This window comes from Podarcis vaucheri (assembly GCF_965113315.1).
Source record: "Podarcis vaucheri genome assembly, chromosome: 6".
NCBI classification, from domain to species: domain Eukaryota; kingdom Metazoa; phylum Chordata; class Lepidosauria; order Squamata; family Lacertidae; genus Podarcis; species Podarcis vaucheri.
In genome coordinates, this window is record NC_138764.1 from 9,293,612 (window position 1) to 9,437,790 (window position 144,179).

Genomic DNA, 144,179 nt, shown 5'->3' on the forward strand with positions numbered 1-144,179 from the left:
TTTGATGTTCCATGATATTTTGGGATGGATTTGCTGTAAGTGTCTGCCCACTTTTCTTTGTTTGCAATATGGCGCAAGCTAGATAACATTCAGAATAATTGTTCGATTTTTGATTACGTGGGCAAACTCAGTTTATTTATATACTGCATTTTCCACAAATACTTTGTGCTCAAAGCAGTTCTCAGAATATTATATATATCCATATAACATGTACAGTATGTCTAAAAAGATCATCAGGACAAAAAGCACACATTGAAAGAGAACCTTACAAAGACACAACATAAAATCATTAAGAAGCAAAATGGCCATGGGGTGCTTGCAGCCAGTGCTAGTGGGGCGGTATGTTCCCCCAGCACTCAGACCCAGAAAGCACAAGCAAGGTGTCCACCCCAGAACACAGACCAATAAGTGTCCACATCTGGACAGCTCCCCCAGCAGCTGTCTGATTCTAGACCCAAGATATGGGCAAGTCTGGCTGGTGTGTGGAACCATCAGTGCACCCCTTGGACAGAACTCTCCCATATATTGGCAGAAACCGAAGAGATAATTTAATTACAATAACAGAATAATTGTAAGAAATGAAAGAATACATTACAACAACCAGGCTTTCCCCACCATGCGCGCGCACACATGCACACACACACAGCCTATAGCCCCATCAGCCCTGGCCAGTGCAGTAAATGGTCAGGAAGACAGGAGCCACATGCATAATTCTTAAGAAGGATGTAGGCAAACTGGTGAGCAATGAAGATAACAAAGAGGTTATCAATTGTTCTATGTATGAGGAAGGTTAATGCATCAGGCATTGTGCATTGGGTCATTCTTCAGGTGCCTTTAAAACACTGAGGCTACAATTAAACAATTCAGACAGAACTGTGCCTGCACCAAGGTCAACAAGCAACTCTGGCTCAACAGGCAGAAGATGCTCTCTTAACAATTGGTCACCCCCTGTACTCAGCCTGGAGGTGTCAACATAGCCAAGGTCATCAACTCTGCTACATTAGTCATTTTCTTCACCAAATAAGGAGAAGCCCTTGTAGGCACAGGAGGATGAAGAATGCCTGTTCAACTGTTGTCATAAAGAAAAAGTTATTTCCTGACACATCCTTTCTTTCTGTCTTTACTTTTACCCTCCAGAAGCATCTATGTTATAAATTAATTACTGCTATCTGAATTGGTGAGAGCCAACAAGGCCTGCCACTGTGACTGACACCTTGTCTACATGTAATTTAAGCATTGCTGGATCTGTTTCATTAGGGGGTGGGGTGCAAAATAAGAGTCAACATTTCTTATGAATTTGGGATCTGGCCAGCTTTTGAAATTTAGATTTTGAGGTGTAGATTTCTCCCTGTTGCAATTTCCTAGGGTTCCGCGGTGTGTGCCTCTTGAGCATGGAAGTTCCATTTAGCTCTCAAGGTTAGTGGTAGCTAATACAACTATCATCCATATATGAAGCCTTGCATTGCAAGCTAAAGGCAAAGTAAATCTCACCTTAGGTTGGACCAGAAAGTTCTACTCCCATTCCCCAAAGATGTACAATATCGACAGTGTGGGGCTTGGGTTCCACATCACCCAGAGCTCCTCTAGGCCCTAGTAAAGGAGTCGAGGGCAGGGCACCTGAGGAGAACCACAAAATGGTGCCACCCACTCCACGTTCCTCACCAGAGAAGAAGGGGAATCAAGATCTCAATCCGGCTCTGCTGCCCGTGTGGATCCTTCCACCTGAGACAGTCACCTCACATTGCCTCTTTGGTCTTGGCCTAGGGGAACCTCCCAGTTATTCAGATAATGGATAACTTCCCCCCATTAAATTGACTGATCTCTTTCCCCCTGGCACTCCCTGATGTGTTACTAGGTATTCTAAGCTCAGAGAGGGATGTGGATGTGAATTGCCCAGCAACTGGCAAGAGCTGTGTGGTCTGCCCTCTTTCATCACTGCTTCGTTCCCACACTTGTATAGACTAATCTTGTTGTTGTTTAGTTGTGTCCGACTCTTCGTGACCCCATGGACCCCATGGACCAGAGCACACCAGGCACTCCCGCAGTTTGGACAGACTCATGTTTGTAGCTTCGAGAACACCGTCCAACCATCTTGTCCTCTGTCGTCCCCTTCTCCTTGTGCCCTCCATCTTTCCCAACATCAGGGTCTTTTCCAGGGAGTCTTCTCTTCTCATGAGGTGGCCAAAGTATTGGAGTCTCAGCTTCACGATCTGTCCTTCCAGTGAGCACTCAGGGCTGATTTCCTTCAGGATGGATAGGTTTGATTTTCTTGCAGTCCATGGGACTCTCAAGAGTCTCCTCCAGCACCAGAATTCAAAAGCATCAATTCTTTGACGATCAGCCTTCTTTATGGTCCAGCTCTCACTTCCATACATCACTACTGGGAAAACCATAGCTTTTACTATATGGACCTTTGTTGGCAAGGTGATGTCTCTGTTTTTTAAGATGCTGTCTAGGTTTGTCATTGCTTTTCTCCCAAGAAGCAGGGGTCTTTTAATTTCGTGGCTGCTGTCACCATCTGCAGTGATCCTCAGTAGCATGTTGGACGCCTTCGCATATGTATTTGGAAATAGGTCTCAAAGAGTATGTCCTCCCTTTCCCATTTTCAAATCCTAAAACTACCAACTAACCCTGAATTTCCTTCTTTTTTTAAAAAAAAAACAAAACAAAAGCCAACAGCCAACAACCCAAAACTCCCCACGGTTTACAGATTTCTGTTTATATCAGTGGGCAGCTTTGCTTTGTAAGAAGTCAAGGTCAGAAGCAAAAGGAGGAGGTGTGGGGAAGAAAGGAAAAACAGAGCATGTAGCCAAAACTTTTCGTCCTTTCCCTTACATTCTGAACATCTGGTTCCCATGAGCCACTTGGCTAATCCTAATGTTTAATTCTTTGATGTCCCCTAAATCTCCGAATCGTTTCTGTTCCCAGACCTTCCAAAGCCTTAATCTTTACCACTGTCCTTTGCTTCCCAGGCAGAATCAAAGCGCTCTTCTCACCTCCCTCTGCTCAAGTTGATATCTTAGCTTCCTCTTTCTCTTACATTTGAGAAAGAAAGGGGGAAACAGGGAGATTTTGTTGTGCCATTTTTGACATTCTAAGACCGGGGCTGTGATGGTGTTTTACCAGCCTTTGAGAAGAGAATGAGGGGTAATAGGCAGGGTCTCAATGCTCTCCCACCCTAAAGTATTCTGACAGCAATTCTGTTGCTACAGAATGTCCCCTTATGCCTTTTGCCTTTAGGTTGACAACTTGAGGAGCCAAATATTGCTTCCCAGGAGGACAAACTTGGCCCAAGGCCTTTCAGTTGTTAACTGACCCTAAAATAACAACACTGAGGGGCTCTTCTCTCACCTCTACAGGAAAATGTTGTTATCATGCTCTTTATCTGAAAGATGCAGCAATAGCCCCTTCATGATCTGCTAGTGACCAACAATGGGGAACAAGGGAACATTTATTTAGGTCTGTATCCATTTGGGGTGTGTGTGTGTGTGGAGTTCTGGCACTATAGAACTATAGATGTCAGGGGTGCCAACTTTAATAAAATATTGTGGGGGCCCAGGTAAGGCCCACGCCACATAATAAATCACATGATGCAGTGCACACACAACATTTGAATGGGAATGCCCATCAACTATTTGGGGGCCGGCCCCCTCAAATGTTTTATTGTGGGAACCAAAGTCCCCATGGCCCCTAGGAGTTGGCTCCTACAACAGCTGTTATTTTTAAGATGCAAGGCCTGCTTCCATACAATCTGTTCACCGAGCGCCTGTTCTGATTTGTGTGCAGGAAAGTTTTATGGTGTTGTTTCAAACAAGAGCTATCCCACACTTTCCAAAGTATTTCCCCATCACAAAAAATCCAATGGGGGGGCAGGGCAGGTGTTTGCTCCAAGTGGGCAACCTGAATTTGCTGGTATGCACTGTGGTCTAAACCACAGAGCCTAGGGCTTGCCAATCAGAAGGTTGGCAGTTCAAATCCCCGTGACGGGGTGAGCTCCCATTCCTCGGTCCCGCTCCTGCCAACCTAGCAGTTCGAAAGCACGCCAGTGCAAGTAGATAAATAGATACCACTCCGGCGGGAAGGTAAATGGTGTTTCCGTGCGCTGCTTTGGTTCGCCAGAAGTGGCTCAGTCATGCTGGCCACATGACCCGGAAGCTGTACACCGGCTCCCTCGGCCAATAAAGCGAGATGACCGCCGCAACCACAGAGTCGGCCACGACTGGACCTAATGGTCAGGGGTCCCTTTACCTTTAACTGAATCCTGCCCCGAAATATGACTGCTCAGGAAGCAGCTCAAGTCTCTCTAGTCCCCAACCTGTTGCCCCTGAAGACCTTCCTTGGGTACCCAAGCATTTGAACACCAGGCAATAGGGGTCCCTGGAGCCCTAAAGAACTTCTGCCTCCTAACCCCCCTTAGTGCACCCCAACTTAGATTTCTATTGCTTCTAACTTATTTCCCCATCCCTGGAATCTCCTTAGTTTGCTCTTTCTTTCCCCCTAGCAACCTGGATTCATCCTTCCTGTGATGGGTTCATCTGGGATAAAGAACACCCTTAGGAGTTATTTCTGTAAATACTACTATTATGCAAAATAAAAAAAATCTGTATCTGAAGAAGTGTGCATGCACACGAAAGCTTATACCAAGAACTAACTTAGTTGGTCTTTAAGGTGCTACAGGAAGGAATTTTTTTTATTTTGACTATGGCAGACCAACACGGCTACCCATCTGTAACTACTATTATGCAGTTACAGATACCAAGAACTAACTTAGTTGGTCTTTAAGGTGCTACAGGAAGGAATTTTTTTTATTTTGACTATGGCAGACCAACACGGCTACCCATCTGTAACTACTATTATGCAGTTACAGATACCAAGAACTAACTTAGTTGGTCTTTAAGGTGCTACTGGAAGGAATTTTTTTACTATTATGCAGTAAGTGTAGGTGGATTTTAAAGACCCCCCCCATCCCCATGAAAGTGTGAAAACTTTGCAAAGAACCTTAGGCATGTCTCCTGCTGTGCAGAACACATTAGGAATTCACCATATAGTTAACATACATTACAATGGTACACACATCTACTTTAAAGTAAGTTTATTTGTGTTTAATGAGGCTTACTCCCAGGTAAGTGGGCACAGGATGGCAGCCTAGGCTTTGTTTGAGAGTTGGCATTGAAGGAAAGAGGTTTCTTGTGCCTTTAACAGCTGCATGGGAGGCAGAAATCCAAGAATTTGTGTTAAGCCTTCTATAGTATGGAAATATAATTATGAGGATAGCTTCACCTTGATAGCACTCTCTCTAGTTTTGTGTTGCGCAATGCCCTTGACAGCATCCATGTTGTGTTGTGACATGCTTTCCATGACAATTGTACCGTGACTGGCACCCATACACTCTCTCCAAATTGAAAGCATGGCCATTGGTGCTGAAGGGTTGCAAACCCCCATTTAGAGGTGCCATGATCCATATTCTGAAGTGTATAAAAGGTAAAGGGACTCCTGACCATTAGGTCCAGTTATGACCAACTCTGGGGTTGCAGCGCTCATCTCGCTTTATTGGCCGAGGGAGCCGGCGTACAGCTTCCGGGTCATGTGGCCAGCATGACTAAGCCGCTTCTGGCGAACCAGAGCAGCGCACAGAAACGCTGTTTACCTTCCCACTGGAGCGGTACCTATTTATCTACTTGCACTTTGACGTGCTTTCGAACTGCTAGGTTGGCAGGAGCAGGGACCGAGCAACGGGAGCTCACCCCATTGCGGGGATTTGAACCGCCGACCTTCTGATCGGCAAGTCCTAGGCTCTGTGGTTTAGCCACAGTGCCACCCGCGTCCCTTCTGAAGTGTATATTTTCCCCCCAATCCTGAGCCACTGTTTTGAATCTGACTTCTCTTGTCTTGGTGGACTTAAGAGGCTGCAGCAAGAAGAAAGAGAGAGGGTGGCGATGGGGCTGAGGCTGAACCTTGCCCACTGTGTGGCTTGGGTCAGAGAGACCCATGCCCAAATCACTGGCTGACCTGACCATAGTCCTGCTACTCCCCCTTCCCCTCACTGAGCCTACCTCACAGGGCAGTTGTGTCTGCATGGGGGGGGAGATATGAACCATTGCGTGAAGTCCTGGGTTCTTTGGAGGGAGGCTGGTATACAAGCACAATAATCTCAGATAAACAAAGTCTGAATAAACAGCTTCTAAAGTAATCTTGGGTATTCCACATTTGCATAAGCTAGCATATAATGTACCCATTTCTGCCACCAGGCCTCTCCCGGCTTCGTATGGTTCCTCTCTCCCCACAGGATTCTGAGTTTTTAGAAGCGCAGGCAACCATAGCCTTGAAAATACCCTTCAAAAATTAAAGGATTGAATTAATGTAGGAAATACTGATTCGGGAAAGAGGCTACGTTTTCCCACTAGTGAAAGTTCTCTTCCTCTGCCATAAAAGGGGCTTATGATTCTCCCCAATTAAAGAGCTGTTGGTGTCCCCTCCCCCGCCCCATGCCACCTGCAAAGTTCCTATTTTTCAGCCTTCACGGGAGAAAGGCATCCTGTTTTTGTGTCCCTTTTCGCCTTCTAGAGGAGACTCTATTTCCTAGTCATTGTGGGCTTTTTTACTTTGAAATTTCTCTGGCAAAGGAGATACTTGGCAACTTTGTTAAGACTGTTCCATCAGTCTCCTGGATCCATTAAACCTTACACTCCAACTGCACACAACCACCGACCCAAGATTACAACAATCATAGAATTATAGAGAGCTTATTTATGTATCCTACAACAGCGGCAAGAGTCTTGATAGCACAAGGGTGGATGAATGAGGAAATCCCAATGAAAGAAGAGTGGCAAGAAAAATTGATGAGCTACACAGAGCTGGCTAAATTGACATACAAACTGCGGGACAAGGACAACTGCGACTTTAAGGAAGAATGGGAGTTTTTTTACAATTTATCTAAAAAGACAACAAAATGAATTGGACTCCTTGGCAGGTTTTGAATAAACATACACAAATTTATTAGTTGATAACATGGTAGATAGATAATGTAAGGATATGTATAATTTTATAACATGCAGAGAATAATATGTGCTGAGAAATCAGAGAGAGGAGCTGAGGGAAGTCTCGGGGGGGAGGGTTTGAAGGGGGGGAAAGGGGGGAAAATAATGAATATGATATGTTTTGATAATTTGTTATGTTGAAATTGTTAATAAAAACTTTTTTAAAAAAACAACAACCCTGTAGGGTAGACCCCATACTGCAAATTAAGGAATTGTAGAATTGTAGAGTTAGAAGGGATCTCAAGGGCCTCCTAGTCAGTGGCGTAGCGTGGGTTGTCAGCACCCGGGGCAAGGCAAGTAATTTGCGCCCCCTAACCCGTGGATTTGCACCCCCTAACCCGTGGATTTGCGCCCCCTAACCCTAACCCCCAGATGTTGCGCCCGGTGCGGCCGGCCCCCCCTACACCCCCCACGCTACGCCACTGCTCCTAGGCCAGCCCCCTGCAACGGTCATATTTGCAATCCTGGGATCTTGGAAAATGTTTTTATATTGCAAACAAGTAGCATGCCTAACACCAGCTGATAAACTCATGGCAGAGTTAAGATTTGAACCAGCAAGTTTCAGATCACACGCCTTAGCCATTTGGCTACTGTGCTACACCAAAATCAAGGAGACCCACATGAGGTTTAGTGGTGTCAAAACTTTTTACAAAGAGGGCCAGATTTGATGAAGGGAAGGGCCGTGAGGGCCGAACAAAGTTGTTAACCTTTTTTTACGGATTAAAATTGTTGAGGTTTTTTTTTAAGATTTTACCCCAGGAAAGAAACTGCCACAGGGGCTAGATTAAACCAACCGACGGGCAGGATTAGGCCCCCGGAACTGACTTGCCTGATATTACACACAACAAGTGGTGGTGAGTCATATTTAATGTAGTGCTTTTGTGGACCCCTGCGGTTTTAGAACATGTGCGACCAGAAAGTATATGCACAAAGGTATTGGAAAGGGCAGCATCTGAATGTGCGCACTGAAGGATGAGAAGCATGGATTTGTGTTAGATGCCGTGGGCATGTCCAGACGACTTTAACCCATTTTAAGCCCCGTTTATGTCTCTGGGAGAGTTAGGCACGTGCTCAAACTTCTCCCAGTGGGAGTTCACAGTACTTTGGGCTACATTTCGCTGCTCTCTCTCTCTCGGGTGCTTGAATTTCCTGATTGTAGGCTGCCCCTTGCAAACAAGAGCAAGGCTGCATCTGGAACACCCTCCTAAAAAAAAATTTAAAAAAAATAGAGCCCCGACCAGCGAATGATGCCCTTCTTTCTCCCTGGAGAGCTAGAGGTTTTTAGCAGTTTCTCGCCGCCTGGCCCTCGCTTTCCTCCTGCCTGCAAAGATCCGTCTGGCTGATGCTTCGCGTTTGCTCTCTTCTCTGCTCTCGACGGCGGGCTCCTTTCCCAAGCCAAATCTGTTTCGATATTTCAGGAGCAGCAGCAGGAGGGGCCAGGAGAGCCAGTGGCATAGCGTGGGGGGTGCAGGGGGGGCCGGCGGCACCAGGCGCAACATCTGGGGGTTAGGGTTAGGGGGCGCAAATCCACGGGTTAGGGGGCGCAAATCCACGGGTTAGGGGGCGCAAATTACTTGCCTTGCCCCGGGTGCTGACAACCCACGCTACGCCACTGGGGAGAGAAGCCCCCCCGCACCCCAAATTCCTCCCACTCTCTGATCCCTCTGCGGTCGAGCCAGGCGAGCCTTAACCCTTCCGTCGCCGGCCCTATCCCAGCCGGAGCAAAACAAGGCGGCGGCGGCGGCAGCAGCAGCGAGAAGTTCTTCGCCGCCGCCGCGCCCGGCAAGAAGGGGCAGCCGAGCCGCAGCTCGAGAGAGAGATCCACGGCCAACCCCCCCCCCCGTCGGGTGCGAGGCTCCCGGGCCAATCAGGGCCGCGCAGGGAGCCCGAGCGAGGACCCCATTGGCTGCGAGAGCCGCATCCCTCCGAGCGAGGCGGGCGGCGGCGGAGGGAGGCCGGCTGCCTTGTGCTCCGGGAGGCACTTTCCGCGAGGGAGCCGGCAGGTGAGGCGCTCCGAGGGGCCGGCAGCTTCGGCGGCGTCCAGGAAGAGCCGCGGCCGCGCTTGGAGCCCCAGCATGGGCGGGGGGGCGGCGGCGCGCCGCGGGGCCGGGGCTTGCCGCTTGCCGGGCGCCTTCTCCTCCTCCCCGAGTCGGGGGCCCCTTCTTCCTCCCCCGCGGAGCCCGAAGGGAAGCAGCAGGTAGGGAGCCCAGGAAGGCAGGAAGGCAGGCGCCACTCCGCCCCAGCTCCGCCGTCCCCGCCCGCCCGCCTCTCCGCCTCTCCCGCTCTCCGCCGGAGGCAACCCCGACGTTCCGCGGGAGCCGCGCCGCCCGGGATGCGGACGGGCAGCGCCCGCGCGGCGGCCCGGCGGAGCCTGCGCCGGCCAGGACCTCGCGGGGCAGCTGCCCACGGCCGCCGTCGATGCCTCCGCCCGTCGCGCCGAACTTCTCCCGGAAGGCCGTGAGGAGGAGGGCCAGGCGGCGGCGCCGGGATCCCGCGGTCGGCGGCCTCTCTGGATTGCGCCGTGGAGTTGCGCCTCTCCGCCGCCTCCCGCGCCGTCCCTCCAGCGCTGCGGGGTAAGTCTCCAAAGTTCCCGCGAACTCTCCTTCGCCGGGGCTGGGCGGGCTGGGTCCGGCGGGGGGGGGGGCAAAGAGGGCACGGGGGCGGGGGGCACCGAGGAAGCGACCTGGGCACCGTCGGGGCAGGCAGCGTGGGGTGCCTAGGGATGGCGCACCTGTCTGTCTTGGAGTCCCGGGGATGGTGCCCCCAGCAAGGGGGGGGCAGCTGGCAGGGGTCTTGCGCAGCAGCACCTGCGTGGTCCGAGTGCTCCCGGGAGAGGCTGGGGATCCGGCCGTGGTAGGGATCGGGCCGCAGTTGGCTGCGGAGGATGGGGGACATGCCGGCGGATCGAGTCCACGGTTAATTGCCGCACCCGGTTAGCTGGCACCCATCTCCAGCCAGGTCTGTGTCTGCAGGGCATGTTTTCCATTGGGGGGGTGGGGGTGGCAGGGAATCTGTGTGTTGTGTGGGGGGGTATCCACCCCAGCCCTATTCTAAGATCGATTCCTATTTGCCATAGGGAAGAAAGGAGGGTGCAAACACTTAGTTTCGCTCGGAGCTCAGAGCCAGATGTGAAGGCTCAGTCGTGGCACCTGTAAGCATGAGCAGCAGTGTTTCCCAACCTTTTTTGGGCAAAGGCACACTTGTTTCATGAAAAAAATCTCGAGGCACACCACCATGCCAGATGGGGAAAGGTCACTTTTTACTTATGTAAAAAAAAATAAAAAAATAGTAACAGCATAGAAGGTAATGGTTAGGCTAGCATCCCTCTTCCAAATATGCTAGGTTTTTATTTGCAGGGACTGTTCTACATGGGAAAGCATTCAGCACTGTTATTCTCCCATCTGCCATCTGAATTGGTACTATTCTGGGTCAACTTACTCTGCTGCATGTGTAGATGAAAATGGCGCCAAGTGTGGGGGAGGGGGCAGGACAGGTTTCAGATACAGGATATTAAGCATACACGTACTTCAGATTGAACTGGTTGCTGGCTTTGCAAGTTTTCATTTCCCAAATGACTGCCTTGGCAAGCGCAATACCTACCAGGCTCAACGCTGGTCTCGCGCTGCCGCTTCCCGCGCTCTCAAGGACCCGGGAGGAGGAAGGCGTGAAGGGAATCCTGAAGGCGCGAAAACCTCGCGCATGCGCAGGCCTTCCACCTGCGACAGCCCAGTAGGCCAGCCGAAGCGAGCGGCGATGGGATGTGGGAGGGAGCTCGCTCGCCGCCCCGCGTGTGCCTATGTGGGGCACGTTACAGCCCCGTGACGTCAGCGCCACGCAGGCAGCCAGGCAGGCAGACGGCGAGAGCCCCGCACTGGGCGGCCTCTCCTCACCGCCGCCGCACCGCCTCTTGCCGCCCGACTCACCCGCCTCCCTCCCACGGCACACCAGGCAACGTCTCGCGGCACACTAGTGTGCCGCGGAACACTGGTTGGGAAACACTGCATTACCAGGCCAGGTAGCTGCAGCCTCCATCTCCCCCCCCCCTGATGGGTCAGGACCTGTCAGGACCTGAGGGTGGGGCATGCTTCCAGGTGAATCTTGAGCCCTAGCATCTTCGGTTGTGGTGAGGGTTTTGGCCATTTTTATAGCTCCCAAACAAATTGTAATGGAAGTTTGGCCAAATGAAATTAACTTTTTTCCCCCTCCCAGAAGGGGCAGTGGCAGAAAGGTTGGTTGTTAGCCCTTGAACATGTGGCAACATGCAATTCATGAGTTCTACATTCTAAGTTTCAGGGCTGCTAATTCCATCTCCTTCCCCAGTATTAAGATACCATGTAAATCAGCCCTTTCCAATTCAGTTCAGAAGACAGAATCTTCATTTCCCATCAGCTCACCCACCCTGCAGTGCTCTTTGCTGACGAAATAGGATCCACCGAAATATCTGCTTTCAGATAGAATAAGAAATCTCCCCTTCTTGTCTGCTAAGGAAGTAAAACCACTTGGATTCTACAGATTTAACCATCTTTTGTATCCCTCCTTCACCATGCCAAAAGATCAGACGCCCTGTTCTGAGGAAATCCTGGGTCTAATCTCAGTAGATACCCCTCTGTCCTGAGAACAGCCACCTCCTGAAAGCCACAGTTGTGGAGACCATCGATAACAATTCATTCTGCAGGCTAGCAGTGAGCACAGTTGATAAGCAAGTTGGATGAAATGTATATATTTTATTGCCCATACTAAATTTACACCCAACATTGCACATTAGCCCTCTCTGGTTGTCGGCAGAGAATAAGAGAGCAATAAAGTCGCCACGCTTGATGTTAAAATTCTGAACATGGGAGGGTTTTTTCTTGTTTTAAATCAGTTGTTTTGTGTCTGTTTAAAAAGAAGCTCAAGTTGTTGGCATGGTAATGTGAATACAAGCTTTGTGGGTTACAGGGAAATATCCGTTTTAAAGTGGATATTCATATGGTGTTTGGCAGGGCTTGCCGCTGGACTCCATGTAAGTTCCTTTCTTAATTGGTTTGCTCAGTACCAGATCAGCAGCTCTTATTTCATGTAATTTAAGGATCATTTCACACATTATGTAGACTAGGCATACCTGGGCTTGTCACCAAGTGTAGACTTAATAAGAAGACGAGGCTAATAACTGTTCCCTGATGAGTACCCCTGGATGATATAAATACTTGACAGCACACTAAGAACATCTTAGGTGTATATCTAAAAATGTGTGAAGTGGTCACATTTTGTTAAACCCAGAGCCCTGGTGTTCGCTTAATAGGGAGGTGGCTTGCATCCTTCTACTTTCGGAGGGGATAAATGTAAAATGAGAGTAAAGTACATATAATGACATGGGTTTAGTCAGCTCCAGTGGGCATTTTCAATTAATTCATTAGGCTATTGTTAAGCATAAGTGCTTGCAGTGGTGTGGAGTGGTTGTTTTGCCTCCCTTCAGACCAGGCATTCTGTTAAGTATGAGCTTAATGGAAGGAGGGGAGGTGGGTGGCTGTAAAGCTCTCCTGTGTTGTTGCCGGTGGAGGGAGGGCAAAGAGTTCAAATACCCTGGTAGCCAGGATCTCCCAAAGCAAGGGCTCTGACGCCCCGTAGCTGAGAAGTGGGAGGAGAGAAGATGGCAGATGATGTCAGGGAGAAATTTTGGCTGCCTGCTTCTTTCCCTAGCCGAAAGTATCTGAGAGTGGCAGACAGTGCAGTAAGTCTTGTTCCTGTTTTGTCGTCCCCCCCCCCACCAGAGCTTTTGAACATGCATGAGCTATAAGGCAGATATTCAACAGGTGATGTTTTTCAGCATGGAGATGCAGGTGGAGGTGTTGAACTTCAGTCTATTGTGTAACTAGAGTTAAAGGCAAAGAGTGGGGTGGGGAAAACAATATGCAATGGAAACCAGATATTAAACCAGTTCTGCCTGTTATCAGGTTAGGGGTGTTTAATGCTAGGGTTCATATAGGCACAAACTTTCAGCAAGGATTTTGGTTTACCTTTTTGGTGAAATAAATGGTATCCCTTGTTTATAGGTATTGCAGGTGTTGGCGAATCCCTCTAAATAACTGAAGTATTCATATTGCAAAAAATAGTCAGGACATGAGAGAAATGGGTACACATCTGGGTCTGCCAAGACCAAATCAGTTGGCTAATTCTTCCCTGTTCCTTAATAGCGGGGGGGGGGGGGATGTTGGTTTGTGGTTTTTTTCTTTTTATTCTAGTTTATATTATGCATTTTGTGTATTTATCTTGTACGTATTTTTATGCTGTAAACCTTCCAGAGATCTACGGGTGAAGGACAGTATACAAATTTAATAAATAAAATAAAATAAAAAATAACTGGCCACTTTGCAGTTGAGGATGGATGACCTACGGCTTGCAACAGTGCAGCATATGTGATTATTCATCACACACACTTTGTGTGTGCGGTAGAGTAAAGCTGACCACTCTCTCATGGTTTTCTCTGCTTCCATGATGGCTTTGGAGACGGTGTAACATTTACAGACAGTAATAAAGCCTCCCAGTTTGACAGAGAATTCCTTATACGTTGTTGAATCTGGTCTTGTGCCCCAAAAGCATTGATTTATCTGAGGGTAGGTGCCCTCTTTCCCCAAACTGCACAGGCCTGAGGTCTTTGTAATGTTGTGTGATGCACCCCTTCTTTTTTAATTACCCATCCTCAAACACAGATATTCCCCCTCTGGCTCTTTCTCTTGTACAGTTTCTGACTGCTGTTCCTCACTTGATCACCTGCTGGCTGATCCAGCACCTGGGACAAATGTCTCATCTGCCAAATAGATGGACTGGGGCCTGATGTTACCATCAGTTGGACTTGTTTGGTTCCAAGAGTGCATTTGACCTCGGTGCAACAAAGAAAGCTAATTTTTGACCTTGGTGCAACAAGGAAAGCTAATTCTCAGGATAGTTGCAAGAGCATGCAAACTGCACAGATCTCTTATCACAGCGTTAGAATAATAATAATAACAATAATAATAAATTTTATTTCTATCCCGCCCTCCCCAGCCGAAGCTGGGCTCAGGGCGGCTAACAACAATCAAAATAGTCCAACATTCTAAAACATTCATTATAAAATTAATTAAATCAAATTAATGGCAACCAAATTAAAATCAAATTAATGGCAACCATCAAGCAAAATTTTGTGCAGATTGCCAGAGGAGGGGGTCAGGCTGCGCCCTGACAAAAGGCCTGGTGGAACAGCTCTGTCTTGCAGGCCCTGCGGAAAGATGTCGGGTCCTGCAGGGGAAGCAAGAGGAGGAGGACCCCCATGCCTTGATAACCTTGTAGAACGGAGAGCCCTGGGTGGAAAGGCTCCTCTCATCCTTGCATGACATTCAGCACCTGCCAAAATTCTTATTTCCCATAGTTATTCATTCCCATACAAATTCTCGTTCTCCAGTTAAACCGCCTGGTGCATCTCTGATTGGTTCACTGCTCCTTTACAATGGCAGCCTCTGTTGGGGCGTTGGCTATTCTGACACAGTCTTGCATTGGGCCTGATTGGATGATTCAGGCACTCCAGATGTGGAAATGCAACAGATGCCTGTAAAGAAAGGCTGCTTGCTGTATCTCCAATAAGGAGAGATGCATATATTTAATGGGGGCTCTTGCAAAAACAGCGGTGCACTGAAGGATGGGGCTTCTTACACACTCCAAAAATATTTTCCCCAAGACATAAGCGTATAGCATGCATTCAGTTTGAATTCAGAAACGAATAGTTTTCAGCTATCTGTAATCTACAAAAAAGTGCACCAATTGTTCCCTGGCAGTTTATGGCTTAGGTCTGCTGAATTACTACATCAAAGTGTGCTTACAGAGAAGCTCCAGAGAAGCGGACACGGAGCAATGGATCCAAACTACAAGAAAGAAGATTCCACCTAAACATTAGGAAGAACTTCCTGGCAGTAAGAGCTGTTCGACAGTGGAATTTGCTGCCAAGGAGTGTGGTGGAGTCTCCTACTTTGGAGGTCTTTAAGCAGAGGCTTGACAACCATATGTCAGGAGTGCTCTGATGGTGTTTCCTGCTTGGCAGGGGGTTGGACTCGATGGCCCTTGTGGTCTCTGCCAACTCTATGATTCTATGATTCTACTCTTCTCTAGGTACAGGGACCAGATGGATGCCATTTTTGGATTTCAAGAGGTGGGGAGCCACATTCAGCAAGATCCAAAGGCTTTGTTTTGGATACATTCAAAGATTAACTGTTTAGTCAGTATATTTCTTGTTGTTGTTGTTTAGTCGTTTAGTCGTGTCCGACTCTTCGTGACCCCATGGACCAGAGCACGCCAGGCACTCCTGTCTTCCACTGCCTCCCGCAGTTTGGACAGACTCATGTTTGTAGCTTCGAGAACACTGTCCAGTATATAGGACCGTTTGATTCATTATAGCAATTGTGACTTAACAGGTAGATGAGAGATATAGGTGATTGTGGTCTGAAGCATCAGGGTGGGGTGGAGTCTGCCCACACCTTCAGTGGTACCTCTGGCAATATGTAGCGTGTGCACATGTCTCTTTTTGTAAGCATCAGTCTCTTGTCAGTCTTAAATAGTCTGGGCTTCTCAGCTGTGAAAGGTGCAATCTGGATAATAATAGTACAAGGGTGTCTAAAAGTCATAATCAGGTTGACAATGACAGCCCAAAATGTCAATAATAATAATATGCTGCTGCTAGATTGTTACACACACACACACACACACACACACATTGTATTACAGATTTGGAGCTCAAGCCACGTGGAAATTCTACTGCACAGTTCTCCTCGAACAGAATGGGAGCAATGCAAGGTAATTCTCACTCGGGACAATGGAGCTTGTGCAGGAGAACTCCCTCGTGGATTGTGCTTCTATCGCATGAACACCGGAAAAATGGACAGTGTTAAAGAGGAGCTTAAATGTGCAGATCATTAAAATACTGCCCTACAGACCTGGCTGTTCGTATTGCACTCCCTTCCACCTCCCAGTCAAATTACGCATCAAGAGAACTCGGGTTCTGCAATTAATAGAAATGATATTAATCAGTCAGGTGTACAGTAAGTGCAACTGCCAATTTTACATGGGATCATTTTATTTATGCTTTGTTTTGAATCCCATATCTTTGACATCTTCCAGTAAAGAGCACAAAGGGGTAGAAATCTATGTAGAATCTGGATAGTCAAGTGTTCTACAGTTGGAATGTAATTATGATCTTAAGTAGCCCCTTGACCTTGAACCCTGGAGTTTTTTAAGGCCCTCCTATGGGTGTGGACCTTGGGCCTGTGGGCCATGGGTGATTCTCCAGGCCAACCCCCCTCCATGCCCACCACCCACCCCACCCCTCCATGATCCTCACCAATTTGGTTCTGCCACCCTCCCCAAGTGCTTTTGCTTGGCTAAATTTGAGTCTTTGAACTGTGACGACGATGTGCCTCGTTTGCCAGGATGGAGTTACCTGTTCATAGGGGCTCGTGGCAACATAGGAAGCTGCCTTGCACAATCAGTTTTTTTAGCTCAGTATTGTCTATTGTGTCTGGCCCAGTATACGTGAAGGAGCGTCTCCACCCCCATCATTCTGCCTGGACACTGAGATCCAGTGCTGAGGGCCTTCTGGCGGTTCCCTCACTGCAAGAAGCGAAGTTACAGGGAACCAGGCAGAGGGCCTTCTCGGTAGTGGCGCTCGCCCTGTGGAACACCCTCCCATCAGATGTCCAAGAAAACAAACAACTATCGGACTTTTAGAAGACACCTGAAGGCAGACCTGTTTAGGGAAGCTTTTAATACTGGATGAATCAGTGTATTTTAATTTTCTGCTGGAAGCCACCCAGAGTGGCTGGGGGTTCAGGCAGGAGTCCCTCTAGGCAGATGCTCCGCCACTAAGCTAAGACCCTTCCTCAAAAGGGCCTCTGCAGAAACACCTGGTTTTCGTACAGCTGGAATGCAACCTGCTCTACAAAGATAAGAGTTACATTTCTTGCTGTGTCCACAGTTTGGCCTGACCCAACACTGGTCTGTGCCCCTCCAGGACGTTATCCAGGAGGGAATGTCACCCTCAGGCTAAAAAAAAAGGTTTTCTGGCCTCGTCGTAAACTTAAAAAAATAAATGCAAGTGTGAGGATAAGTAATTGGATTTTCTGCTAATCAACATTCAATCTCTGGAGAATTCATATTGTGGGTCATTCACTAGATAGTGAACAAAGCGTGTGAGATAATGCAGGTGGCAAACAACTCTGTTTATTGCATTAGTTTATTCAGCTGGGACAGGAGAAATCATATAAAAGTTTAGCTTTGAGGCAGACAAAACAGAGTCCCTACAAACTGTAGTTGTTCTGTAATATAGGATACCAACAATGGGAACATGTGCTCCCTCCCTCCCCCTCTGGAGTAAATCCCCTCTTTTCTCCACCTGTTCGCACTGCCTGTTTTTTCTCATCCTATGTGCACCACGGCCATGCTTTTAAACTGCCCCATGTCTCTGGTGCTCATCTTTGGAAAACCACACTTGGCCCCAATTTTCTCCCTTTTAGGGAATGCCTTCTTAACATTTTGTTAGGGCAAGTTGCTAGCGTTGTGTTGTCTCCAGGGTTCTGCTGTGGGGTCTCTATATCTGCAAGTGGGCTGGGGGTCACTGAGTCGACTAGGAAAAGTGGTCTCCTCAGGAATCACATAGGGTCTCAAGAGAGAAAGGGGAACAAAAGTGATCTCCTTTGCTTTCTGCAAAAGGAACCCCTTCCCAGATGAGAAGGATGTGGCGGGAAACTCTGGTTCAAATGTTTACTTGCACCATCTCTCTTGCAGGGTTGTTGCATAGATAAAATAGCAGGCGGGGAAACCACTTGTTTATTTATTCATTCCGTTTATACCCTCCCTTTTCTCCGATGAGCTCAAGGCAGTGCACATGGTTCTCCTTGCGCCACTTTATGCTCACAACGACCCTGTGAGGTTGGGTAGCTGGAGGGACCATGACCACTCCAAGATCATCCAGTGAGCTTCATGACTAAGTGGGGTTTTGAACCTGGATCAGCCACACTTGACTCTCCCACCTGAAGTCCTTAGAAGAAGGGAGCTTAGGAATACTTACCATGAATGCTTAGGGTGTTGATGTAACTGCATGTGCTCAGGTGCGGGATTTAATGCGTTGGCATTAGAAGTGCATGCTACTCTGTTGGCAGGGAAGAGGCCCAGCCCAGCAGCCTTAACATTATTCCCTAGCGCTCAGGCTGCTGGTATTTAAATGAACTGGCATTTTTCTTTCGGAAGAGGCAGCTCGGGAAAGGCTCCGTCGCCTTCAAAACAAGATGTTTACGGAGCATTGCCAGAGGGCAAAATAAATGAGTTTCCTGCGTCATCCAACTCCTTCCTATCCTCTCTCAGGAGGGACCAGTAATTCGCTGTGGAGCTTTCCATCCCCTTGGGGGAGGTGTCAGGAGGCCTGCTGCTCCCAGGCACGCAAACAAGAGCCACGGCAAGGCCTGGGGAGTTCAGGGTTCCCTGGGCTTTCTAGGATGAGACGCTGCTCCTCAGTTCATCCTTGGCATGATGAGTGCATGAGTATAACCTCTCTCTCTCTCTCTCTCTCCCCACACCACCACTTTCCCTCTCTTTCAGAAAGACAGCACTTACATCTCTGTGGCCCACTGTTTCCCTAAAGCAGTGTTTACATTACTGCTTACTCAGGCTGCAGCACACTCCCATCGTTGGCGTGTGAAGCTGCGTGATACCAGACATGATCCATCAGCATTCTGCAGCTTCTTGAGAAATACTGCTGTTTGATGTGCTCAACCACCTTCCATCAGTTAGAAAATGGAGGCCACAACTAAGGGCTGGTCCACACTTCTGCTTGTCTCTTGCTTAGAAAGTACAGGTCTGAACAAGTTTTCCACTTGACCCACTCCTTAGCGATAGATTGGAACAAACTTATTTTCTTTTTTTTAATTTACGCCTTTTTTGGATTATATTTTACATGCATTCATCATTTTGTCATCATCTTATTTGGACTTCCCAACCTATCCTTCACTGACATCCCCTTTCACCTTCCTTATTTTGCAACATCTTTACCATCCTTCTTCATCCCTTCCTTCTTCATCCCTTCCCATCACTTACCTCGTCTTGTCTAATGCTGGTCATAGGCTCATCCTACTTGCCCTCATCACCTTCATGCTGTCTTCCTTTAAATATTCTTCAAGGCATTCCCACTTGCTTCTAGATTGGAACAAACTTCAATCCGGGGGAAACTTGGATGGCCATTTGCTCTGATTGAGTGCTAAGGAGCGGTTTTCCATGGGGGGAAGCAGAGGCACAAGAGGAAGCATGGAAAGCCATTAGTTGAGTGGTGTACATTGTAGGCAGCCATTGCGCATTGGCAGAGGGCAGCTTCAGTGAACTGAATTTTATTCAGGGAAACAAGAGTTAATGGGCATCAGGGAAAGACATCTCTGCCCCCTCCTTCTTTTCTGTTGAGCAACATAAGATTGCAGTGGTGTAGGGAAAAAGCTTCCCAGCTTTTCAAGCTACACATGTGTACCACATCTTAAGTCTCAAGAGCAGGGGCAGAACTTCTCTGTCATGTGCAGCCCAGTGTTATACATGTTTCCTCCAAAGTAAGCAACACTTAATGTGGTTTGCACATTAAGGTCAGCAGGGGTGGACTTTGGCAATCTCTCTTAATATGTGTGAGGCCAAAAATTGGCACCCCCAAATGCATATTTCAATTTTTCACCCCCTTAGCTCAGCGTCCTGTGGGGGGGGACCTCACGCACCACCCCCCTAGATCCAGCGCTGATGGTCAGCCTCACTGGGGCTGGGCAAACGTACTGACTTCCAGAAAGAAGACTGGAGCTGCTTTGCTGCTTCCCAGTTTAGCTCAGCAGTGTGTGTCATCCAGAGCTGGAAACTACAGATTGTGTTTAAGCAGGACAGAGTTCAGACGACACACAAAGCCAAGCCTTGGCTTAGCTAGAAGAATCTTCAGTCTCCTCCCTGACGAATATACGCGTTCACACTAAACCACAGTTTGACTTGGTGAATGCAGCCACTGAGCTCTGTGGAACTTATCCTCACAAAAGTGTTCATAGCCTCCCATCAATCCTGCAATGTCAGTTCCTGCAGTGCTGTTCCTGTTCTACAAGGAGGAACTGAGGCTCGAGAAAAGGTGGCCAGGTGTGTGCATAGAAGACATAATTTCAGCAGGTATAGCTTACACGGCAAAGTGCACTTTCTGGAATTCCCTTTTACACAAATATTAGGGTGCAGCAACAGCCTGTCCTCTTTTGGACCTTGCAACCCTACTTTGCTCCTGAAGTCTTTGGGGGAGCTTGCTGGGAAAGCTTTTTGGGTGACTTTCGGGGGTCCTCCAGGGCTTGAGGCAGAAGTCTTTTCCAGAGCTACCTGGAGATGCCCGGGATTGAACACCTTGCATTAAAATTCAACAATGGAACGAAGAGCATAGATTTGCATCATCTTGATGGTTATATTTATATAGTGCCCATCAATCTGCATGACACATTACAGAGCTTTGTAAGCAATAAAGAAATGGACGGGTCCCTGCCTCCGCAGAACCTGCAATCTAAAATGGACACTGAGGGAGGAAGGGAGGGGGTAGGAGAGGCAAGAAGATGAAAGGATAAATGTGAGCAAATGCAGTTACAGGGATTTAAGCTTAATTACAGTTGGAGAGGAAGATTAAGGAATTAAACCAAAGGCCTAGGGATAAAGATGGGGTTTGGAGGGGGGAGGGACACCTCATCATGTCCAGAGAATGAGTTCTTTGCAGAGGAGGCAACAGTGGGGAACAGGCAGAGTTCTGCTACAAAGGGACAACAGTTGGTTAGCCAAGGATATCAGAGTAGAGATGCGCAGAATTACAAAGGGAGGAAAGGACTAAGATGGGATGAAACTTGGTCTCCTGTTCCTTCTTCCAAGCAAAATATGGGGGGGGGCAGGTAAACCCACCCCACATAATTGATCACAAGATGTGGCACATGCACACCATTTGAGTGGCAATGCCCATCAACTTTGGGGGGGCACTCCACAAATATTTTATTGGGGGGACTGAAGGCACCTTGACCTCATGGACTTGGCTGCTATTCTGCCAAGGTAACCAGGGTGACGTGGACGAGCTGAAACCGTTTGACCGTTGCAGCAGCCGTGTCAGGCAGGTTAGGCTGAGAGAAAGGGGCTTGCCCAAGTCCATGCAGTGAGCTTTGTGGCAGCGTCAGGATTTGAACTCAGGCCCTTCCTGTTCCAGCTCTCTATCCATTACACTGCTGTAGCTTTTTCAGTTAATTCCAGTTGCAGAATTTTAGGGATTTACGTTCCATTTTAACAAATAGAATAACCAAACTTTCCAAACCCATTGGATTCTGGAGTTTTTGCTTCTTCTTCTGCTGTAGCCAATGTGTAGCCCTTGTCTTGCCTTTAATAATACCTAAGTGCTGCTCTGATGAATATATTCTGCCACATTACAGGGCAAACTGCCTTGCTCAAAGCCGTGAGCTGTGCACTGTAATCCCAGCAAGTCTTGCAAGCTTAGCTGGGTCTCAGGAACAATCCTTGGAAAAGCTGGAGGAAGGCGCATGATGCCATGCCTTTTGTTGACCAGCAGGGGCCAGCCTTCCCTCTCAGTCTGTGCGCTCTTGCTGTGTCTAAGCATGTTTTTCTGTTAGGAGTTTGCTCAGAAATGGTTTCTTCTGGAAGAAGCAGAAACCTGAAGTGGGTGGGTTGCTGAAGCCAGTCTTTAGCCTTAGGCAAACAGCAGACTTCTTCCAGTCCTTTACTGTCTCCCATTCTATGCATCCTTTCTCAAAATGAGGCTTCTTAAAATTGGACATGGCAATTTTACAAGAGTCCTAGGACACAAGAACTTGAGACAGTGATATCATCCCCATAACCATTCATAGCATTTGTGTAGCTCTTTAAAATATACAAAGTGCTTCATATACCTTGCACTACTTACATAACCTACTTGCAATGGAGGTGGGTTTTCTCAATCCCAAATGGCTTTGGGGCAAACTGAGTGGCTTGCTTAAGGCCGTTGAATAAGTTCATTGCAGAAATCCATTTCAAACTGAGGCTGCCTTAATTCATAGTTTCTTAGCTGCTATACTGTACCAGGTTTCATTTTCTGGACTTGCTGTTGGGGCCTGTTTCTAGTACTGAGACTCCCCTTCAAGTAGACCCCATTTTACACCACTCAGTTGCATGGAGTCCCTCCATGACTCTTTGCTAGCTGACTGCAAAATAAAATAATTTGAAGGTTAACTTACTCGACTGCAGAAATACAGATCTAGAGCTTGGCTGGCTGAATTCATATTGTTTAGCTTTTTCTTGTCTGCCCAACACCCGTGTCCCCCAATCTTGCAAAGGCACAGGTAGGGTGTGACCCTCAAACACTGAAGCACCCACTAACCATTTATGAAACAAGCTCTCCTTACAACTGAAAAAGGCTAAGGAGATGGCCTCATCTTCTTCCATTGTGCATCCACAGTATCAGCCTTTGTATAGGTTGTGCTGTGTCTGATAAGTGCTTGGGTGGAAAGAGTGTTTGCACTGTTTTAGTGACAACCCTACTTCTACCTCCTGAATTAACCCATGAAGAACCAAATGGCTTGGTAGTGCAACAAGGGTGGGGTCACATGGCTCAGGTTTGCCTGGCTGCAACCTGGATATGAGCACAAACTGAGCGCCACAGACAGTGTCATAGGTCAAGAGTTCTGTTTAAATAATGCGAGCTCACGTAGCGTGTTTTCGCTCAGACACTCGAAGACAGCAGCAAGCCAGGAAGACCCGGCATCGTTGTGGCCTTCTCACTGACCTGCACAGTTAAGCACATTCAACCACTGGAGGAAGAGAAGACCAGAGCTACATGATATTTGATAGCAGCAGCTGGCAGGATTTTTCAAATAACCAGTTACATATATTCAATATGTGTGGCAGGCTCCTAAATTAGAGGAAGTGGATGTTGTATTTCCAGAAGATGGGACTTGATTCTCAGAAGGAGCACGGAGGCCTCTAAGGAGAGCTACTCAATTGGACTTCCATTGACTTTTTCCTTTCAACTTAGCATACTGTCAGTACATAAAGAGATCTTGAGAGCCAGTGTGGTGTAGTGGTTAAGAGCAGTAGTCTCGTAATCTGGTGAACCGGGTTCGCTTCCCCACTGCTCCACATGTAGCTGCTGGGTGACCTTGGGCTAGTCACACTTCTCTGAAGTCTCTCAGCCCCACTCACCTCACAGAGTGTTTGTTGTGGGGAAGGAAAGGAAAGGAGAATGTCACCTAAGGGTGGAGGTAGAATTCAGTAACAGCTAGTTTTGGTGTTTGCAGGGATGGGGGTCCAGCCATTACGCCCCTTCTCCTTTGCAGGAAGCCTTGGTGCAAGCTGAATCCTGCAAAAGACCTGAAAGGGTCTAATTTGAATGACTCCTACCTCTGGCTAAGAATCTTACCAGATGCAGAGAAAGATTGCTTGAACAATAGCCTTTCCCCCCTCCTCTCCTCCTGGCCTTTTTTGTTTTTGTTTTGTTTTAACCATCTAACCTACCGTATTTTTCGCTCTATAAGATGCACCAGACCACATGATGCACCTAGTTTTTGGAGGAGGAAAACAAGGAAAAAAAAAATTCTGAATCTCAGAAGCCAGAACAGCAAGAGGTATGTTTGCGCAGTGAAAGCAGCAATCCCTCTTGCTCTTCTGGCTTCTGGGATAGCTGCACAGCCTGCATTCGCTCCATAAGACGCACACACATTTCCCCTTACTTTTTAGGAGGGAAAAAGTGAGTCTTATAGAGCAAAAAATACGGTATTTAGGAGTTATGAGGAACTTGGGCCTTTCTCTAATATGTGTTTTGGATTTTTTTTTATGGGCCAGCATAGCCACATTTACTTTTTGTAATTGTTCTTGGGGCTTTTTGAGACCTTTAAAATAGGGGAATGAAGGGGTGCCCAGAGAGGAGGAGACACAGTACTGCTGTTGGTGAAACAGCGGGGGGGGGGGGGGAGCTGCTTGAATGCTGATGGAGGAAGGATCTTCTAGCAGGTGAAATGAGGAGGATAAATGCCCTCTGGATGTAATTTGCCCAGTTCGTGTTGGTGGCAATGAAGAAATAGGTATAAAAGGAGCAGTTGTGGATGCCGAGATCCAAGTTTGGGGCAAGTATTGATAGATGAGAGAACCCCAGGAGAGATTTAAAATCATAAAACATGCAGCAAAGTAAAGCGTGGAAACATGGGCTGTTAAACCTTTAAAATAATGCTGTTATGAGTTCCAAATCTTCCTTTTTATCTTAGCATAGAAAAAGACCATTTGTTTAGTAAGTTAAGAATGGTTGACTTACAAACTCTTTGAAGGTTAGATTCATGTGCTTTTCCATACAGCACTCAAAAAAAGTTGTGTAGGCTGTAAAACCTGGCATAGTTACAGTTGTGAAAGTTCCTAAATTATTGGTATAGGAACTCAAGAGTAACTTGTAAGAGCCATGAGGTCTGAGCTTGGAGCAACTTCTCTGATAGCTGGAGGGAACAGAGGTTTGATTATCTAATCCCTCCAATATGAGCTAAGCTTGGCAGGACAGTTTACTCTACGGTTTTAACCCCTTCATGCATTAATTAGACTTAAGCATGTTGGTTATATGAGGCTGGTTAATCCACAGTTCATGCATCCTGTCAACAATTTCTTTCTCTCCATCAACCCCCTTCATAACTGCAGTCGATTTTAAACAGCAGAACCTAATACAGCAGACCCTCTGGATACGAACTTCATTTGTTCTGGGGGTCCGTCCGCACCCCAAAAATAATGTTAATAGAGGCACGCTTCTGTGCATGCGCACAGCACGATTGAGCACTTCTGTGCATGCATGCACAGTGAAACCCGGAAGTATACACTTCCGGGTTTGCCGTGGCCGTAACCTGAAGATTCCGTATCCAGAGGGATACGTAAGTAGAGGTACGATTGTAGTAGTATAAAACGAACTTCTGTCAGGTGGCTGTAGCTGTGGCGACTTTTTCATGATGCCTTATTCACCTTACGTGGCAAACGTGGGGCGCCAATCAGGTGGGTTCTTCTTTCTCACGTCATTCCCAGACAGGCAGTCTGGCCCTGTCCATGCAGTTGCCTTGTTGCCTGCGGACCTCTGCCGCATGGGATTGCTTTGTGCAAAAGTTGCTGAATGGCCTCTGGGGGAGTTCTCCTACACAAGCCTTCTTCATGAGGCAAGACAGGGAGGCCATTAAAGGTGGTCAAGTGGGAGACAACTCTGAATAGGGTGCAACCCATCTTATCCTTGTACAGTATTCCGGTGGGCTGTACCTCTCAAGTTAAGGTGTGTAGGGTCTGTGTGCAATTTCGGTTTCTCCACGAGTCACCAAAATGTCTTGGGTAAGGAATCTTCAAGTTCTCAACTTTTTTCCTTTATCTTAAGGCTAGCTTTGGGGGCCATTTCAGCCCAGGGGAAGACTGCTGCTTCTCCCTCATAAATTTAAGTGGACAAGTCAGAACTCTTTTTGCTTCCTTTAAAATTCCTTCCAATTATTATCCTGGGTGCGACTCTCCCCCCCTTTTAAAATTAGGAGGCAGTTCTAAGCTGTAATTTCCCAAAAGCTAGGTATGATCCTGCTTCCTTTCTGAAGGTGATAGCACTGATATCCCTGGAGATGTACAGTATACCATGGCACCGCCTGGATTTCCAATTATTAAGGCATTAGCTAATTGTCAGGGCGATTAGCATTGATTTTTGTCATGCTACATCCATTTCCTGAATCAGCTTCTGCAGTCAATTAAGAATACTTTAACCAGGGGCCAGACACCTTGTTGGACATGCAATGGACTGGAAACCCAGCTTGCAAAAAGAAGGGAAGCGCAGTGCGTGCCATTAACTTTATTGCAGCAAGGTGAATTTATACCGCCACAGGCACTGTGGAACAACTGCTCTTGTGCCCCTTGAGGCAAGAAAGGTCTGGCTTCTAGTGTCTCATTTTCCAGCCTATCTCTAGAATTGCCAAGTTGCAACTCAGAAGTCACGCCTGTTCCATTTAACAGCACTGCTGCAAGAGAAGATACGGTAGTTTTGCTATTCTCTCCTGGCTTAGTTGCTCCACCCCAGACAAACCATCACTGTACAGCTGGCGAGTGAAGCCCCATTCACTTCTACTGTGTTCCTTTCGAGGTGCTATAGCTCTCCCGCCCTGTGGTCACTGTCCTATCTGCAGAAGCAAAGTGGGACGGGAGGGTTTTACTGAGGGTGAGGCACAGTTCCTGAGGCAGAAAGAGGATCAGAGGGTTGTCCCTTACACATCACAAAAAAGAAGGCACAGATTTGCCCCGGGTTTGTATATGCCAATTCACAAGCACACATGCATATTTAGAAACAACCACCATAAATTGAATAGAAATAGAATACATCTCGCCTCTAGTGGGAGAGGCTGAGTCCAGTTGACCTGAGTGCCTGCTCAGTCTGTTGTTCAAGTGCTAAGTACCAATGGACAACTTCAAGGTCATCCCCCCCCCCCGCTGGTTCTGCCTTCTGATAGTCCTTTAAATTGGACTTGGGCCTGACAGCCTTTCAAATGAAGGACTGTCCTCTGATAAGTAGGGCACAGTGTCATGGCTGCCCTAATGTGACCGGCAGCAATGGCAAACTCTTCCATCGCACTGGAACTAGTTAAGGTAGGTGGCAGTTGGGCCTTCTGGTCTTGCTTCTTATGCCTGCTATGCTGCCAAAAGAAGAGTCCTACCTGTTCCAGACTGGGATGTGGGTGGCACTGTGGTCTAAACCACTGAGCCTAGGGCTTGCTGATCAGAAGGTTGGCGGTTCGAATCCCCGTGACAGGGTGAGCTCCCGTTGCTCTGCCCTTGCTCCTGCCAACCTAGCAGTCCGAAAGCACATCAAGTGCAACTAGATAAATAGGTACCACTCCAGTGGGGAGGTAAATGACATTTCCGTGTGCTGCTCTGGTTTCTCCAGAAGAGGCTTAGTCATGCTGGCCACATGACCTGGAAAAATTGTCTGTGGACAAACGGCTCCCTCGGCCTGTAAAGCGAGATGAGCACCGCAACCCCAGAGTAGTTCATGACTGGACTTAACTGTCTGGGGTCCTTTACCTTTTCACCTTTTCCAGCAGGTGGAATGAAATGCAGAATGGGAGAAGCTGTTGCTGTACCACTTTTCACTGCCACCGAGCTGTTAAAAAGACAGATGAGATTTCCGGATTGTTCTATTGCATTACTTACACACATTAGCGTCTTTTTAGTATTGTCGCAACGTTGGTGGGTGGACCCAGTGATGGAGGAACAGCCAGGTTCAGATAGTGTGGCCAGTGCCACCTGGCCTCAGCTAGAGCTGCAGACATGTAATCATGGGCGGAGGGGCAGCTGACCTGCTTGTTTGGTCTGGGCAGGGGCAAGAAGACTGGCACTCCCCTCCATTGGATAGCAGCAGCATTCTACGTTTTCTTCTAGATCCTTGTTTTCTCGTCCTTGTACTTTTCTGCTTTCCACCTCATGGTCTTGAACACCCAAGAATCTCAGATGACTTTGCTTTTAGGAATAGAAGATGCCACCTGCTTCTTCCATTGCTCTCACCAGCATTAGCTTGCACAATAGTTTCCACACGCGCACCCACCCCTTTCTGGCAAGCTTGCACAATAATTTGTGTGTGGAGCTGTCAGCCAATATATTCCTACCCCCAGGAAATAAACTAGATATAAGGAAGGTTCAGGATAATGGTCCATACCCGTGGAACTATAACATCTGGCTTGAAAAATTAAACGCAATATATTTGCATGGCTTCCCTGAGCTAGGGACTTGATCTTTCTACTCACCAATATTAACTACACTGCTGAAATTGCAGTGACTAGGAATGGCTGCTTTGGCTGTCATTTAAGAGTGTTATAGTGCTGTAGCAGTGCAATGCATTAAAATAACATGCATCACAGTGATATAACACCTTCATTTAAGTGGTATTTCAGTTTTTGTTTTTGTTTTAAAGTCTGAAAGGAAAGTGTTTCAGCACCAATTAAAAGATCAATTAAACGTATCTGTGAGGTGGGGAAATGGCACCCACTGCACTAGTGAGAAAGAACATATAAAGAGCCCTGCTGGATCCGGCCAAAGGCCCACCTGGTCCAAAATCCTGTTCTCATTGTAGACAGCCAAATGTCTGGGGGAAGCCCTCAAGTTTTCCTTTGTCTGCAGGAGTCATGGGGAACCTGTGGCTCCACAAGACATTGTTGGATTAAAACTTCCGTCATCCCTGACAGCTGGCTATTGGGGGGTCAAGTCCAACAGCAATCATGTCCTCACATCTGCCCATCCTACCTGTGATGTTCAAAACACCCCACTTCCTATAAACCCCGAAGGATCTGTCATTGTGGGTCCTGAGAGTCGGTGTATCCCACTTTTGCTTGCAAAACAAAAGAACGTGGAAACAAACAGCCTGCTTTGATTTTTGGCCCGAGTTACAGTTGCTAAGGCAGCTTTAAATGAATCCAAAAGTTGCTGAGGCAAACCCTTTGTCAGAGGGTTGCTGCATATTCAAATGAAACCTTATTCAAAGAGAATGCAGAAGTGCATTCTTCAGGGTCGAGTCAGGGCTTTGTACTTGGGTAATACAGCCTGTGTTGAAAGTGTTCTCCAGCCCCTGCTGGGATGCTCAGCTGGAAGCTCTAGAGGGGGGTAGGTGTGCATGTGATGTGTGAGCCCCTTTTGAGTCTATTTGCCTACCACAACCAGTCTGTAATATTGGTGTTTTCTCTCCCACTGCCTCCGGAGGCAGAGTGATTTCATTTTGATTATTTGGCTGACAACACACAACCCGATGTGTGTGTGTGTAATATATATATATATCGCAGCTTCAGGATATATTTCCTGAAGCTGGGAGTTAATTAGCAGCTGCCGGGTAGGAAGAAAGCACACAGCTTGAAAGGACTTGATGATTCAGGTCTGCAGGATTCAGCAATTTGACATTCTAATCCGGCTATTTTTCACCTTAAAGCCCAACCAAGCCAGCAATGAGGTTCTTTTATTGTTCCCCGGCTGCTGCGTTGTTCAACCTTGCCTCTTTTCTGAACTCAAGTTGGGCCATGTGTGGAATTGAAGGCCCTCTTTCCCACAGAGTTTGAAAATGCTGGAATTCTGAATTCACATGGAGTAAGCCAGCTTCTGGTGCCATCATTGTTCCAGTCCCTGGAGAAGGTGATGCTGGCATTTCATATATCTGGTTGGTTTCCATTTTTGAAGGTTTACATCTTTTGTTGCGCAATCAGATATGGGATTCTGTTGATGTGCCAGCCCTAGAGGAATGATGGGACCTCAGAATTAATGCCATGATTGCTTTGACAGGGGTGACTCAGGACTTTGTGGCTGCCATGAGAACCATGCAAGTATCACAACCTGTCATTGCCAAACCCATGTAGAAGGACACATTCTTGGCTTTGTTTTCTTAACCGGATGGGGCTGGTGGTCTACAACTGTACAGGAGAAAACAAGCCTGGTTTTAGGAGGCATAGGGCCCCCCAATTTTTTTTTAAAAAAAGAGTGGAGCAAAGGGCAAAGATCCACTTGTAGATATAAAGGTAAAGAGACCCCTGACCATTAGGTCCAGTCGTGACCGACTCTGGGGTTGCAGTGCTCATCTCGCTTTATTGGCCAAGGGAGCTGGCGTACAGCTTCCGGGTCATGTGGCCAGCATGACTAAGCCACTTCTGGTGAACCAGAGCAGCACACGGAAACTCCATTTACCTTCCCGCAGGAGCGGTACCTATTTATCTACTTGCACTTTGACGTGCTTTCGAACTGCTAGGTGGGCAGGAGCTGGGACCAAGCAACAGGAGCTTACCACGTCACGGGGATTCGAACCACCGACCTTCTGATCAGCAAGTCCTAGTCTTTGTTGTTTAACTCACAGCGCCACCCGCATCCCTACTTGTAGATATATTTAGTATTTAAAAGGCAATATTTAAATGTGGAGCTGCCCTGGAGGCTGGTCTGGAAGCTTCAGCTAGTGCAGAATGCTAAGTCTACTAGAGTGGTGATGGGAACAGACTGCCGTCCGCACATGACATCCAGTTTTAAAAGACCTGCCCTGGCCTCCCATCTGCTGCCAGGCTAGGTTCAGGATTCTTATAGAAACCTGCCTTGCAACACAGCCCACTGAACCTACTCTTAGGTCTCCACAGTACTAAAAAATATGTCTCAATGGTCATTATGTGTTGGCCACGCAATTGATGGGTGATTTCATTTCTAGCAGTCTAATCTATTTGCTTCTTCTTTCTCCAAATGTCATCAGATGCACTGGATATGAAATACAAAATACGTTTGTATTGTCATATGAAACGAGCACAGGATTTCCATTATGCTAAAACCCACCAGTAGCTGCAGATAAATGCCTCCAAGCAACAATTGTAAAAGCCCAAATCCTAGCTGCAGCTCATCTCTCCTTGTCATGGGTATAGTTGACACCTTATCCAGGCAAATTATGAGTAGTCCAGCCATTTGCCACATCAGTAGGACAAAAGAAGGTCATCAGTGGAAGCACCAGCCTTCCTCCTTTAAGCTAGAACTGCACATAAGAGCTTCAACTCCCCCCCCCCAAAAGGGCTTGTAGGAAAATAATGTTTCCCTGCTTATACAAATTTGTGCTCTGATTTCCCCGTGCCAAGGGAAATTCCTTATCTGGCATCAAAACAGCGTAAGCATCACGGCAATGTAAATTGCACCATACTGACGGAAGATGTATTGTTTCATTCAGCCCTCCAAAGTGGCGAATCTGGGGCTTGTCATCCATACAGTATTTATTGTCCTCCATTTGGGATTCTGCTTCTTATGAGAAGCATATGGACAAAGGATTTCTGTAATGTGTTTCCCACCCATTGTGGACAAGACTTCCAAAATAAGAAGGGCTGGATCCAACAAAGTCATTGCATTAGTGCAGCAACTTCCACTTTCGCTATGAAACTTCCTTTCTCCTTCCACATCTTGGCTGTGAGTCCTGAAAGACCTTTTCCCTGCCTTGCAGGCTTTTTTCTTCATCTGGCCTGGGAGGGTGGGGCCCAGACTGACTCCAGCTACAAAAGCTGAGGCTGCTGAACAGACTCTTGGGATGGGGTATTGTTTGGGGGGAGGGAGGGAATTGCTGCTTTTAATTGAAATTATTAGTTTTTGTATATTTATTTTAGAGCTTATTATGCTTTATGTGGGGATGCGGGTGGCGCTGTGGGTAAAACCTCAGTGCCTAGGACTTGCCGATCACATGGTCGGCAGTTCGAATCCCCGCGGCGGGGTGAGCTCCCGTCATTCGGTCCCAGCTCCTGCCCACCTAGCAGTTCGAAAGCACCCTTAAGTACAAGTAGATAAATAGGGACCGCTTTATAGCAGGAAGGTAAACAGCGTTTCCGTGTGCTGCGCTGGCTCGCCAGATGCGGCTTTGTCACGCTGGCCACGTGACCCGGAAGTGTCTGCGGACAGCGCTGGCTCCCGGCCTCTAGAGTGAGATGAGCGCACAATCCTAGAGTCTGTCAAGACTGGCCTGTACAGGCAGGGGTACCTTTACCTTTACCTTATGTTTTATGTGGAAATCGTTTTGATTTGTGTATTTTTTGATGTTTTATTTCTTGTTTATGACTGCTAAGGAGTGTGGTGGAGTCTCCTTCTTTGGAGGTCTTTAAGCAGAGGCTTGACAACCATATGTCAGGAGTGCTCTGATGGTGTTTCCTGCTTGGCAGGGGTTGGACTCGATGGCCCTTGTGGTCTCTTCCAACTCTAGGATCCTATGATTCTATGTGTAATTATGCATTTTTTCATGTTGTAAGCCTCCTTGAGCATGGTTTGAACTATGGAAAGGCAACACAAAAATAAAATTATGTATGTATGTATGTATGTATGTATGTATGTATGCGACTCCACACAAACCTCAAATCTGCTTTGGAGCATTGGTGGGACCCTGAGAGCAAAGGGTGGGGTGTTCAAAGGAAGGAAAAGTTCCACTGCATGAGCTGAAGTTGCTCTGCTTCTGCAGAGTCCATAAAAATCCAAAGACGTGTGAAGTGGGCAAGGGTACTGCCATAGGCTATTTTTTACCACCTTCAGCTTCCAAACTTCATTGGACTGCAGTGGCTGCTTTCTGCCTTTTGTTTTTCTTTCTAGTAGCCTTCTCCGTAGAATTCATGGCGGGATTGTGAAACACAGCCACGGGGGAAGGTGTCACTTTGCCAAATGCTCTGAGTGGGGGGACTAGTGTTGGACCTTGAAGGCGTCTTCACAGAACTTGCTTTGTCGGGGGTGGCTGCTTTGCGGTTTACATGTGGTCCCATTTCCCACATCTCACACACTTTGCCTGCTCTCTGGCCATGTTCTTCCAGCTGCCTGCACTACAGATGGTGTATTGGGAGTTGCACTGCCTTTAGAGAGGCAAGAAACATGTCGGCGTGGGGTATAGCAACACGACAGAGGCCTAGTTTTCAGGGTCAAGCTAGACCTGTGAAAAGTTTCGGGACTTCTTTCTGTTTTGTTTTGTTTTGAACTTAAATGCAGCTTAGAGGAGATGCCAGGTTTAGTGGAGGGGTGGCGCAGGAGTCGATGTTTGCCCCTCTCACTGTTTTACTGTCAAACTCACTCTCCCAAAGCTGTTTCTTCAGGTAAAGGTAAAGTGACCCCTGATGGTTAGGTCCATTCGCGGACGACTCTGGTGTTGCGGCGCTCGTCTCACTTTACTGGCCAAGGGAGCCGGTGTTTGTCCACAGACAGCTTCCGGGTCATGTGGCCAGCATGACTAAGCCGCTTCTGGCGAACCAGAGCAGCTCACGGAAATGCCGTTTACCTTCCTGCCGGAGCGGTACCTATTTATCTACTTGCACTTTGACGTGCTTTCGAACTGCTAGGTTGGCAGGAGCAGGGACCGAAGAACGGGAGCTCACCCTGTCGCGGGGATTCAAACTGCCGACCTTCTGATCGGCAAGCCCTAGGCTCTGTGGTTTAACCCACAGCACCACCTGCTGTCTCTGGGAATACAGCTTATGAGAGAGGAGATATTGAGTAGACCGATAGCAGGAGGGGGGAAAGGTTAAGTAGTTCCTCTCCTACCATTCCTTGATTTAAATTTACAGCCTTCCAATATTTTTTCCCCCGATTAAAAATGTCAGAAGACTTTTTGGCTTATAGGTTCAGATTCTGGGCATCCAGGCTGTGCAAATGAGAGATGGGCAGACCCTATGGAAGCAAACAGTAATGCACCTAACCTGTGAGCCAAGCTTGACAATGTGCAGGAGATGAGTGAACTCCCATCATTGTTTTATCAGAAAAAAGCCTTCGGCCCCTGCCCTGAGATTCATTTCAGCATGGAACCATTTAGGAAGCTCGCCTGATATTGTGGGTGGGTGTGGGTGTGCCATTTAAAGAGGCCATTCATGTTGCAAATCGGAGGCTACTTGTCATTAATCCTTCCCCTGAGCCTGAAAATAGGGATCTTTCAATTGGCATTAGAAAGGGCATTTGCTGCTGAATAGAAGTTACTTGTGATGTTAGTAGCAGGATATATTAAATGTTGTGTGGAGCCTTCCGTTGTAGTTCCACTCCCAGGTAATTTGCATGAAAAGGCTCTGGTGTGGGAGAACGGCCCCCCGCACCCTGCAGTATTGCCGCCTCTCCCACATGCAGAGAAGTTCTCCAGTTGTTCGACCAGAGCAGGGGTCTGCAACCCGCGGCTCCGGAGCCGCATGTGGCTCTTTTGCACCTTTGCTGCGGCTCCGGGGCGGATACTAGCGATGGGAGGAGGCACATTGTGCGCCCCAATACTCCCCACTGTGGCGGGCACTGTACTGGCTGTGACGTTGCATGGGGGCGGTGTGTGCGTTAGTCACGGACCGTCCCGACGTCACCTTCCCGGTTTTGCGGCTCCCAGGTGTTGTTTTTCTTCGGAAACGGGTCCAAGTGGCTCTTTTTGTCTTAAAGGTTGCAGACCCCTGGACCAGAGCTTCTTTTCCCCAGAGACGAAATGTGGGACCATGTGCGTGCAATGCATATGCTATTACCACTGGGCTGTGGGTCCTTCCCCTGCTCTTCCTCAACTCATCCTTTTCTGCCTGGTCCTTGTTTGTTCCTCAGCTAGCCATCGGGGAGCTCTCTCCAGCAGGCTGCAGCTTACGTGCCATCTGTTGGATTTGGCACCCTCCTCCTTTGCCTTTCAGGCTCCCCTTTGCAGAGATGGCTATACCTCCTGGGGACGGGAGGCAGGGAGGGCCTGTGTTTGCTGTTCTCTTCTTGTCTGCCGGATTCTCAAGTGACCAAGCAGCATCCAACATGATGTCGGAAATATCCGAAGCCTATTTCTAGGAGAACAGATGGGCGTTGTGCTGTGACAAGGGAGAAAGTGCAGCTGGGTGAACAGGAAATATAGGATTTATATAAAAGAGGATAAAAATATATGTATTAGAAATAGTAAGAGCTACAGAATCTAGATGCTGCTCTTCATTCTTTAATTTCGACTTGAGGAGGCCAAATTACAGCTCCAAGAATCTGGGCTGGAGTCTGGGGAAAACGGGGACACTCTAAAAACCATACTAATAGGCTGAAATTAAGGAAAGGAAATGCATAAAATGGCTATCAGGAACCATTTCCTAGCAGTCCAAGCCACTAGACCGTGGAATTAGCTCCCTGGGGAAGCAGACGAATCCCTGTTGCTACAGTCGTTTAGAAGTGGACAAGTGGAAGCAGGAGAAAGCATTGCTTGGGGACCAATTCTGCATTAGCCGCAGGAGAAAAAGATCCGATCAGGGGGTTTTTTAACCTCTAATTTCTGCTACCCCACCCCTGCTGCTTCCTATTAGTCTGAAATGAAACAAAAATCATTAGCAGACAGGTTTCTTTTGTCACTGGGATTGGGCCTCGCTGGGTCTGAAAGTGACTCAGAGCGGCGTGAGAGTTGATGTGTCATCTGGATGGACCTGAGTTGTGAGTCTGCTGGTGCTTGTTCCACATTTCACCTGCGCCATGAACTCAGTGGATGGCCTTGGGAAACCTTGGGGATTCTCACAGTTCCCCACCTGCAATATGCGCGCAATAATGCCGCCTACTTTCCAAGGTTGTTGTAAGGAAGGCAGGGAACATGAAATGCTTTGAGCTCTCTGCAGTGCACTTGGTTCGTACTGTATTGAAAGCAGAAGGGGCAGAGTTGCATATGGTTGGGTGACTCGAGGAAGAGGGACAGGAACGCGGTGCTCTTGATAGGGACTGCCAGCAGGTGCATATTGTCCAGCAAGGTACCTTGGGTTGAGAACTTAATTTGTTCCGGAGGTCCATTCTTAACCTGAAACTGTTCTTAATCTGAAGCACCACTTTAGCCGGAGCATGATTTCTGTTCTCATCCTGAAGCAAAGTTCCTAACCTGAGGTACTATTCTGGGTTAGTGGAGTCTGTAACCTGAAGCGTATGTAACCTGAAGCGTCTGTAACCTGAGGTACCACTGTATTGTGCTTGAAGGGTAAGTGGAACCCACATATTGACCGTATTTACACAAATCTAATGCCCCATCAAATCTAACGCGCACCTCAATTTTCAGAACCTTGAAACAAAAGAAGTATCTGCTGGTGCCATTAAATCTAATGTGCACGCTAATTTTCATGATGTGAATTGGCCAAAAAAGTTCACATTGTATTTGAGTAAATGCGGTATTTTGTTTGTTTGTTTGCTTGTATGTGTTTTGGCAGAGAGAAGAATGGTCACATGCCTAAACAGTGGGAATTCAGCCTGCCTGTGTGCAGAGGGGCCTAAGCGCATGGGGAGCCTCTTAAGCACAGTAAGAGGGAGAGTTGGTGTCATTGCAATCCTCTTCTCAGCCCAGAGGTCTGAAGCCATGGGAGCTCTCCCACCCCTGTCTGCCCCAGAGCCCAATGCCCCCTCCTCTTTCTCCCCTTTCAAATATTTACACGCTCTCTTCCTGCTTGGAGTCTGCATCCATGTGGCCTGACCACGGTCCTTTGTGCTTTACTCGCGAGCAAGTCCCACTGTGGAGCTTCCTCTCACATGAATGTGAATAAGATTGCAACCTTGCGGTGCTCTACTTAGCACCTGCCATTACCTTCACCTCTCGCTACCCCTGGTTTTGCCTTCCACCAGCTGCTTGGCTTTTTGCCCCGTAGCCTCTGGGTTCACCAGCTGCCGCTGGCCCATGGCCCTGTGAGAAAGCTGAGGGAAAGAGGTGAAATTGGGTAGTTCTACCAACAAGGTTTGCTGATCCCGCCTGTATTTTTGCTGGTCAAAAGAATGCAGATCACTGCATTTAGTGGGATAGCAGATGTGGTATGACGATTCAGTTGTACAACACCAATTTGGGCTTGTTGTTGTTGTTCAGACCAGGAGAAGTGGGGCAGAATGGAGCTACATCCAAAACCACTTGTCAGGGAGGGAAGTCTGGGGTAGTTATTATTAGTTTATCCTGTTTTGTTGTGTCCGCTCCAGGAAAGATTCTAGCTTTGGATTCATCGCTGCCATTCCAAACCTGTAATGCCCAATGTTGAGGCTTTACACTCTCTTTCACCTGCAGCTTCAGTAAGTATAGAAGGGGCCTCTGTGGTGGTAGAGCCCAGCAGAGGAAATGCCTTCCCAAATCTGCTCCAGTGACGCAGATCAGTGGCACAGACTGTCCTGTACATTTTGTCTAAAGCAAAAACTGAAGACAATTTTGAAGCTTCCTGGCTGTGCAAAAGATTCAGGGGAATTTCAGAGAAGCGAAAGGAGTTTCTGTAGGACTAGGAAATGCCTGAAGTGTGTTGGAAGGATTGCGCACCACTACTTTGAACAAGCATGTCAAACCAACTGCTTTTCAAGCTGGTGCTTTGTAGTGGCCGAGAGGCCGAGAGACAGAGATGGATGTAAGAAATCCCCTTGCTCAAAACCTTGCCTCGGCCATAACCCACTAGGCGGCCTCTCGCTGGCCTCTGGGAAATCATTCTCTCACAGCTCCCATTTGCAAAATGGGGATAATAATAAGATCGCCCCACCTTGCAAGGTTATGCAATGATAATGCACATGAAATGCTCTAAACACTTTCCAGTGATATATACACACAGACATAAAGCCAAGTGGTGGTGATTTTGTCCTGGAATTGGTGCAGGGGGGCAAACGTTTTCCTTGTACCCCCTCCCAATTATTTTTAAAAATTCATATGTTCTAATCTTAACATTTCCAAGTCCTTTGGAATAGGATAGCTACCATTTCCTGGTGTGGGAGACTTAACTATGACAAAGGTGGCATTGGAAGTCTCTAGGACTGCATCTGTTCCTGGTTATGCAAAATGTGAGGGCGCTGCCTCCAGGCACCATCGTTCAAGTTAAATATGGTCTGTGCATCCTTCCCCGCGGGTCTATGTGGTCAGTAAAAGAAGGAAGTTCCAGCCAAGTGATTTGGAGCAAAACAGTGGTCAGTAGACCATGCAGTGGCAAAGCATGGTCAGGTGGTATCCGGTGCGGAAAATTTATTGCCACCCCCCCACACACACATTGATTTTTTTCTTTTTTTGCCTGCAAAAATGGTTTGACTTTATTTCATACTTTTGGGGGGAGTCAGAGTTGTTGAGCTGATAGGAAGCCTGCACACGCCAAACGCGCCCATGAGACCATTATCTTTATTGTTGCGCAACAGGACCCCACAGAAGTAGGAACCCCGAGCATGGGATGACACCCTCTTTTAAAACTTCCCTCTTTTCCCCAGAATCCACTTAGAGCAGCTTTATTGATACATCATCACTACATCACTAGCATGTCGCAAATGATGCAGGTGGTGCTGTGATCTAAACCACAGAGCATAGGCCTTGCCGATCAGAAGGTTGGCGGTTCGAATCCCCACAACGGGGTGAGCTCCCGTTGCTCGGTCCCTGCTCCTGCCAACCTAGCAGTTTGAAAGCACATCAAGTGCAAGTAGATAAATAGGTACCGCTCTGGCGGGAAGGTAAACGGCGTTTCTGTGCGCTGCTCTGGTTCGCCAGAAGCTGCTTAGTCATGCTGGCCACATGGCCCGGAAGCTGTACACCAGCTCCCTCGGCCAATAAAGCGAGATGAGTGCTTCAACCCCAGAGTCGTCCGCGACTGGACCTAATGGTCAGGGGTCCCTTTACCTTTACCTTTATGCAATTTTACACACATTTTGCTTACCAAGCAAAACTAAATCATATTAATCTAACCAAAATATATTTTGAATTCCCAAGTCATATCACAACTTTTTTAGAATTTTCAGAATTTGAAAGCTGAAAAGGCAACATGGCCTACTGCCTCGCGGCAGCCTTTTTACATCAGAGAACATTCATGTTACTTGCTTTTGTGTAACTCTTGTCCTGTCTAGTCTGGCCTTAAGGGGCTGAGCAGGCTGGCAGGACCCTGCACCCTGGGAGCCAGAGCGGCAGTCATTTTTAGCTCTCCTCATCAGGGATGTGTCTTGCCACCCTACCCACCTGTATTCCAGGCTTTGAAAAGCCGAACTGTGCCGTTAATGAGCTGCCAAGCAAGTGTTACCACCAGCCAAGCAGTTCTAAGATCTATAAATAAAAATTGCAATTTTGAGGTGCTGTTTTCCAAAAGCCTGTATACACTGTATGCATCTCCTCTTTGTGTGCACAAGTGGAGAATGGGGGGTGGACTGGTAAAATGGATGGGGAAGAGGGCTTTAATGGGGGCTCCGGTCAAACAAAGGAGACTTTTATCTTGGTCCTCAAAAAGGGCACATTTTAAACCAGGCAGAAAATAGATCTGGGTGTGTGTGCGAGAGAGAGAGAGAGGTAGAGATATTCATAGCAGGGTGATGTATGGTAACAGCATTTCATGTGGTTGGGTTTTTTAAATGGCCAAACCTTAGTGAGCAAGGGCCCAAAATGTAGGTAATGCTGAAGAAGAATGCCCACCTGTGGTCTGAATGTGAGGTCGCCAACTTCTCTGCCATGCCAGAACGGTGTCCCTGGATTTCAAAGAGCGGCAGTGGGAGGGAGGGAGGGAGGGAGGAAGCACCCGGTGGACTTGGCAAGCAGTGGGAAGCCCTAGAGGCGGAGGAACACAGACCCAAGTGTCTTGCCTGAGAAGCAGCAGGTAGCAATTTTACTTCCATCACTGCTTAATTTAGTTATATATACTGTTCTGTGTCATAATGTGTTGTTTAAATCGGGGCTGAATGGGAGACTGTGGATCTGGTTCGCAGCACAGTTTTAGCTGATCTCTGCTGCTAATCCTGCCATATTCAGCATTGTAAAAAAACAATAATATGTGGCTGTTGTTCCTCAATTTAACTTACAGTGAACACAGTTTTCAAAATGTATATTACAGAAATGAGTGATTGCACACTTCAAAGTTGCATCTATATTGGCTTTTGGACATAATGTCACAGCCATGCCTGAGTGCGCCCTAGTTGTGTGGACATCACAACTACATGGGTCTGAAAGAAAGATGCTACAAGAGGCTGAAGTGTGAAATGTTGTTGTTTTCATGTGCAACTTCTGCAGCTGATGTCAAAGATAGCTGCTGTTCTGGTTTTTAGTTTTTTGCTGCTTTTTCCCGGAAGCCTTTTCCTCCATGCAGATTTCAATGAACCCTTTGCTTCCTTCTATCTTGACTGGTTGTGTGGCAAAATATATTTCAGCCTGGAAAACAATAACTCTGATAATGCCAGAGCTCAGAAAAAATAACCATTCAATCTAGCAAACACAGAGAAAGAATAGGAATGCTATGAATAGCACAAGGATTAACAGAAAACAGCGTAATGGTTTTACTGTTAAATGAAATATAAGTAGCGCTCTCCCTCCCTCTCTCTCTCTCTCTCTCTCTCTCTCTCTCTCATGTGTGTGTGTATTAACCCCCCCCCCCAGCAAACATCAGACCTGAGATCCTTGGAAGATAAAGATAGTACATAAATGTAATTAAAAGCAACAACTCTTTTGCCTTTATCATTGTGGGACACCACAAGAAGCCTTTTGCCAATGCAAAAGAGTCTTAGCCCTGGGTATTCTCTGCTGCCCCGTTCTAGGGCAGTGTTCAGGGATGCTATTGCATGGAGAATTCAGCCCCAACCGCGCCTTGGACTTTTCTTTGTGCAGCTGTGCATGGATTTTATGCCAGCGTGCCAACGGCTTTCTCTGCATTGATCCTTGCACAAAGGGGGACGGGCCACAGCTGAGCAACAGAGCTCATGGCTTGTGTGCCAAAGATCCCTGGCTCATCTGGTAGCATCTCCAAGATACCAGGCGGCAAGGATGGGCAGGACCTCTGGGTGAAGGGATGTAGCTCAGTGAATAAAACTTATTATTATTATATGTGCATGCAAAACGCCCCTGGTTCAACCCCTCGAATCTCCAGGTTGGAATCTCCTGTCTGAAATCTTGGAAAACTTCTGCTTGCCAGGCTGCCCCAAGCTAGTGCCATGTTCTGCCTGTACTTTCTGCGTGTCCTTTACCTTTCTGATGATTACAGCCCATCCATCCCACCCACCCCTCACCCCCACCACCAACCATGTGCTGGTGCACACCAACACACTCCTGCAACTCAAGATAACACTTCAGGCACTTTAGGCTTAATGCTCCCAACCTACAAACGGTGAATTTAAACAGGTACAGGCAGAGCCTTGGGCAAGTGATTGTCAAAAGCCATGGGATGAATTGCAGCAGTTTAAAAGCAACATTTATAAAGGTCATTAGTAATTTTGAATGCTCAGTTTAAGCTCATAAAGGGACTGGATTTCCAAGGCACCAGGTTTTGTGAAAACCTCGGTTTTAACTAGACTGTATTGCTAGCAGTAGTATACTAAGAGTGGGACAGTACTGGCCATGGTTGCGACCCGGACAGGGGCAAAAATGTGAAACATCACATGTTATAAAGGCATTAAAATAAATACTGTATTATTCTGGGTTCACTATGGAATAATATTGCATATTTTCAAGATGTAGATGAAAAGCTAGGTACTTGGTTGATCAAAGGTTTAGTGAGGTTAGGAGGTCAGACTGCATTGAATAATTGCAGCTGCTATAAACTCTGAATACTGATAGTGGGCAAGGAGAGTATGAATCAGGGCAACTGCTTTAGATTCCACAGTGGTCAGATATCTACCTAGTAACTTGCGAGCAGGAGCAGTCTTTATCAGCAGTGCGAACTTCAGTTTTCAACAGCAGAACCTGAAAGTTTCCTGAGTATTTGCAACGTTTAGGCCACTGAAGATATCAACAAGGTTGAATGAAACACCTGACAACTAGAGTTACTGCTCACTATTTAAGGCCATACTCATTATTTGACAAAATGTTCTTAATGTGTTAAAATATTAGGCATTGTAAACAATCTAGTTTTATTTGCTTTTGAGTCCTTTGTGCATGAGGGGCTTTAGGTAAAGCATTTTAGAATCAATCCCCCCCCCCGACTTTCATATTGTTCTCTAGATTCCATTGGTCAGGAACATTTATCCCTTTGTTTTAGATTCTGGGGGAGGGTATCGAATTGGGAGTCTGTTCTGCATGCATACATTTGTGTCCTTTTCCTGGGGGCCTGGATCCAAAGAGCTACTTCCCATGGGGTGCTTGTGCTCCTTTAGTGGATTTTATTATTTTTTTCTCCATCCCACACCACACATTGCTTTTGAAACCCTCAGATTCAGGAGCAGTTTGCCACAAGTCACAAGAGCTTGTTGTTGTTGTTTAGTCGTTTAGTCGTGTCCAACTCTTTGTGACCCCATGGACCAGAGCATGCCAGGCACTCCTGTCTTCCACTGCCTCCCGCAGTTTCGTCAAATTCATGTTGGTAGTTTCGAGAACACTGTCCCACCATCTCGTCCTCTGTCGTCGCCTTCTCCTTGTGTCTTCCATCTTTCCCAACATCAGGGTCTCTTCCAGGGAGTCTTCTCTTCTCATGAGGTTGCCAAAGTATTGGAGTCTCAGCTTCAGGATCTGTCCTTCCAGTGAGCACTCAGGGCTGATTTCCTTCAGGATGGATAGGTTTGATTTTCTTGCAGTCCATGGGACTCTCAAGAGTCTCCTCCAGCACCATAACTCAAAAGCATCAATTCTTCGGCGATCAGCCTTCTTTATGGTCCAGCCCCACATGACAAAAGCAAACCTAAATGGTGGGAGCTGCCCTCTGGGATCTCCTGGCCTCTGCACCCTCCTGGCATGATTCACCCCCCCCCCAGTGGCCTTTTATTTCCACTCTCCCCTAGTTCCTGATGTAAATCTTCACTCAGTCCTTCCCTGGCTGGGATGGGGGCGGAATTAGGTGGTTTGTCTCTAGTGCAGAAATGCATTGGACCAGCCCTGCTGACAATCCATGGGGCTGACTATGGGAGCTTGTATGGGTCCTCCTTACGCATGCAAGTTTTTTTTGCAGTATCCACATGATGTCCAGGCATCAAATTGCCAGCCTGCACTTCTTCCCCCTTTTATCTGTTTTTCCTCCTTTTGCGAGGAAGTTCTATAAGCTAAAAACAACATCATTCAACTCTTGCCAGTGACTTGTTCAAATCTTCTCAGCAGGCTGTTTGCATATTAAGCTAGCAACCTGTTTCTAGTCCACATACATGTAGTTTATACTGTGTTCTTGGCAACGCACAAGTGTTAAAGGATTTAAATGTCTGAAAATATCTATGACTAGGCTTTATGCCTAGGCAAATTGTCCAGCAAGTTATAAATAGTTATCATCAACAGACTCCTGAACAAAAGCCCAATTTTTCTTCCTTAGGACCAGATTTTCAACTTCCCATTAGGTTGCCAAAATCAATGGCCAGATGATCAAATTGCTCACTGGGTTGTAAATCACCCCTTTAAATGAAATAGATTGCGGTAGCTCCTTCCTGGTCCTGGGTCCCGGTTACAATTAAGATGGCAGCAGATACATATTAGACTGAAAATAATGATAAGAAGGATGGTCACTCTGTAAGTAAAATGCAAGAACTGTAACACTCTGATGGGGATGTTCATGAATATGAGCAATCACCCGTGCAAAATATACAATGGAGACAAATGGAGGGAGATTAAAATAATAAATGTTAATGATGCAAAAATAATGAGGCTGGAGTATAATGTGCTGTACGAGGCATAAGAGTAAGACAAAACTATAAGTAATGAAAAGCAAAGTTAATCCTATAGCTTAATTGGAAATAATTCTCACTTCTAAATTTTACACGCTTTGGTTGTCGGGCTCTGTAGGGTTGCTACCAAGTTTCCCAGACTCTGGATGGGTGGGGTATAAATTATAAATTATTATAAATTATTATTATTACTTGTTCTTTAATCATCAGTTGGGCAAAGAGCAAAAGCAGCTGGAACAGCTGGTTGTGGGGCCATCTCTTAAGAACAGTGGGGTGAATCTTTGGTCTGGGGACCAAAGGCAGGACTCCCCCGAGCCACAACTCATAGTGACCCTCCTCTGCACCCCCCTTGGGTACTTCCGCCTGGCCGGAATGTGTGAAGAGATACCTGTGTAGGGACCTCTTGCTTCCTCATGGCTGAAACATAGACTCTGCCAGTCACTGGCATGCAGCCCCCCCCCTCCCAGAAAGGTTGCCCACAAAGAAAGGTGGTCCCTGTGCTCAGAAAAGTTTCCCACCCGTGCCTTGAGCCATCAAGGTGATTATCCCCATTAATACCATCTGTCCATGGAAGCAGAAGTGGGGGGCAGGGCAGGGCGGAGAAACATTTGCCTCTCCCAAGCAATACGCAAGCACGCCTTCTTTCAGTTCCACCTGGACCTGATGAGGTCATTTCTCTGCTCAAACAGAGCTGGTGCTAACTTCTAGTAGGGAGATGAGACAGCAACCCCACCCAGCTCTGGCGCCCTGTGCCAGTAGCTCTGAGGTGCCATTTCGTGGATTCCGTCGGCTTCCACAGCCCATGAACCAGTCCCTAGATGTGATGGAGCAGCATCTCAACCCCTGATGTTCCCGAGGTGGTGCTTTGGCCCTACTTTGGCAAGCAATAGTGACCTCTCTCTTTTTTGACCCCTGAGGAAACACAAAGCTGGTGGACAATTCAGAGGAAATTACAGTGGTACCTCCGGTTACGTAGTTAATTTGTTCTGTAGGTCCGTTCTTAACCTGAAACTGCTCTTAATCTGAAGCACCACTTAAGCTAATGGGGCCTCCTGCTGCTGCCGCGCCACCGCCACACAATTTCTGTTCCCATCCTGAAGCAAAGTTCTTAACCCAAGGTACTATTTCCAGGTTAGTGGAGTCTGTAACCTGAAGCGTATGTAACCTGAGGTACCACTGTATTGCACTCCACTTTGGCCTTTTGCTCCCTGGCTCACTCCACCCAACCCTTGGCTTCATGGGTTGGTATTCAGGTAGCATGGACAGGTCACGAGAGTTCAGCCTGAAGTTTCAAAGTTTTAGCCTTCAAGGGCAGAGCTAAAATCTCAGGTTGAAGGCTGGAGCCATAGAAGAGAAGAGTTTGGATTTGATATCCCACTTTATCACTACCCCAAGGAGTCTCACTAACAATCTCCTTTCCCTCCCTCCCCCACAACAAACACTCTGTGAGGTGAGTGGGGCTGAGAGACTTCAGAGAAGTGTGACTAGCCCAAGGTCACCCAGCAGCTGCATGTGGAGGAGCAGAGATGCGAACCCGGTTCACCAGATTACGAGTCTACCGCTCTTAACCATTACACCACACTGGCATCCCATAGGGACGGCATGCTCTTCTCTCCTTGGTTTGAGGGCTTCTGTTTTTGCTCTGTCCTCGTGTTAGCAAAGCCTTTTCTCTGAACAACCAGGCAGAGCCAATATTTGTCCTCTGCCCCATCAGGTGCTGATCCCAACGAGTGCTGTACCCCCAGTGAGCTTTGCTCCCGCCTAGAAGTTCCCACTGCCTGCCCTAAGAGGTACCACCCATAAGTGTGGGACTGTGCCTCTGGCAACCATATACCCTGGACCTTCATCCTGTGGAGGAACTAGCTAGTTGAGAGGGGTCCCAAGTGGCGGAGCTTCTGGAAGGTGTCAGGAAAAGCTGGAGCTATGCCAGCAGTTAATATGAAGATACGTCTTTTGTTAAGTTGGGGCTGCTCTGCACACCCTTTCTATGGATCATATATCATGATTTGTGGTGTTGAGGCTATTCGTGTGGCTATACACGTCCATTTCATTTGTATCAGCCGTAGTTTTTGTTGCACAGTCGCACAAGAATGCCCCTCCAGATGGCAGAAATGTGGAAACATTGGGCAAGTGTAGCAAAACAACTAATAAATAAAATGGAAAGGCGTGCCGATGTCCCAGTATAAATCCAATGGCCCAAATAGTGTTTCTTGATTGAGTATGAGTGTGTTTTAATGGTTTGAGTAACAACACATTGTTACCGTATAGTTAAAGCTATGGTTTTCCCAGTAGTGATGTATGGAAGTGAGAGCTGGACCATAAAGAAGGCTGATTGCCGAAGAATTGATGCTTTTGAATTATGGTGCTGGAGGAGACTCTTGAGAGTCCCATGGACTGCAAGAAGATCAAACCTATCCATCCTGAAGGAAATCAGCCCTGAGTGCTCACTGGAAGGACAGATCCTGAAGCTAAGGCTCCAATACTTTGGCCACCTCATGAGAAGAGAAGACTCCCTGGAAAAGACCCTGATGTTGAGAAAGATTGAGGGCACAAGGAGAAGGGGACGACAGAGGACGAGATGGTTGGACAGGGTTCTCGCAGCTACCAGCATGAATTTAATGAAATTCTGGGAGGCAGTAGGAGACAGGAGTGCCTGGAGTGCTCTGGTCCATGGGGTCACAAAGAGTCAGACATGACTAAATGACTAAACGACAACAACACATTCTGGAAAGGCTCACAGCTCTTCCTCTTTGTTTCAGGGGAACTGTCAGCCCAAGGAAGGATGCCTGAATTATAGGAATAAGACACGTTCTCCTACCCTCTCATTCCAACAGCCCTTGTGCTCACTAAAGAGGCGACTTGGGGCTAAGATAGAGGGGACTCTTCTCCAAAGGAAAGGAAAATGTGTTTTAAATCCCTTGGAGGGCTGTGAGGTCAAACCTAGGAATAGCGCAATCCTTTCATCTCGGCCTGCTGGTAATTACAGAGATGCTGATCAGTAAGCTCCATTTTGCACTTAAAATTGCAAGCCGGGTTCAACTTCTGCGCACGAAAGATTTCCACATTGGAATTGTGGGGCTTAAAAGACAGAGTGAAATCTCTCTGAGTTTATGAGGGAGACCATTAATCGCTCTGAGCTGAAATTTAAATAAAATCTGAGCCTTTTGAGATTGTCTAGCAACTGTAACAGGCTTTCCTTATAGCAGAAATGAAGTGAATTGGGTTGTCCATACCCACACGGGAAAAATGGCTGTTGCTGTTTAACTGTCTTTATGGGTCTTCTGCTGCGATGTCATGGCACCAAAGGGTTTTTGTGGACCCCTGAGATCTCACTCTGCCCCCCATTTTAATAATATTTTTTTTAATAATAATAATACATTTTTATTTATACCCCGCCCTTCCCGGTTCAGAAAACCAGGCTCAGGGCAGCTAAATTTAAAACATTTAATTGATGCAACAAAAAACAGCATAAAATACAGTATAAAACGTGAATAGCAATAAATTCACAATTCAAATTTATAGTTCCCATAGATATCCCACTGTGCCCTCCAGAACACCCCCTTTTAAAATTATTATTATTATTATTATTATTATTTTATTTTAAAATGCTCACCATTGCCCTGCTGTGATTCTTTGATGTCAAAACATGAGTGAGCCCCAACCCCACCCACCCAGCTCTCCACAAAGAGGTGGCAAAACTTTGGCTTTTCTACCGGACCAGCAAAGGTCTGGTCCAGAGCAGCACCCTATGGAAGCCCAGTTGTCAGCTGCCAGGATTGTGCAGCTTGTGAGTTTATTTCCTTTTCTCCTCGGTGGCCGTTGCTGCAGGGCCCTCGGGGGAGAGATGATCACTGCTGTGTTGAATTGTTTGTCACATTTTCCGTTTGGCTGCCTCAGAGTCCCCAGGGGAGTTCATTGCGCCAGGGCCCACGGGAGGTGAGAGCTGCTCCCTGTTTGCATGCGCGGCGGCGGCAGCAGCAGCAGCAGGAAAAACAGCAGGGCGAAGCTTCAGCTTGGAATGAGCTGTCTCCGCCAGACAGTGGTTCTCTGGCGCTGGCAGCGTGGGTTTGGTGCCCGGAGCGCAAGGCAGCGTTCTGGTGGCAGCACACAGGTGACAGGCTCTTAATGAAAAAAGGGGTCCCTAGGCATGGACTTTTTAAGGGAAAAAAAGAAAAAGGCAGCAGTTTGCGCTTGACAGAAACAGCCATGTGCGGAGGGATGTGGCAAAGCCCTACAGGCCTCCTGTATCCATCCTCTCTCAGCAGGCTTGGCTGAACAGTATTTAAGAAGGAACCTGGAACTGATGTGGAGAGTCTCCCAACTGTTTCTGTGTTTGTTCCACTTTTAACACAGCCCATGAAAGATTTGGCCAGAAAGATGGTGCATATGTGTGTATGCTTGCTGGCTGGCTTAACCCTTTCCCTGCAGCCGTTTTTACAATTAAAAATCCCCCTCACCATCTGTTTTCGCACCCACGCGTAGATTCTTCTGTGGGGAGTAAAGCAGCTTGGAAAAGGTGATTTTAATAAGGCGGATAACCCACGAGGAATTTTTTTAAGCCTCCCCCTCTCCCCTTGCTATTCTGTTTATATTTGAAGCCAGCTTGGCCAATAATGATAGGGGAAATGCTTTGAGGTGGAGCCCAAGACATCTGGAAGGCCTGCACCGGTCTTCAGAGACCCACATTGGCTCCCAGTACGTTTCTGAGCTCAATTCAAAGTGTTGGTGCTGACCTTTAAAGCCCTAAACAGCCTCTGCCCAGTATACCTGAAGGAGCATCTCCACCCCCATTGTTCCCACTGAGGTCCAGCACCGAGGGCCTTCTGGCGGTACCTTCACTGCGAGAAGCCAAGTTACAGAGAACCAGGCAGAGGGCCTTCTTGGTGGTGGCGCCCTCCCTGTGGAACGCCCTCCCACCAGATGTCAAAGAGAACAACAACTACCTGACATTTAGAAGACATCTGAAGGCAGCCCTGTTTAGGGAAGCTTTTAATGTTTGAGGCATTACTGTATTTTAATATTGTGTTGGAAGCCGCCCAGAGTTGCTCAGGAAACCCAGCCAGATGGGCGGGGTATAAATAAAAAATTACTACTACTACTACTACTACTACTACTACTACTTTGGCTAACCCTGCTGTAAAGTATTTAGCCTACTCATACCTCTTCCCTGATTGAATGTTAGAAAAATATTTAATGAAAGCTGAGATTTCCAGGATCCCAACTTTCTGTCCTTGATGTCCCATTTGGCATTTGTACCCTGAGGCCATAGCACAGGGGTCAGCAAACTTTTTCAGTCCACTGTCCCTTGTGGGGGGCCGGACTATATTTGGGCGGGGGGAAATGAATGAATTCGTATGCCCCACAAATAACCCAGAGATGCATTTTATACAAAAGCACACGTGCTACTCATGTCCAAACACCAGGCAGGCCCCACAAATAACCCAGAGATGCATTTTAAATAAACGGACACGTTCTACACTGATTCCTGGACTGTCCGCAGGCTGGATTTAGAAGGCGATTGGGCCGGATCCAGCTCCCGGGCCTAGTTTACCTACCCATGTCATAGCAGAATGGAATACATGCAGCCTGGTTCGTGGCCCACGTGGTGCTGGCTGGCCTCAGTTATTGGCTATGTGTGAGTGCGAGCCCCATTCTGAAACAGAGGAGGGCAACCAAAATGGTCAAAGGCCTGGAAACAATGCCTTATGAGGAACGGCTAAGGGAGCTGGGCATGTTTAGCCTGGAGAAGAGGAGGTTAAGGGGTGATATGATAGCCATGTTCAAATATATAAAAGGATGTCACATAGAGGAGGGAGAAAGGTTGTTTTCTGCTGCTCCAGATATGGAGCAATGGATCCAAACTACAAGAAAGAAGATTCCACCTAAACATTAGGAAGAACTTCCTGGCAGTAAGAGCTGTTCGACAGTGGAATTTGCTGCCAAGGAGTGTGGTGGAGTCTCCTACTTTGGAGGTCTTTAAGCAGAGGCTTGACAACCATATGTCAGGAGTGCTCTGATGGTGTTTCCTGCTTGGCAGGGGGTTGGACTCGATGGCCCTTGTGGTCTCTTCCAACTCTATGATTCTATGATTCTACAGCCTTAGAAATTGCTCCCTAAGCTGCGCGTTATATGAAATAGTTCCTCTCATCCTGTACTTGGCTGGAGCTGACCCGCCAGCATGTGGCAGGTCAAGGTTAAGGTGTGTTGGCTGTGTGGTCAGGAGGAGACTCGCAGCAGGGATAGGTGGGGATGCTGGAAGCCAAGAATAACACCCGGTGGCAATGGCCATGTTGTACGTGAGTAGGAAGAGAAGGAGCAGCAAGGGGGTAATGAAGGCTTTGATGGAGATTCGGCGGAAGAACCAGGTGGGGATCCAGAAATGAAATAGCAGGGAGTGCATTGAAAGTGCTGATTGACATGCATTAGTAGAGTCCAGGACTGAAATGGCAGGAGGAGTGGGGTGGAGGGAGGTTATGAACAGCATGCGCTAGCAGAGCCATTTGAGGTCCTTTATAAGAGAACAGCAGGACAGTTACCAGGCACATCCAAAATGTATTATTAGAGCTTCATGGGAGCCAAGGACTGGCATTTTTCTGTGGGCTTTTGGATCAGGGCTTTGCTGCACAGCCAGAGGTTGTGTGCAAGAGAATTGGCTCCAGGATCAGCCTGCCATATATACTGTGCATGACTCAAGTGCAAAGTTAATGCAACATATGGAAATCATAGAATCATAGAGTTGGAAGAGACCACAAGGGCCATCGAGTCCAACCCCCTGCCAAGCAGGAAACACCATCAGAGCACTCCTGACATATGGTTGTCAAGCCTCTGCTTAAAGACCTCCAAAGTAGGAGACTCCACCACACTCCTTGGCAGCAAATTCCACTGTCGAACAGCTCTTACTGTCAGGAAGTTCTTCCTAATGTTTAGGTGGAATCTTCTTTCTTGTAGTTTGGATCCATTGCTCCGTGTCCGCTTCTCTGGAGCAGCAGAAAACAACCTTTCTCCCTCCTCTATGTGACATCCTTTTATATATTTGAACATGGCTATCATATCACCCCTTAACCTCCTCTTCTCCAGGCTAAACATGCCCAGCTCCCTTAGCCGTTCCTCATAAGGCATCGTTTCCAGCCCTTTGACCATTTTGGTTGCCCTCCTCTGGACACGTTCCAGTTTGTCAGTGTCCTTCTTGAACTGTGGTGCCCAGAACTGGACACAGTATTCCAGGTGAGGTCTGACCAGAGCAGAATACAGTGGCACTATTACTTCCCTTGATCTAGATGCTATACTCCTATTGATGCAGCCCAGAATTGCATTGGCTTTTTTAGCTGCCATGTCACACTGTTGGCTAAAATACCTAATAATACCTAATGTTCCAGCAACTGTTTTCCACCCACTTCCTCATAGTTCTACCCAATTCCGGGGCATCTTGGCTGGCATTTATTTAAAGAGGAGCCATGTTTTCCATGGAAGTCCCAGCACACTTGTGCCCCCTGACTCTGCTCCTATGTGAGTCAAGTAGTGGTTAAGAAACAGCTCTTCCTAACCTACCTTGGAATTCTGTGCAGCCAGGGGCATCTTAAGCATATCCGGTGCCATGGTGCAAAGCTCTCTCCGGCGCCCACCCACCCTCCCGTTTCCCAGAGTTTTGTAGGGAGGACGGCACTGCCGGCAGGGCTGGAGGAGGTGGGCAGCGGTTGGAGGGCGGCTCCTCTGGCGGGAAAGAGGCAGAGGCTGGACGCAGCACCTCCCGGCTCAGCTGGACGCTTCGTGCCACGGTGGCCACGGCAGATGGAGGCTCTGGGCGTGGCGCTGTTTCGGCGTAGCATGGCAGAGGTGGGCGAGGGCGGCGAGCTCATGCCGGAAGGCGACGCGTCCAGCCTCTGCCTCTTCCCTGGCACCCTCTAGAACTTGGCACCCTGGCGCCCCTCACCACTAGCCTCTATGGGTAAGACGGCCCTGTGTGCAGCAGCTCCTCTCCCCTTCCCCACCCCAAATTCCAGTACTGTACCAGGCTGTCCTCAACTGCAGCCCTTCCCCCCTCTGACTCACTCTGAATATGGCCAAATCAGTGCCATCCTCAGGACAAAGGGAGATCCTGGGGATGGGGTGGGGGGTGGGGGAAATCAGCTCCTGCCTTCAGGCAAGGCAAGGCAAGGAATTGCATAATGGATTTCTCTGTTACCTACAGGGAAAGGTTTTGTGCGCACTCATTCACAACAAGGCTGCTGCACAGATCAATGTAGGCTTGTATGCACCCCAAGTCTGCCCTTATAGTAATAGTCTGCCAACCGAAAAGCAAGCCTTGGAAGGTGTGCTGCATTTGCTATATTTGCATTAGAATGGCAAGCCACATGCTGTGATTGACATGTCTTGTTTCTCGCACTTTGAGCGGTTTATTACGGAAGGTGGTGATGGAGACCCTATTTGCAGGTTTTGCATTTATTCTTCTGGCAGAGCTCTGCTTGCTCCCCCCCCCCCCATGCTTCTTGCTCTGTGGGGGGCCTGCTTCAACCAAGGAGCCCATAAAGGTTAGTGGGCTGTTTGAAAGCCAGAATACAGCATGTGAATCAATTAGAGCTGATTGAAATACTTCTTTCTTTGCTGAAGCAACATGGCTGAGTAAAACTAAAGAATATTCCACTGGGGAGCAGGAGTCAATTTTCGTTAAAACGCCGTGATTCCCCCCCCCCCTTTCCTGTTGAATAAAATGGAATGGGGAAAACTTCATTTTACAATAACATTTGCCCAGTGATGTGCATGTAGCTGGGTCAGAGTTTAATAGAATTGTTTATTTATTTCTATCCTTCACCTTCAACAGAGGGGCTAGCAGAGTAACAAGAAAGAAAACAGTACAATAAATAAATAAATAAATAAATAATCATACAAATTAATGCACAAACAGCAGATTGAAAACAATGAACTAAAAAAGCAACAATCAGTTAAAACAGATGGTGTTCATAAAAATCTGAGGGCCTCAGCAAACTTACTGAATGAGTTCTGAGTGAGCAATGAATTAATGTATAGTATTTGGAACTGTTTTACAACTTTGGCATGCATTTGTTTAATAGTAGAAGGGATTACTGGCAGTGGAAGAGCACTTGGGTCTTGCACTGATAAAAAGTAGGAAGCAAAAATAATGAACAAAGAGAATGAATTACATAACCATAGAGCAACACATATGATGGATCTCAATGGATTTAATAACCAAAAAATTAAGTTGTAATAACAAAATTAAATGGATCAACTACATTTTTTTTAAAATAAAAAATGCTCATTACTACCAGGTCTTGATTTAGTGTCTTCCTTAGCTCCCAGTTTGAAACGTTAAAAAAATCCCAAAACAGAATGGACACTTTGAATTTTAAAAATAACAGGCAACGAATCAGAACAGATTTTTAAAAACTAGTTAATTTTTTATTAAATACTCAAAAACACGATGGTTTATAACTGCAGGAAGGCTCTGATAAACCTTTTCTCATTAATATCTCCTGACACATTATGTTGTACTTTCTCAATTGACGGAAATTTTCTGCATCGTTCATTCCCTATTTGGACAGAAATCTTCCATGACAGAGACTACAGTTCTGCACTTGAACAAATGTGGCTTGATGAAACCTCTAATCTGATCAAAAGTGAAGGTGAGGCAGCTGTTGGGGATGGGGGAATCAAGCCACTCTTTTCTCCTGAGAGCAACAAAGAACTGTCAGGCCTTCCTTCTTAACCTGTCAGCTGACTCAACTGGCTCCTAACAGCATCAAACTGTTTGGGCCAGGGATAGAGAGCCAGTGGGCCTCTCGCTGGCTGTGGTTGGACTCTGACTCCCATCAGCCCCACTCAGCAAAGTCAGCAGTCATGGGCGATGGGGGCAGTAGTCCGACAACATTGTTCTCCATCCCTGGTCTAGAGTTTGAGACCTTTTTCTGATGTACAACTTGCTAGCCACCAATTCCGGACTGAGAAACCTCTCAAGGCAGCTGCCCCCGCCCCCCACCGGCTTTTGTGCCAATGCCGCAGCAGCTTTTGTTTTACAGTGGTGCCCCGCAAGATGAATGCCTCGCAAGACGGAAAACCCGCTAGACGAAAGGGTTTTCCGTTTTTGAGTTGCTTCGCAGGACGAATTTCCCTATGGGCTTGCTTCGCAAGACGAAAATGTCTTGTGAGTCTTGAGATTTTTTTTCGCTCCCCCCCCCTTTTTCTAAGCTGCTAAGCCGCTAATAGCCTTTTAGCAGCTAAGCCGCTAAACCGCTAATAGCGCTAAGCCGCTAATAGGGTTGCTTCGCAAGACGAAAAAACCGCTAGACGAAAACACTCACGCAACGGATTAATTTCGTCTTGTGAGGCACCACTGTAATATGCAGGGATTTGCTCAATCTCATTCTTCCTTTTCATTTATCCCGTGTTTTTAACAAGAAATTGTGTTGCTGTTTTTCTCCTGGTACTTTTCCCCAGAGCAAGCCTGCATACCAATTAAACCAGAATGGAGTGGCAGCTATGCTGCTGCTATTCTGGTACAACCTCCATGATGTCCTAGACACATATCCAGCCCAGGAAAGGATAATGTAGGATAGGATAAGGTGAAATAGTGAAATCAGTAGAATGAAAATAAACCTCATAATGGGAAATTAAAAGAATCTTTATTGGATGTTAATGACAATATGAATTAAAATGTAAAATACAATCAAGGTAACTAATGGTATCTGTAAATGAATATAGACAAACAATAAGACATGTATATACAGAAATATTTATTTGTATATAGATAGTGTACAGATAAGGTTGAAAGCAGAACAACAATATACAAAATCGATAATGTGAAAAACTTAGAGACGACATAAAAAAGCCAGAAGAAGGAAGGAGGGAAGTCAACTCAGAGTAAATGCAAATGCAAATGCAAAGTAATGTGTATATGTATAGTATGTAATCATAAAATCAATAAAGATTATCTTCTGTAGGGATATCGCGGAGTGGGGAGTGGGGTCCGGAGGGAGCATGACGCGTGACCTTTGGGTGCAGGGGCAACCCCCCCCCCGCCAGACAAGCCACAGCTGTCTGTACATCGTTCCACCTCTGCCTGACCTTTCGCAATCTCAGCAGTTTGCGGTGTCCTGTCTGTAACCCTTTTCCATGAGACGTTTGTCTCCATTCGTCCTACGCTGTGCAAGGGGAAAATGACGCTGTGGAACAGGTGCCAAAATAACTTTGTACCACCCCACGATTTCGGGACGGAAGATGTGTAAAGGTCACAGCCCAAAAATGTATTTGCCTGGCTTGCATATTTGTCTCAACAAAAGGGGGCTCCACAGGAATGGTGGTAGCTCGCTCGCTCGCTTCAGACCACCTGTGCGCAGCTCACATGATGATCAACACCTGTCTTGGGCCTTCACTTCAATCTTCAGGGTAGGAGAACGCCAAGGCAGCATGTCTCCAGGGCAACTTCTGCCCCTGTCCCACGTACAGCTATCACTGCAGCGCCTCTCCCCAGTGGGGAAATAAATACAGGGGAAAAATCAACAATTTGGCAAACACAGAATCCATTCAATATTGCCCCCCCCCCAAACGAATAAATGTAGACTTAAGAACAGAAAGCAAAACAGGTGTTAACCAACAATAAAGTTTGTGGTGCTGGCCTTGCCGCACTCCAAGGAGTCTGGCTTAAATACTGTTCAGAGGGGAGGGCTCGAAAATGACATGCAGCTGGCTCCCATATCCCTACTCCTTAGGAGACTGACAGCAGCAAAAAGGAAATGTCGGGGAGGGTAATGATGGCAAGTCTCTTCCCCAGCCTCCTGGAAGTACCAGCTGCTGGTGCAGGTCTTCTTGCAAGCAAAGAAACAACAGAAGTGACAAAGTTATAGCCCTTTTTTGAAGGGCATCAGGGGTGGAGTACATCTTGAGATTGCTAGCCTGTCACCTGAGTAGAGAGTTCCATTCAGATTTTAAGCTGCTAAAGCAAGGGACTATTCCCACCCCCAAATCTTACTCTGCCTATGCACTCTGCATATTGATGGTGCATATAAATAAATGAATAGTAGCAGTGATGGTGGTAAAGGTCCCAGAATTCATTCTATTCTTGCTCTTGTTTCTTCTGGAGTGGGTGGGAAAACAAAATGTTTGTACTTTGAGAAAAGAACAGAATCACACACAGACTCGGAACTAAAGACTCCTGTGAGCAGATTTTCAAATGCTTCTCATCTACAACCGGGATGAGATTTATACGCGAAGCAAAGTTGCTATCACACCAACCTCCTTGAAATAATCTACACATCTATTTTAGTTCTGAAATAGAAGTTGGATTCTGCAGGGGGCAGGGAAATGCTGCCCCAGACTGGGAGCGAGAGATGCTCTTTCAGCTGTTTGTTTATATTGTGTTTGTTTGCTTTGTCTGTCTGGGATTTATTTATTTTATTTGTCTAGCTGGTTTGGCAACTGGCGCTGTGATCCTGACAAATTATTCCCGTTGCTGTCAATCAGCATTTCATTTCCTCAGCAACTGAGGCCTTCGAACAAAAGAAATAAGCCCTTCGCTTTTGCAGGGCGCGTGATGTGCTGAATTGGGGTTGACAGTATTTTATTTTTAAAAGGCTGGTGCTCTGGGAGGTGGGGGCATGGCAGGTGCCCTCTTGCAGAACAAGTGGGGCATAACTAAGTGACAGATGGCTGGCAGGTAGAGAGGACTCTGCCCCAGAAGAGGAAGAGAAGCCGCTTGTGATGGATACATGCTGGATAAATTTGGGGGTTGTTTGAGAAATGCAGTGGTTCTGTGGCTGTGTCAGGATAAGCAAGGCTTGAGACTACCAAGTGGCTGGGGGCATCTCAGCCCACATACATGCAATGGATTGGTACCGACCAAATCATCCTCAGGGTAGACCCAACAGAATTAATGGACCCAAGCTAGTCATGCCGTTGAGTGTCAATGGGTCCGTCCTGAGTTATAATATAGGCTTATCCCAGGGGTTGGCAAAGTTATTGTGGCTTGGGCCAGTTCACGGTCCTGCAGACACCGCGGTGGGCTGGAGTGCATGCGCATGCATGCTTAAACGCTATTTCCAGCGCAGAGGAGGTGTGCACAGCTTCCCATTGGCTGCAGGAGCTTCTTGCAGCCAATGGGAAGCCAGCCAGCGTTGCGTAAGGTGGTCCCCGCTCTGCTCCACACTGGTTTAGTGTGGCGCACTGGAGCCAACTGAGCAGGCAGCGGGGGTCCATGGGCCAGTTAAACGACCCCCATGAGCCACTTGTGGCCCACGGGCCTTAGGTTGCCGACCCTTGACTTATGCTATAGGCCTGTTAGAAGTGGAGCTGCTAGTTTTCAAGCAGCCACTGCAGTTGTGACCTGTTTGAAGAAGCTGCTGTAGCTGTGCCTTTAAGAACAGCTGGCATGATGGCAATCAGAGGTTTGTGGATGCTGAATGGGGAGTGGGACTGTGCCTCCTGGCTTCTGCCTACTAATCCAACAGCCAGCCCCCAGGTGCTCTGTACTATGCCATCAGAAAAGGCTGCCTCTACCTAGCTGCTTAGTCCGATATGTGCATAGATCAGGAGGTGGGGCCACTGGGGGCGCTGATGGATGTTGGTGGCAGGACCGCCCCTTGCATGCATTCCTTGAATCCGTGTGTGAGGGAACATCTTGAAAGTCCTAAAGGCCATTGTCAGGGAACTGACATCAGAGGGAGAGGCGAAGGGGAGGCTCCCAGATGATGCTGGTGAAGGACCCAGCAGCAGGGGGAGAAACAGCTCAGTAGAGGGGGAAGCCAATCAGCGCAACACCGGGGATAAAGGGGGGCAGACGGGGGAATTGGAGAGAGGGCTCCAGGACTCTTCACTGGACATCATTGAGGAGAGCCCAGGTCCTCCGCTACCCATGCCCTCCCTGCGCAGAAGACTCCCGCGCAGTGAGAGGAGGAGGAGACTGGGTGTCAAACAACTTTTATGTTGGAAGAGGTTCAAGAAACGCCCACTGACGGATTCTGCCAGTGACTGAGGCAGCCACCATGAGAAGGGGCTGTGCAGTCAGAAAGGTTTAACAAGGCAAATTAACCGAGAAAGGCACCAGTTTACGCACGAGTAACTCATACCCATTACAGCCATCTCTCATGCTTTGAAAAACTTCACCTGCCTATTTCTGAGCACCAGGTCAGGCCACACACCTGGTCAGTTGTCAGCCTAAATTGTACAGATGACTGAGTTAAATGTATGGGAAGTGTAATGATGCTTCGAGCTACGCTGTGCAAGTGCTTAGTGCTTGCTATGACCTGAGTGAGCATTGCCTCAGGTGTCTAGCCTGGGATATTTATATTTATATGGAGATGATGCAGATGAGTAGAAGGGAACTTGGTTTGCATGTGGGAGCATGGTTTGCATGTGGTAATTCTAGTTAAAGAGTCTCAGGCACCAGGCTGGGACGATTGTTGCTGAAATCCCTGGAGACCTGCCGTCTCTAGGAGGGGCTGGCCATACAAGACTCAATGGTCCCATTGTCTTGGAGAAAGTTGGAACAGGTGAGGCTGGATGGACCAGGGGGCTGGCTCAGTATAAGACAACTTCATACATTCACGGCAGCTCTCTCTCAGCTGTAGCACCTGAACCCCTTTAGGGGGAAAAGCAAAGGAACATTGGGACTTTGCTTCTACCCTATCTTTTTACCCCAGACAGCCCCGGATGAACAACAAACTCACGACGCACTTGCAGTATGGAGACCATGAGGGCAAGTAAGCACTCCACTTGGGATCTGTGTGCTTTAGTCAGTCAAGCCTGGTGCCCCCAGGAACTTCAAAGGCCCCTCATGGATCTGACCCAGCAGTGCTGCCGCTTGCTGCCCCTGGATGGCTGTTTCAGCAGTGGGCATGCGCCAGTCCTGCTTCTGAATGGGAGTGAAGGTTGGCTCCCATCTGCCCTCCTCAGGTGGCAGAGTTCAACGTACTGGTTGGACCCCGTGTTGTTCACTCTGTTTTTATTCTGCTTCTCAGAGAATTACTGTCTCTTCCTTACCTCAGTAAAAAGGGGATTGACCCATCTTCTTTTCCTTGTGCCTTCTCAGTGCAGGAAATCCTGAAGGAGCGCCGAGAGGGAAGGAGTGGTGAGAGAATGAAGAAGCCAACCGAGCAGGAGAAGCATGAGGTGGCAGCGCAGCGCTCAGTTTAACGGGCTCTGGCTGATGGTCCCATGGGTGTCCTCAGTATTGGTCCTGACTCTGGGGTGCTGGGGGCTGGCTGCAGCTGTTGCCACACCACACGAACAGCATGCCTCCACAGCCTCCTCCAGCCAAGTACCGCTGGACTGGCTGCTCACTGATCGAGGACCATTTCACCGAGCCCCAGAGTATGTTGACTTCATGGAGCGCTTTCGGCAGGGTTTCGCCACCAGGTACAGGATCTACAGGTAAGCCAAAGAGACGGGCCGGGATTTTTTCCCATCAGTTCCATCACCAGCACATCTCACCTTATGGACTGAAAGGGGTTACCGTAGATTCCGGCACATAAGACGACTTTTTAACCCCAGAAAAGAGGTTAAAAAGTCGGGGATCGTCTTATGCGCCGGGGATGCGCGGAGCGGAGCCCACCCCCCGCTGCTGCTGTGCTGGCGGCTTTCTCCTGGTGCGGAGCTGCCCAGCGTATTAGGCGACTGGGCTTATAAGACGAACCCCCAAATTGCAGCTGCCAATTTGGGGGGTCGTCTAATACGCCCAGTCGCCTAATACAGTGGTGCCCCGCAAGACGAATGCCTCGCAAGACGGAAAACTCGCTAGATGAAAGAGTTTTCCGTTTTGGAGGTGCTTCGCAAAACGAATCTCCTATGGGCTTGCTTCGCAAGAGGAAAATGTCTTGCGAGTTCCAGCAGGATTTTTTTCCTTTCCCCCCTCTTTTTCTAAGCCGCTAAGTCGCTTATCAGCTGATCCGATCAGCAGATAAGCCGCTAAAAGCCGCTAATAGCGCTAATCCTCTAATCTGTCAATGGGCTTGCTTCGCAAGACGAAAAAACCGCTAGACGAAGAGAATCACAGAACGGATTCTTTTCGTCTTGCGAGGCACCACTGTACGCCGGAATCTACGGTATATAGAAATGGATTGAGTCCCTGTATTTCTAGACAAACTTCATCCCAAGAGGATTTCAGGGCAGCAGGCAGCAAACCAGTACAATATTTCTTCACATTTAGATTAAACAGACACAATCTCAGTTCGCCCCTAAACAAACTCCTAACAAATCAAGGTAAAAGGGGTTTTTTGGAGGGGGGCAATGAAAAGCTGGTAATGAGGGGAACAATCTGAAGGGAGTTCACAATTGGGACACAGTGACAGAAGAAGAAGACACTGCTTTGGGTCACCACAGAACATACCATTGATGCAGGCAGGATTTGAAGGAGGCCTCTGGTTCACTTAAGTTAAGAGGAGCTGAAGGGGGAGATTTTGCCCTGTGCTACTTTGTGGGAGGGAAGTGTGTCCTTTTGGATATTCTGCCAGGTACCAAAATGTGTGAAGCTGGCCCTGATGGAGATCAGATGCTAGTCCCCCTGTGAACTACAACAGAGGGACAATCAAGTTCTCAACTTCTACTCCTTTCCCATCATTTAGGCTTATGTCCTCACCCTGTCCTCACATCTATGGGTTGGTTACTTCACTACATTTAGGGATGATGGAGAAATATGTCCACATTTTAATGCAAATCTGCTTAACTTGCATATCCCAAACCAATCACAGACTGAAATGCAGCAATCCTTGAAAAGCCACACTTCTCTGAATTGTGTGATGAGGTTCTCCAATCCTGTACATATTTGGGAAGAGTACTTACAATAGTGCATGGTAGGGGAAAACATACAAAAATGCATTATAGTAGGAAAAATTGTTTTTAAAAATGTGTGCATTAGACAAAATGTGTACAATGGGCAAATCTATCCATTCCTAACTACACTGCGGTTTAGTGGAGATTTTTGCTGGAAGGGAGAAGTCAACAGCAATTGCCCAGAGGCAAAACCTGTCCTGGATAGCATGATATTATGTTGCTAGGCAGCCCCAGCAGCAATATGCCCCTTTCTTTGGATCCAGGAAAAAGATTGGCTCCAACCAAACCGAACCATCATGGCAACTCAGCCACAGAACTGAAGGCCAGCAGAAGTTAACCTTTTAATTGTTCCATCTCAGTAGGGTTTGAGATGCTTATCGTTCATATTGATAAACGGGCACTTCCTTAAATCTGGACTGGGTTTGCATTTTGCTTCTGACTTTTGGCCATGAACCTATATAGAGGAGGTGTTTCTTGAACCTTTTGAACTCAGGGTCCTCTTCTAAACTTACTCTACTCACACCCTCTCTCAGCACCAGATTCTCTATAGATGAGCTTGCAAAGATGGTTGCCTCCAATGCTCATACAGCTGCTGCTGTGAAATTGAGATACTCAGCTCGACACTAGCCTTAGGAGAGGAACGGAATACAGTCTTGTTGGCCCGTCTTAAAACCATACATAGGGAACCACCTTAACAAAGCTGTAGCTTTTCCCTCAGATAATGGGGCAATGGAGATGTTGTCACTTCTATAAATCCATTCTGTATCTGCATGGATCCCCTTATTGTCTTTGCTGGTGGGAAAGAAGCGTACTACCAGCTTCAGGATCTTATCCCTTCCAGGAGTATTGTGTGCACACAATATTCTACAGCAGCTTTCCCCATCCCTGCTATCTAGGGATGATGGGAGTTGTAGTTCAGCAACATCGGAGGATCCAAGTTTGAGAAAGTCTGCTCTACAGCGTGGTTGGGGAAATTCAGGCCTGGGGGGGCTAAATCTGACCCTCGAGGCGTCTGAATGTGGCCTGAATAAATCTCCCCAAGCTGCACACCCTCATTCTTCCAGTTTTGCACTCTGAATGCCTCAGCCTGGTCATAATGCGAACTCTGATGGTGCCCTTTGCTTGCCTAGAGGGAGGATGGAGAGGGGTGTGAGACTGTACGGTGGTCAAGTTGACATCCATTGCCCTGCCTGCTTTTGTCCCTGACAGCATGTGGCCCTTGGAAAGCTGCCCAGAAGGCACTGTGGCCCTTGGGAAAGGGCTCCATACCCCTGCTCTAGAGACGATATCCCGCTAGGGAGGTTCATCTGGCAGTATGAGAACCACTGCCACTGGGGAAAGGAGGGGTGATCTTTGAAGCCCTGTGAGAACAAAACAAAACAAATTCATGGGTTGGGGGAGGCTTAAAGCGTAACCCATGAAATGCCCCCATTTGGAATGCTGTTTATCAGACTCAGAACTGGCATAAAGCGCTGCTGGGCTACAGCTTGATTGTCAACATTTCAGGGATTGGCTTGAATAGACTTCATGGCGATGTCACTAGGAAAGATTGTCATAAATATTTCAGTGGCTGTTCTCAGAGAAAATGAGCAAAGCCGGTTGTACGAGGCAGGATCAGTGGTTCAGTTGGTTTGTTTTTGTTTGTTTTAATAAAACAACAACAACAATGGGTTATGGTAGTTGGCTTGCTTACTCACTTGACTTTCTCATTTCGGCAAGCTGCAAGGGAACTATCCAGGCATCAAAATTAGATTGGAAAAGCAATCATTTTAGATTGACAATTCCGTTGGTGACAGGGGAGCTGTCAGCTGTGCTCCCTCCTAGGAGGGATTTAAAAATTCACTTTTATTCTCGTGCCTGTCACCTCTCTGTGCTCTTAATTGTGGTGGCTGTTTTCAGTGCAAGCTACTTCTGTCAGGACCCTAAAATGCAATGACAACGGAAAAGCTTGCGCCAAAGTACTATTAGTAACAGCAGTAACAGAAATGTAATGATAAATAAAACATAAAATAAGGATCTTTTTGTGGACACTTCCATTTGAACAAACTGATTTAAGGTTCTTACAAAGCAGTATTGAACAGGCACTCACAGCCTGAACTGCAGGAGGAGAGAGATTGGCTGGACCAAATATAACAGAGGCGCAAGATAGCAGCAACGCACATGAGATTTAAAAAGGTAAAGGGACCCCTGACCATTAGGTCCAGTCATGGATGACTCTGGGGTTGTGGCACTCATCTCGCTTTAGTGGCCGAGGGAGCCGGCGTACAGCTTCCGGGTCATGTGGCCAGCATGACCAAGCCGCTTCTGGCGAACCAGAGCAGCGCATGGAAACACCGTTTACCTTCCCGCCGGAGTGGTGCCTATTTATCTACTTGCGCTTTGACGTGCTTTCGAACTGCTAGGTTGGCAGGAGCAGGGACCGAGCAACAGGAGCTCACCCCGTCACGGGGATTCGAACCACTGACCTTCTGATCAGCAAGTCCTAGGCTCTGTGGTTTAACCTATGCACATGAGATTTACCATATCAAAATTAGCCCTATATAAACCTAACTCTGACTTTTGAGAATATTGCCAGTATTATATCGTTATTAGTGCTGGTTGATCCTCTTCGCCATTGAGTCATTTATTAAGCAGGTGACGTCATTACCCTGTTTTCAGCGCCTGCTTAAAAAAAATTATTTAGGCAAGCCTACCCGCGATATGTAATTTTATTATCTATATTCATTTGTAAAAGTGTTAGTTTTATCTATATTTTGATAATTTGATTGCGTCGCCTTGTTTATAAAGCTTTATTTCATTGGCATTTTCTGATGAGGTTTTTGGGGGTTACTTTTTGTTAGAGGGTTGTTGTTTTTAATTGAGTGGTAAATAATTATTGCTCAATAAATAAATACATTTAACAACACACATTAACTTATTAAATACAGTGGTAGCTTCTTCCAGGGGTGGGGGGTGGTACACCATTTTGTGGTCCACCTCAGGTGTCAAAATGTCTTGCGCTTGATTCTGCCTGATTCTACCAGGGGCTGTTGTGCCACTAAAACAGTGGCTTGGTGTGCCAGATCCCTAGGGTTTGCCCTTGATAGCATAAGCTACTCAAGTGATGCTCCAAATTTTTAAAAATGATACACACTGGTGGGCACCTGAGTTGTTGAAGGAATGCACCCTGTTGATGTATTTGCAGAACATACAATGACTACAGTGATGGACTGGAGCTCCAAACTGGGTAAACAGTTGAAATGAGGGTTGAATATGTTTGCCAGCATGAATCGACCAGCCTTGAGTGTCCCTTGTCCTTTTCTCTGCAGTTATAGGTTTCCTTTCACAGCTTGGTACGTCTTGTTGCAAATGCCAATAGTTAGGCATACGGCATTGCAAATATTTATTTGCGTAACCGAAAGGCAAAGTGCAAGTGTTTCTATTCAGAACTTTCTGAAGAAGAGTATTTCTTTCTAACCTCCCGAACTTCAAATTTGGCTGATGTGATATTAGGATAACCACGATTCAAAATAGGATTTTTGGAATGGTCTCTGAATTGAAGTGCCTAAACTAGGGGTGCCCAAACGTTTCTCAAAGAGGGCCAGATTTGATGAAGTGAACATGTGTGAGGGCCGACCGAAGTTGTTGAGCTTTTACATATACTGCCACAGGGGCCGGATTAAATCGACCAGTGAGCCAGATTACGCCCCCAAAACGGACTTTGGACATGCCTGACCTAAGCGAAATAAATTGTCCAGAGGTTAACTGTGGCTGATGTGACTAGAAGATCTTAAATAGGAATTCATTTCTCTTGGAAGCACCTGCGTCCCTTGATCACTAGATCATCCACAAAAGCTACAGAGGCTCAGATTGGAAGGTCACACTTCCTTTGAGTTGACCTGTTCAAAAAGATTCCTTGTTCCTCCACTAGACGATAACCACACAATTGATACAGTACCAACTCCCAATATAGTGCATCTCTTGATGCTCCAAGAGAAAAGGTCTCAATGGTTAATTTTTCAACTCTTGTAGAACTGCTTTCTGTAAGGAAGCCAGGGCTGCTAATAAAATAAAGATTTACAGGGAGATAAATTAAGTGCACAGTTAAGATACTGCTTTGGGTATTTGGAGGAAATGGCCACTGTGATTATTATTTTTGTGCCAGACTCTGGCACTGTTTTGTTTAGGGAAAGGAGACAGGGCTGTGGATGAAACTGGGAGGCACCGGAGCTGTTCCAATTTAGATGGTTTTCCCAGATCAGAAGCTTCCATTTTGAATTTGCTTCCATGTGGAGATAATTCCAGGGTATTTATTTATTTAGCTATAAACTTGCAACACTATTTAAAATCACAGCAGTATTAAGATTTATAATGAAATAGACATTCCATAACTACTTCAATATTAAAACTCTGATATACATTAACCCCTAAAAGCCATCAAAGGGGAGGGGAGTCCCAAGGTCCTCTTAAACATTGGCAGGCATGAGGCCTGCCAAATCTCAGAAGGAATGACTTCCAAAACTGTGGAGCTACTGCTGAGAAGGCTATGAGTACACATCAACCGGACTGTCTTTTCCAGTGGGCACGTAAACAAGCCCTCCAATGCCAAACTCAAGGAACAGACACATAGTGGGTTGGTGGGTTGGGTCAGGTGACTAGTCTCCTACCATTCAGGGCTTTAAAGGTTATAACCAGCAATGGCAATGGCAGCCAATGCAATTGTTACCATTTTAGGTGCAATATATTCCAGTAGCTCAGCGCCAACCAGCAGTTGAAATTTGTAGGCCCCACCACCTAGAACAGGCTTCCTCAAACTCAGCCCTCCAGATGTTTTTAGCCTACAACTCCAATGATCCCTAGCTAGCAGGACCATTGGTTAGGGATGATGGGAACTGTAGTCTCCAAACATCTGGAGAGCCGAGTTTGATGAAGCCTGACCTAGAATGTATAGCACTTCAGAAAAATCACAAGCTATAACTAAGATTAGCTCTTGGCATATTTCTCATAGTTTGTCTTGGGGACACAAACCGTAAGCCTGGGTTTGGACAAACAAGAAAATGATATTTCAGGTTTGGTAATTACTGTTGATCAGGATTCAAAAATGTTTAACACTCAACCTTTTCAAATTGCACAAGCTTCGTTCTCTATAAATGTCTTTCCATGTTATGTCAAAAGCTCAAGACAAATTGCCCTGTATCTATGTTTCATCCTCACAGCAGACCTGTGAGGCTGTCAGTGCCTTGCGGCAAGAGCCCAGTTTTGCGCTTTAAAAATACCTTGCTTCTGAATACTGCAATTTCATGTATGGGAAGCTTCAGATTTGGGGAAATATTGGTTCCCATTTTAGCTTTAGTTACAGGGCCGTTTTCTTGGAACAGGAGTTAAAAGTTAAATGGAAATAAAGAAATCAGTGGAGGGCATTAGCCATAGCAGTGATGCAAAGACAAGCATAAGCCTGTCTACTTAATAATAACAGTATTTATATTTCACCTTTGAGCGCACAAAGCATTTCACATATCTTGTTGTAATCCCTACAATATCCTTGTAAACTAAAGGGACCCCTGACCGTTAGGTCCAGTCGTGGACAACTCTGGGGTTGTGCGCTCATCTCGCTCTATAGGGCGAGGGAGCCGGCGTACAGCTTCCGGGTCATGTGGCCAGCATGACTAAGCCGCTTCTGGCGAAACCAGAGCAGCACATGGAAATGCCATTTACCTTCCTGCTGGAGCGGCAACTATTTACCTACTTGCACTTTGATATGCTTTCAAACTGCTAGGTTGGCAGGACCAGAGACCGAGCAACAGGAGCTAACCCCGTCAAGGGGATTCGAACCACCGACCTTCCGATCGGCAAGCCCTAGGCTCTGTGATTTAACCCACAGCGACACCCACGTAGAATCATATTATTAACCCCATATTGCAGTTGGATAAGCTGAGAGGGTGGCTTGCCTAAGGAACCTTGTGAGTTCCTGGCAAGGCAAGATGGAAACCACAAGCACCCTGATTCATTGCTATTGTTGCTCAGCTAGTACACTACATCAGCTCTCAAGCACTATTAATCAGGAGGAAGCTGATATTTTTGTATTTCTGTAAGCATCTGAGTCTGAGCCAAGTGGCATTGCTCTGTTAACCAGGTGAGGCATGGAATCGGTTCCCTGTACTGTGCCTGTCTTGCAGCTAGAAGGGAGCCAGCTGCCAAGATGGGTGGCAGTTGGGGACTTGTCCCAGAATCTCCCTGCTCTCCTCTGGGGGAAAGCAAGTGCCAAGATCAATCCCCACAAGCCGAAGAGAGAAGGGAACCTGCCGTTTTCTGGCACCCAAGACAAGCAGCAGCAGTGGCCGGGGATTGTCTCAGTGCATTACCTCATTGAGGGGAAGCAGACTGAATGGTCCTGAGATGGTGGTTGGGGCTCGGTGTGCCACACCAGTCTGCTTTTCTCTGCACTGATGATAATAATAATAATAATAATTGCACCGCCAGTCAGAAGAACTAGAAGTCCCTGGACAGCGTGTAAAATGGCAGAGTCATTGATTCTCTGTTCAGATCATTTTAGTGAGCAATGCCTGATGTGGTGGGGCAGAGCCAGAGAGCCAACCTTGTGCCATCTGCATTGCTTGTGCTCGCTTCTATGGGGCTGGGGTGGAGCAGGGCAGCAAGGAGGTCAGGGCTGGGGGGGGGCACACTGGTGGAAGCGCCAGATTGGTTCTGCCTCAGCTGTGTTTCTGCTCTGCTCTGCTCCACTCCAGCCCTATCTAGGTAAGGTGAAATGTCTCCAATGTTGGGAGGGTGGTTTCATGGCTCTGGCCAACCTTACCAGACGCTACTGATTTTAGTTGAAAGGGTGTGGTTGGGCGATCGGCTTTGACCTATCACTTACCTTTTTCGGCACATCTGTGGAACGATAATTTCAAGCACTCTACGTGAGGCTACCTTTGAAAGTGACTCAGAAACCACAACTAATCCAGAATGTGGCAGCTAGACTGGTGCCGGGGAGTGGCCACCAGGACCATATAACACCAGTCCTAAAGGATCTTCATCGGCTTCCAGTGCATTTCCGAGCACAATTTAAAGTGTTGGTGCCAAACTTGAAAGCTCTAAATGGCCTCGACCCAGTATGCCTGAAGGAGTGTCTCCACCCCAATCACTCAGCCCAGACACTGAGGTCCTCCTCTGAGGGTCTTCTGCTAGTTCCCTCACTGCGAGAAGCGAAATTACAGGGAACCAGGCAGAGGGCCTTCTCGGTAGTGGCACCCACCCTGTAGAACACCCTCCCTTCAGATGTCAAGGAAATAAACAACTGTCTGACTTTTAGAAGACATCTGAAGGCAGCCCTGTATCGGGAAGTTTTTAATGTCTGGTGTTTTATTATGTTTCAAAATATGCTGAAAGCTGACCAGAGTAGCTGGGGAAATCGAGCCAGATGGGTGGGGTATAAATAATAAAATTATTATTATTATTATTATTATTATTATTATTATTATTATTATTATTATTATTATTAACTACCAGACCTGTAGGAGGATTCTATATGACCTAGCTAGTTTTCTAGTTGTAGTTTTGCCTATTAAAAAAGAATGGGTAGAATCCCATGTGATTGACTGCCTGCATGATTTAGAATAATGAAGGGCAGATGAAGAATTCCTGTAGCAGGAGGACTTGTCAATTCTGTTGTTAGTGTTGGGCTAATTATAAATTGGCAAGAACCTGTTGCTTTCATAATGAAAGTTAAAGCTATCATCATGTAAAATATATTGGATATCGCAGTGGGTTGTTCTATTCATATGTTTTAATCCTATTTTGAGGCATGTCCCGGCTTTTCCATTGCATTGTTATATGACTGATGGTGGCCTTTGGCTAAGCAATAAAGATTTGACATCTGGGGTTGGTAGATTCGCATAATGCACAGACTAAAGCCCTCTCCAGGAGTTACGTTTTTAATATTTGTTTTTAATATTTGTTTGGTATATGTAAGTCCCCTTGAGCCCTTCAGATATAAGGTGATGTGTAAATAAAGTAGCAAAAGTAGTAAGAATAATAAAGAAAATGAGTGTGAAAGCAGCAGCAGGGATGGGCATGTCACACCTTGGTTTTAGTTTCTGTCACCTTCCAAATTGTTCAGAGTTCTAAAAACGGGAGGAGCCTCCATAGTAAATTTTTCCAAAAATTTTTAGGGCCCTCCTGAGACCTACTCTCGAAAAGGAAAGGATGACTGCGTCATCCGCATATAGTAACAAAGGGCAGCGATAAAGTGCTAGGCGGGGTGCATGAATCCTTTCTTGAGCCTCTATTAGGGGAGTCCTCATGTCGCTTATGAACAAATTGAACAGGAATGGAGCCAATATACAACCCTGTCGGACACCTCTGTTAATGGGAATTGAATTGGTGAGATCGCCCTCCGGGGTGAGTCTCACTCTGGCCACTGAGTTCTCGCCTCCATGGTAAGGTTACCAGATTTTCCCCCCCAGTGAATCTGGGGACACAATGAATGAATGAATGAATGAATGAATGAATGTTTGTTGATGCTGCAGTGATGGTGGTGGCAGAGGGGCCGCTGCCACCTTGACCTCAACCACCACGTTTCCCCCTTCCTACAAGGTTTCTATCTCCTTTCTTCATGAGCCTGGGCTCATGTTGTTGGTTCTTCGGTGGTGGTGGTGGGGAAGTGGTGGGTGGTGGGTAGGGTATGGAAGGCGGAGAAGGAGGGCCGAGAGCAGCGACGCTGGCGAGACTTGGGCAGTGTGATGCCTCCCTTCCCATCAGAGCAGCCCCAATCCCATTCCTACTAGTGTGCAAGCAGGAGGGGGTGGGGATCCCTCAGCTGGGAAGCGAGGCTTCACACCGCCTTTCGGAGCAGCCCCATCCCAATTCCTATTTGCGTGCAAGCAGAAGGGGGCAGGGATCTCTCAGGCAGCGCAATGCCTCCCTTCCCATCGGAGCAGCCCCAATCCCATTCCTACTAGTGTGCAAGCAGGAGGGGGCGGGGATCCCTCAGCTGGGAAGGAAGTCTTCCCATTGCCTAACTGAGAGATCCCTTCCCCCCTACTTCTTGCACGCAAGTAGGAGTTGGGAGGCTGCTCCGATAGGCAGCGTGAAGCCTCCTTTCACCAGCTGAGTTCCTGGGGTCAGGGAAGGTGGAGGCAGCCCGGAAGCTGCATCTTTGAGCCCCTGCACCACCATCATATGGGGACTTCCGAGCAGCTCCTGAAGCCAGCCAGAGCCAACTGCTCCAGGCTGCTGAGACTGCTGCTGCTGCATTTCCCGGGGACATTAGATGAAATCCGGGGACATTCCGGGGATGCAGTTTGTCCGGGGACTTATTCGCAAATCCGGGGACTGTCCCTGGGAAATTGGGACGTCTGGTAACCGTACTCCAGGGACACAAAAGTGTCTCTCCACCCCCGTGCAGAAAATCACCACCTGCAAGTTGGACGGCAGTAGACCTCGCAACAGCGTGTCCTGACATTCAACCATTCCACAGAATATTCAGTCATAAGTGGCCTCCTTCAGGATGGTCTGTCCCTGGAAGGAGTAAATAAATTCGGTGATGCTACATGTATCAGGTACATCTGTTGGTGCTTTTATGTTCCTATCTCTCCATGTGCTGGTGAACTTGGGGAAGTTACAACTAGAGGCAAGAATCAGCATGACTGGGGGAACAGCAATGTTTGCAATGCAAAACGAATACCCCCTATAATGGTTGGGAGTTACTCGTGCGTAATCCTGCTCCGTTTGAGCATTGGATTGCCTGGTTAAACCCTCCGGACTGCACAGCCCATTTCAGCGTGGCTGCCCTTAGTCACTCGTAGAATCTGTCTGTGGGCGTTTCTTAAAGCGTTGCCAACATAAGAGTTGTTTGACGCTCAATCGTTTCCGCCTCTCACTGCGCGGGAGTCTCCTGCGCAGGGTGGGCGTGGGCAGCGGGGTGCTTGGGCTCTCCTCGCTAACCTCCAACGAAGAGTCCTGGAGCCCCTGCACCTCCCTGTCCCGTTGCTCTCCTGGATCCCTGGTGTTACACTCATTCTCTTCCCCTTCCTCCCGGCTGAGTCTCCCTCTAGCGCTGGGACCTTCCCCTGCAGAATCAGAGACCCTCTCCTTCTCCCGTGCCTCTGATGGCAGTTCCCTGACCCCCCCCCAAAAAAAAACTACCCAGAAGGCAGCTTTCCCCCCCAAAAAAAACCCCTGGCTATTAAGGACTGAGCATGCTTAATAGCTACAGAATATTGAGTGACAGCTAGAAAAGAAAAAACAGAATGTGTATGTGTGAGACAGAGAGAGATAAAGAGAGGGAATTGGGATACTCTGCTTGCAGGGAATGGCTGAAACTCTCCCTTCAGTCCCTTCTTAGAGCACTTTTTTAAGGAGAGAAGACACGCTGCAACATTTTGTTTGAGGTCCCTCTTGGGTCTGGGTTACTGTGTTCTTGGCCTTACACGTACTGGGCAACCCACATAAGCTAATGAGGAGGCCATTGATTCAGCCACACTCAATCATGGTTTTTTTTGTTTTTTTTTTGTATTTCTCAACTTCCCTAAAGGGCACTTTATTTGCCCTGCTCAAGTTTTGCTTCCAGCCTCCCCCACTCTGCTGCTCTTGTTTGTGTAGGTTGATGTGATTTGGCATCATTTGCAGATTTCTAGCCAGTGGGAAGGTAGAGGCACGGGGGCATCGCAAGTCATGATGGACGAGCTTCTGCGGAGTTCTGAGCCTGGCAGTTTTTCACGGTTCTTGCTCACAAGCTGCCTCGTTCTAATCAGCCCTGTCAATTCCTCACTTTAATGAGCATCACCAAAGCCCACCTGATTATTCCTGAAAGAATGGTGTGTTTGGCCCCTCCCCAGCTTACGAAAACCCTAATAGCCAGGATGTGGCTTGGGGAAATGAATGCACACAGGGAGGAAAGGGATGCTGAAAGGCAGTGCGTCTGACAACAACAACAGCATCGCTGGCGCCAGTGCCTGAGCTAGAAGCCCTGGCCTTGAGAGAGTTGGGTTCTCCCCGCACCTTCTCTACCTTCATGCACACACACACACACCCTTTCTGCTGTGGGATACCCACGCCCACAGGCTCTCTTGAGAGGCCTCTGGTGACAGAAATGGGGTCAACCCTGTGGGACTGCTTGCAGGGAATGGCTGAAACCCTCCCTTCAGTCACTTCTTAGAAGCCTTAATCTTTCTGTTCCTCTGCAGCAGGCAGGCGGCTAACCCTTTGTGAGTGGGGTTTTTGTTTGTTTCAGAGAGACAGAAGCGCAGGTGAACTTAGGCCAGCCTTAGCCACTGCAGATTCCTCCCTTTCTTAACCTTTGCCACAGCCTTTTAACAGGGCAATGCAGTACTTAACTCAGACCAACACGGCTACTTTTTGATGGTCTCATTTCTCTCTCTTTCCCGCCACAGTTTTCCTAGTGGCTTGTTCAGCAGTGAGTGTTTCCAGGAGTTGGGAACAAAGGCGTTACACTAGGGTTGGGCACAGCTTTGGCAACTTTCTGTGGTGATGTCAGAACTGACGTATTAAAACCCAAGAGTCCTGTTGGATCCAGCTGAGGCCTTGCCTAGCCCAGAATCTTTTTCCATCCCTGGCTCTGTTGTTTTGAGAAGTTCAAGGGCAGGGCAAGAAGGTACCAACCCCCTCCCATGGTATCTGGGATTATAGGTTATGTATATGCCAGCAGTCACATTTGCATGTTGTTGCACACATCAAAGAGGGGTGGGGATATCTCCACACAATGGACATTACCTCTGGTTCCAACATCTGGAACCAACTCCTTCTCTTGAACCTGCCACCTGCACATGCACAATGACTGTCTGAAACACGCACACCTCAGCTTCGCTGTGAAGTGAATGTGGCTCATGTTTTCAATGGGATGGAAGCTGGTTTCAGGCAAATGCATTAAACAGCAGTACACAGAGGTCTCTCTATCCGAACACAGAGCATTCTCAGGAAATAGTTTGTTAGACAAGCTACTTCTTCTTCTTCTTCTTTGGCGACCACTCGTGGCCAGGTAAGATTGTCTTCCATGAACACGGTCTTAACAGTTACAGTGGTACCTCAGGTTAAGTACTTAATTCGTTCCGGAGGTCTGTACTTAACCCGAAACTGTTCTTAACCTGAAGCACCACTTTAGCTAATGGGGCCTCCTGCTGCCACTGGGCTGCCGAAGCACAATTTCTGTTCTCATCCTGAAGCAAAGTTCTTAACCTAAAGCACTATTTCTGGGTTAGCGGAGTCTGTAACCTGAAGCGTATGTAACCTGAGGTACCACTGTAGTCTGTAAGTGACTGTGGAGGCCAATTCTGGATCCACACGTTCTTTCATAGTGGGGACATAGGTTTCCGGGCGGGAGTTGATCACTGTGAGGGTTTGCCAAGTGTGCGCTCTTCTTAGTAGTATGTTTTTTCCTTTTGTCCTGAGTTTGAGCATCTTCAAAGTCCATGGCACCTTTGGTAAAGGCTGTTCTCCAATTGGAGCGCTCGCAGACCAGTGTTTCCCAATTGTCAGTGTTTATACTAAAAGAAAAAAAATGATTTGCTTTGAGTGAGTTTCTAAACCTCATTTGTTGACCACTAGTATTACACTTTCCATTTTTAAGTTCAGAATAGAGTAGGGCCTGCAAGACGGAGCTGTTCTGCCAGGTCTTTGACAAGTGTCCAGTCTCACCCCCCTCTTTTTACAAGACCTTGCATATACAGTGGTGCCCCGCAAGACGAATGCCTCGCAAGACGGAAAACTCGCTAGACGAAAGGGTTTTGCGGTTTTTGAGTCGTTCCGCAAGACGAATTTCCCTATGGGCTTGCTTCGCAAGACGAAACATCTTACGAGTTCTTGTGAGTTTGTTTCCTTTTTCTTAAAGCCGCTAAGCCGTTAATAGCCGCAAAGACGCTAATAGCCGCTAAGCCGCTAATAGCCGTGCTTCGCAAGACGAAAAAAACCGCAAGACGAAGAGACTCGCGGAACGGATTAATTTCGTCTTGCGAGGCACCACTGTAAGTGGCCTCTCTAACTTTTCTCAGTGGCTCATACAAATAACTGAGCCTGGGGAGCAATTAATGTTCCCAACCCTTATATTTATAGTTATAAATTGTGGGGTTGCCATCTGATTTATTCTGATTTTAAGCTGATTTTAAGCTGTATTTCAGTCAATTGCTGGATTTTATGTTTTAATGTATTATATACTTTGATGTTAGCTGCCCTGAGCCCAGGTTGGCCAGGGAGGGCAGCATATAAATTTATTATTATTATTATTATTATTATTATTATTATTATTATTATTATTTATTATTTATTTGGAAGACGAACACAAGGCATTCTCGGGAAATAGTTTGTTAGCTGAGGATTCACGTAGCAAGTCTATGATTTCCATTTATTCCTATGGGAAAATTTCTAATGCATTCCTGACCACAAAATTTTAACCCAGTAAAACATTCTGAAACCTTGCAAAAAGCAAACAAGGAAGGAAAAATGCTGTCTTATTTGTCTGATCTCCCCCCCTTCCTCCCACCACACAAAAACTTAGGACTGTTTAAGCTGCTTATTTGGTTTGAGTACTTCATGCAGTGCCAACAAAGGTCCGTATAGTGAAAGCCATGGTGTTCCCAGTAGTGATGTATGGAAGTGAAAGCTGGACCATAAAGAAGGCTGATCGCCGAAGAATTGATGCTTTTGAATTATGGTGCTGGAGGAAACTCTTGAGAGTCCCAGGGACTGCAAGAAGATCAAACCTATCCATTCTGAAGGAAATTAGCCCTGAGTGCTCATTGGAAGGACAGATCCTGAAGCTGAGGCTCCAATACTTTGGCCACCTCATGAGAAGAGAAGACTCCCTGGAAAAGACCCTGATGTTGGGAAAGATGGAGGGCACAAGGAGAAGTGGACGACAGAGGACGAGATGGTGGGACAGTGTTCTTGAAGCTACCAGCATGAGTTTGACCAAACTGCGGGAGGCAGTGGAAGACAGGAGTGCCTGGCGTGCTCTGGTTCAGGGGGTCACGGAGAGTCGGACACGACTAAACAACTAAACAACAACAACAACATGCATGTCCTGCTGTTTGACTATCTGAATCTGAAGTATGTATAGTGAGGTTACTCATGTTTGGATAACTGAAATTCCATCTAACAAGTGTTGGGATAGCAGGACCTGCATATATTTTTCAAGATAGATATGTATTGTGGCTAACACAATGTGTAAATGGCTCCAAGCAGCAGGAGTGGGAGCACACTGGAGCCAAAGTAAATGATAATGTGTACCCAGGCATAATGTCTCTGAGCACCAGCCCACCATTGGTAAACTTTCCATTCCCAGTCGCCTCCCCAACCTCCTCCTGTGTTTCTCTTATTGGTTATCATGCAGAGCACTCAAAAGAGGAATGGAAACACAACATTTGAATCGGTGAATGTTGAGAGTCATCTAAACGTCATTGTCAATGTTTTACTGTGTATCCAAAAGTGGGGGAAACAGATTAATCTGCAGTTGGTTAGCATTCACATGTGAATGTCAATAACCACTAAACTTTGTACATTCAGTATAACATACACAAATAGGTGTGTTTATCTATTTATTTAGATTTATATTCCATCTCACAGGATGGGTAACAACAGCATAATAATAATAATAATAATAATAATAATAATAATAATAATAAATCCATCAGATCTCGCCACTATTTCCCAATCTATATTTAAAAGGATTTTAATAAGATTTTGAGGGTTTTATTCTAATGCACTTATAAAAAAAAAAATTGTAAGTTGCCCTGAAGGATTTTTAGTGAAAATGAGCAAATAGATAAACCCACTGTACTGGCATGGATTCAAAATGGCGGATACTTTTCATAGCAGGATATTGACTGGTCCTTTGTCAATGATGCAACCCTGGTCTGCACCAGACTTAAAAAGAGCTCTGCTGCGAGATTCACCGAATAGATTGTATTGGTTAAGAGATATGCTCTTTTTGTTGCTGCCACTGCCATGTGGTAGTAACTATCAAACTATGTTGTATGAAAAAATAAATAAACCCACCTTCTGTATTGTGTGTGAGCACACTGGAGATGCAACGATGCAGAAGCACTGCAATTTGCACAAAGTTTGTGCCCAGGACAAATCTCAGTGACTTGAACAGAAACCAAAATTGGTGGGATTTAATTTTTATTCTTAGCATTTTAAAAAATAAGTTTTCCAGGTTGAAGAGTGAATTGTGCATTCAGTTATAATTAAATAAAACATGTTCCTCAACTACCAGGTGTTTGGAGAAACTGACTTAGGGTTTGCAATCTCGCAACTGTCATTTGAGCCTAAACTCTGCTCCAGTCCACATTTAGCCTGGTTTAAAACTTAGTTTGGCAGCTGCGTGGGTGGCATGCTCAGAAGTCTTAGAACTCTGTGTTATTGCTGGCTTTGCCAGCCATGCGCTAAACTCCCTTGCTTCTCCTCCATCTTTCCCAATCAGACTTAATTAAAGTGTTTGCAAGCCACAGCCTGGTTTTAATTACAGTGAAATTGTCCAGATTAGAATGAAATTGGCCGATCATTGTTTACAGCCGCATTGTTAGGGGACACAGCAGGCTGCTGAAATCATCTCCATGCCAGCCATCATAGTGTGAAGAATATGTGAGGCCTCTTAAGTGGAGGTTTGGTTGGCACGTAGCTCATGACTTGTTCCACAGGCAGCAGATGTTAAACTGATATGTATAAAATTGCTGAGTGTCAACACGTTTATCTTTGGCCGAGATCTCAATACAAAGAATGGCCTGATAGGTGGCCCAAAAAAGGTACTGCTTTTGTTAATTACATTTTTGCCTCACCGCTCTTCCCTCAAGGTGCCATACGCAAGGTACGCCTCTGTCTCCCCAATCTCAGTGCAATCTTGTGAGACAGGTCAGACTGAGAGAGAGCGAGATTGCCCCAAGGTCAAACTGAAGTAAATAATCAGAATTTAAAGTGAATCATCTGGAGTAAAGCCTATATTTTGCACACAGAAAGACTTAAAAACTAAACTCCGAAATGGCTCTCAGTGTAAAAGCTGTTTCATAAATGGGGGCCTTTTTTTATAAGCCAAGGTCTAGTGTGAAGGAAGATACAACTCCAGTCACAGTGGTACAAGTATCCTTAAGGTGTCAACGTGCAAAAAGGGCAGCAGGGCTGCTGGGCTTCTAAAGGAGAAGAGATTTTGTCAGGTTGGCTTCTTGGGACTTGGTGGTGATGGGAATCCACATCGTCTGGTTTCATGCAATGGCCAGACTCAAATGGAACTGTATTGATAATGGCAGAAGTAGACACAATTATGAACCTAGCAAATAGAGGACTACACAATCTTCCCCTGCCAGTTTCCCCACCCCCCTCTTCAAGACAAAAACGGTTCCTTTCAGGTGGGGTAGGAGTAACTAGCAGCAGAGTGGCATCACTAAAATGCAGGAAGCCTTTCGGTTTCTCCTTCATTGTAAATTATGTTCCTGAGCTTGCTCAAGAGCCTAATTTCCCACCAGCAGCATGGAATTTGCAGTTTCCATTGTCTCCTCAGTTGAATCAAGAGGCAGAGGAAATAGCAAATCCCATGGTCTCTAGCCATTGTTTTCTTCCTGTAAGAGCCCAAGAGAGCAGGGATGGGGAAACTTTGCCCCTCTAGATGTTGTTCAGCTATGTTTCTCACAATCCCTGCCCGTTGGCCATGCCAGGCGGGACTGATGGAAGCAAAGCAGTATCCTCTGTAGTTGCATCAAACCCTTTAAAAGACAAGCCAATGTCTTCGTGGTTTAGCTTGACAACCGTAACATAGGACGAAGCAGATGTGTAGTAGTCTTGTTACTCTTAAGTGGTTTTGCGATTTTATCCTGCCTTGGGGGAAGGAAAAGAGTAGCCGTGCAAATATATGCCCTTTACCCCCTTTTATAATTTGGGGCACTTTATCAGATCTACAGATTGCCAGTATTTACTGTGGTGTATAGACTGCCTTGTATAAATCTCTCTAATGTCCTATCCATCTGGAAAGCTGGTTCATACAGATGGGGTATGGATCAGAAATATTCCTTGAAGGAATAGGATCAAACTGATGTGAACTGAATTCCTCCAGCACTCTTGGCCTAGTGCCACTATGTGTTTCCACAAGCTGTTGGCATCACTCATTTCTGGTTGTAGCAATCAGTGTTACTGTCAAGGTACTAGGCACGAAAATGAAGTCTTCAACAGAGTTGCCATCACATTTGTCTGAAACAAAAATATTGATGGGAATTTGGAGGTTCCTGCTTAGGCAAAACATCCAAGGAATTCCTAAGGAAGCAATAAGAATGTTTCAGTAAGACTAAGGAAATTTATTGGTAGTGGTGTTCCATACATCTTTACCTGAAGCCAACCAAAAACACAATTGCACATTCTCAGTCGCTATCCACGCAGTGGGGAAAATGATAATAGCTGCAAAATTTAAATCTCCAGGTGAATTTGAAGGTTTCTGCTCAGGGGGAGCAGATGAGGAATTTTTTTGGGGGGGGAGGAAAGGAAAACAGAAAATAATTTAGAGTGTGGCTCTATGTTTATGCAGAAAAGTCTAATTGAGCTCAATGGGACTTAATCCCTAGTAAGTATACTTAGGTCTGTAGTCTTAATTGCATTTTTTCCAGGGTGTTTTCTGTAAACCCCTGGTTTTCAGAACACTTTGCATGTAATATTTTCAGTTGCTGTTGTTTATCGTTTTCCGGAGATGTCTGTACTGTCGGGTAAGTAAAGTGTGTGAATTGGTATTACATGTTTGTGTGAGTTGGATCCCATCTTGGAAGCATCATACATATAAGGGTGTGGTATTAACATAAGAAGCTGCCTTATACTTGGTCCATCTATCTCAGTATGATTCATTTGATTCAGAACAGCTTTTCAGTGTCTTTGGCAGGGCTCACTTCCCCCTCTGGAAGATTTTAAATTAAGCCTACAATCTTCACATGGGACGCGGGTGGCGCTGTGGGTTAAAGCCTCAGCGCCTAGGGCTTGCCAATCGAAAGGTCGGCAGTTCGAATCCCCGCGGCGGGGTGCGCTCCCGTCGTTCGGTCCCAGCGCCTGCCAACCTAGCAGTTCGAAAGCACCCCCGGGTGCAAGTAGATAAATAGGTACCGCTTACCAGCGGGAAGGTAAACGGCGTTCCGTGTGCTGCGCTGGCTCGCCAGATGCAGCTTTGTCACGCTGGCCACGTGACCCGGAAGTGTCTCCGGACAGCGCTGGCCCCCGGCCAATAGATGTGAGATGGGCGCACAAACCCCAGAGTCTGTCAAGACTGGCCCGTTCGGGCAGGGGTACCTTTACCTTTACCTTACAATCTTCACACTGCAAGGCCTGTGCTTAAGATTGGATTCATACAGAAACCCAGAACACTCAGAATATTGTGCAGAATTCTCTAGTTCTTCAGGCTTTCTGTCTTTGTGGTAGGGAAATCGGTGAAGGAAGAGGTGGACCGCAGAGACTAGTGTGCAACTTGGTCCCCATCCCTCTCCCAGTCTCACTTGGAGCAGGACTGGCCAGAGGTGGACTGAGGCAGCCATTTTGGAGGGGAATCCCAAGGGGCAGCTCCCCCCCCCCCCCGCCACCGGAGGAGCGAGGAGAAGCGGTGGCTTCTGGTGAGATCTTGTGAGACTCTTGCAGATATTGCCACCGCTTCTCACTTCTCCTGCAACCCTACCACTGTTGCCACTGGGGAAGCAAGGATCAGTGGCTGCAGCTTCTGGGTTCTGGTGAGATTTCGCAGACCTCCCACTGGGGGCCAAAACCACACAACCCTGGTAAATTCAGAGGCAGTGTGAAGGCAGCCCCTGTTTTGCCTCAGGCATTGAAACAGGACCGGCTGCCCTGAGTTGGAGGGTGAGCGTCTGAAGCAGGGAGCCTCTTTTACTCCTGGGGGGCGGCTTGTGTGTTTTAGAAGCCTGGAAAATCAGGCCCCCCAGTTTGGGACGTCACCCTCCAACTTGTGAGGATGGCTGGAGAGGTAATGGAAGTGGAACTAGTGTTCTCGCCCCTGTTGACCCCCCTCCCCATGTGTATACTTAACTCACGATAGACAGTCTGTATTTGAGTTATCTTCGGAGGGTCCTTTATCCCCTTATTCCTAGGTGCTGGAAAACGTGCTCCTTTTTTATATTAGGAAAAACCAGGCCTTGTTCCTGGATACAATTATAATTGTGCTTACTTTGCCATTACTGTTTTCTTGGCTTTCTCCTCCAGAGAATTTGCTCGCTGGAAGGTGAATAACTTGGCATTGGAAAGGAAAGATTTTTTCAGCTTGCCTCTGCCCCTGGCTCCAGAATTCATCCGCAACATTCGCCTTCTGGGGCGTCGGCCCAGCCTCCAGCAGATCACCGAGAACCTGATTAAAAAATACGGGACCCATTTCCTGCTCTCTGCCACACTTGGAGGTGAATGTTCCCCTTTCTTCTCATGTGTTTTCTCTCTTAAAGTCAAAAACTATAGTCTTCAGCCACATTGGCCGAGTACCTGAATTAAGTGTTGTGTTTTTATATTTAAAAATGTGTTCCAAGCACACCAATAGCTCTGTACTACTGTAACAGTTTTATTAATTTATTCATTTGTTTAATTTATGTCCCACTCTTCCTCTTCAAGGAGCTCAAGGTGTGAGATTGCAGATTGTCAACGTGGGAACAAAAGCTCATGCCACAGGGGGGGACGGGACCCTGTCCTCATCAAGTGTACTCAGAATTAAGTTGCATTGAGTTCAATGGGGCTAACTTCAAAGTAACTATCTATAGATGTGCAGCCTTACAGTCCCATGCACTGTATCTTTACTCAGAAGCAGGTCCCATTATACAGTGGGGAGGGGGGTCAGTTACTCCCAAGAAAGTGTGCAAAGGATTGCAGCCATGCAGTTCGATTCCGTTGTATCCATTGTACAAAATGTCCTTGCTGTGCCAGAGCCTAGGCTGGCACCTAGTGCACAGTTGGGCATACGATAGCAACCATTGAACTGCAAGCAGTATGCCTGGTGGTAATGCCCACGACCCTCTTGAACAGAGTCTACAACGATAGTTTTGCGACCCTCCAAGTCATGGCACCTTCCCCTGACAACAGTTACAGTCAAACTACATCACCTGCCCCCTGGTCATCATAGTGCCACATCTTAGCAGACTGACACGCAGCCCACAGGCAGCAGTGCCATGAGTGTGTCGCAGGCAACTCTTCGCAGTTTCGTCAGCAAGGGGAATAAGAAAAAGAAAGATCAGGCTGAACCTCATGGGAGGCCTCTGTGCTGGCACCACAGCGCAGCAACCAATAGTACCGCTTATACAACAGGGTTCAAATTGTTCAAATTCCTCTTCCCAGCCCAAGCATTATGGCCACACACGTATTTTCAGCTCAAGGCAGAACTGGCATGGAGAAGCAGCCACACATTTCAAAGCACCAGGAGCATAAAGATTGGGGGGCCTGGCGGAAGCAAACATTGACTCCAGAGTCTTTTACACAAAGGTCAAGATGGCCCTTTTGCAAAGTTGTGCCCTCCATATGTTCTGGAGCACAACTACCAAAGCCAGCCTAGACCGAAGCTTAGGGAAGGTGAAGTCTGAAATATCTTTAGGGCAGCAGGTAGGGGAAGGCGGCCAAGAGCCCCACACTTCAACACCGCTTCTGGATACAGTGGTGCCCCGCAAGACGAATGCCTCACAAGACGGAAAACCCGCTAGAAGAAAGGGTTTCCCGTTTTTGAGCTGCTTCGCAAGACGATTTCCCCTATGGGCTTGCTTTGCAAGACGAAAACGTCTTGCAAGTGTTCCGATTTTTTTTGCTCCCCCCCTTTTTCTAAGCTGCTAAGCTGCTAATAGCCTTTTAGCCGCTAATCCGCTAAGCCTTTAATAGCCGCTAAACCGCTAATAGTGCTAATCCGCTAAGCCGCTAATAGGGTTGCTTCGCAAGACGAAAAAACCGCTAGACGAAGAGGCTCGCGGAACGGATTAATTTCCTCTTGCGAGGCACCACTGTACTACTGATTTCTATGCACATATATTTATGGGCACTCAGTGGGGATACCATGTTGAATGGAAAAGTGCAAAGGTGGATAAAACGGGCCTGGCATGGGGAAAACCCCGGCTCCCCACACTCAAGAGCCACCCTATGACTTCTTAGTCACGTGTATCACTGCCATCCTGGCTTTGGTGGGTGTCCCGCCCCATCCTGCACTCGCTACCGCTGGCCGTATTTTGTTTTGCTTATTAAAATCTATATACCATTTTTCATACATAATAGCCAAGTGGTGTACAAAAAAACAACAACCAAAAATAATAATAAAACTCAAATTAAGTCAGTGCTAGGAAACTAAAAGGAAACAAAATCCAACTGGCACTACATGGTCAGGAAAGGCCTCCACAAATGTGTTTTCTTCAAGTACTGAAATTGCATTTGGAGCACAGGCAGTTCCACAGGAAGGCAGTGGTTCTCAAAAAAAGTTCTCTGGGCCACACTTTTGGAATAAAAATTGGCTCGCACCACACCAAATTTTTAATTGATAAAAAATACACCTGAAAACAAAAAGAAACAACTCCTAGCAGCGCTTGATTTATAGCATAAAACACAACTACTTAAAATATCATCACAGGGCATCCGGAAAGTATAAAATAATGCAGCTACATAACAACATGAATCCTTCGTGAACTATAATATTGGATTGTTCTTGAATCTTCCTGCCACATCCTTTGAGAAGCGCTGCAGCGAACCTCTGCAGGTCGCAGCATTGCCAGGTTGGCCTCATCCGACGATCTTGGTGGGGTGAGAGGCACTTTGTCTGGTAAGCTTGATCCCCAGTGCATTGTGTGCACCAGCCCAGGCAGATTACAAAGACTCCCCCTTGGCTCTGTGGGACAGCACAGATTCCACAAGCCCAAGGACCAGGTCTTCCCACCACTAACTCTCCATCAGACCAAGAACAAGACTGTGGTCCAAAGCAGATGAAATGTTTACTTATCATGAGAAAAGCCACAATGGGCAGTCACAGGAGTTGCTTAGTCTGTTCTGTTTTTGTACAGCCCTCCCATCCTTCCCATAACAGCCCTGTGATGGGGTCAGCTGAGAGAAGGCACATTGCCAAAGGTGAGGGAGCTCCATGGATGAGCTGTACCATCCTGGCTCTTCGTGATGTTATGGTGGCCTGGCTCTCTTTGCTGAAGCCACCCGCACCCCTTCTCAGTCTTCCCATGTGTCTCCCCATGCCTCTTGTCACACCGAGCAACTTTGGGAACCTCACGTGGGGCGTTGGGGTCCGCTGAATCGCCCTTTCCCCATAATCTGGCAACAAAGTTCTCACACTAATACAAATTGGCGTGAAGACTTTGTTGTTATTGATTAAAGCCGTAGTTCAAGGCAGGGCTTAAAGTAGCGGTATGGATTTTTAGAAATCCATAAGTCATGTCTACTAATAGCAACAAAACAAGCTTGCCAGACAGCTAAAGACAATTAGTGACATTTTGCTGTGCAAGTGACCAATTGGCTTAAGATAATACCTCCTCACTTGCCAAGGCTGCTTTTTCCTCTCCCCTCCTTAGTCTGAACGTGTGTTTTCTGTGTTTTGATCTTCTGTAGGTCTATTAAAAGTCCACTGTGGAACTGCTGTTGACACCCATATATAGAATTAGCATGTTCAATTATTAATGGATCTGATTGTGTGTGTGTGTGTGTGTGTGTGTAGAAATTGCCCAGAGGCAGGAGGATATCCTCAGTTTTAAATGTGTTTGTGGTAGGGGGGCTATTGTTTTGTTGTTTTTGTTTTAATTATTTGTTTTTTTATCTTGTGAACTGTCCTGAGATCTTCTAATGAAGGGCAGTATATAAATCACAATCATAGCCATAATCATAATCATTGTTAATTTATTCAATGAGAGTTGGCTTAAATGGACCTTCCATAGAAGACACCCAGGGTGCTTTATAAAGCTTGAAGTATAGGCACCAACAAGCCTTATGGGGCTCAAGACCAGGAACTGTGTGGATCACGAGTTGGTTTATCCCCCCCCCCATTGCCACCAAGGGGACTGGTCAAATGAAGGAATGGCAAGCCTAGAGTTGGAAGGGATCACAAGGGTCACCAACCCCCTACAGTACATGAATCTTTTTGCCCAATGTAGGGTTCAAACCCACAGCCCAGAGATTAAGAGTCTCATGCTCTACTGACTGAGCTATCTATGTTTCTAGAACACTGCTGGAACAGCCTAAAATCCTCTTGATCTGCAGAGTCAGGTGACAAGCAAGGAGCCAATCAGATGCCAGTCCCTGATACAGAACTTCTGGATTTGCTTCGTTCCTATGCCAAAACTATCCGTATAGTTGAGGGAGGACACCAGGTTTATTAATTTATTAAAACATTTCTATCCGAAGGAATGCAGGTGGTGTTGTGGGTTAAAGCAGAGCCTAGGACTTGCCGATCAGAAGGTGCTGTCACCTTTGTGGGGCTAAGCTTTGACTCACCTGCTAAAGGTATTTGCCCACCTGTGGACTCCAGATATGGACTGGTGACCATTGAAGAACTTGAGCCAGGGGGAGTGAATTAGCTTTTGGGAGATTGTGGGTGAAGCGAGTCTGCCGGAAAACAAAGCCTTGAGCCTCACAGAACAGACAAGGAGAGGCAAGGGGTGATCGTGATGGGATGGTAGTAAACTTTTCAACGTTTTCCAGGGATCTGGCTCTGGTTGAAGCTCTCCTGTGAGATGTGCGTTTTGTCCCTGGTGATTGGACAGTCACCCAAAAGGGACACTGAGCCCAGAGCATCTGAGTCCTGATGTGCAGCTCACTAAACACTGTGCCTCATGCCTTTGCAGGAGAAGAGTCCCTGACCATTTTTGTGGACAAGCGCAAGCTCAGTCGGAAAGCGGAGGCCGGCGGCCTGGCAGGAAGTGGTGGGAGCAATGCCACCGTCTCCTTGGAAACCCTGCACCAGCTGGCAGCCTCATACTTCATTGACCGGGAGAGCACTCTTCGGCGCCTCCATCACATCCAGATAGCAACAGCTGCCATCAAGGTAACCCTGGAGGCGAGCCAAAAGGCGGGGGGATGTTCCGTAGCACATGAAGCCGTTGGCTTCCAAGGCATCTCTGTGTAGAGCGTGTTGCTGCAATCTAGGCCTTGATTGGGTCACCAGTTCAGCATCAGGGGGGAAAGAGAGAGAGCAGAATAGGCCACAGATTTGCATAAAACATTTGGGGAAATTAATCCTGCCGTCCAGTCAGTGCTTCCCCTGTGCAGCTCTGCTGTGGGGCTTGAGGCTGACCCGGGCAGAAAATGCAGAGTAGCAGCGGTCCTGCGTCCGTGTGAGATGAGGGATAAATCAAGTCCAAAGACAGTCCGGTTCTTATCTCTAGAAGCGTTTATTTACAGAGCAATAAATCCATCAGAACTTTCGGCATCTCTGTGCTCAAAAGCACACACGCAGCCTCTGAGTTGAGCTGCGTCTCAGGCAGAATCAAAAGCAAGTCTGAACACTGACACAGACTGTGACGCACTTGTCTGCGTCAAGCTCCTCCCAGATACAGGACACCACAGAGTTTTAACCCTGTCAGTTCCAAACTCCACAAAACATGCATGTGCTAATTTATATGCAAAGGTGTAAATTTAGCAGTGATAACTATGATGCAGTGCTATGTGTCGGTACATAGGCCCCCTATGCAGCTGCCCAATTCATCTGATTCTTCCTCTTCTTTAATAATAATTTAATAATATTTTTAAATTTATATCCCGCCCATCTTGCTGGGTTTCCCCAGCCACTGTGGGCGGCTTACAACATATAAAAACCCCACAACAAAGCATCAAATATTAAAAAACAAAATATCCTATACAAGCAACAAACAAACCAGTAAATCAATAGAAACCCATAAGAACAATAACAATAATAAACAGTTCACAGTTATACCCAAATTAAAATAACCGCCAACCCCAACTAAGCATTTAAACAACATCAACCCGACAAAAACAAAACAGAGGAACCAACCTTAGAAACATTTTAAAACATCTTCGAAAGAAGGAGGAGATTGCCCAGGTTAAGGTTCCACATGACCAGGCCTCTGCTGTGACTGGGAATGAGTGGGAGGGGCCCATGTTTGCTCCTCCCCCTCATGCACACCATCTTGGACTGGTCTTGCTTGAGAAGTTTTGGCTAAATTTAGGACTTGTAACAGGGGTGATTTGCGGGGAGCAAAATTTTGCATTCACTCCACGGAAGTAGCGATCGACTCTCAGCACCGCGCCACCCCCGTTCCGCTCCAGAGCCCCTCACGGGGTCCCTTCGCTACTTGGGGGGGGCACTTCTGGCACCCGCCGAGTCCCACGGCCGCAGACTTCTCCCGCCTGCGGTTTTTGGACGGGTCCCCGCTGCGCCGTAGCGGTAAGACCCCAGGTTCCGCAGAGCTTCTCCTCCAGATCAGAAGGAGACCGCCATTGCTGGAAGTTCTGCATTTGATGGGGTTTGTTAATGGGCGGCAGCCGCTGTGGCCAAAAATGGTGTTAGCACTGGCTCTTGTCCCAAGGCTCACCGCCTGTCATTTCTCAGAATGAAACTCAATCATGAGGGAGTTTGCTTCCTGGGGAGTGGGGGAGATGGCAACTCCTGCTGTTAAATGCAGGGGAGCTTGTGTGGTAGCCATCATTCGTCCACACCCCAAATGCTCTGCTGGGGGGCCACTGCAGAGGAGGTCTGAGGAAAAGAAGGAAAAGAAACTGCACAGCTAATAATAATAATAATAATTTATTATTTATACCCCGCCCATCTGGCTGGGTTTCCCCAGCCACTCTGGGCAGCTTCCAAAAGAATATTAAAATATCAAACATTTAATCAAACATTAAAAGCTTGCCTAATAATAATAATAATAATAATAATAATAATAATAATAATAAATATATTATTTATACCTCGCCCATCTTGTTGGGTTTCCCCAGCCACTCCGGTTGGCTTCCAACAAAATATTAAAATACAATCGTCCGTCAAACATTAAAAGCTTTCCTAAACAGGGCTGCCTTCAGAGGTCTTCACACAACTGATCACTGAAAAATTGCCTTTCTGTCCTATTTTTGCTGCTTGAAATTGGAACTGCAGGTTGGGGTGTGTGTGCGTGTGTGTGTTTGTGTGTGGGGGAGAGTATTGCATTCCAAGATATGAGTATGGGCTGTGAGTATAATAGAGGGGAGGTTTGGCACTGGTTATTACTTATATCACAGTAAACACAGTATACAGAATGTCCTTTTTGTTGTTGTTGAGGGTGGTTTATTGTGCGTGGGATAAGCAAGATACATACCACAAGGGACCCTTGGAGGATTCACAGAAAAACCATCTCACGCTTTTGAAGGATCCACATCCATCAGGACACGTCGTCTTGTATGAGGGATGGGGCCGGTTTCGTTCTTGCTGTGAAATTGTCCCCATTAAACGGAGGAAAGTGATGGGGTTGTAGGTGCTTACCACACCGCCTCCCCCTGTTGATCCCAGGTATAGAGGAGCATTCAAGCCTGCTCCTTTCTATGTCATCCCATTCCAGATTTGGTTCCTCGGTCACATGACAGTGTGGCAGGATATTGGAAAATGGGAGGTATCCTAATCATGACCTCGTTCTTTGAGTGCAGATCGTTATGTAACCAAAATGGCACCATCTTCCTATGAGATGGAGAGATCAGCAGGGCTTGCAGATGTGCAAAACATATGGGGGGGGAGCCCAAAGGGCAGGGGTCAGCAGTTGTTTGACCCTGCCTCACCCAAGACTGCACCCCAGAGCCAAAGTCAAGAAATCCCTTTCCCCCCTAACTGATTTTCTTTTCCTTTTTGGGGGGGGGCAGGATTCCAATCCCCCAGCTCCCTCCAACAATGTACTGCAAAAGTCAGACTCAGACCAGAAAAGACGCTTGTTTTCCTGTTCCATTTCATTTTGTGCAACAACTCTGCTTTTATCCCCCCCCTTAGCCACTCTCCCCCTGCCTGCCTGCCTGCCTACCTGCCTGCCTGCCCACCCGCCCCATCGCATATGCCTGGATTTTAATTTGCAGGTTGCTTAAGCAAGGCTGCCATCCCTGAGATCTGCTACCCAGCTCTGCAATTATAAACCTATCGTTTTAGTCAGCCTTCCCCTCTCCCATTCCGCTCACACACCCCCGCACCAAGGAAACAGGAGGGGCAGCAAGCAGGGAGTCAGACCACAATTGGCGCCTTTGTGCTATTTGTGGGAAATCGGCCATGCTAATGATGGTGAGCTTTCATGGGGGGGCGGTGGCTAGAGGCAGGGTTGTTCTCCATCAGCAAGCCAATTACTGCACAATTATTCCTCCTTTTTAGAAGCAAAGTGGCCTCTTGCATTCTCATAAGCCTGGAGTGCTTGGCTCAAGTTTTACTGTTTCAAAGCGCTCTCTCTCTCTCTCTCTCTGTTTTGTCGCATTTCATGTCACTTTGGTTGGATTTCTGTGTTTATACACCCACCCACAGTTTGAGGATGTTGAGGGTAATTCAGTGTAAACAGGGCCAGCTCATGAGGTTTCAATGTCCAGGGTAGAAAATCCAAATGTCCCTCCCCCTCCCCCGCTAGTTGAACATGGGTCCCATCCACCAGCAATGTTTTGCCTGCGAGGCTCAATTGAAACAAACATGAGCTGTGCAAGAATCCACACTCTTCCTGTTCTACTCCCATTCATTTTGATGAGACTTGCACAGGAGACAGTCTTGGTGGATTGTGCCCAGTGGCACATATCTCTCTGTCTCTCACTCTGCTGGCCTTAACGGCACACAAAATCTGCTTCCATGCTTTGTCGTAGGACCGCTTCTGTGTGCAAAATGGCTCAAACCATACAAAAATGCAAATCAATGTATACAAGCAATTATGCCTGGCTTAACCCCAGCTCCCGGCAAGCCAGCCTAAATAGTAGTTTCAAAATATCCCTGGCTAAGCTTCTAAAGATTGCATGATTTCCCTCCATCTGGAGCTTAAGTCTTGTGCACGTGGAGATACACTCTTTTGCCTTCTTGGAACGTGTTTCTATCTCTGCCTCTCTGTTCACCCCATTGTTTGTGGCTTTAGAGATGACTACTAAAATGTGAGGTGGCTAGGCTGAAGTCACGCTAACGCTCATAGTTAACACACACACACTTTCTTGGAGGACTTGAATGGAGGGTTTTTGTTTAAGGACCAAAACAAATGCAGTTGTGAGGAGGGGGTGGTGTGAATGTGAGCAGAGCAATAGAGGATCTTGAAAATACATGGGGTATTTCTCCACTGGGAGAAAACCAGCCTTTTGGGAGGGTGAGGGTCGAAGAGAACATTGGGAAAGGGCTCTACTTTCCAGGTAGAATGGTAGAATTGTAGAGTTGGAAGGGACCGTGAGGATTGTTTAGTCCAGCTCCTTCAGCAGCTGTCCCATATGGGTATCGAACCTGCAACCTTGGCGCTACTAGCACCAAATTCTGTCATCACAACATATGCACACAATTCAATCTAATGTTCAGAGCAGGTATGTTAAGGATGGGCAAAGGTCCTTTGATCTTTGCATTTCAGTTGTTTATGGTAAAGCTGCACTCTTCCATTGCTTAGGTCACTGAAACCAGAACGGGGCCACTTGGCTGCAGTAACTACGACAACCTGGATTCTGTGAGCTCTGTTCTTGTCCAGAGCCCTGAGAACAAAGTTCAACTTCTCGGTAAGGATTTTTCTCCTTCCACCTGCATGGAATTGCATCCACATTATCCACTCGACACTAACTGGACTCATCTTCTAACTTGCTCACAAGGTGGAAATAGCAATCCTAAGTTAAAATGCATTTGTCTTGGTGTGTTGCTTGCTCCTGGCACACAATCTTCACCTCCTTTCCATGGCAGAAGGCCTCAGAACGGGAACTGAGTTAGATCACTCTGCACCCTGAGTTGAAGGCTTAAGCCCAGCTGCCGTGGCTGGAACTGTTTCCTGGCCCAAAGCAGATTCTGCATAGGGACCCCTTCATTTATATCTGTAACTTACCTCCAGCTCTGATCACACTCAAAATCAATCAGAGGATGCGCCTTTAAGTCATGGATCATGCAAACTCTTGCAGGCCTGCTGACCACCTGGGTGAGTCATATGACTGCACCACATACACAGAAACAAAGTTATTTGAATGTGTGTGTTCTTTCATTGAAGAACACACAGTGCTTGTGTATGTTACAGGGGTAAATTGGGGTTAAATACTGAGGATTCTGCATATTTTTATGAAGATGTGGAGAAAATCCATAATCAATATGAATCAACAAGAAGTTTGGAATATCATCCATTCAGTGCTTTTTAAAAACAAACACTAATGGATGCTATAGAATCATGGACCAAAGACATGAAGTCCACCGTTTTGTTAATATGTGTTGCCTCCAGTAAATTTTGTATATCGCCCATGCAATATTCCATCAGGCAACTGGACTAGTTTTGTCTACTCTTGCTGAAGATAGCATATTCAGACAGACGCCATGCCCAGGACTTCTTCCTGAGGTCCATTTTAGCCAGAGAAGCTGGAGCTTGCCTGCCCCTGGGATCATCTGCTGCTCTACTGTGAAAGTCAGAGTCCTCCCATGGTTCACTGTCTTTTGATATGTGCACATACACCAGGGCTTGTCCTCAGTCTCCAGCCAACTCACTTTAAGCATGTGCCAGGTGTGGGACTTTTCAGTATATGCACAAACAGATAAAACTCACAAATCAATGGAGTTATGTTCTTTTGCAACATCTAAAGGGCAGATATCATGAAAGAAGCCATTGTTCCATAGGGTGTTCCATAGGTCGAAAAAATCTGCTAGGGAAGTGAGTGTAGCTCTTTGGTTTCCATACGGGGTGCCAACTTGAATAAAATATTGTGGGGGTCCAGCTAAGCCCCGCCCCCGTAATCAATCACATGATCCGGTGCAAGCACACCATTTGAATGGCACTGCCCATCACTTTTGGGAACGCCCCTCAAATATTTTACTGGGGAGTCAACACCCCCTCGGCCCCTAGGAGGTTGCTCCTAAGTTTCCATAGTACCTGTTTTTCCTTAATGCAGATATGGCTGAGCTGAGGCCTGTAATGTCTCTGCCTACTTTTCGCAGGCCTGCAAGCCCTGCTTCCCGAGTACTTGCGTGAACGCTTTGTGGCTGCTGCCTTGAGCTACATCACCTGCAATTCGGAGGGGGAGCTGATATGCCGAGAGAATGACTGCTGGTGTTACTGTGGGTTCGGTTTCCCACAGTGCAACTGCCCCGAGGCTGACATCCAGGCTATGGAACAGAGCCTTCTTCAGATCCAGGGAGTTTGGGAGAACCACAACCAACAGTTTCGGGAATCAGGTGAGTTTGGGAAACGTGGGTCTCATGAGGAACGGGACGATGGGTGGATGATTGCCCACATCCAGTTGACTCAGCAAGGAAGGAGGAGGACAGGTGACTGAGGCAAGGAGCCATTCACTGTTGCACCTCTCTTGTGAACAGCCTGGCAGAGAATGCAGATGAGCCAGAAGACGAAGGAAGCAGTGAAGGCAGGTCTTGTGAGATGCCAGCCACTGCAACAACCACAAGAAGGGCAGGCAAATTTACTAAGTGAACCAGAGAAGACTAGGAAAATGTGGGGAGGCAAAGATTGGCTGAGTGTGTGGTGATGGAGCTAAGCTTGAAGATAAACGTCTGGAAAGGGAGAAAGACAGCAGGAGGAACTGGAAGCAATTTTGGGGACCTCCTTTAAACTCGGTTGGAAACCAGAACCTATAGTTTGTAAAAAGAGCCAGCTAGGAAGTGCTTGACCATTGATGGTTATTGACATCTGGCGGTCGACCAGCTGAACCTGAGGGAGAGTGGCAGTTCTGGGGCTCTGAGGACTTCCTTAAGTAAATCAGCAGCAGTGGCTTTTCCTAAACTTTTATGTTAGAAGAAGGTAGACACAGCATTATTTTTTAGAGTCGTGGGGCTAATTCAAATGTGTCATCAATGTGTTCAGTACAAATAGATCTTTTCCTGTTTCCAGGTTAGTTCTGCATATTTCCAGCATGGTCAGTTAGGAAAAACAAAATGTTCATGATCATACTACAAGTAAAACAGCTGCTGAGAACAGCTTAAACATATAACCACTAAATCGGTGTATTATAAAACCAAAAATAAATTGATCAGAAGATAAGTATGAACCTTATCAAGGCAAATAAATAGACAAATACACATGCAAAGCAATTATTTTAATAATAGCTGAAGAAGAAGAAGAAGAAGAAGAAGAAGAAGGAGAAGAAGAAGACTCATCTGCTGATAGAATTTTCAGTAAAAAAAAAGTGCTTTCAAGGTAGCTGAAATCATGAAGAAAGTCTGCGGGAAAAACACTATTGGCTGACAGGAGTGTTTCATCACCCCTTTGTTACCGCAGCTACTGCTGAACGTTTGAAGCTATTTTGTTGGATTTTTAGGCCCCTCCCCCACCCCTGGTCCTTTCATAGCTCTCATGTCACCTGTTAAGCTCTTAGGTGAGCAAATTGGAGAAAGATGGTAACTGTTCCTCCAGCTGCTGTTACTCATTGGGCTTCCTCCAGTTTTTCCTGACAAATCTGCTGTCACTTTGTGTGGAGCACAAAAGTCTTTTTTGTGTGTGTGCTTTTCAGCAGGCTTTTTGAGGCTGAGAAGTTTTCAGTCCTTATTTTGGTGGGAGATATGGAGGGGGCCAGTAGTGATGTATGGAAGTGAGAGCTGGACCATCAAGAAGGCTGATCACCGAAGAATGGATGCTTTTGAATTATGGTGCTGGAGGAGACTCTTGAGAGTCCCATGGACTGCAAGAAGAACAAACCTCTCCATTCTGAAGGAAATCAGCCCTGAGCGCTCACTGGAAGGACAGATCCTGAAGCTGAGGCTCCAATACTTTGGCCACCTCATGAGAAGAGAAGACTCCCTGGAAAAGACCCTGATGTTGGGAAAGATGGAGGGCACAAGGAGAAGGGGACGACAGAGGATGAGATGGTAGGACAGTGTTCTCGAAGCTACCAGCATGAGTCTGACCAAACTGCAGGAGGCAGTGGAAGACAGGAGTGCCTGGCGTGCTCTGGTCCATGGGGTCACAAAGAGTCGGACACGACTAAACGACTAAACAACAACAAATGAAGGGGGCACCAAGGAAGGCCTTCTTCACCCCCACCACTAAGGATCTGGGGAGGGTGGAGAGGTGGAGGACAGAAGGCAGGGGAAGGCACTGGTTGTACTGGGTGAATGCAAGACTTCTGCAGCTCCCAAGAAAATGATGGCACAGTCATCAGGTAAAGGCAGGAGAGAGGCAGTAAAAGTGCAGCTAATTAGCAATAGCTAGAACAGAGTTCCACTTCCCTCTGTTCTAAAAGAATTCTACTTGCTCCTTCAGGGCTTGCAGGATTTTGAGGCCTGACAGATGACAGCAAAGCTATTAAAAAAATGAAAAGAAAGTAAGAAAGAAACCCAGCAGAAGCCAAATTCTTAGTGATAGCTGGGGAAACAAAATGGGGAGGTCCTGCCAGCCAATGCTGGCAAGGAGGAGTAGAGGCTGCAATCTGTGATTTTGCAAGGCTAACGTTTTCTTGGAAACTGTGAATTCTAAAGTAGCAATCCTTGTTCTTCTAATTACTGAGTATGTGATTCAATGGTACTATGGGGCTGAAATAAGTGGCATAGCGTGGGTTGCCGGCGCCCAGGGCGGGGCAAGTGTTGCACTGCCTCCAATGGACCGGGCAATGGTCCCTTCACCAACCAGTGCCTAATCAAGGGAGTCTCTTCTTGCAAACTCATCCCAACCTGGGAGCAGAGATAAGGCACAGAAACACGAAAACAGGAACACCACTGTGTTGCCTCGCCCTCCTGCCTTTGCAGCGAGGCACTTTGGGCAATGCACGTGGCTCTGGCAGTGCTTTCTGACCTTCCTGTTCAGTGGGCAGCAGCGGCACCCTCCCCTACCTCCCAGCTGATTGAGGTTGATTGGAAGATAAGAGGAGTACAGTAACTCATACAGGGAGACAGTGGACAACCCTCCATCACAGAAGAGTGGAGCCTTGCAAAAGGCACTGGTTATTAACATATTCCTCACACTTTTTTGGAAATTAATCTGGGATATGAGTGGGGCTGGGCTGAATTCTTAAAAAAAACATTTGAACTGTAAATTTCTACTTTTGTTTTTAAAATGGTATCTTAGTTTTCTATTATTTATATAGTGTCATCATTGCATGAGGTGCTTTACAGAGCAACAGTGGCAGGGGTTGGGGGAGACAGGCCCTGCCCCATGGAGCTTACAGTCTTAAATTCAACACAGGAGGGAGCTGCAAAGCGAGGTGGATGGAAGGATAACAGAGGAGGAAAAAACAGAGGAGTTGCACATATTTGGGATGGGCTGATGACATTTTTATTCACCGTAAATATGGGTTAATCTAAAAACAAAGTTAGTTAATACTATAGCCTCAAATACAGGATACTTACGGAGTTTATAAAAAGCATGCGGACATCGCAGCTCCTAAAACAAGCGACAAAATATTGGATTCATCTTCAATAACATTAATCCGACAAAAATTGTTTTTCCAATAATTTATTTCCCAATACTGTCTGAATTTCCAAAGAATGTCAAGGTGATGGTGTGATATATATATATATATATATATGCAGGTTTTGGTGTCTTCGGGTGTCTTCCCGTGTAAGAGTCGGGGTGTCTGTGCGACGTTTCGACGAGGTCTCACTCGTCATCTTCAGGCTGGTGCTTTCGGCTTCTTGTTACTGGAACAGAGCAGAGTCTGGTGTTTGAGTTCCTATAAATACTGTTGAGGGGTGTGGTGTATAGCCTCCAACGTTCTGGGCAGAGAGGAAGTTCCTAGATTAGTGTGCCTTTTCTTCTTTTGTTCCTTAATTACTTGAGGGATATCTTGGGTGATTTCATGAGTGATATTCTGAATATCACTGGGTGGGTCATTAAGTGTAGATTAGTTGCTAAAGCTTTCGTGTCTTGACCTCTTGAGCTTGTGAAGAGTTTTTCTGAGAAGATGGCTGTGCTGCATTTAGTTGTGCTCTGGCTTGGCTTCGTGTATAGGGGCGAGCTGTGGTTTTGTGCCTTGTGCCAGCCAGATCTGTGTAGGGATTGCAGGGGGGTGCAGCATCCGGAGGTGCCACTATAGTTTGGCTACTGGATGGAGTCTGTAATATGTCTGTGGAGAGGGTCTGGGTTTGGGTCTGGTGTGGTTGATTGGTGACGGCGTTCTGTGTGCCTCTGGTTCTGGTGTCGGTTTTTGTGGGGAGGGCTAATTTCCAGATGTCTGGTAGGCGGGACGTGTCGTCACGCTTGTTCATGTTGTGAGGGTGTTTCTCTATCTCGATGGCTTCCATGATTATTCTCTTGTGGTGATGTTCCATGTTAAAGAGCAATTTGGAATCTGCAAAATTAATTTCGTGTCCTGTTTCTTTCATGTGTTGGAAAAGAGAGGAAGTTTTTTCTTCTTTTTTGACGGCATTCTTGTGTTCTGCGATACGTGCATTTATTCGTCTGTTTGTTTGTCCAATGTACGTGGCTGGGCAGACTTTGCAGGGTATTTCATAGACCCCTTGGTTTTCCAGCTGGATTTTGTCTTTTGGGTTTCTGAGGATATTGGCTATTTTTTGGTTGGTGCAGAAGGCTGTTTTGATATTGTGTTTATGGAGGATTTTGCTGATTTTGTCTGTAGTGCCCTTGATATAAGGAAGGAGGGCCATGCCATTGTTTTCTTCTGTGTCTTGGTTTTTGGGGGGTGTTTCTTTTTGGATTAGCTTCGTAACCCTGTTTTTCTGGTATCCATTGGCGATTAACACATTTGAGAGATTCTGTAACTCAGTTGTCAAGTGGTCTTTGTCAGCCAGGCGTTTGGTTCTGGAGATGAGAGTCTTGGCTACGGAGTTTATTTGTGCAGGGTGGTGGTGTGATTGTGCATGTAAGTAGCGGTTGGTGTGTGTTTTTTTCCGGTAGATAGTGTGTCCTAGGGAGCCATCAGGTTTTTTGTAGATTAGGACGTCAAGAAAGGGGAGTTGGTTGTTGTCTTCTATTTCCATAGTGAATTGTATTTTGGGGTGTAGGCTGTTGAGATGTGTGAGGAAGCTATCTAGTTTTTCTTTCCCGTGTGGCCAAATTACAAAGGTGTCGTCAACATATCTGAGCCAAAGTTTGGGTTTGTGTTCTGACTTGTCTAAAGCATTGGTTTCAAAGTGTTCCATGTACAAATTTGCGATGACCGGTGAGAGGGGTGATCCCATAGGTGCTCCTTCTATCTGTTTGTATCTTTGTCCATTGTGGATGAAGTACGTGTTGGTTAGGCAGTGGTTGGTCAGGTCCAGGATGTATTTGGGGGGGTTGTATTTGTTTTGAATGGCTGTCAAGGCTTCATTAATGGGCACTTGAGTGAAGAGAGATACAACATCGAAGCTCACAAGTAGGTCATCGGGATGTAGGTATTGTTTCTTTATTGTTTCTATGAACTGGAAGGAGTTAGTAACGTGTGAAGCGATGGATTCTGCATAGGGCTGAAGTTGCTTAGCGAGAAATTTAGCGAGATTTTGTAGAGGTGAGCCTATGGAGCTGACTATTGGTCTGAGTGGTGTTCCTTCTTTGTGTATCTTGGGGAGACCGTAGAGTTTGGGGCATCTGGATGATTTTTCTCTGGGGATGATTCTTAGCTGGATTTCTTCACTGATAGGAGAGGCTTTTATTTTGGATTTGGTGGTTTTTTCCAGATAGGTGGTGGGATCTGTTTTTATAGGTTGGTAGGTAGGGTCTTGGAGTAGATTTGATAGTTTTGCTTGGTAGTCCGATGTGTTCATCACAACAGTGGCGTTGCCTTTGTCTGCTGGGAGAATGATTATGTTGTTGTCTTTCCTCAGGTTGGTGAGTGCTTTCTGTTCTTCTTTGTGTAAATTGCTTCTGGGTGGTTTGCTGGAGCAGAGGATGTTGGTGACTTCAAGTCTGATTTTATTGGCTTCATCTGGGTCGATTTTGGTCAGGCTAGCTTCGACTCCGCATATGATGTTTTCCGTGGGGATGCGTCTCGGGGCGACTGCAAAGTTGAAACCTTTGGAGAGTACTTTGGTTTCAGTTGGGGTGAGGATCCTGTCTGATATGTTATGTACTGTTTGTTTCATGGGTTGTTGTGGAGGGTGGCTGGGCTTCTGGCGTTTCTCTAGTTTGTAGAGTTTGTTGGTGTGTCTGTCTGTCTTATGTGAGGTCTCAGTTTCAGCTCTCCAGACGGCTAGTTGTTTGCATTTGTCCCAGAGTGCAGGGTGGATTTTGTTACATAGTTTGAGGTGAAGAGTGAGCAGATCTTTGTTGGTTTGGTTTAGTAGGTATCTTTTCTTATGTATTTCGTTTCTGATTAGGGATAGTTCAGTTCGTTTCAGGATCCTTTCGGTAGCTGGGGTTTTAGAGTGGAATTTAAGTTGGAAGCATGTGGGAGTTAAGTTGTTGTCTCGGCAGTTGCGTAGGAACAGGAGATCACATAAGATGGTGGCTCTTCGGATTTCTAGTTTCTCGTAGGTTCTTGTCAGCTGGAAGGTTTCCTCCCCGTAGAGGTGAGATATTTGCTTTCGTAGATTTTCACGGGTACAGGAATGCAGGTTTTGGTGTCTTCGGGTGTCTTCCCGTGTAAGAGTCGGGGTGTCTGTGCGACGTTTCGACGAGGTCTCACTCGTCATCTTCAGGCTGGTGCTTTCGGCTTCTTGTTACTGGAACAGAGCAGAGTCTGGTGTTTGAGTTCCTATAAATACTGTTGAGGGGTGTGGTGTATAGCCTCCAACGTTCTGGGCAGAGAGGAAGTTCCTAGATTAGTGTGCCTTTTCTTCTTTTGTTCCTTAATTACTTGAGGGATATCTTGGGTGATTTCATGAGTGATATTCTGAATATCACTGGGTGGGTCATTAAGTGTAGATTAGTTGCTAAAGCTTTCGTGTCTTGACCTCTTGAGCTTGTGAAGAGTTTTTCTGAGAAGATGGCTGTGCTGCATTTAGTTGTGCTCTGGCTTGGCTTCGTGTATAGGGGCGAGCTGTGGTTTTGTGCCTTGTGCCAGCCAGATCTGTGTAGGGATTGCAGGGGGGTGCAGCATCCGGAGGTGCCACTATAGTTTGGCTACTGGATGGAGTCTGTAATATGTCTGTGGAGAGGGTCTGGGTTTGGGTCTGGTGTGGTTGATTGGTGACGGCGTTCTGTGTGCCTCTGGTTCTGGTGTCGGTTTTTGTGGGGAGGGCTAATTTCCAGATGTCTGGTAGGCGGGACGTGTCGTCACGCTTGTTCATGTTCATGTCTATGAAATACCCTGCAAAGTCTGCCCAGCCACGTACATTGGACAAACAAACAGACGAATAAATGCACGTATCGCAGAACACAAGAATGCCGTCAAAAAAGAAGAAAAAACTTCCTCTCTTTTCCAACACATGAAAGAAACAGGACACGAAATTAATTTTGCAGATTCCAAATTGCTCTTTAACATGGAACATCACCACAAGAGAATAATCATGGAAGCCATCGAGATAGAGAAACACCCTCACAACATGAACAAGCGTGACGACACGTCCCGCCTACCAGACATCTGGAAATTAGCCCTCCCCACAAAAACCGACACCAGAACCAGAGGCACACAGAACGCCGTCACCAATCAACCACACCAGACCCAAACCCAGACCCTCTCCACAGACATATTACAGACTCCATCCAGTAGCCAAACTATAGTGGCACCTCCGGATGCTGCACCCCCCTGCAATCCCTACACAGATCTGGCTGGCACAAGGCACAAAACCACAGCTCGCCCCTATACACGAAGCCAAGCCAGAGCACAACTAAATGCAGCACAGCCATCTTCTCAGAAAAACTCTTCACAAGCTCAAGAGGTCAAGACACGAAAGCTTTAGCAACTAATCTACACTTAATGACCCACCCAGTGATATTCAGAATATCACTCATGAAATCACCCAAGATATCCCTCAAGTAATTAAGGAACAAAAGAAGAAAAGGCACACTAATCTAGGAACTTCCTCTCTGCCCAGAACGTTGGAGGCTATACACCACACCCCTCAACAGTATTTATAGGAACTCAAACACCAGACTCTGCTCTGTTCCAGTAACAAGAAGCCGAAAGCACCAGCCTGAAGATGACGAGTGAGACCTCGTCGAAACGTCGCACAGACACCCCGACTCTTACACGGGAAGACACCCGAAGACACCAAAACCTGCATTCCTGTACCCGTGAAAATCTACGAAAGCATATATATATATATATATATATATATATATATATATATATATATATGCTTTCGTAGAGACCTCGTCGAAACGTCGCACAGACACCCCGACTCTTACACGGGAAGACACCCGAAGACACCAAAACCTGCATATATATATATATATATATATATATGTCAGGGTTGCTTCCAGATCCTAGCTCACAGAGGATCACGCTAGCCAGCGATCATAAAATAAAGTCTTTATTGAGTTACAGTTTCCATTCTCAAGCTGCTGCGTGCAACTCTACGTCTTATGCTTAGATCGGCGAAGCTCCGTCTGAGTCTCCGCCCCTTGCGCACCAACTTAATATCCTAGCCCTGCTCCACCTTTTCCGCCTGACAGTTCTCCTCTGGGTCCCTCTGCCCCCCGGGGTCTCTTCCTTCCGGGATTCTTCTGACGCTGACCCCCCGGACCCTCCTGTCTCCTTGCGCCGGGCTTTAGGACCTGGCTCCCTTTCCGGGCTGCCTACTGCGCCACCTTCCTGTGCATTTGAACTTGGCGCGCGCGCCCAACCTTCCACTTTCCGTCTAACCGTCACTTCGCTCCCCGATGGAGGTGTGGCCACTCCTGACTTGTGCCCTCCCTCCTGTTGTGAGCTGCCAGCGCTTGATCCCTGGCGCCCTTCCTCTTCCCTGCTCTCTGGCGGTGACGCTGGTCCCGATTTCCAACTGCTCCCCTCTGAGTCCCCTCTGGCTCTATCTTCCTGGGGTGTCCCCCTAGTCTCCCCCCTTGCCCTGGCCACTGGTGCTCCTTTTTGTGAATCTTCTGATTCACTGGAAAGACTCGGAGATCTCGGGTCGTCGTCATCACTCATCTTTTCCTCTGCCTCCTCCCCCTCGCTCTCTGTTTCCTCCCTTGCCCTCGCCTCTGCTCCTGAACCCCTGACAATATATATATATATATATATTCTTCCTTTCCTACAATCTAATATGGGATGTCAGATTTAATAAATCTGCTGTAAGCCAGCAGTTATTTCACCACGGCTGTATGGCTGGAGATTAACGCTGCCACCTTGTGCACATGGGGACTGTCAGCGGCTGAAGGAGAGGCAAAATAAGTCAAGGCTTTGAAAGTAGAGGCAGCCTGTGACTCCTGCCTCCCAACGTGTTTGCCTGCAGTCCCTTCCTGTCTCCTCTGCTGGTCTCCATGGGCAGAGCCCAGCTTATAGGTGGCGCTGGATGCGGTGTATCATGTGCAGTCAACTTCTGAGCCTATGCATACAAGATACAACCCAAAGAGCTTAAAAAACAGTTGAAAACAAAACAGAAAACAGCAGATACAGTATATTTGAGGGGGGGAGAGACACAGAGAGAAACAAAAAAAGATGCCTGTTCACCCAGCTGGGAAAGTCTGTCGGGGCAAAAATTTCTTCAGTTGTTTCCAGAAAGTAGGTGTCTGTTGTGTCTTGACAAGGAATGTTGCTCTACAGAACAGGAGCGGCAATTGTAGAGAAATGCAATGGTTTTCCTAGAATCATAGAATTGGAAGAGACCATGAGGGTCATCTAGTGCAATCCTCTGCAATGTAGGAATTTTCTTTTGCTCAAAGTAGGGCTTGAACCCACAGCCCTGAGGTAAGGGTCTCCTTCTCTACAGACTGAGCTACCCACTCTGTTCTATATTTGCTATATAATTTAATTAATCCCCCCCCAAGTATTTCAAAATACGAAATATTCTGAAATAGCAATTAATGGGAAACAACCTTGCGTTCACTTCTGTCATCCTCACTGTGAGATAGTGGTTTAAAGACACAGTCCTTCCCCAAATGGAGCGTTAGCAGGGAATATATATATATCACTGCTGCATAATTTGCCTCTGAATAACAGATACCAAAATGTACTGGGAAACAACAAGTAACTGCGTTCACACCTACCTGGTTTTGCCTGTTGCAGTCTAGGTTGATGCTGGTGCAGCCCTCTATTTTTGCATTTGTCCCCTAGGGTACAGCCAGGTCGTTCACACACCCTCAAGCTCCTTCTGCATCTTTTTCTTGGAGCATCTAAGGCAGCCTTTCTCAACCTGTGGGTCCCCAGATGTTGTTGAACTACAACTCCCATCACCCCTAGCTAGCGAGGCCAGAGCTCAGGGATGATGGGAGTTGTAGTCCAATAACATCTGGGAACCCATAGGTTGAGAACCAATGATCTAAGAGCTTACTCTCCCCAGGGCACCACCTGCAGCCCTTTTTTGCTTCTGCTGAGAGTGTGCACTACGGGTATGTCACAAAGTGTGGCATGGAAGAGTCTCTGCATAGAAGAAGCATGGATAGGGAGAGGAGGGCTGTGCCCAGTCTGCAACCTGTTTGTTGTGAAAAGGGAGAGAAGGATTAGAGTCCTACCTAGGTGACTCATACAACCATAGAATTGTGGAGTTGGAAGGTACCCCAATGGTCATCTATTCCAACCCCCTGCAATCCAGGAATCTCAGCTAAAGCATCCATGACAGAGGGCCATCCAACCTCTGCTTAAAAACCTCCGAGGAAGGAGAGTCCACAACCTCCTGGAATCAAATGATAAAACTGCCCCATTTCCATTGTTACTCGAGTTTGCTATGTGCCAGGGATTTTTTTCCCTTGGAGGAGCTCCAAAGCGATACAGTCCAGGTCAAGATTTACCACTTGGTCCTCTACCTTCTCAAAGGCGTGATGACTTTCCAGGGGTTGAGTGTTGCTTTCCAGTGTTATCCTTCCTGCTGACATCCTGTTCTGTCTTGGCAGAGGAACTACAGTCCCTGGTGAAGAAGTTCCCTGTGGACCACTTCTTGAACTTAACAGCCATCTCCCAGTACTGGGCAATGGATCCTGATATTCAGCACCGCTATCAGAAGTTGGGCAGCACCTTGAAGATGCTCTCCAAGAAGACCCATCGGATTGTCCGGCGTCTTTTCAATCTGGCCAAACGCTGCCACAGGCAACCTCGCTTCAGACTTCCCAAGGAGAGGTCTGGTATATTTTTGGTACAGCTTTGCTGGGCATAATCCAGTACAAAGATAGATGTGCCTCCAGCCTGCTATGTTGTGTGTGCTGAAGCATGTCTAAACTCTGTTTGGATTGTGGTTGTTTTCTTTTGGGGTCCAAGTGGGAAGGATCTAGTATCTAATATGGAATCTGAAGCCCCCAAGAGGCTTAGTGTTCTACATGTTACATACAGATAGATGATAGATAGATGATAGATAGATGATAGATAGATAGAGATAGATAGATAGATAGATAGATAGATAGATGATAGATAGATAGATAGATGATAAATAGATAGATAGATAATGATAGATAGATAGATGATAGATAGATAGATAGATAGATAGATAGATAGATAGATAGATGATAGATAGATGATAGATAGATAGATATAGATAGATGATAGATGATAGATAGATAGATGATAGATAGAGATGATAGATGATAGATAGATAGATAGATAGATGATAGATGATAGATGATAGATAGATAGATGATAGATAGATAGATATACACATATACACATATACACATGCACACACACATCACTGCCCATCTGAAGGAGCCAACAGCTCCCCTGTTTCCTGACATGCCCCCAAACTAGGGATTGAATTATGCAACCCAGGAGTTGCGTATACCTCAGTTTCATTTATTTCCCGCCCACAACTGCCAATGGTAGGGTTGATTTTTTATTTTTTTTTAACAGGAGGGCAGGGTCCTGGCCACCCCACCCTGCACCCTCCTCCCCAACTTAGTGAGTCTAAAATAATAATTAACCAGAGTAATTGTTTCTTATTTATGCAAAAGTGCAATGCGAACATTTTAGCTCAAAGCCTGCTGCTCACACTTATCATTTCCTTTGGATCACGACTGATTCCTTTTTCCTATATGCGGCACAGAAAGGCAGGGAAAAAGGGGCCAGCTCCTTCTCATCCCTAGAGCAGGCTTCTCCCATAATTACATAAAGGGATTTCAGGTGACTGAGTTCCATCAGACACTACCAGCCACTGGCAACTTGCCAGTTTACCACCTGCGGAGAAGGTTTCATAATTACAGAACACATGCATACATCCCTCTCAAGTGGAATTCCAGCCCCCTAATTTTCTATGTGGAAAGTGTGTATACTTTATGCAGTACTAAGGTTTACTGCAGAAGGATTTTGCTTTCTTTTTTAGGGGGTGATTGAAACATGGGAAATGGTTCAGACTAATTACACACGTCTTTGCTGTGTTGATGCAAAATTAACTTTTCATCTGCTTTGTGCCTTCTTCTGTCAGGCCCTTGACCTACTGGTGGAGCCATGCTCAGTCCCTCCTCTATTGCAGTGAGACCTCTGTGCCAGGAACGTTTGTGGAAGAAAGCCACAGCTGCAGCTGCCCCCATGACCAGCCCTCCTGCCAGGGGACTATCCCATGTGCCTTGGGCGAAGGACCAGGATGTGCCGCCTGCGCAGAGGACAACGCCACCCAGTGTGGGTCCTGCAACTATGGCTATGTGCTCACCCTGGGCCTGTGCCGCCCAGAGGTGGCCGAGTCCCTGGAGCACTATATAGGTTTGGAGACTGACTTGCAGGACTTGGAGCTCAAGTACCTTTTGCAGAAGCGGGACAGCCGCATTGAAGTGCACTCCATCTTCATCAGCAATGACATGCGCCTGGGGACCTGGTTTGACCCCTCCTGGAGGAAGAGGATGCTGGTAACCCTGAAGAGCAACAAGTACAAGCCAGGTTTGGTCCACCTCATGCTGGCCCTCTCCCTCCAGATCTGTCTCACCAAGAACAGCACCTTGGAGCCAGTCATGGCAATCTATGTCAACCCATTTGGGGGCAGCCACTCAGAGAGCTGGTTCATGCCCACCAATGAAACTGGCTTTCCCGACTGGGAAAGGACTAACGTGGATGCCTCTGGCCAGTGCCAAAACTGGACCCTCACTTTAGGCAACAAGTGGAAGACCTTCTTTGAGACGGTCCATGTCTACCTGAGGAGTCGCATCAAGTCTCTCAACGACAGCTCAAACGAAACCATATTTTATGAGCCTTTGGAGATGGATTCTTCCAAGAACCTAGGCTACATGAGGATCAATAGCTTGCAGGTTTTTGGCTACAGCCTGCCCTTTGAGTCTGATGCCATTCGGGACCTTGTCCTCCAGCTGGATTATCCGTATACTCAAGGCTCTCAAGACTCTGCTATATTGCAACTGATTGAGATCAGGGACCGGGTAAACCGCCTCTCTCCACCTGGGAAAACCCGCCTTGATCTTTTCTCTTGCTTGCTCCGGCACAGGCTCAAGCTGGCCAACAACGAGGTAAGTCGCATCCAGTCCACCCTGCAGGCCTTCAATGCCAAATTGCCAAACCCAGTGGAGTATGAGACTGGTAAATTGTGCAGCTAGCCTTGGGAGTGGGGCAGGGCTGTCCTTGTAGCTCCCGGAGGGGAGGACTGGGGAATGAGAAGCTGAGACTTCCAAAGGCCTTACTTTCATGCCAGCCGTGCTCTTCGGCGAGACAGCCAGCCGCCAGCCTGGAAGACTCCAGCGTTTGCAGACTCTGTGGCACCAAACCCGGGGATGAGATGCGCCACAAATCTCTGGCACGACAGCAGCTAAGAAGAGACCAAATGGCAGGGCTGCTGCTGCTGCTGCAAACGTCTTGCCTTCAGTTGCTGAGGAGTCCGCCTTGCATCCTCTCTTTTCTTGCAGGCTGCATTTGTGGAGCATGCAAGAAAATGTACAGGCCCACGAAGAAACCAGGAGATGGAGACATAGAAGGGAGAGGGAGAGAGACATGACCGAGGGCTAAACTTGTGGGAATGGCACTAAAGACTTGGCCTTTGTGGTCTGGTCAGTAGCCCTTAAACACACAGAGAGAGGAGCAGCAAAAGGATTGAACGAGGATTCTCTCAAGTGCTTCAAAAACACCCACTTAGGAGAACTGTTCTTTGGCCCTTGCCTCCCTTGGCGCAGTTTACTTTTGTATTGTTTTTATGGGTGTTTCTAACAATGTCATCGCCTTTACATTCTCCGCATTACTTTCTAAAGCTGCCACCCCAAGCACGCTGTCTTGGACATTAGTGGAAGTCCGTTTCTCACACCAGTGAAACTTGCTCCTCTTAAAGGAATGAGTTTAAGAACACAGTGCAGAGCCCTGATTTCAGCTGCCTGACCACCACCTGGGGTCCACAGTTTTGCTTTGTTTTCTGACCCACCCCTTTGGGGTGAGATCTTTTCAGTAACTGGTGAGTGGTAGCGTTTGGCACATGAAAAGTGTGCCTAAATTGCCCCTTTCTCTCCACCATCCCCAGGGAACACGTCACCCTCTTCTGTTCCATTCACATCACATGGTCCTGTCACACAAAGCTAATTTCACCAGGGGGGGAAATACACTTTTGAAGAGTGTTCCCAGTGGCACACAGGCAGTTTTTAAATGGGTATTCAGAGCCCAGTGGATGATTGGCCTTTCAAGCGTTTATTTATTATGTATTGATTTTAACTAATTGGCTTTTTAAAAAAGTATTTCTGCTTTTGCATTTTTTAAAATTTGAGTGGGATGTTCATTTTCAGTTGACTCCTCCAGCTGTGTTACACATCTTATACAAACGTTTGTTTTAATATATTTTGTAAGGGGTGGGATGAGGGAGAAATTGTTATGTTATGTTTTGGTTTGGTTTGGTTTGGTTTTTTGGAGGGGTAAAAAGGGAAAGCAGTAAACAAATCAAAATTGACTAAATGGCTTCTTTAATAGATGGAGAGTGTGTGTGTGCAAGTGCAAAGACATCTGAGTGCAAAGAAATATGTCTTCTTCTCTTCTTCTTTGGCGATCACTCACAGCCGAGTAAGATTGCCTTCCATGAACACGGTCTTAACAGTGAGTCCGTAAGTGACTGTGGAGGCCAATTCTGGATCCACACATCCTTCCACAGTGGGGACATTGGTTTCCGGGCAGGAGTTGTGTGGATTTGCCAAGCGTGCCTTCCTCTTAGCACATTTCATCCTGAGTTCGAGTGTCTTCAAAGCCCATGACACCTTTGGTAAAGGCTGTTCTCCAACTGGAGCACTCGCAGGCCAGTGTTTCCCAGTTGTCAGTGTTTATACTACTTTTTTAAGATTTGCCTTGAGACAGTCTTTAAACCTCTTTTGTTGACCACCAGCATTACACTTTTCATTTTTAAGTTTGGAATAGAGTAGTTGCTTTGGAAGACGATCATCAGGCATCCGCACAACATGACCAGCCCAACGAAGTTGATGTTGAAGAATCATCGCTTCAACACTGGTGATCTTTGCTTCTTCCAGTACACTGATATTAGTTCACCTGTCTTCCCAAGTGATGCGTAAAATTTTTCAAGACACCGTTGATGGAATATTTCGAGGAGGAGTAGGATATGATAGAAATATGTAGTATGGGGTGGATGTGTTTGCAAATTTACACTCATGCAAATGTTTACTCCAGCAGTAACTTGGGCAGTGAGGCACCTCACCTCTGAACTGTCAGTTTACTCCCCACTGAAGTAGTAGAGATGAAGTTGTTGCTGGAGTAAACTAGCACCATTTGAATGTGGGAGCACAACTTTACCTTTCCAGGGAACTGATACTGAATGTTGGGCACTGGATGAAAAATGTAAAAATGATGATAAGGGAACTAGATAAATATCATCTCACACAGTATATTCTGCTATTCCACCAAAAAGATCAAGGGGGCATTTTTTTTAGCCTCAAAGCAACCTCTCTGGTAGTAGGTGACATTGAGAGTTGGCAATTTATCCACAACCATCTGGTAACATTTTGCCAAAGCAAGTAAATGAATGTTCTAACAGCCACCTGATCATCTACAGTTTTATGGCATGTTCCAGGCCTAATATGAAAAGCCAATGAGTCTTGTGGGAGGAAAAAATGAAACCCTGTGACCCATGAGTGTGGGGTACATAATAAAAGAATTAGCAGCATGACTAGATTCAAAACACAGGGCTAAACTCACTCTCCAGCAGGAGAGAGCCCTGAGGAGCAATAGAGTCACAAACACAAATAGCAGTATAGTGTTAGGAATATAGGTTGTTTGACCCTTTTATCCCATTTAGTCCACTTGCAAACAGTGCTCCTCTCTTTCTACCCCTCTTGCAATGAAGAGACCACACATTGTTAAGTATGAATGAATGAATGAATGAATGAATAAATTTATTACGGTCATAGACCAGAAGAAAGGGGGGAAAAAAAACATAAAAGGCAGCAATAATTTACAAGGGAATGGTGGTGTCAGTTAAAAATTGTAAAATTATACATAAAAACAATGCACATATACACACACACCCACACACACACACATATACATACTCATATATGCACTACAGTATATGCATGGGCTTAAAAAAGGGGGGGCTTATCCAGGGGTCAGATCTTTTACTTTTTTACAGCTAATGCCCTCCGCTTGATCGCGGCCGCAGAAAACTTGGCCACTTTCAATGTTACTTCTGGGTTTTTGTCTCCTATTAGGATTTTCAGCCGCTGAGATTCAGATCGACCTGGAAATTTCTGAACGATAGGGGAGATAAACAGTAACCTGATATCCCCGTAAAGGTCGCAGTGTAACAGCACATGTGAAGCCGTTTCCACCTCCTTCAGACCACATGGGCAAACTCGTTCAGCATAGGGTGTGCCCTCGTATCTGCCCTTTAGTAAGGCAGATGGCAATACATCAAATCTAGTAAGGGTAAACGCCCGCCTATATTTTGCGATTTGTAGGTCCATCAAATATGGGGTTAGGTTAAACCCTTTTCCATAATCTTGGATAGCTGGATATTTATCTATCTTGCTCATATGGTCCTGAAGCTCTATATCTCCTATTCGCTGGCTCACCATCATTTTAGCCTTTTCAAAGCCTGAGGCTATAAGTTCTTGTGAGGAAAGCCCCAGGCCCCTCAGTTTTTCATAGAGCGACAATCTCCATTTAGACTGGAACGGGTCTAGTAGAGTCAATGGAGCCACTCCCACTGGGAAAAATATGAGTTTTAGCCAGAAATGAATCTTCAGGATCCATATCTTGGCATTAATAGGGAGTTGGCCAACCTCCAGCCTAACGGCAGTGTTAGAGACACAGGTAGGTAACCCTAGTAGGGAACGATAAAATTTAGTTTGTACAGATTCCAGGGACTTGAGTTTTTGACAATTAAATATCTGGGTGCCATAGGTCAATTGCGGAAGTATTTTTGCAACAAAGACCTGGGAGGCAGCGGGAACATATTGACCTCCTTTTCTATAAAAGAATCTTATGATAGCTCTGGAAGATCTTTGCGCATTTACAATGGAATTCTTAATCTGATGGCACCAAGATCCCTTCTCATCGAAAATTATTCCAAGATATCTAAAAGATGTTACTTGCTCAATAGGTTGGTTATTAATTTTCCATTTATGTCGGAGTTTTCTCTTGGAGAACACCATAATTTTTGATTTGGTGTAGTTTATTATTAGGTGTTCAGCTTCGCAATACTCTGTAAGAGCTCGTAAAAGTTTTCTTAGACCCACACAAGAGAAGGAAATAAGGGCCGCATCATCCGCGTACAAAAGGACCGGGATTGGTGTATTATTTAGATTTGGGGAGTGAGTACTTGCTTCCTCCATCTTTCCGACTAAGGAGTTTATATAGAAGTTAAAAAGAATAGGGGCAAGAACACAGCCTTGCTTAACACCATGGGAACTTTGGATTTCCTTTGATAGGTTCCCATAACGGTCACATCTAACACGGATCCGAGTATTTTCATGTAGTCTACGGATAAGAAGCAAAAGACGTCTATCGATGTTTGTGACATTTAGTTTTTCCCAAAGTCTGTGCCGGGGTATCGAGTCGAAGGCTGATTTGAAATCTATAAAGGCTACATAGAGAGAGCCTCCTTTCTTTGAGGTGTATTTCTCCACTAGATGTTGCAATACCAGTCCTTGGTCTAGAGTTGATCTATGTGCCCTGAAGCCAGCCTGGGCTTCCTTTAGGATGTGCTCCTGTTCTAGCCAGTCCGCAAACTTTTCACGTAAGTGAGTTGCATAAAGTTTGCTGATGATGCTTAAGAGACTGATTGGTCTGTAATTGGCTGGATCAAGTTTACAGCCTTTCTTGAATATGGGAACGATGATTGCCAATCCCCAGTCCTCTGGTATTATTGCTGTTTGATCTATGCTGGTGAAAAGGGTGGCAAGGACTGGGGCCACATTGTTAAGTAAGTTTTAAAAGCTGTACTTACAAAATTTTCCAAATGTCAGATTGATGCATTTATTCAAGCAGCAGCAAGGAGAACACAGGCAGAATATTATTGAATAGAAAACACAGAAACATAATCTCAAACACATGTTCTGAGCTTGCAAGCTCACTTAGGCACAATTACATGACACAGAGGGAGAGGGAACAGGAAGAAAAGGCTTCACTTCCTCCCTCATCAGAGAAGAGGGAGTGTGACATAGCTGAGTCTAGGAATCCAGCTCTGTTGCCTTAACCCCTTCATGCACTAATTAGCACTCATGCATATTTATGTTTGACTGCAATCTCCCACAAGCCCCACTCCCGATTGGTTCTATGGCTTGTCTTACTCCCTAACCACCACAATATGTAGCAGGGGCCAGAATGTAATCCTGCTGTTCTGTCCTGTCTTCTGTACTCTGCTGTATTCCTGCAAGCTAAACTTCACCTTCTCTGAGTTGAAGCTGAAATCCCTGAGAGATGCTGAGATTAGCAATTAAACTGCTCCCTTAGCTGATGCCGGAGGACCTAACCATCTCACAAGAAAACACACCTGCTCTCTTGCTGCATATCCCAGTTATTCCCCTTCTAGTACACACAGCTGCTACGGTGTGTGTGTGTGCCAAGAATGACCCGCTGCTGTGACTTTGCCAGGCAGCTGCACACTCTAGTTGCATCCTTGTAATACACACTTGCTGCTTGTTCCAGCTACACCCCAGGAGAACTCACCTGCCTGCCATGAAATTGAACACAGCACTGCGTCCAATTAAAATTCTCTAGGAGTGCCGGGGGGGGGGAATGTTTTTTGCACTGTTTGCAGAACATGTTTGTGTTAACAGTCCAGGTTTATGCCATGGAATCATGAAGGATCCTGATAGATCATCACAGCCGTTCAGTTTCCTTTAAACAAAGGGTGCATTGTAATTAAAGCAAGCCTCATAGCTACTTGGCTTTTTCTTGGAAACTACCAGGTAAGGGATTTCACACCCTCTTAAAAACTCCATTGCTGAGTTTTTTTTAGCTCAGGGGTGGCCCAGGTGGTAAAGTGAGCCCCTACTCAAGTTCTATCCAGCCCCCTTCAATATTTTTCACTTCCTTGGAACCACACTCACTTTATTCACATGTTTACGAGCTATGTTTTTTTACTGGAATGCTTGTGACTCCTTCCGTTGCATCCTAGCTCATGGAAGTCTTTCCTTTTGCATTTGCTTTTCCTTTTCCATTTGAAGCACTGAAATAGTCCAATGTTACATGCTGAACTTTCATGCGTCAGTGCTTGTGTCAGAGCACCAACCCACAGTGGGCAACGTCAGGCAAGATTCAGCCTGCGCACTGTCACCCAGATGTGGGTGGAAAATGCCAGGAGACCAGTCGTACCAAACTACCTTGCACAATAGGTCACAGTGGATCAGGTGATACTCTCTGACCACTGGGAAAGCTTCCAGGTCCGGCTTGCTGAGATCTGCTCTTGCCATACACAGGTCTGACTCTGTCCCAAAGCTCAGTCTGATTGCCTAGGAAAAAATGTTTTGGATGCCTCCAGGGTGTTAGATACCTTCCTGTAAATCCCTACTTGGAGAGCCTTAAGTGTTGATGTGTGTGTGGATCAAGGTTTGTGTTTTCTTGTTCATGTTTTCTTCTCCATTGGAAGAGAAGCTGGGACTTCACTGATTTCTCTTAACATTTATTTCAAGTGGATATCTATCTATCTATCTATCTATCTATCTATCTATCTATCTATCTATCTATCATCTATCTATCTATCTATCTATCATCTATCTATCTATCATCTATCTATATCTATCTATCTATCTATCTATCTATCTATCTATCTATCTATCTATCTATCATTATCTATCTATCTATCTATCTATCTATCTATCTATCTATCTATCATCTATCTCTATCATCTATCTATCTATCTATCTATCTATCTATCTATCTCTATCTATCTATCTATCTATCTATATCTATCTATCTATCTATCTATCTATCATATCTATCATCTATCTATTTATCAAAGCTGGCAGGCTGACTGTGACAATAATAGAAATATGATTTAGACATAAATTCACACAATAAAGCATAAAGCCATCACAAAGCAGCTAAAGTATTTCTAATACTGAGTCCAGTTCTGGGCACCACAATTTAAGAAGGATGTTGACAAGCTGGAACATGTGCAGAGGAGGGCAACCAAGATTATCAAGGGTCTGGAAACCAAGCCTTACGAGGAGCTGGGTTTATGTTTAGCCTGGAAAAGAGACTGAGAGGAGATAAGATTTTCACATGGAAGACAGAGCAAGCTTATTTTCTCCTGCTCTGGAGAGTAGGACTCGAACCAGTGCCTTCCAAGATACAAGAAAGGAGATTCCGTCTAAACACCAGGAAGAACGTTATGATGGTAAGAACTATTTGATAGTGAAATGGACTTCCTTGGGTGGTGGTGGATTCTCCTTCCTTGGAGGTTTATAGCAGAGGTTGGGTGGCCACCTGTAATGGATTCCTTTAGTTGAGATTTGTGCCTTGCAGGGGGTTGGAATAGATGACCCTTGGGGTCCCTTCCAACTCTACCATTCTATGATTCCATAAAAAGGCAAGAATCAAGACCCTTAAATGTTCCTTGTGCCCAATGGCATTTTAGAGGAGAGTGTTTGTTTGTTTGTTTGCTTGCTTGCTTGCTTGTTGCAACCCTCCAAAAAACCCACCAAATCAGGTCTTCTCTTGAGAGCGTGTTCAACTTCCAAGGGATTTGTGCAGAATGCAGTACTCCTGCATAGAAGAAGGAAGGAAGGAAGGAAGGAAGGGCTTCAGGAGCTCTTACTGGAAGGAGCTTTCATTGGGATGGAAATTCTTTCAAGCCTGAAGGGTCTTGCACGCCTTTCCTCCAACCCACTGAGGAATACCATTGCCCTGACCTCACTTTGCTGAGTGCCCACAAGACAGGAACACAAGAAGCGGCCTTATGCAAAGTCAGACCTAGCACAGGAACGGGGGAACCTGCAGCCTTCTAAAAGTTGTTACTGCAACTCCCATTGGCCCCAGGCACGAAGACCAATGCTCACGGATGATGAGAGTTGTAGTCCGCAGCAACTTCTTCAGTTTACCTGTCCCAGATCGGGCTCAATATTTGTCAGCACTGAGAGCAGCAGGCTTCCCAGCCTTACCGATGGGGCTTTCCTAGCTCTGCCTGGAGATGCTGGGGTTGAAACTGGGCCTGAACCATGAGCCTTTCCCAAAGGAGACAATGGGTAGCACAGAACAGGTGCAGCTTTCAGGTAGTGAGGGTTGGATCAGGCTGCGGAGGCTCTTGGACTAGTGATGGGTGAACTCCAGGCACAGTTCAGATTAAGATTGGCCTTGCCAAACCATGCCGTGAAATGTTAACTGCCCCTGCCCACGCCAGTTTTAAAATGCATTCATTACTGTTGCCTCCCTTGAATCCCTAAACCTGCTTACCTGGTGGCTGATGCAATTCAAGGCTGGGCAATGCCGTGTGTGCTTTCCAAATCGATGCACAGCTTGGCTAATACAATTAATCATTTTCTTGAATCAGTTCCTCATCTTAAGAGGATTCAGTATAGTTTCAAAAGTGCTGTAGAAATGCTTAACCCCAAAGTTGCTGTATTATTAGCTTCAGAAAAGGCCCATGGACCCAGCCATTTCACTGGGCAAGGCTGTGTCTTGAACTTACATTATCATAGATGATTCCAGTAGGCACACTTTCTTTCCTTTGCTTGGGACAGAATAATGCACCAAGTAGGCATGAACACAGTGCAGAATTGTTTTATTTAATCAGAACACAACAATGGAAAATTTAAGCTATAGCATCTGCAGTCAAATTTTTAATAGTCCTGGCTGAACCATAGCAAGATATCTATTTTTACGTTGAGATGACTAAGCAAACCAAATTTTCATTTTTTAAAATAAAATCAGACAAGCTGAGGGACTGCATGGATAAGTCAGTGGGAAAACCTCCACTGCAAGTTGAACAATAAAGGTAAAGGGACCCCTGACCAATAGGTCCAGTCGTGGCCGTCTCTGGGGTTGCGACGCTCATCTTGCTTTACTGGCCAAGGGAGCCGGCGTACAGTTTCCGGATCATGTGGCCAGCATGACTAAGCCCCTTCTGGCGAACCAGAACAGCGCACGGAAACGCCGTTTACCTTCCCGCCTGAGCGGTACCTATTTATCTACTTGCACTTTGACGTGCTTTCAAACTGCTAGGTGGGCAGGAGCAGGGACCGAGCAACGGGAGCTCACCCCGTCACGGGGATTCGAACCGCCAACCTTCAGATCAGCAAGCCCTAGGCTTCAGCACCACCCGCTTCACAGGTAAGTTGCACAAAAGTGTGAGACTAATAGATGTGCTTGTTCCCTGGGCTCTGCCTCTCAGTGTAGGGCACTGACCTCTAGAGAGTAAGCCCAGGTGAGTTCATCAAACCCCAAACCTGAGTGGTGTAATGTGCAGCCAAGAGCGATCATTTTACTTCTTCCATGACATGCTGCCTGGACTTGTTTTAATGGAGGTGGGGATTGGGGCCTAAGAATGCACACCTCACACTGCACCTTCCCTGCCCCTATCGTGAGAAAAACATAAAGCTATACAAGGCTGTCCTGAAGGGCGTCCAGGAGGGGCATTTAGGAGAGAGGAGGAAATGCTTTTACAGTGGTAAGGTAAAGGTAAAGGGACTCCTGATCATTAGGTCCAGTCATAGACGACTCTGGGGTTGCAGCGCTCATCTCACTTTATTGGCCGAGGGAGCCGGTGTACAGCTTCTGGGTCATGTGGCCAGCATGACTAAGCCGCTTCTGGCGAACCAGAGCAGGGCACGGAAACGCCATTTACCTTCCCGCCGGAGCGGTACCTATTTATCTACTTGCACTTTGACGTGCTTTCGAACTGCTCGGGTTAAGTCTACAGCGGTACCCCGGGTTAAGAACTTAATTCGTTCTGGAGGTCCGTTCTTAGCCTGAAACTGTTCTTTACCTGAAGAACCACTTTAGCTAATGGGGCCTCCCGCTGCCACTGCGCTGCTGGAGCACGATTTCTGTTCTCATCCTGAAGCAAAGTTCTTAATCTGAGGTACTATTTCTGGGTTAGCGGAGTCTGTAACTGAAGCGTCTGTAAACCTGAAGTGCATGTAACCCGAGGTACCACTGTACTCTGATCCTCAGAACTCAGAACCTCCAGCCTTAGAATGACAGTGTAACACCGAATGCCAAATATATGCCAGGGAGTTGGGGCAGAAGGAGGGGCTCTGCTCAGGTTAGGCATGTGGGGTTCTAGAAGCATCTGTGGGGCACAGATGATGGAGTCAGTTGGCAGGTGCAGTGGGGCTGTGGGAGGAACTGTGGTTGAAGGCCAGTCCTGGGAACCGGGGAACAGTGGCGTAGCGTGGGTTGTCAGCACCCGGGGCAAGGCAAGTAATTTGCGCCCCCTAACCAGTGGATTTGCGCCCCCTAACCCTACCCCCCAGATGTTGCGGCCGGTGCGGCCGGCCCCGCCTGCACCCCCCATGCTACGCCTCTGCCGGGGAAGGGTATAAAATAAGGAGCCAGAGACAATCCCACTCTGTTCCGCGTCCTCAGGTAGGCACACAGAGGCGATCTCTTAAAAAAACTAGGCCAAGGCTGGAATCCCTCATTGAAGGTTTTTTGACGTGCCACTCTTTCTGATTTCTGAATGTGGGCACAGCAATCCCCTTTGAGAGCCAGTGTGGTGTAGTGGTTAAGAGCGGTGGACTCGTAATCTGGTGAACCGGGTTCGCGTCTCCGCTCCTCCACATGCAGCTGCTGGGTGGCCTTGGGCCAGTCACACACAGAATCATAGAGTTGGAAGAGACCACAAGGGCCACCGAGTCCAACCCCCTGCCAAGCAGGAAACACCATCAGAGCACTCCTGACACATGGTTGTCAAGCCTCTGCTTAAAGACCTCCAAAGAAGGAGACTCCACCACACTCCTTCTCTGAAGTCTCTCAGCCCCACTCGCCTCACAGAGTGTTTGTTGTGGGGGAGGAAGGGAAAGGAGAATGTTAGCCGCTTTGAGACTCCTTAAAGGGAGTGAAAGGCGGGATATCAAATCCAAACTCTTCTTCTCTTCTTCTTCTTACGCCAAGCACTTTTTGCACTCAGATGATACATAATTATTATGCAGCTGCTCAGATGCTTTATTCCCTGCTGAAATTCCTCAGCTCACATTCTGCACTGGAGAGATCAAAGCAGTTTCTACCAAGAAATTCACATTCCATGATCAAATAAGACCAGCCAGTCATCGAAATGAACCTCTCTTGCAAGGCCTGTTAGGCTGTGAGGCAAGGACCACAATCATCTCACTTCATCGCAACTCCATGTGGAACATGCATTCTTTGTTTTTATTTTCTTTCAGATGGGCAACACTGCTCCAGAACATTACTTTAAATTCTTCATACAAAATTTCCTTCTTCTTTTGTTTGCAAGGGTACACTTAAATGAACAGCTCAATAATAATAATAATAATAATAATAATAATAATAATAATAATAATAGAAGTTAGCACCCTTTTGCCCAGTAAGAATAATCTGTGGGAGCATCATGGAAAATATGTAGGACAGACCCTGCAAAATGTATACTAACTAGTGGAATAACTTTTATTTTTCATATTTCGCTTAATAATTAAAAAATCCTAACACCTCAGGGTGTCAGCTTTCAACTGCACATTATACATCAAAATGGTCTCCGTTTAGCCTGCTACCAGATACTATGCAAAATTCAAACTCTGCTCACCCTTGGACCCCACCCTTAAACCAAGTTTTATTGATTGATTTTGAAACCCTAAGCTTTATTGCACACATATTCTGCATCTTCTCCATGATGTTCCCACAAATTATTTCAATACATTGTGGATCTCTTCCAGTCTTTGGGCCCACATAGGATAAAAAGTGTGAAAGTTAGCATCTCAAACTCTTGCACCAGAAGGGTACAAATTTCAGTTTCATTGCTTTAAATGTATTCTACCAAAAAAACAAATCTACAGGAAATTTAGCAGAGCTCTGTTAATTCAGAATCTAGGGGTTATTGTCTTAAAACCCAACAACAACAACAACAACAACAACAACAATAATTTAGTTGTATCCCGCCCTCCCCAGCCGAGGCGGGCTCAGAGCGGCTAACAACATAAAAACAACACAATATACCGTATTTTTTGCTCTATAAGACTCACTTTTTCCCTCCTAAAAAGTAAAGGGAAGTGTGTGTGCGTCTTATGGAGCGAATGCAGGCTGCACAGCTATCCCAGAAGCCAGAACAGCAAGAGGGATTGCTGCTTTCACTGCACAGCGATCCCTCTTGCTGTTCTGGCTTCTAAGATTCAGATTTTTTTTTTCTTGTTTTCCTCCTCCAAAAACTAGGTGCGTCTTGTGGTCTGGTGCGTCTTGTAGAGCGAAAAATACGGTACATAAAAACAGACATCAATTATTTAAAATTATTATTTAAAAAATTTAATAAATTATCAGGTTGGAATTGAGAGTGGTTAATACATGCCAGGACCAACTGTTTACACACACACACACACACACAGAGAGAGAGAGAGAGAGAGAGAGAGAGAGAGAGAGAGAGAGAGATTGTGCAGCCCTTACTTTCCAGTTCACCTTACAGCCTATACAGTGGTACCTCCGGTTACATATGCTTCAAGTTACATACGCTTCAGGTTACAGACTCCGCTAACCCAGAAATAGTACCTCGGGTTAAGAACTTTGCTTCAGGATGAGAACAGAAATTGTGCTCCGGCAGTGCGGCAGCAGCAGGAGGCCCATTAGGTAAAGTGAAGCTTCAGGTTAAGAACAGTTTCAGGTTAAGAACGGACCTCCGGAACGAATTAAGTACGTAACCAGAGGTACCACTGTATACAGTATACAGTGGTACCTCAAGTTGTCGAACACCTCCATAATCAAACGTTTCGGAACTCGAACACCGAAAACCCGGGAGTAAATGCCTCAATTTTCGAATGTGCCTCAGAAATTGAACAGAAAACGTGGCTTTCATTTTAAGTTTTCCATATTGAGGCTTCCACTTTCAGTTTTCGGTTCTCAAACATTTTGGAACATGAACGGACTTCCGGAATGGATTATGTTAAAAAACCGAGCTACCATTGTACTATGTTATATAAAATAAGCTCAGAGTAGAGGCATGCTAAAATTTCTCAGCCAGCTAATTGACATTTTGTTCCAAGAAAATTGAATCCTGCAACTTGTATAAATTAAGCAAATAAAACACATTTGCATAACTTATATTTTGCTTAATTTTATCTGCAGTTTGTACTATAATTTGAATTATTTTTACTTGTTGATAAGGAGCTAAACAACTGTCCAATCACAGAAAATCTTACTACAATAGACTTTGCACTTCTGAAATTTTAGCAGGCATTACACACATTTTTTCAGGCATAAAGGCTACAAATGTGCTGTTTTGAAATTTTAAGCTGAACTCCTAGGAAGCTGAATCCTGCATCCAATTACGTGGGGTGTGTGTGTGTTTTCTGCACTCTGCCAGAATCGCAGTATAGATAGCTCTGGCTAAGCCACAGAACAGCCTGTGCATCTTCAGAAATGGGGAAAACCCACAATGTAACTTCTTACCACTTTTACTAGACAAAGTTACGTTGCCCCTAGAGTAAATGATATAAAATGTGCAGTGACGTTGAAGTATTCCCCAGAAAAATACAGTTTTACAATTCTTTATAAACAACTTTTTAAGATCCCCTCCAAAATGTGGTATAATAGCTCTGCAATACTGAGGCATTTTTAAAAGTGCACGTGAAATCACGAGGATAGAAACCCACTGTGTACATATGAAAGAAGATTTGTGCGTGAATCAAAATGTTGCACTAACTCTGCATATGTAAACTTTCAGAATCCAAGTAGCTCTAGGTATAAGAAGAATAACAGCATCCTTTTCTATGTTCACATGCAGCTTTGGGTAAATCTTAGAAGCACCTCCTAAGGCAACATTTTTCCTCCAGTAACACAGAACTAAGATTCCCCCTCTTTTCCCCTTGATTTTATTTCTAGCTGGCCCTATGACTTGAACAGGACGCGGGTGGCACTGTGGTCTAAACCACTGAGCCTCTGTGGCTTGCCGATCGGAAGGTTGATGGTATGAATCCCTGCAACGGGATGAGCTCCCGTTGCTCCTGCCAACCTAGCAGTTCGAAAGCATACCAGTGCAAGTAGATAAATAGGTACCACTGTGGCAGGAAGGTAAACCGTGTTTCCGTGCACTCTGGTTTCTGTCACAGTGTTCCGTTGCACCAGAAGCGGCTTAGTCCTGCTGGCCACATGACCCGGAAAGCTGTCTGTGGACAAATGGCAGATCCCTCGGCCTGAAAAGTGAGATGAGCACTGCACCCCAAAGTCGCCTTTGGACTTGACCATCCGGGGGTTTTCCCATTTAAGCTGTTACTTTAAGAGTAGCTTAAAACAAATGGCAAGTTATACTTTCCCCATTACTTATTTTTGTGCCAGAAAAAGCTTGACCAGCTTAAATGTTCTGTGCATCTATCCTGTAGTTGGGTGCAAGAACAAGGGTGCAAGCCGTGTGTTACTGCGGCCACCAGGATGATCTAGCTTGGTAGCACAATGGTAAATGACAGTGCGTTTAGCAGATCATGGCAGCTGAAGCGTGAAGCCCCTAGTGAAGGTTTAATGACTCTGAATGGAGAAGCAGTTAAACCTCAGCAAATAGGCCTTTAATCATCACTTGCAATTAAACCGGAGGGCCGGAAAGATGACTTGCGTTTATTGATCCAGGTAGGGAAATAAAATAAATATGTCCAGCAACAGCAAGCAGGCTAAGCTGTCAGGGCACCTGGGGTTGTTTGCAAGGCAGGTTTTGGAAAGCACTCTGATTGGCCAAGGTCTCAGAAACAACTTTCCTCCTGCTCCTATAAGAACTTGTTTGTCCAGTTAAGGGGACAGAGAGCAGTTGTCCCTTTTGCTGCAGCTGCCATCCATCAAGAAGGAAGATTAAATCTGCACCAGTCATCTAGGACAGGGGTCAGCAAACTTTTTCAGCAGGGGGTTGGTCCACCGTCCCTCAGACCTTGTGGGAGGCTGGAGGGGGAATGAATGAATTCCTATGCCCCACAAATAACCCAGAGATGCATTTTAAATAAAAGCACACATTCTACTCACGTAAAAACATGCTGATTCCCGCACCATCCACGGGATGGATTTAGAAGGCGATTGGGCTGGATCCGGCCCCCGGGCCTTAGTTTGCCTACCCATGGTCTAGGAAGCCAGACAGATCCTAGCTTAAACACCTGCTGGAGCCTTGCAAGCATAGCATATTCTGGCTGGGAAAGAAACCTGCCGTTTTAGCAACAGGGCGAAATGTGACGCACACACCCCACCACCCATTTCAGTTTCTTTTACTCTCTTCCCTCAGTTTGACTTTAATATTTCAGGGTCACAGATAAGACTAATGAATGCATAGCGTCACAGCAGAAATTATTAACCACTGATGGGAAACCGGCCACACAATTCTATTTACAGGATGACCTATGTATTTTCATGGAGGCATATTTTTATGGAGGTGGGTGGCGCTGTGGGTTAAACTACAGAGCCTAGGACTTGCCAATCAGAAGTTAGGCAGTTCGAATTCCCGCGACGGAGTGAGCTCCCGTTGCTTGGTCCCTGCTCCTGCCCACCTAGCAGTTTGAAAGCACGTCAAAGTGCAAGTAGATAAATAGGTACTGCTCCAGCGGGAAGGTAAACAGCGTTTCCATGCGCTGCTCTGGTTTCGCCAGAAGCGGCTCTGTCATGCTGGCCACATGACCCGGAAGCTGTACACTGGCTCCCTCGGCCAGTAAAGAGAGATGCGCGCCGAAACCCCAGAGTCGTCCGCGACTGGACCTAATGGTCAGGAGTCCCTTTACCTTTATGCCCACAAAATACGGTGGGAGCTCCCAAGTGCATATTGCAGGATAATGTCCCGTGTGGAATATATATATTTGGGCTCCTCCGCCTGCCAGGTTCTCACTTCAGTAGAAGATCCATCTGAGCCGCACCATTTCAGAGTATAGGTAGGAACTCAGGTGGTGGAATGTTCCTTCATAAAACCAAATCAATAAAAAGACATTCGCATGGAGAGCTAGTATATCCCAGTGGGGTGGGGGAGTTCTAACTATTTCCCAGATAAACCTACTATTTGTGTGAAGGGATTTATTTACTTATTTGTGCAAGGAGTAACGTTCAGTCATGCCAGCCTCAACCTGGAGTCTGAAGTGGTATAACCGAGACACAGGTTTTACTGCCTCTGTGAGAACTAGGCTTTGAGTGTTTCCTGCCAGCACACACAGAGAGAGACCCAAAATGTCATTAACAATTCTGAATACCTCAGCCTTTCAAAGAGCACCTAAAAACACAACAGCACCAGCTATATCTACAATGCTACCCTAGGGGCAAAATGACACGGTACACAGAGATTTATTTATTCATAAACTAATTCTTACCCCATGCCATCTAACCAAAATGAAGTCCACAGAGTGGCTCACAATCCACCTGAAGAAAAAAAAATCACAAAAGCAATTGAGTACCAGAGCCAACACAGCAAAAAGCTTAGAAATCACCCAGCAGCCTATTGAAAAGCATGTTCACAAAGAACAGTTTTCACCTGACAACTGAAGGCTCAGGGAAGAGGTGGCCCAGGGCTCCTTTGGACAGCCAAGAAACTCGTGAGTTTATATCCCTGTTATCTGCACCTCGAAGGGCCCTCTTCAGTTGGCCACATCATGGAAACAGGTTCATCATGTTCAAGGAGACGATTGTTCAGCTAGCCAGGTCCCAAATCATTCATTCATTCATTAACAGTATATGTATTTAATGTCAGTTTTGGTGCAGATTTAAAAAAAATTGCAGTTTAATGTGCTAATGGAAGAGAACAGATTTATGGGCAAACATACAGGAAAAGGAAATAGAAAGAGATTCATTCATCAAGCCCTACAGCTCTACAACAAAATGGCTTCAAAGTATGCAAATAGTGTCTCAAGGAGCCAGCCCTACCATTGGTTCAGCAAAGGTGAAGCACATGTTTTGCCTTTTTATTTGATTGCATTTAAAATTTACCTCTCATAAGTTATCAAACGTAAGAAGTTGCGTTAAGTAAGTATGGTAAGCACTTTAAGATCATTTGACATTACAGTGGTGCCCCGCAAGACGAATGCCTCGCAAGACGGAAAACTCGCTAGACGAAAGAGTTTTCCGTTTTGGAGGTGCTTCGCAAAACGAATTTCCTATGGGCTTGCTTCGCAAGACGAAAATGTCTTGCGATTTCCTGCTGGTTTTTTTCCCCTTTCCCCCCCTTTTTCTAAGCCGCTAAGCCGCTTATCAGCTGATCCGATCAGCAGATAAGCCGCTAAAAGCCGCTAATAGCGCTAATTCGCTAATCCGTCAATGGGCTTGCTTCGCAAGACGAAAAAACCGCTAGACGAAGAGAATCACAGAACGGATTCTTTCCGTCTTGCGAGGCACCACTGTACCTACTTAAAGATAGATCAAAAAGCAAAAGCATTGCAGCGGGTTGGTCTGGATGACCCTCCAGGTCCCTTCCAACTCCACAAGTCTATGATGAAGGTATTCCACCGTTGCCATGCTTGAAGGCAAAAAGAAGGAAGACTTATCCTTCAGAGAAGAGGCACCAACTTCCATGTCTTTCTGGACAAAACGGAGAGTGTGGCAATTCAAGCACAAGAAGGCTTTGTGATAGCCCTTAAGTCTAAGTCCTTAAAGTACCCCAGTTTCCCAGCTTTTTGCTAATTCTAAGTTGTAGGTGGTTGCAAATGAATGGTTGTCTAAAGGCTTTGAACTAAATGCTTTTCCATCTGAACGACTTTTACAGCCTCCTGTTGTTGGCAGAATACAGCAGCCAATGTGAATCTATGGAAGAGAGAAATAAGTGCTATGCTGTTAAACTGTATTCAGAAGTCCGGCATCTTAAAATGCAAGGCTGCACCATCACCCCTTCTTCGCACATTGGTGCTACCTGACACCAGCTTCTTTAGTTGGGAGATATAAACAGTGTTTTCATGTTCCCTGTTTCGAGAAACGCGATCAGTAAGCATACAGATGAGGCATACTCTCAAGCAAAGTGTTGGTTGAAGAGGAAAAAACAGACATAAAAGGAGAATTTCTGGATGCCAAGATCCAAGTTTGGGGCAAGTCCTTTTTGGTGAGAGAATCCCAGCAGAAATTGAAAATCACAAAATATGCAGCAGTAAAGAGTCGGAATATAGGCTGTTAGACCTTTAAAATATTCACTCCTAAGTTCCTTCCAAAGTTTCCATTTCAAAGAAACCACACATTTTGTAAGTTTATTAAATGGTTTACTTACAAACTCTTCAAAGGTCAGATTAATGTGCTTCATAATAGGTTGCACAGGCAATGAAACTTAGCTGTTACAAAGTGATGAAAGTTCCTACATTATTAGTATAGGAATTAAGGAATGGCTTGTTAGAGCCATGGGGCTTAACCAGCTCAGAACCTCTTCGCACACTGAGCTTCTCAGATTCCTGGGGGAGACAGGGGGACAAAGACTAGTTACTCCCAAGGTGGAACATAGCTAAGCCTGGCAGGACAGCTTACTTTGTGATATTAACCCCTTCATGCCTTAATTAGACTTAAGCTTGTTGGCTATATGAGACTAGTTATCCCACACAAAGGATGGTGCAGATAGACTGGTGATGGGAAACCTGTGGAGGTTGATGGACTATGGCTCCTATCAGTCCTGACTACTGGTTATGGTGGTTGGGGCTGATGGGACTTTTTTCCAACAATATCTGGAGAGAACATCATTTCCCTGATGTAGATAGATTAGTGGTGGGGAATTTGTGGCTACCCAGATGTTGTTGGACTCCAACTCTCATCAGCTCCAGCTACTATGGGCAATAAGAGTTGTGCTCCAACAACATCTGGAAGGCCACAGATGCCTCACTGGTGGTGTAGAATCTGTAGATAGCACTGATCCTGCTCTTCTCCTTTTAACAACAGCCTGATGTGCAGAAATTTTCCATCTCCTTTATGTTATGTTAGGAAAAGTTTCATCTGCAAGTCTCTAAGACACAAGTGGAACCCAGGTAGTGGTTGGGAAAGCAATCCTAGACCTGGAATACGGATATTCATGAGCTGAGCAACCTGAAGCTGGCACAATAGCCGAACATGCCCCCTACAAAAAAGCAACTCAACACTTCAGTCAAATTTTCACCCTAGTTCTTTTATTGAACACCAACACAATTTTAGCTTTGTATGTCACCTTGAGCTAAAACTCAAATTGTAAAATACAAACAAGCACAGAGAGGTGTTCTGTCACCACTGAATCCCATCCCTATTTTTGGCATGTGGGGGGGGGAGGGGAAGATAATTGATCAAGATTGCAAGGGTGGGTGGCGAGTGCCCACCTTCCTTTGCGAGAGGGAACTGTAAATCTGTGCAGGGAAATTTGTCTGAACTTTAAAGTTGCTTCATGACCTGCAAAAATCCTCCTTCCCCAGGCACCGTCTGACCCAGCCAATCCGGGAGACCCTTTTAAGTCTCCCTGTGAGCTTGCGGGCTGCTGTGTGCTGGCTTTGACCAGCGGGGGTTATTATTCATCCACTTAGCCCAGCTCTTGTGCTGTATGTTTTAACATGCTAGGGAAGTTAAGCCAGCCAGAGCACCAACATCTGCTGCCAGCTGATATGATACATCTCTTGATGACTGTCAGAGCTGCTGCTGCTGTCGGCGTCACTATCCAGAGAATAAATTTTATGGTGGGATATTATGGACTCAGGGAGTCAATTTTGCATGCCGTTTAGGCCAGCAGAACAGGATTTCAGGAGCTCTGGCTCGTGAGGCACAATTCAGTGGAAAGTTCCTTTGGACAACCGCCCCATTCCAGCACCTTTGTGCAGTCCCCGTTCATAGAAAGGGGGCAGGAGAATTTCTCCCTGACATGTCCCATGAAGGCGAAGTAAAACATCCCCACAATCTTTATACAGAGGTAAAGGTAAATGGACCCCTGACCATTAGGTCCAGTCGTGACCGACTCTGGGGTTGTGGCACTCATCTCGCTTTATTGGCTTTATTCCGGGTCATGTGGCCAGCATGACTAAGCTGCTTCTGGTGAACCAGAGCAGCGCATGGAAACGCCGTTTACCTTCCCGGCAGAGTGGTACCTATTTATCTACTTGCACTTTAACGTGCTTTTGAACTGCTAGGTTGGCAGGAGCTGGGACCGAGCAACGGGAGCTCACCCTGTCACGGGGATTCGAACCACCAACCTTCTGATCAGCAGGTCCTAGGCTCAGTGGTTTAACCCACAGCGCCACCTGCGTCCCTCGGGTTAAGTACTTAATTCGTTCTGGAGGTCCGTACTTAACCTGAAACTGTTCTTAACCTGAAGCACCACTTTAGCTAATGGGGCCTCCTGCTGCTGCCGCGCCACCAGAGCACAATTTTTGTTCTTATCCTGAAGCAAAGTTCTTAACCTGAAGCACTATTTCTGGCTTAGCGGAGTCTGTAACCTGAAGCGTATGTAACCCGAGGTACCACTGTATATGGTAGGTTTTCATAGGATCATGGAATTTAAGAGGTGGAAGGGACTTGGTGCAAGAAGTCCCTGAGGCTGCAATCCTGAACATGCTTATTACAGATAACGTCTCATACAACTCAGAGGGACTCCTGGATAGACGTGTCCAGGATTGTGCCATCTGTAGCCTTAGAGAAACAATACTGTCTCTTCCTCGGCCTCAGTCCCTCATTTCCTGATGGACATTTTGCTGGGAAGAATGTGCCATTGCAGTGACCAACAAAGTGAATACCATTGCGATCTTTGCAATGCTTGGATTTATTTCCATTCAAGAAAAAATATATCCTTAACAAAAGCTGGTACAGTAAAAAGTTACCCTTCATGCTTTGTTTCTTATTTGGGGGCGGGGGGGGGGGGGCGGACACAATGATAGGCCACAATGATACGTAACTTCTTCACTGAGGCAGAAACTGGTAACTACTGAAACTGCTAGAGATGGCCCCCTGATGAGAAATCAGCAAGGAGAGTGGATGGCTGCAAGGCTCTTCTCCTCAAAGAATGCTTTTAATGTTGCTTCTTAATTTCTTTGAAATAATATCAAAGCAGCAAAGGCAGGCAATTCGTTCTCAGCAAACATTATTTGGCTGTTCTCTAAAAGCGATGATTTAGAAATTGCACTTGGTGGCTGCTGGGGTCAGACCGCTGCTGTGAGAAGTTAAAAAACAACAGCGCTGACCTCTGAGCTACAGAATAAAAAGTCGACTTGCTGCCAGAGATTGGCAGCATCTCTCGGGTCTGATTCTCACCAGCAACAGATGAGGTGGTAAAACCAGTGCTTTTTCCTGGGGGTACTCAAGTGTACATAGTACTGACACACACACCCCAGCGTCCTACTCGTGTGTAGGCTGAATTCCTGACAACAAGTGTGGCACTGTAACAATTTCATGGCACCTCCCTCCCTTTTTTTCCTCCAAAAAATCACTGGGTAAAACTGCCTGGCAAGGGCAGCCCATCCCATTTCACCGCCCGAGGCAAAATGGTAAGGTGCCACCCCCAGCTCCACCCACCCACCCACCTGCCAAAGCGCCACTTATCTCACCCGAGGAATGAGAAGCAGCAGAGTAGCAAGATCTCACACAAAGGCCCGCAAGATCTCACGAGATTTCGTGGGACTCTCATGGGAGCTCACCTGAAGCCTCTCCCGCCATGTCTCGATTCTTCATCAGGTGAAGTGCCCTCAGGGATTCCGCTGCCCACAGGAGCTGCTTCAGTCTGCCTCATGGGAGGGCTGGCCCTGGACTCTGCAACTTCTCCATGACCTTCTAGCTTTTGATGCACCAAGATGTTCTTTTTCTTATTGAACGGGGAAGGTAACAGGTAGCTCCTCATATGCACGCCTACCGTCTGGAGTGGGACAGACCACAGAGCAAGACTGCCACCTCATCCAGGAAGTATTTTTTAGGGAGAGGGGAGGGTTCAAGGCAGTCAAAACAGGATGTTACCTACTTTTAAGGCATATTTTAACACCAGCTAGTTTAATGGGTAAATGTAAAAGTTATACGCCTTTCCCCCCTGACATGGTATTGAAGGGAACCCAAGCAACATCTTCCTTCCCTCGTGAATTATATATAGCTGTTAATGCAAAATCAGTTCATGCTGAAAACATGTTTTAATTACATATTTTATGTGCAATATATGTGCTTGCCGACAGTTTACAAAACACAAATTTACAAAACACATGGCGTTGTATATGTTTGCTCAGAAATAAGCCTCCCCGAGCGCGGCACAATGAGGTGCAGAGACCTAGGAAAAGAGCTGTGCATTGCACTGATAGGTCTTGAAGAACAAAAAGGGGACATTTTGCCCTTCACTGTAACAGAAAGGTGTCTACCTGCTCTACAAATTTCTGAGATGCAGGAATTTAGCAGGCGATGCTTTTCTTGGCATGGGAAGTTTCAGTAGGCCTGCTCTGAGTAGGACGTAGTCAGATGCCATGCAAAGCAGTGGGAAAGCTTCTCTGAGAGATCCCCACCCGCCACCCAGACTGCTTGTTAAGGCCACAAGAGCAGGGCCACTGCAAAAGAGCTGGCAACCCAACACACAGGGGCACCATAGCCATTTATCCATCCACGTTTCCATCCCACTTGAGGTGGACAGGACTCAAAAGCAACTTTTGAAGGAAGTGGCTGGCTGATTAGCTGCGCCGTGTGCCTGACAGGCTGTGGAGCGAGAGGGAGGAGAGGCTGGGAAGGCGGATTAGCCACCCCTCTCTCCCAGGAGGGGGTCTTGACAGCACTGTCAATAGAAGAAACCTGCCAGTTGACAGCTTGCAAGAGCGCTTGGAGAGTTTCTGCTATTTCTTCACCTCCCCATCTCTTTTGCGGCTGTTGTTGTAGGTCTCAGAACCTGACTGGAATGTTAAGAAGTGCTTGTTACAAAGCTTGAGTGGTTCTATTTATACTTGCTTCAGCTCTCCGCCCTGCCTCTCTGACGGCAGCTGCCCCAACGTCCAAGGGAGGAGAAGCTGCTTACCAAAGCAGGCTGATGGCCACATGCGAAGAAGCACCTTTGACTCAAAACTCTGAAGGAGAGATGTCCTTAGGACAGCATTGCCAGATCACAACACAGAGATTCTCACTGTACCTTTACAATTAGCCTCTGAATTGGGAGGCGGAGGCAGACACAGCTCCCCACCCCACCTATTCTCTCTCTGCTCCTTCCACCCAGCAGCCAGTAGGCAGAAGGGTGGGGTGAGGAAGAGGATGAAGGGGAACAGCTGTCTCGCCTCTGATTAAACACTGAATTTTAAAGTGTAGCACAATCCATGGTTTGCGAGGGATCTGCTAGTCTAACCTCAGGGTATTTTTAACAAATCTCCTGGGCCGATAAATATTTGAACATGCATTGATGCCTACTCCTTCTAGACTATTTTGCGGATGGGATTCAACTGCATAATGGCAAGTTCAGGTTGCACAATTGAAGTGATTTGGTGCTATTTGTATGGGGGTCAGACAGCGGAATATGGATCCCTGTGTGCCACATGTGGGGTGAATAACAAAAGGATCGGCTAGGTGTTTGGATTCAAAACATGGGGCTAAAACAGGGGTCAGCAAACTTTTTCAGCAGGGGGCCTGTCCACTGTCCCTCAGACCTTGGGGGGTGGGGTGAACTATATTTTGAAAGAAAAAAAATAACGAATTCCTATGCCCCACAAATAACCCAGAGATGCATTTTAAATAAAAGGACACATTCTACTCATGTAAAAACACCAGGCAGGTCCCACAAATAACCCAGAGATGCATTTTAAATAAAAGGACACATTCTACTCATGTAAAAACACCAGGCAGGTCCCACAAATAACCCAGAGATGCATTTTAAATAAAAGGACACATTCTACTCATGTAAAAACACGCTGATTCCCGGAGCATTTGTGGGCTAGATTTAGAAGGCGATTGGGCCTGATCCAGCCCCCGGGCCTTAATTTGCCTACCCCTGGGCTAAACTTACTCTCCAGCAGGAGAGAGAGACCCCAGTAGCAGAGTTTAAACACACAAAAGTCAAGAAGCAGTATAGCGCTGGGAATATAGGTTGTTAAACTCTATAATCTCATTTAATCCAAAAACAGCGCTCCTCTATTTCTACCCCTCTTGCAATGAACAGACCACACACTGTTAGTTTAAAATGCTTTACTTACAAAATGTTCCAAATGCATGCATCTATCCAAGAAGCAAGAAGAACAAAGGCAGAACACTCTTGGATAGAAATTACGGAAAGATAGCTTCAAGCACGTGCTCTAAGTTTGGAGCTCACTTCGGCATGTTCCATGACATGGAAAGAGACAGAATAGGAAGCGAGGGCTTCATTTCCTCTCCAGAGGAGAAAGCATGAACCAGCTGGAATCCAGCTCTATTGTATTAACCCCTTCATGCACTAACTAGCACTCATGCATAGTTATGTCTGACACATTTCTTTTGATGTGTTTAATGTTTGCATTTCTGTATTGTATTGTTTTTGTGACTTTGTATTTTCTTTGTCTTTGTACGCTTTTTTATTGTGAAAACTTAATAAAATATTTATTAAAAAGAAAAAAGAAAACAACCCACTTCCCCAAGAGCACAGCACTTCTTGTAAGAGTGTCACTGCTGGATCAGATAAAAAACTGGTCTGGTCCGTCACCCTGCTCCTAAACAGATAGTTAAACAGATGCCCTTTGGAATGCTACAAATAGGAATAAAAAACTGGGCAACTGCCATCGGTCCGCGACTCCCGAGCCTCCCCAATCAGTCAAAACAAAGGGGGGCAGGAGATTGGGGGAGGCTTGGGAGTCACGGGCAGGCAGTGCGCCGTTGCCCAGTTTTTTAAAACCTCTGCACATTTATATTTCACAGGGTGCGAAATAAGGGCTTTGCACCTTGCCCAGCAGAGAAACCGCATGTCTTGTGGCCCTCCTAGGCAATGCCCACCCGCCTGTGACTTCTGAGCCTCTCCCGATCTGTCAAACAAAGGGGGAAGGGGGCAGGAGATCTTTTGGCAGTGTAACTACCAGGTAACAAAAGGGTACTATTCACTTGGCAAACTACAACAGATAGAAAAAATAAGTGGTAGATTGGAGTGTCAATCTAACAAAAACAAATGGTTCTCTGCCATTTGCTGACAAACTCCTCATTGGACAGGTGTTGATACAAGCCCTTCCCTAGATCAAACACTGAAATCCTGAGCCAATGTTTTAGGGCAGCCCACCATGCTTTAGTTGAAATTGGGCATTCACCAGCTTCTAACAGAAGTATGGAGTTGGGGACACAGTTGGGTACCTGCAGCAGAGATCGTAAAAATTTTGCCTGAAAGCCATCTAGCTTTGGCAGGTCCCCATTACGCCAGACATTTGCAGCGTACAGGAGTTGGGAAACGGGTTTTGCGTTGAAAACCCTTAAGGCTGCTGGAACATATTTGCCACCCTTTGTGAAAAAGAATCTGAGTATGGCTAGCATTGTGATCTCTGCCTTTTGAAGGGAGGTTTGCCAATGGTGCTTCCAAGATCCTTTATGATGGAATGTGAGCCCTAGATAACTGAAGTATTTGATCTGTTCAAGGTTATGGCCATTCGGCACCCATTTAGACCGGGAGAAGCTTCTTTCAAAAACTAAAATTTTAGATTTTTCATAATTAATGGATAAACCATTTCCAGAGCAGTAATCAGAAAATTTCCTCAGCAGATAATTCAAACCCGGTCTGGAACGTGAGATGATGGCCGTGTCATCAACATATAACAACAAGGGGGTCCTTCTCATTCCTATTTTGGAAGGTGTCCATCTGGGTCCATTAAGCTCTCTTCTAGGTCATTTAAGAATAGACAAAATAATGGGGCCAAAATACAACCCTGTCTCACCCCCCCTAGTCATCTTGATGCTGTTTGATAACTGTCCCTGTTGACCGCATTGGACCTGCAGTTTGGTTCCATTGTACAGGGCATTTATAAGAAAGAGGAGTCGTTTGTTCTGCAAAATCAGATTTAATTTGGACCATAGCTGGGATCTGGGGATGGAGTCAAACGCTGATTTCAGATCCATGCAGGCCATGAAGAGTTTACCCTGTAGAGGCCTGGTATACTTCTCGGCTAGGAAGGACAGCATTAGACAGTGGTCTGATGTAGAATGGTTCTCATGAAAGGCTGCCTGGGCTTCAGATAGTATATTATGTTCATTTAGAAAACTGATTAAACTGATCAGAGGGCCGGATTAAGCCCCCCAGATGGACTTTGGCCATGCCTGCGAGAGAGTGAAATCTGAGGCAGATTTTCAGGAAAGATGAGTTCCATATTCTGGGTGGACAAGAGAAATATAAAGCTATGAAAAATGTATGTTTTCTATAGGCAGAAATTGACAAGAGACAAAAATTCTTAAGAGATGATGCTGTCAGGGAGATACAGAATTTCAAGTATATTCTGGTTTTACATACTTATATTCAGATTTGCATCACTTATGCTTTATTTCATAGAATCATAGAATCATAGAGTTGGAATAGACCACAAGGGCCATCGAGTCCAACCCCCTGCCAAGCAGGAAACACCATCAGAGCACTCCTGACATATGGTTGTCAAGCCTCTGCTTAAAGACCTCCAAAGAAGGAAACTCCACCACACTCCTTGGCAGCAAATTCCACTGCCGAACAGCTCTTACTGTCAGGAAGTTCTTCCTAATGTTTAGGTGGAATCTTTCATTTTAATCTTTTTAATAACTTTCTCCCCTTTTACAGGACAAAGTGTGATAGTGAGGGGCCTAAAAAGTGATCTCGTGGTATAGTTGAAGATATATTTAGTAAGCCTAATGGTATGAATGGAGATGTGCATGTCCTGAAGATAAAAATATAGATGGAGATAGGGCTTGTTTGATTCTGAAGAAAACAGGAAAGATGGACTGTTGAACTAGCTAATAGAATGGACAAAATAGGATGGACAAGCAAAATGTGCCAGCTGCTTGGACGAGTCACAGGACATGCAGAGGACAGGCTGAGACAAGTCACCTCTGGCTTGACCCAGAGGAAGAGCTGGGCTGGTTTTGTTTTGTTTTTAATGTGTGTGCCTGGCCCACCAGACAGCAGCCACTGTTCAGCCACTCCAAAAGACCTGTTGGAACAAATAACTATTCATAACTATTTGGGGAATCAGCATGACGGCAGCTGTCATCTAGTCCAACCCCCCGCAGTACAAGACAATACAAGGATCGAACCTGAAACTATATCATGGCTGGGAAGTCCCTGGCACAGTTGCGTTGCTCGCCTGCTGCAGAGGTAGCCACCCAACAGACTCTTATGAAAGACTGATCACCTTTCTTAATGGGTCCAGCCATCCAGTGTGTATGAATGAAAGGAGTGAATGAGTCCTTATTAGCTATTACCTGTTAATTAATAAATGGTTGTATTCTGAAGAGTCCCATGGACTGCAAGAAGATCAAACCGATTATTTCTTAAGGAAATCAGCCCTGAGTGCTCACTGGAAGGACAGATCATGAAGCTGAGGCTCCAATACTTTGGCCACCTCATGAGAAGAGAAGACTCCCTGGAAAAGACCCTGATGTAGGGAAAGATGGAGGGCACAAGGAGAAGGGGATGACGGAGGACAATATGGTTGGACAGTGTTCTCGAAGCTACCAGCATGAGTTTGACCAAACTGCAGGAGGCAGTGGAAGACAGGAGTGCCTGGTGTGCTCTGGTCCAGGGGGTCACGAAGAGTTGGACATGACTAAACAACAACAAAACAACAACATTCTGAAGAGATTTGTGTCATTCTGTCTTTCTTGAAAACGCTCTGACCTAAAAGAATCTCCTGTCATCGATTTTTATGACAATAGGCCAAGGAAATTCAGCACTGTTCATGTTATAATTCATTTGCGCCCAGGTTAATTATTCATTCTTATTTCTGCTACCTTGTCTTACTTCTGTACTGTTACTTCTATACTGTTTTGCAATGGTCTTTGGACTAGAAACAAATAAGGGAATTGGAATCGCTTGGCAACCAACCCCCGCTTGCCAGCCACAAGATTATTGCGGCAACTTCCTTCATCAAAATCATGCAATTTGTGTTTTGTTTTCCTGTTGAAAATTGTTTCATGGCAAGAGACGCAGGGAGGATCACACACAGTTTGACGCATTAGTATTTCCTTCTTCCTGCTCTTAATATCCTTCTGTTGTCTCCAGCGGAGCCATTCCTTAACCTCTCGCTGGCCTACATTTGTTCTATTTTCTGCCACCCTCCAAGTCATGAGAAATTCTTTCGCCCGGTCTCTTGGATTCTCTTGGAGATTGCCGGTGGCATTTTTAGTATGAGAGAAATTTGTGCTCTCTGGCTTAGAGGCAGGTTTTCTCCCCCACTCTCCCAGATTTTCACAAATCCTGAACACATCTCTGCAATGGGGCTGAGATAAAGCACACCATCAGCTGGTTCCTGTGCGAGGTGACTGTTGCTGGATTGTACCACAGCAGACTCCAGGGCCAGAGGTGAGAGGGGTGTCTAATGCCTGGTTGCTGCTTTATCTAGATCAGGGGTCTGCAACCTTTAAGACAAAAAGAGCCACTTGGACCCGTTTCCAAAGGAAAAAAATTGGGAGCCGCAAAACTCGTCGTCATAAAAATAACTTTTTTGTCACTTTTTATTATTTCTGTGTTTGACCCCTCAGAATTACTCCTCCTCATAGAAATAAACGTTAAATTAACAAGTTACCTTTGTGTGTGTGTGTTCTTCATTCCCCTTCAAAACAGTGACCAGCGTACATGCCCCTTACAATGTAGCGGGCGGGCGGGAAGGTGACGTTGGGATGGTGCGTGACTAACGCACGCACCGCCCCTATGTGACGTCACAGCCAGTACAGTGCCCACCACAGTGGGGAGTGTCGGGACGCACAATGCGCCTCCTCCCCTCGCTAGTATCCGCCCCAGAGCCGCGGCAAAGGTGTAAAAGAGCCACATGCGGCTCCGGAGCCACGGGTTGCAGACCCCTGATCTAGATTCACTTACTGCCCCTGCTGCATGCAGGCTTCACAACTGACCAGCAGAGGGAAATCACTATTTTAGCTAGCATGTGTGTGTCATAGAGTAAAAACCAGCCAGGAGCATGCTCATATACAGGAGCAAAGGAAGGGGTGCATGGTGAGTGCAAGCCTCCCTGGGTGTCACCCCGGGGGGGGGGTGACAAAATGCCGGCGGGCACTCTCTACTCCCAAGTGCTCCTGAGACACACATCTCTCGTGGGAGAGACGCAGTGGCTTGGGCGCGCACAGGCTCCACGCTGTCCAAATGGTCCACCCGCTGCCTCCCCCCCAGCTTTAGGGTGGCTGAGTGGGAGGAAGGAGGAGGACTCTGGAGGCCCCGTGGTGCGCCATGCCCCTATGGGCGGCTCACCCCACCCCTGGGCGTGCTGCCCCAGGTACCTAAGCAGCTTCCTCCGCCACTGCTCATATAGTGCACATGCTTGAACCTTGTATCTCAGGTACCAGATCACTGTATTCACTACCACTGTACATGCAGTTCCCTACACAGGTTTCACTGTGTCAAGGAAGGCGGGGGATCCAAAGTCTAGCACTGAGCAACATACTAGCAGCATGGATTGGTTTCACACTCACTTTTCCATGCACTGCCCCAGGGTGAACTCCCAGCTCAACCCAGATACCAGAATTCCTGAAATCGAACATGGACAAGACTTCTGGTATGGAAGCAAGAAGCCTAGGCTTAGAACCAAGCTGCGCACCATGCAACAATGTTGTGTCCTTTGCCAGCGCCTGGGGCACATGCAGACACACACGTGCGCAAATGCGCATACGCCCAAAAGGAGGGACCAGGGGCAGAGCATGGAGGGTGATCAAAACCTTCCACACCACCTCAGCCCTTGCCAAAATAAATAAATGTATCAAGGTCTGTGCCCATCACAGCAGCATTAAAAACACAAGGTATCTACTGGCGCAAGTCTTCCTTGTGTCAGAGTCCCAGCATGTTACGTTCCTAACCAGTTACTGCTGTTGGTGTCATTGGCATGTGGCTAACTGGGGTTCCTGTGCTAAACAAGTTGTGTTGTGCCCCATCCCACGTTTGTGCAGGGGAAACATAGCATACTGTGCATAACATTGACGGGATCACCCTTGTATACAAAATGTGATCAAGGTCTCCAAGAATTCTAAGGATGGTAGTGAGGCAGGACTTGCTTTTGCAAAAGCCAATGGGGTTTACATGGATCATGTGCCAACATGGAACACTGCCTCCTGTGCTATGTTACACATAGGGCAGAGAATCATAGGCCTGTTCACTGCCTTGCAAAAATGATCAAACCATTTCAGTGAATGGATGAACACTGCCTGTAGCTTCTCTCCAATGGGCAAACCAACCTGGCTGTTGATGCAGAACACACCTGGCATTTAGATATGTGGTCTTTGCCACTAGCAGGATATTTTTAGACTATGCACCAAGCCCTTTGCTAAGTAATTATTCTGTTGAGCATTGTCAGCCAAAGTTGCTTTCTCCTCAGCGTAAGAGCAGCTTTATGGAAAGATGAACTCTAATCTCTGTGTTTTCCTCCGTGGCAGTGAGCTTGAACTAACCACTTCAGTACAAATTCCCCAGGTTGTTATTTCATATTATGTTAATGTAGGTTCTTACAATATTGACTGCAAAGAGCTTCACAAAAGCCTGCACACCAATGGGAAATTCTTCTCAGGGTGAATGAGAGAGACGCTCAGATCTTTTTGATCTGGAACAGATTCCTCTGTTCCAGGAGTGACCCTGGCTTAATCAGTCTTCAGTTCAGCTAGGCCCTGTGGATGTTCAATGTCAATAAGACAGGCTTCTGCTATGCTTAAAGCTTTGGATTGTGCCTGTAGAAAGCAAGGGGAAGCCTGGCAGCTGTTCGCTTTTAGTTTTGAAAAGACAGACGAGTTCAAGCAGCAGTGGGAAAGGGTGGCTGTCAGTCAGCATTTTTTGCATGTTTAGATATGTTTAGATATCACACACACATGCTCCTCACACTAAGCCACTCTACAATATCTGTGTTGCTGTTCCACTCGCATATAGAGGATGGATTTAGATAGATTGTTAATGATCAATTCATAGCACTGTTGACTGCAATGCATTGTGGAGAACCTATTGTAGTGATTCGAGGAGACTTTGACTGGTTCCCCATTTTGCTTCTGGGTGCAATTTGAAGTGGGTTATTTTTAGAAAAAGAAAATAAATAACCGCACGGTGGAGAAAAGGGACTATTATTACCCAGATGGTCCTGATACTTCCCACACCTGCATAATGTTTTAAAGAGATTCGCACAACTGCAAGTGATGCGTTAACCACCATGAGTCGTTTGACCCCCAGTTTTCTAAAAGGTGAAGAGTGGCAGGGCTTTTTTGGGACATTTCCTTGTTCAGGCAAGCCTGCCAAGCTCTTTCCCAGATGGCCTCTAGAATTACAACAGCATGTTTTCATTTTGTTAGGCATTTGTGCTATTGCCATTACATTTTATTTCTTATTTGGTTATTTTGCTTATTGTTATTTTATGTTTTTGAACATTAGCAGGTTTTATGGCCGTACAAGCTGCCTCGTGGGGAGGGGGTTTTCTTGAGTCTGAAAGGCAGGATGGAAAATTAATTGATGTGGTAGCATGCAAGCCTCCTTCCCTATTAAGAGAACTCCTGGCGTATGTTGGGCACATGCCAAAACAGGCAACGGCTGCATAGGCAGGTTGTTATGCGGCAAGTGGGAAAATATGTTGTCCAGGGTCACAAACTGCACTTCTACAAGTCTAAGGGAAGTTTGGGCAGGTGTGTATGTATCTGTACAAATATATACACACGTACAAACATCACCGCCATGTGAAACCTATGGGAGTTTAAAGTGCAACTTGTGAGATGGCACTGAAAAGAGGGGGTTGCAGTTCCAAGAACAGAGCAGTGTCGAAAACAGCACTGAACACATCTAAAGCCACTCTTTGGGTCCTGACTATGAATGTGTTGTGGCAGATCTTGGGGTCTCAAATTTCAGCGGCACCCCGTGGGATGCCAAAATTCGGCACCCCTGTGTCTCTCTCGCTCCATTGTAAATCATAGTTGTGGCGCCCCCAGTGCCCCCCCAAGGCTCTGCACCCAGTGGTTGCACTCCTCTACATCTGCCTCTGGCTATGGATCCATCTTGTAATTACGCCGAGTGCTCACATGCAGCATGAAGTGGTATAATCCTGGAAGATATTTACCATTTGATTCTGCTAAGTGAATAAACTGCCCTTGAGCGGTGCTTACAAGAGAGGGAAGGCTAGTGGGGTGAACCCTTGCATGAGATCTTTGGTGTCGGTCGGCGTGTGTTATTTGCCTGTGGCAGCAAAGCCTGCTCAAGGTCTCTGTGGAGGCTCAGCAGTTGTACAGAGTGGGTTGAGCTCTCCATTCTCACTGGCAGGGCTGGCCCAACCATGAGGCAGAGTGCAGCAGTTGCCTCAGGTGGCAGAATCCCACAGAGTGGCGCCCCTGAAGGCACCTGCCCACCTCGCCAGGGTCATGCAGCTGTGGCTTCTGGTGAGATCTCATGAAACTCTTGTGAGAAGAAGAAGAAGAAGAGGAGGAGGAGGAGGAGGAGGAGGAGGAGGAGGAAGAGGAGGAGGAGTTTGGATTTGATATCCCGCTTTATCACTACCCGAAGGAGTCTCAAAGTGGCTAACATTCTCCTTTCCCTTCCTCCCCCACAACAAACACTCTGTGAGGTGAGTGAGGCTGAGAGATGTCAGAGAAGTGTGACTGGCCCAAGGTCACCCAGCAGCTGCATGTGGAGGAGCAAGGAATCAATCCCAGTTCACCAGATTACGAGTCCACCACTCTTAACCACTACACCATGCTGGCTCTCATGGAACTCTTGTAAGATCTCCGAGGAGCTGCTGCTATGTGACCTCAGTAAGCAAGGCGGGTGGTGTGGGGGAGCGGTGGCACCTTCCTGTTTTGCCTCAGACAGCAAAATGGGGTGGGCTTCCTCATCTCCATGGTCGCCCCTCCTTTCCTCTTCTAGCAGCTTCTTCAAACCCAGCCTAGCTACAACTGCATTTGAAAGCTTTGCACTATAAGGCTTCCAGGGAGACTTGTTGAGGGATCTTCCTGGAACAGATGAACTTGCGCGCTTCCTGAATGGGCATTCAAACTTTTAGATTGGACTCTCTCCTCCCTGCCCATCTGTGCGGATAACACGTTTCTTATTAAGCCCTGCAGTGGGCACAATGTATTCTCTGCAAAATACACGGAAAGGGCAGCCCATTGATCGGGATAATTTTGGTTGCTGCATGAAGGCAGACTCAATAGCAATGGCAGTGACCTCAGGCTACGGGGCCATTCATTATGTGCAGGGTTGAAATGGCTCCCTTTTTATAGCCACAGGGGGAAATTTCCCTGTGATGAATCACAATGTACTTAGGTAGCTTCTCCAAGAGGAAAATCTAGCTGTTGCTACCAGGTATAGAAGAAAGGGATTTGGATAAAAATAGGAACTCGTCCCAGCCTTATCGTTTGTTTTGCACTTGCTGATGTGAAGGGGGAGTGACAGGAGGTGAATAACAGTCTTCTGACCCAGGTGCAACATCCCCATTGAGCCTTTGTGATTTGTGTGTGCAATTCGATTTAAGTGGTAAAAGGAAGTGAGATGGAAAACAAACTTCCACTATATTTGATATAGGCCCTGTCTCTGATAATACCTGAACGTTAACTGTAATCAGTCTGAATTTAGAGACACACCCTGATAGGCTGCTGAGTCTGGGAGACAGGAATTGCAAGAGGAACCCTGATCAGAGACATAACGTTTCCCAAGCCAATGCAATGGTGGAACCTCTAGTGCTCAGCTGAATTGCAGGCAGGGGCCAAAAATGGCACTCAGTGAAATGTGCCTTCCTTTTTAGGAGTGGCTAAAGGAAACTATTTCCCATTAGAGGGCAAGCGGTCTCCCACATCACGATCCAGGCATGCTTTGTTGAATATTTGAGGGAGAATAGGGATGTTGGCGCACTGCAGATGGGTGACATTGGCAATCCAATGTGCCTTGCTCTTCGCGTTCTGCAATGGCTTGCCATTCATACTGACCAGGGCTGGCCCTACCATTAGGCACCAGGGAGGCAGCCAGCTCAGGTGGTAGATGCTGGGGAGTGGAACAGAGTTGTCTGTGCCATGCAGCCCACCCACCATCTTCCAAGCTAGCCTGCTGCCTTCAGATGCCACGGAAGACACTGGCCCATCGGTAGCATAAAAGTAAGATTCAGCTACCAATCTGGACAGCTTTGAGACGTTGCATGGGGGAGGGCACCACCTTGTTCTTCGCCTTGGAAAGCAAAATGTCTTGAGCCAAATCTGATAACCCCACACAACCAGTACTGAATCTGCAGTGCAGTGTGGGAAGGCAAGCAGTGTTGTCTCAGTTGCCTTCCTCAGTGGCAATGTGTCCTCTGTGCCTGCAAGTGAAGTAGCAGAAGAGGGAAAGAAAGGCTGAAGAAAGGTGCAAAAAATGTACTGAAGAGTGAAATGTGGGGGGGGGGGGTTGCTAGCACTTCATGCCCCCTTGAAACAGCAACTTTCACAGCAAGGAATAAGATCACCACCGCCATCATCATTGCAGGAAAGAAATCAAATCAGCACAGTGCCAGGAAACTATTCTCTTTTTAATTTTATTAAAAGTCATTATTTTTTTGTGATGGACAAACTCCTTTCAGCTCAGTTTGAAATTGGATCAGCAGTTACAAGTTTTATTGGAGAATGTGCCCAAAAATAATAATCGTTTCCCCCACAAGACCTCAAAATTGTCTTGCAATATTATCTGCACCTCATCACATTGCCGTATCATTTTTAACTGTCCCTAAAAATTGTATATACGTTTCTTTCAAGAGAAAACTGGCCCCCGCCAAGGGCGAGTTTGTAAGGTTCTAGCCCACAAAATTCCCTGAGCAGTTACACTACAATAACTGAACTTGTTTAACTGAAGTATGAGAAGCTACCCACCCAGTCACACGCAGTTTGATGCTAAGACATTGCCTTGGACTGGATAATAAAAGTTTGTTCTTTTAGTATAATGTATTATGAAAAGTCTCAATAAAATATTATTATTATTATTATTATTATTATTATTATTATTATTATTATTGAAAAAGGAATGTAAGCAGAGCAAGCAGAAGGACTCTCACAAGGGAGGGACGGCGCTTTGTTATCCACTTCCTCCATCTAGGCCCCTCTGCTTGTTTCAGGAGCCAACTGACTGGTAGATTAATGGGTATCATAATATTGAAGTCTTAGCCTACTAAAGCTCAGAGTGGATACCTTTGTCTTTCCCCAATGAGGCAGCTGTGAGGACTGAAGGCCCCCGCCTTCCCGCAGCTGCCTAAGTCTTCCAGGGTTTCCCCCAAGCAATCAGAGACTACTTCTGCCCACAACCAAACTCTCTGCTGCTCTTTTCACTTCTCTGCTTGTTCTGGGAGACCAGTAGGGAAGCTGGTCACAGCAGGAGGGGGAGACTCCTGGGATTCTTTAGCCGCCTGGCAGCTTTTTCTCCTGGCTCCCCTTCCCTCCAGCCCCTGAATCAGAACTGCTCTCTGCCCCAGTCGCCTCTTCAGCTTCTGACACCAATCTGCTCCCTCTTCTCCCTCTGACCACTCACTGTGACTCTGAGTCTTCTCCCCCTGGGGGTTCCCTTGGGGGTTCACCAGCTGCTGCCTCCCACCACTCCTCTGCAGCCGTCCAGACATGACATCTTGGCTGCAAAAGCCTTTCAAGAGGGCCAGGCAACCCCCCAGAAGAAGCACATCGCTGGGTACAGACTGCCTATTGCAGCGGGGGAATTGCTCAGAATGAGGTGTATTTGCAAGATAGTTTTGCCCCTCATTGGGCAATTCGCCCAGCAACTCCCAACACCCTGCCCCATCTTGTTGAATGGAGTCCCTCTGACCATCTGGAGGGGCTGTGTGGAGAAAGGAACAAAGTCCCCTTGCACAAGCCTCTTTACGTGGCTTAGGATTCAGCCCCCAGAAGCCTCAGTATTAAAGTAAAAATTCATTGCTTTTTGCTGCAGCTTCAATAGCAAAGGCATCTAATTAGTATTCGGCAAGAAGGCTTTTAGGAGGAAAGGTGTTGACCTCATCATAAACTTTAGGGGATGGAATAGTAGGCGAAAAGCTAACAGTACTGATAGAAGAGCCTTTACATAAAGCTGTGGGTCATTTGTGCTGAGTGCATGTTTGTTCAATTTAAATGGATTGACCTTTGGTGCAATATGGGGTGGCTGCTATTTTTGGCTGGAAAGACAAACCAGCCAACGAGAGAAAGGGGGCAGACTTGGGGTTATGGGGAGGGGGGTTAAACAAGATTTCCAAGTACCATTTAACTAGGCCTCAGATCACACATAGTTCATTCCCCCCCCCCTTTAAAAAGTGTGATACAGTAGGAGGGAAGGGCACCAAGCTGATTAACGCTTTCCCTGTAGGCCATTGCTCTTAGCAAAATAATTCCCACTATGTGAAATTTTCCCACCAGAGGGAGTAAATACAGGATTTCCTGTGGGGAGGGTATATCATTGCACATTATGGCTGCACTGAAACTGTCAATCATCTATCTCCCCACAAGCCATGGCTGCGGTCAGTTTCACGACACCCACCTAATCACTGCATTTCACTTTTCAAAAACCCCCACAGATTGTCAAAAGGCACAAGTGGACTTCATGTTCTCTGAGCCAAATGATGGGCTGTGTTTGCATTTGCATTGGTAGGATAATTTTTAATGGTTTTAAAACTAAGTGAAACTCAACTTTTTCCCACATGGAATGAGTTCTGAGACACAGAAGGAACATGGATTCCTGTCCTTGCTACTAACTTTGCTCGGGGGAAGAGGCACAGATATGCTACTACCTAATTACAGCAATGTCAAAATCCAAGATTTTTACACTGTTTCCTGCGGACAGCTACCACTTCTGCCCTGAAGGAGACAGAAACAGAGAGAGTGTGTCAATATGAACCAGGAAGTCACATCTTCAGACAATGGGTCTGTCATTCTTTCCTTTCTCTGCGGATAAAAGGAAGCCATTTACCTTCTGCTGTGGGGTAGAACAAAGAAGAAGGGCTTGCTACCAGATTAGCTCTGGAATCCATGGGGAGTGGGTCTGCAGCTCAGGGGTGTAGCATGTGCTCCTCTCGGGGTCTAAATTCAACCCTTAGCATATATCGCCAGTGAAAAGGATCCCTGGCAACCTGCCCCAAATATTGGAGAGTTGCTGCTAGTGGGCATGTCCAACACAGGGCTAAATTGACCAAGGGGGTGATATTATTTAAAGTAACTCCTTCTGTCCAGATCCCAGAACACACAAGTTCCCCCAGCAGGCTTGGGGGCAGAGACAGCTGGAAGCTCCAGCACAGAATAGTCAAAACCTGTTGTTGTTTAGTCGTTTAGTCGTGTCTGACTCTTCGTGACCCCATGGACCAGAGCACGCCAGGCACTCCTGTCTTCCACTGCCTCCCGCAGTTTGGTCAAACTCACGCTGGTAGCTTCGAGAGCACTGTCCAACCATCTCGTCCTCTGTCGTCCCCTTCTCCTTGTGCCCTCCATCTTTCCCAACATCAGGGTTTTTTCAGGGAGTCTTCTCTTCTCGTGAGGTGGCCAAAGTATTGGAGCCTCAGCTTCACGATCTGTCCTTCCAGTGAGCATTCAGGGCTGATTTCCTTAAGAATGGATAGGTTTGATCTTCTTGCAATCCATGGGACTCTCAAGAGTCTCCTCCAGCACCATAATTCAAAAGCATCCATTCTTCAGCGATCAGCCTTCTTTATGGTCCAGCTCTCACTTCCATACATCACTACTGGGAAAACCATGGCTTTAACTATACGGACCTTTGTTGGCAAGGTGATGTCTCTGCTTTTTAAGATGCTGTCTAGGTTTGCCATCGCCTTTCTCCCAAGGAGCAGGCGTCTTTTAATTTCGTGACTGCTGTCACCATCTGCAGTGACCATGGAGCCCAAGAAAGTAAAATCTCTCACTGCCTCCATTTCTTCCCCTTCTATTTGCCAGGAGGTGATGGGCCCAGTTGCCATGATCTTCGTTTTTTTGATGTTGAGCTTCAGACCATATTTTGTGCTCTCGTTTTTCACCCTCATTAAAAGGTTCTTTAATTCCTCCTCACTTTCTGCCATCAAGGTTGTGTCATCTGCATATCTGAGGTTGTTGATATTTCTTCTGGCAATCTTAATTCCAGTTTGGGATTCATCCCAGCCCAGCCTTTCGCATGATGAATTCTGCATATAAGTTAAATAAGCAGGGAGACAATATACAGCCTTGCCGTACTCCTTTCCCAATTTTGAACCAATCAGTTGTTCCATATCCAGTTCTAACTGTAGCTTCTTGTCCCACATAGAGATTTCTCAGGAGACCGATGAGGTGATCAGGCACTCCCATTTCTTTAAGAACTTGCCATAGTTTGCTGTGGTCGACACAGTCAAAGGCTTTTGAATAGTCAATGAAGCAGAAGTAGTTGTCTTTCTGGAACTCTCTAGCTTTCTCCATATTCCAACACTTGTTTGCAATTTGGTCTCTGGTTCCTCTGCCCCTTCGAAATCCAGCTTGCAGTTCTGGGAGTTCTCGGTCCACATAATACTTGAGCCTGCCTTGTAAAATTTTAAGCATAACTTGCTAGCGTGTGAAATGAGTGCAGTTGTGCGGTAGTTAGAGCATTCTTTGGCACCGCCCTTCTTTGGGATTGGGATGTAGACTGATCTTCTCCAATCCTCTGGCCACTGCTGAGTTTTCCAAACTTGCTGGCATATTGAGTGTAGCACCTTAACAGCACCATCTTTTAAAATTTTAAATAGTTCAGCTGGAACTAGTCAAAACCTAAGTAAGCCTTATATATGCAGCAGACAGCAAAGCTGCCTTTCATGTGGAGGATGACCATAAGAATATAAATCAGTGTCTGAATATATATATGTGTTTGAGGCAGTGTCCTATATTCTGAAGCACGGGCACCCAGGGAGGCTGCATAACGTTGGCCACTAGATAGGCAATTTCTAAAACTAAAGAAAGGATCCTTGCAGACACCACTCAATCACCTCAATAAGAGTGACAAAACCGCTGCACCCCACCTATGAGAATTTCACTGAGATTTCCCCTCTCCTTTGGCGATTTTTGAATGCAATTTCTCTTCTCATTCATTGATAGAGAATGGTAAGAGAACTGCAAGGGAAATTTTAGCACAGCGCTCATCTTCTCTGCTCCACCTGTGACAAGTTCTTAATGCAGGAATCTTGCTCTGAGACACATTAAGCTCAACTTGTTATTCTCGATCCAGTTGAATCTGTAAAAAAAGCAAACAAAGAAACGCCAAGCTGTATGCATTTTTTAAAGACACACAATCAAGGCAAACTCTCCAACAACTTTGCATAATGCATGGATAGGACATCTATCCATTAAACATGATCTCTGAGAGCAACCTTGGAGAGGCAACTTTGAAATGGAAGGGAGAAAAGGCCACCTCAGGGAGGGGGTATGGAGGAGGAAAGCAGAATCGGGAAACGGAGAACTAGGAGGAAAGTGAACTTTAATTGTACTAGAGTGTTAAGTATATATATTTTTCCAAGGAAGAGTCTGTTTTTATTCATCCAGCTGCTTCCATATGCACAATATCAATAACCTCAATATAGAGGATGCTGGGACACAGCTCATGCTACAGGACAATCTACCACTCTTCCTCCAACCTTTATCTGGGCCTTTTTGCTCATCTGGCTGCACATAACCTCACTTTCCCCCCATCTTCACAAACTTACATTGGCTTTAAACATGCCCACCTGTCTTGTCTTCTGCAACAAAGGTGCTTGTACAGTAGCTCCTGTCCCTCTTAGCTTTGCATTAAGATGCTGCACACCCGGCAAAGTAAAAAGCGTATATTGCAAGGTTCGCCAGGCTGTCAAGATCTGGCCTGTTCGGGATTGCTTTAAAAAGGCCTCAAAGCTGTACAGAGACAAAGAACGGACCAGCGAGGGGCAAAAAAAGAATACACATGCCTGTTCTGAAAACAAACTACAAGACACAAAGTGCTGAATATTGTGGGAACAAGAAATGATGCTTAAGAACACAAGAAGAGCCTGCTAAAGCAAGTCAATGGCCTGTCTAGTCCCCCATCCTGTTCTCACATAGCCAGCATGGTTGGTAATACTTCATAGTCCTCTTCTCCTTGAATCTGTCTAATCCTCTTTTAAAGCCGTCTAATTTGGCCATCACTTCCTCCTGGGAGAGCGAATTCCATAGCTGGCCTATGTGCTGCTCTTATCTGTTCTAACTCTTCCAACGTTCAGCGTCACTGGATGTCCACAAGTTCTAGTGCAGGCATCCCCAACCTTCGGCCCTCTAGATGTTTTGGCCTACAACTCCCATGATCCCTAGCTAACAGGACCAGTGGTCAGGGATGATGGGAGTTGTAGTCCAAAACATCTGGAGGGCCGAAGGTTGGGGATGCCTGTTGCAGTGTTTTGCTTATTTGGATGGGGGTTATTAGCGAGTGCAAAGAGATGCTTGATGGTGCAGGGAACATGGGCTGGGGTCCAAAAAGGGTGGATAATATGACTTCTTAGAATGACAGACATAAAGTAATAGAGCCAGCAAGTCTCTTAACAGGTTCTGGGCAGAGGAGGAAATCAGTTTGAGTTCTGACAATGGCATCCTTGCTCACAGCGATATCCGTGTGTGTGAGAGAGAGATTTGCCTGGCTGGGCCCTGCTTGGCTCCTTCATGAACCCAGCATTCCCAATTCGCCCTCAAAAGGAAATGGTTTCCTCTGAATCAAAGGCACCGACAGGGTTCTTCAGAGTGTTTGAATTTTACTTCTCTGGGAAAAATAACAACAACAGACCCACAGCTAATGGCAAGCAGGTTTCTGGCAGTGCTATGATCTCCTTCAGCATGCGATTTTCTCTTCTTCTTTGAAAAATGTGCTTTTGTAATGGCAGGTTTTTGACATACAGTACCAGA

General features: G+C 46.5%; 1 protein-coding gene across 2 annotated transcripts; it reads left to right on the plus strand.

Moving 5' to 3' along the window:
• Positions 1-9,422: 9,422 nt before the first annotated feature.
• Positions 9,423-104,446, plus strand: BRINP2 (BMP/retinoic acid inducible neural specific 2). Of its 2 annotated transcripts, none has more exons than XM_082229063.1 (8): positions 9,423-9,610; positions 58,087-58,427; positions 78,990-79,180; positions 83,579-83,778; positions 88,319-88,424; positions 89,833-90,069; positions 100,709-100,931; positions 102,226-104,446. In XM_082229063.1, exons 2-8 carry the CDS (start codon positions 58,162-58,164, stop codon positions 103,337-103,339), a joined length of 2,337 nt encoding a protein of 778 aa, XP_082085189.1. In that variant the 5' UTR covers positions 9,423-9,610; positions 58,087-58,161; the 3' UTR covers positions 103,340-104,446. The 2 variants fall into 2 exon arrangements, with proteins under 2 accessions (XP_082085189.1, XP_082085190.1); XM_082229064.1 differs by lacking the exon at positions 9,423-9,610 and adding an exon at positions 12,729-12,747.
• Positions 104,447-144,179: the final 39,733 nt, after the last annotated feature.

Excerpts from the sequence above, each read along its gene's own strand:
- BRINP2 (XM_082229063.1), top strand. The coding sequence starts at position 58,162 with ATGAGGTGGCAGCGCAGCGCTCAGTTTAACGGGCTCTGGCTGATGGTC. Across the intron at positions 83,779-88,318 it reads TAGCAACAGCTGCCATCAAG|GTCACTGAAACCAGAACGGG; the intron begins GTAACCCTGGAG and ends TCCATTGCTTAG. Across the intron at positions 90,070-100,708 it reads CCAACAGTTTCGGGAATCAG|AGGAACTACAGTCCCTGGTG; the intron begins GTGAGTTTGGGA and ends CTGTCTTGGCAG.